At 39.5% G+C, this 142,765-nt stretch overlaps 3 protein-coding genes across 3 annotated transcripts; all 3 read left to right on the top strand.

Annotated features, from left to right (window-relative positions):
- The first annotated feature begins 16,477 nt into the window (after positions 1-16,477).
- On the top strand, positions 16,478-46,148 carry LPCAT2 (lysophosphatidylcholine acyltransferase 2). Its single transcript, XM_053987544.1, has 14 exons — positions 16,478-16,646; positions 22,045-22,184; positions 23,205-23,422; positions 24,640-24,752; positions 26,629-26,689; positions 27,706-27,764; positions 28,934-28,968; positions 30,984-31,038; positions 33,795-33,877; positions 34,417-34,542; positions 35,585-35,738; positions 42,276-42,374; positions 44,063-44,204; positions 44,475-46,148. Exons 1-14 carry the CDS (start codon positions 16,527-16,529, stop codon positions 44,717-44,719), a joined length of 1,650 nt encoding a protein of 549 aa, XP_053843519.1. The 5' UTR covers positions 16,478-16,526; the 3' UTR covers positions 44,720-46,148.
- CAPNS2 (calpain small subunit 2) lies at positions 37,087-38,418 on the top strand. The gene has a single exon (XM_053987545.1). It carries the CDS (start codon positions 37,261-37,263, stop codon positions 38,008-38,010), a length of 750 nt encoding a protein of 249 aa, XP_053843520.1. The 5' UTR covers positions 37,087-37,260; the 3' UTR covers positions 38,011-38,418.
- A 19,129-nt stretch (positions 46,149-65,277) lies between the features above and the next one.
- Positions 65,278-121,506, top strand: SLC6A2 (solute carrier family 6 member 2). Its single transcript, XM_053987376.1, has 15 exons — positions 65,278-65,307; positions 67,372-67,672; positions 88,676-88,807; positions 92,541-92,778; positions 100,432-100,570; positions 101,179-101,313; positions 105,218-105,321; positions 106,030-106,154; positions 106,895-107,007; positions 109,555-109,683; positions 112,370-112,469; positions 115,805-115,905; positions 117,918-118,085; positions 119,801-119,872; positions 121,483-121,506. The coding sequence occupies exons 1-15, from the start codon at positions 65,278-65,280 to the stop codon at positions 121,504-121,506; spliced, it is 1,911 nt and encodes a 636-aa protein (XP_053843351.1).
- The last annotated feature ends 21,259 nt before the right edge of the window (positions 121,507-142,765 follow it).

Consider the following 142,765-nt stretch of genomic DNA (forward strand, 5'->3'; position numbering starts at 1 on the left):
AGAATAGCCACAGCGAAAGAGCAAGGGAAATGGCAAATGAGTAGCTAAGTAGCCACATGGTTCATCTTCACAGAAATTATTTCTCTGTTTCACCCTTGGGAAGCCAGCATTGGCCTCACCTCCCCTTTGCCATCCCACCTGAACATCACTCAGCACTCACTGTTGGAGGGACAGCAACACAAAGTTACACTTTGAATCCAAAAATTATTCTTCTCGACCAGACAGCTGTTACAGCTGCTACTGGTCTTAGGCTGACACCAAAACTTCAGGCATCATGGAAATATTAACAAAGTGTTGACAGTACAAAATAAATATGCAAGCAGCTCAAAACTCTGAGATGAACTAACCTGTCATTAGAGGTCTTCCTTCTATTATTTACAGGGGGGACGGGGAGCGATCACCAGAAGAGGAATAATCATAAGCAAGGTAACAGATAAATTATTACTAGAAACAGAACTACTGAATTCCATTCCAGCACCTGGGCATGTTTCACACAACTATGGAGACTTATCAGAATATAAAATCAACTCAAGACATAGAGCATGCTCCTGGCAGGCTCTTTACTGCAGCAGATGTCTGTCAATAAACAGAAATTTAACTGTGCCTCAATGGCATTTCATTATCTGGAGCTCAAGAATACTACTAAATACTTCACATTTATATAGATTAATCTATTCTCACTTACTGTCTAATATCCATCACAGTCTAATCTATGTTGGCAAGACCTCTCCATTTCCCTGATGGGATGAGTGTGTACCATCACCATGAACAGGTTTTTTCTGTATCACTGATGGCTACTCATAAAAACACTTTCAGTTTACTAAAATACAAGATGATAATATTATTACCATTATTAAAAACAAACAAACAAACAAAAACCATTGATCTGGAGTTAAACACAACAGCAGTGCATTGTGGATAAAGGAGGAATGTTCTTTTCTGTCTATTTGCAAGGCACTCTAAAACAGCTCAGCATTCATGCTGAGTTTGGGGAAGGGAGGGTTAAAGTGAAGGCCTCTCCTCTCCCCTCAGAGCACTTTAGAACAGTAGACACTCATTTCTACATAAATGTGGTACATAAAATTCTGATGTGCACGTGCTTAGTAGTGCTTTTGTAGCTTTTACATTTGAAGGAGCATTGTGATAATTTAACCTGATCTCCTCAAATGTCCCCTCAAATTCAACCACTGATTACTACATTGATCAGTCACTTTTACCCTTGATTTAAGGGCTATAAACAACAGAAAATTTACCACATTCAATGACTGTCTTCTTAAGTAGTTCATTTTCCACAACATCATGAATGACAGCTTATTTTTCATTCAACATGAAGGATATGAGGAAACCACAGGACATGACTGGCTTCCAAATCATGCTGTTTAGGAACTATGTGCAAACATACAAACCCTGCTAGCTGAGTGTCTCTCCAAAGCCCTGTATCAGACCTCCAGCACCCAGGAATTGTGCTGTTTATCCATGTGCACAAGAATTTCATATCCAGTATAGAATATGCTTTCAACAAATTTGTCCATAACACTTCTTACTCTTCAAAATTATTGACTGCAGATGTGTTTTTGAAAACATGCTTCAGGTTAGTTCATTCAGGGAAACTTTGTTTCATAATATTCACTAACTCAGACTAGCTCTGGTGCTCCAAGAAGAAGCTAGAACTACTTGGTCTTCCTAGAAACAAAGTATTTAAAAAGGTTAAATTCACATTTTCAGAAGTTAAATTAGAATAAATTAAATAACACAACTATTTTTTTAAGTGCTTCCATCATACTACTGTGTTCATCTTTTCAGGACATGTATGTGGTCTGGACATGTTAAGTCCCAGTAAGACCCAGAGCCAGTGAAATGATTCCTCATTAGAGGAAGAAGGAAAAAGCTCTTGTTTTCCTCAACTTGCAGTGTTACATGTGATCAAGAGATAGTGGAATGCAGAACTTTAAAACAGACAGACTATCAATTATTCCATAGTAACACATGTTCATTTCACCAGTTACATCATTCGCCCACAGCGAAATCTGCATCTAACCTGTCCAAGGCTTCTGACAGAAAGCAACACAATGAATGAGAAATAATACATACAAGTTCATTTATACTTCCTTTTTCTTAGAATTATTTGTGAAGGCAGCAGTGTTTTCTTTCCAAAGTTTTTATACCACATTTACTCTAAAACACAACAAAAACTGTTTTCATTAAGTGCATTATAGCCAAGCAACAGAGACAGACAAGGAATTTCCTGAAGAGCTGAGGAAAAATACAAATACAGCATATTGGCACGGGTCTTCTCAGTCTAAATATTTTCAATCAAAGCAGCGCTGTATGCAATTAAAAAATAAAATCAGAATAAATCTAAATATTTTAATGTCAGGCAACTTCCGTTCTAATTAAAAAAAAAAAAAACTGTTTAAAAATTATATGTTCTTAAAAGTCAACTGAATGGTAATAGCAAGCCATGAAGAAAAAATCACTGGAATTCAGACAATGGGATTGTTGTTCTCAGGATACACAGTTTTTGTAACTAAAAGTCTTCTATCTCTTTACCAAGAGGATGTTCAAGGGTATTAAGTAATAATACCAACACTTTGTACATCAGGACACATTATAAACCTGAACTAATGAACCCATGGGACACTTCTGTAAGCTGAGGAGTTTGTTGTGGAGCTGGGGGGTCAGAGCTGGCACAGGAAGAGGCACCAGGTCCAGAATGTCACCTTCTCTGAAGAACTGCAGAGCAACCACAGGCATCTGCTAATCCCTCCCCCTTGCAGGATTAGTAGGGCCAATAACAGGCAAGGCAGGCTGTACTCATAATTATGGAGCTTCCTAATTTTGGTGTAATTATGGGCTGGTAGTGGTTCACTCTTTAGTGCCAGCCCAAAAGCCAGCAGCACCAAAGTCTTACTGGGGTCCTGACTGCCTTTGGAGGAGGTGTAGGAACAACAGAACACAGCTTCCCTTTCAGAAAGACAAGACCAGAGTATTCAACATACAGCATTATTGATAGAAATGACACAATTATTTATTGCACTTGTGTCCAGAAAACACACAGGAACTTGTACACCTGCAGCAGTATGTGCTACCCTATCACATAAGACATCCCCAAATGGATAAGTCAATCAGCCCAGCGTGCAACTGTGCAGCCCAAAGTAGCAATTAGCTTTTTCTTTATTCCAGTAAAACTTCAGCACTTGCTGTACCAAAGCTCTGCCCAGTGGCATTGGATTAGACCACCATGTCACAGGGCATCCTTTACATTGCTTTAATGAAGCAGAACAAGCCCCATGCTCAACTGTGCATGCTAAAACCCCTGACCTTTTATCTCAAAGTTCCTTAAACACGTTTATTCTCCCCTCAGGTACTTTTAAACTCAGCCACAAACTTTGTGCTCAACCATGTTATGACAGCCTGCTTGATTTAAGTTATCCAAGGATATTCAGAGGTCTTAACATCCAATTCAGCTTACTCATGCAAAGACAGAACATTTACTTTGGGACAGAGAACAGGAAAAAGAAATTTCAAAAAAAAAAAAACAAACCAAAACCCAAAGAACTCTCCAATGTTTCCATTCTTCCATCATTAAACTACTTTCTTCCATGACATTATCTCCATGGGAGATGTGCCCTAGGTCTGTGTTAAAGCAAGCAACTTTGCTTTCATGGATAAGCATTGTAATTGACAGTTTTAGCTAGAGAGAAACAGATCTAAACCAGCTTGAGAACCGACCCAGCCTCACCAAATAAACCATGAACAGATTTTAGAATGCTGCAACTCTAGACTTCTGCTTGTCCATGCAAAGCTAAACAACCACCACATCACTTACTGTAATACAGGTAGCATTACAAGTCCCTTACAGTGATCTTCTTTGGAAAAAAGGAGGAGAGAAAGAGAAAGCTCTGCAAGACAGGTAATGGTTGTCTTACCTGAAAAATTGTCTACACAAAAGTTCTCCAATGATATGTGGAAAAGAGCAGTAAAAAGCACAAGCAGAATATAAAACTGGAGAGACTGCCTTTCATTCTGAAAATATTCAAGTGATATTTCTGCATAGGATGGAGTCACAGATTGGCCCTGTTACAATCTACCCTTTTCACTTGCTTCCTGCCTGGTTGGTAACTTGGCCCTGAAGAGATGCAGAGGAGACTTCCTGAAAGGACTACTCAGGAAAATCAGTTATATTTGCAGACATTTGTAAAAACAATTACAAATACATCTTCAAACTTGCAAGACTTTAAGCCTGATATCTTGGGAAACTAAAAGTGGTAACTGGGAGAGTTGATAGAGTTACTGAGGAAGACTTCAGCTAGAAGGAAGTGCTGGCCTGGCACTTAGGAAAGGAAGTCCTTTGACACGAGGGACAGCAGCTCTGAAACACAACTGCCAGTGAAGCATTAACACCTCCAGCAGCCAACTTTAATGCATTAATGGTTACACTAACCCTGCCAACCTCTGAGCAGCGTTCTAAGTGATACCTCAGGGTAAAGTAAGTGGATAAAAATGATCTCAAGGAAGTTATAAATAGAAAGCATTCTTATGGAAAATGTAAATGCTGAGGAGTGATAAGTGCTCAGAAATAAATCCTGTGCCATACCATCTTGTTTGAGAGCGAAGCTCTAGAATCTGGGGCAAGGCATAAAACAACGAAGAGGCAAAATGAGCTTATTAGCAACCTTTCATGGGTTTTGGCTTCCTCCCTTGTCTCTTATTTTCAAAACTTGAACATACATGAAAACATTGAGAAAATCAGTTTTCTAAGGCATTCTTGCCCTATGGCCACAACTGGCAACCCAACAAGCACAGAGAGCGGTTTCAGAGATTTTATTCCATATCTCATGGCCTAAACTGTGTCTTAGTTTGCTTGTAGGATTTACTACTGCAATGGAATACAGTTTTTAAAAAAAAGGGCAAACACTGCTATTTACATAGAAAACACATCTCTATGCCCACTGAAGCACAAGCTCTTAAGAAAAGTTTTTATTGAAATTTAAGTATAATAAAAGCAGTGGTTCAGTAAATTTCAGATATTCATGGCAGCACATTTTCTTTCAGAGGTTCTTGGGTTTGCTTTATCATTTCTGACATTTCATATAGCACGTTATAAGCTTTTGCAGGGGAACAGCATTTTTACTAGAGCAGCAAATTGCACAGGTGGGAGAGGTTGATGCTAAACATTATTAAAAGATCTTCCTTCACAAAACAAGAAATGAATGCAAAAGCATAAAATCATCTGGGAGCGCAAATTCTTTAGAAAAGAATTAGAAATAAATAAGGGATAGCTTGTTTTTTAATAAGAAAGTCACCTGTGCATCTGTCTGTTAACTCTGCCTACTATACACATCTTCAATGGTCAGATGAAACACTGCACTGTGATTTAACAAGACAGTACAGGTAGTTTAGAATACTTTCCAGACTTCTGTCACTTATATGTCAAAAGACTCCAGCTGACATGGCTACAGCACAATTTTCCAAGACCATTTCCAAGGAGTTCTAAGGCCCCATAACAAAATCAAAATCAGATTTTATTTAAAATACAGACATTAATATTCACTTTTGCAACAACACTGAGATTACCACTACTCATAAATTCTGATAATGGCAGTTTCTGGAAAAGATTTGTTGCTTTGCCTCTCCAGCCCATTTGGTGACTGCTTTGATATATAAATTGTTTGCAGATCTATACACTCTGAAATTCTTCAGAGAAATATCCATCCTTCTTGTTTAAGTTTGTAACTGTCACAGGCATCTCCCAAATATCAATACATTTTCAACTTGATTTACATTGGGGTAAATTTCCACAAGGCCTGTTTTATTTTGTGTTTGTGGAGATTTTTCTGTTTCTTTTTCTGTTGTTGTCTCCCCATCTACTGCCACTTTTCAGTTTCCACAACAGTGCTGGAAACACTGTGTTTATTTCTAAGTTCTTTCATAGATCGGATGATCCATTTTAATGGCACACATCCTTTTGAATTACTGTCCTCTGCTCAATTAACACATTTGATGTTCACTTTCACTTTCCACCAAAATGCCTAGGGTATGTGAACCTCCTTCACTCTGCATGTTTTGTTTGCAGACAGCAATGAAGCTAGAAGTTTCCTCAAAATTTCAAGTTAATAAATCCCTGAGTAATCAGTTGACGTAAAGTGTCTACACTATGCCATTGGACTACCAAGGCAAGGACTGGCACTGCACAATTTAGCCTTCCAAAAAACCCAGATCCTTAGTCTTGGAAAGTCTTTTGTTTACCTAAGGCCTCTTGATAAAGCAGCCTGATCCTCTTCCTGCTGAAATCAGTGATGGAATTGCCAGTGACCTCAATAAGAACAAGGTTCCAACACCACTACCCCAAGGCTTTATTATTTCCAATTGTCTCGGTACACATCACAGGCATTAAGAAATGTGTCTCCACCTCAAAAGTAAATCCTTTGGGTGTGCAGCAGTAGATAAAACCACTTTGCACTGAGATAGCACTTTCCGTTTCAACACATTTGACAACTGATTATGCCTTTCAATCCCTCCAGTAAGATAACCACTTCATACTACAGACTAGAAAACGAGCACAGAGTTACTGTCATTTGCCCAGTGAAGCACGGGTGAAATTCCAACACCCAGCCCCTTTGGGTCCATGCCCCTCTGCTGCTGGGAAGGAAGCTCACAAGCCTCTGTAACTAATCACCATTTCTCTTTATGAGAACTGAGCTACAGCTTCATAATCCTTTGTTAACATCCACATCTGTGATCTGATTCCACAGAAGAAAAAGAGGTTATTTTACTGTTCAAGGCCCAATCTCAGTTTTTTGGACCTGCCTCACATATCAGTGTCCAAAAGCTTCTCCAAGTCAGCTGGGTAGATCTTAGGCAGTGTTTCTAATCCCACAGCACATTTCCAGACTCAAACCTTCTTTGAAATAAAGAATGAAAAGCTTGGGCAAAGCACCTGTAATCAGCATCTGAAATGTCCCTGTTACACACATACATTTCCTCAGAGCTTCTCCTGCCTTTTTGATGGCCACAAACTTTGGCTACAGTCAGCAGAAAAGCAGAATGTTTATTCTTCAGGCACAAATAGCAGCACATCTCTGAAAACTGCCGTTATAGCAAGCCTGTTTCCTAGCATTCACTCCTCTTTTTGCAAGATGCATTGTTTCCACCCTTCCTGCCCTTTTCCTCTAGAAAAATATTTATTTTTTAACCTGTATTCCAAAACTTATAATAGATCTCTGCTTTGGGCTTCACTGCAAGTGTCTAGGCTGGTCCCTATGTCAGATCAACCTTATCTATGAGTACCTGTGCAGAAGAGACACTGCTGTCAAGGGTCCCAACTGCTAAACAGCAGGAATATTTGGTCTTGCTTTAAATTACCCAGTATCCTCACCTTCAGTATTTGAAAATGCAGTGTGGTTCAGGGAAGATTATATTAGCATTAACTGAGCTCACACACCTGAATTTTGCTAGTGTCCTTACAATACAGCCTCACCTGTCATATTAATAGCATTAGAATGGCTTCAGTGATAGCACCTTAAAAAGCAGAAACTGGTTTGAGCAAAGCTGACAGATGTTAACACTACAGAAGGAAAGGTAGAAGAAAACTTCCTCCAGTTGCTAATAAAAAATAATTATTGCGTGCTTTCCACTCCCCCCTCAATTCTAGCTACCAAGTTCTTGCTCTCATTAGGTACCTCAGCTGAGTCACACTTAGTGAGTTGGTTGGAAATGCCTCATCTACTCTTGCTTGTTCATTCTCAACTCCTCTTTATTTCTTGAAATGGTATTAAAATAATTGGTCCATCTGCATACTTACTCTTCTACTATTGTGGTGTACTTAAAACTCCAAATAATATGACAAAAATATGACTTAAGTATCCTCCTGACATACGGAGGGAGTTCTGGAGGGTGCATTTTTGTGGTAAGAAAAGTTTGTTTTCTTTAGCTGGAAACACATGAGTTATACATTACAGTGAGGAAGATCATATTTACAATTGAATGTGCCTATTAAGATTTTCATACCCCTGGACACACAGCAGAGCCGGGGCTGCATCTGCCAAGGCAGTCAGCAGACATTGATGAAGCACACAGAACTCTGCTGCTGTCCAGAGGAAAGCTGATAGGAAACCAACAGACACAGTCACATGGGTTTGTTATATAATTTTGGTCTTTACTAAAATAGCCAAAATGCCTGGCCGTACTGAGAGAATCTCTGTGAAGGAGTTTGTGTTTACAGTGGGCTCCCAACCTGGGAACTACTGACTGTTAAGACACTCCAGTTTTAGAGTTGACAAAAAACAGCGAAGAGACCATAGACCTTATCTGGTGATTAGGAAAGGCACAGGCAGACTCTAATTTCCCTTAAACAGGGTACATTTTCTCCCCAGAGCAGCAATCTGCACCTCTCCCCAGCTGTGCCCATTGCCCAGTCCTGCTCCTGCTGGCATCCCAGCTGCCAGAGCACACACCCAGCGCTGCGCTCAAGGACAGCTCTGCCCTTGCACTGGTGCAGCCCCTGCAGACACCACTGCAGGAGGGCTGGAGGTGAATTGTGAAGGTTACAGGCAAGATAATATCAAAATAAATAATCTATTGGTAGCTGATTTCTAACAGCTCCCTTGTACTGCAGGCCTGAGGTAATCAACAGCTGGGCAAGGGGCCAGGCAAGACTGAGTCTCTGCAACCAAACACAGCTGAAGTTGTTGAAAGACAATATAAAGGTGGTTTTGTCTCAGCTATCTGAGACAGCCCCAGAACTCCACTGAGACTGCAGAAGGAGCCTCAAGAGTCATGGACTTGTCTTATTATTTAAGGAAGTCACATCAGCTGAGGCCCTTAAACTCAGTTGGACGCTGTACTAACACACTGAGCAAATACCTCGGTGCATTGCTAGAGACTTTCAGCATTTATTTATTTTTCATATTAAGATACAGAGTGAAAACATTCTTCAGAGGCCATACTAACCATAAATTATTAAGAATTTGTTTTAATACTGACAGCTTAAAAACTGCATGGGCTGGGTCATGGAGCTTTAGAGCTGGAAGAAATCCAGCTCCTTCAAACACAGGAGCTGGAATGAACTCGGATAACATCAACAGAGACATAAAATTTAGTACACTGAACAAGTTGTTCTTTTTTCTTTTCCTTATTCCATGTAAGACTCCTGATATTATTCTTATTATACAATGTGAAACAGAAACTATTAAAAAGAGATGGTGAATGTGAATAAATATAAATATTGGCATGTTAATAAATTACAAAACTGTCAACAAAAATAGAGAAATCACAGTTCTTATGACAGCTGTCTATACGGATACTATCACCACAAAAGGCTTGGTTTTAGATGAAATAACATTTTATTTAAAGGGATTCAAAACAAAATATACTTTAATTCAAGAAAAAGATTAACATTGAGAAACAGAAGATTCTGATTACCAAAGAAAGTTTCAATATGAGGAAGAAATAAACATATACAAAAATGTTTAGGTTATGGGAAATTCTCCTGAATGCTGTGCTCAAAACCACTTTTTTATTACGTGCTTGACATTTGTCTGAATTTAATATCTGTATGTGTATCATGAAGAAAACATTTGCAGTGTGTGGTGGATGGGTATTATAAATAACTTTTCCACATCTAGTTTCTACTCATAGTAGGATCTGCAGTGGGATGAAATAAACAGAGCATAGCTTAAACTCCGCATAAACCAAAACAAAAGGCATCACAATATTTCAAACAGATCATATACATATATATCAGCTTTCTGACAGCAAGCTGATCTTTATGATGTTTTACAGCGAGGTACTGAACACATACTAGAGGCTGCATAAAGATGACTGGGGATTTATCGCCCTCTTGTGAATAGGGGAAAAGTTACAAGCTTCCTGAAGTGAACGTGCTGCTGCTAAAGAATCCTGTAGTAAAAACACATATGTACAATTAATAAACAGAAATTCAGATTACTAAAAAGGTAGGTCTGCTGGTTACTTTAATAATCTATAGTAACTTTTTCATAAAAGGATAAATTTCAAAATTAAAAATAATTCTAATTCAAATCAGAACAAGCAAGGTATTTTTCTATGTAAGCAGGAAGACAGTAATCTAAATTTCACAAAATCACTGCCTAAAGCACTGATGTCAAATGCACAGACAAGCTCAAAGGTGTGTTAATCCCTGACTGCAGCCCCAAAACATCCTTCAATTTCAAACAGAGCAGGAGGATGAAAACACCTCTTTTTGCCACGCAGAAGATGAGGCCTTTTAACTGCAAAGAACAATTGTGGGTGTAAATCCAAATTTGTTTGCAGATGCCAGTGAAGTCTGCAGACAGAAGCAGGTGTGTCTTGGTCCAGCACTCCACAGCAGCTCCAGAGGAAACAGGCTAGCTCAACACTGGGAAGCCATCACACTTCTACTGAGTTATTTTTACAGAGCTTCCTCTTTGTGGTACTCCTTTTTCCCTGCTGCTCTGCACCCACTCAGGATGCCACTGCTCCTTTCCTTCTCCATCTCTGTCTACTGTCCCTCTCCTTTACCAAGAGACCACTGAAATCAGGGCAAAAGCCATAAAATGTTCAGGCAAAGTCACCACCCCTCATCTGACAAAACTCCAAGGCCGAGGAGCTGTTGGACACCAGGGCTTTCATCTCACACCTTGCCCTAAGGATGAGCAGCTACATCATCCCTTCCCTTCTTCATGCACCCCTCACTAACTAAATGCTCTAAAGGGAACCCTTCCAACCTAAACAACCCTGCAACTGCTCACTGCCACACACTTCCCTATGTCCCTCACCAGACAGAGTGCCCACCAGTTTCCTCTCAGGCTCAGCCGAGCATGTCTCCACAGGCTTTCCTGGGCAGCCATGGGCCCCTCCTGGGTGCATGCACAGCACACCCTGTGTGTTAATATGAATTCCTTCTGGTCTTCTGTCACCACACCTACTAACAAGATGGCTCTCTCCTGTACATTTGCAACAAAGAAACCTTACCAAAACTTTCTCCTGAGATTATTATCAAGGTATGACATCAAGAAGCCAAGTGTCATTTGATCACGAGTAACAGAGGACCCTCGCCCTATGAAGCAATAATAACACTGCCTTAGAGGAATCTGAGAGCTTCTGTTTGTTTGTGCTGCCTTCTCTAATTTAAAATAAATAAAGCCTAAATCCTATCCAAATGAAGGCATCACCGAGCCCTACTAGCACAAGTAATAACCATTTCCCTGAAAAACTATGTATTAATACCACTTAGCATAATAAATATTTAAAACGATACTGCAGTAAAGAATATAAATTCACCAATGTCTTTCCTCTTCTTAGTAGTGACTATTAATAAACAGCTTTATAGCTACTATATTTAAATGCAATTAGTTCCATACATTTCCAGCTTAATAAGAAATAATACATATTCATTTCTGCTCATTAACAGTCAGTATATAACTCTTAGCTAATGAACATTCAATTATGTTCTCTGAATACATTGTGGGATTAATTCTCTTTTTGTTGCTCATATCAGTTCACTTCAATTCAGTTGCTGCTAATTAAAATTCTTTTGCCCCATGTAGACAAACCTGGGTTTTTTGGAGTCCCTGGAGACTTTTTTAGGAGTTCTGTTTTATCTTTATGTACAGTCAGCTCCCTAATTAATGCTTTAAATAGGGTAAACTTTACTGAGGCTCCTGGGTTCAGTTCAAAGGAAAAAAACTCCAACCGGTAATTTTTTATCTCATTCTCACACAAATCACTGGAGTCTCTCTTTTTCTTGTAAATCTACTTTTTTCCTTTTGTTTTCAGGTGAATTCAGTAATCAGGAAAGGTGCCAGTTTGAGAGCACTGGGAGTTGGAGATGCCCCATCATCAGTTGAGAGCTTTCCTTACCCAGAGGAACAGAAGAGAAATTCTTGTCAAGGTGTCTAGTTCTGCAGCCAGCTCAGGTGAGGAAAGAGGAATCTCCAAGGGTACATACCCAATGGAATCCCTGAGATAATACCACCTCTATTTTCACTCAGCATCAGCGAGAGTCAATGCTATTTTTCCCTAAATTGTTATCAGAGCTGGCTCAGCAATCTCTCTGCCTGTCTATGACCAAAAAGCCAACCAAGTCCTACCCACTCCACTGAGACTAACACCACACAAGCTGAGCATCTACTGAAGTGTCTCCCTTTGCAGAGGTCATTATCAGGTATGACTTGCTAAAGGAAGAGATTAGGTTCTTGCCTCTGATTTATTTTCCTTATGTCCATTAAGCATTGCAAAGAGAAGGGAATTCAACAGAAGAAGCTTCAGGGAATTTTCAGCATGAAGTTTTCTTCTTTGGTGCAGCATGCTAGGACTCTTTTACGTGCACTTATGGGCTGGCATGGGTAACATACTGGGAACAGCAACCTCCCTGTGACAAAAACAGCTAGGAAAAACTCTCAAATTGAACGAAGCATTTGAAAACTTACCAAGCAAACACTGTGAACCTTATGTGTATCAATATAAGGAATATAACACAAACACAGAAAGTCTAACATTTAGGGAAGAAGGGACAGAGGCAGAGAAACAAATGTCTGTAAGAGAAAACATCTAGGAATACCCAAGAGAAAGATTAGCTTAAGGACTGTTTCAATTCTATTAAACATTAAATGAAAACTCCAAGATACATCTATCTCAGCACCTGCCTTAGAAGAAAATAAAAGATATGTCTGGGTTTGTGTATACATGCACACCCCTGTGTGTGCCTGCTTGGATGGGTGCCTGCATGCAAGTCAGCACCTCATCCAGAGCACTGTGACGTGAACAGTCCCAAACTGCTTTCCTTGCTTGAAGTTTCACTAAATCAGTGAATTCTACTGAGGGACGTGCAGCACTGGATTCCCAGGAGACTGACACTGACTGACAGAGCCCTACAGGCTTGCACATCCTATGTCATCCAGCCTGCCACAGTGCCATTTAGGTGGCATGGGACTGCATGGTGCACAGGCAGGGCATAAAGATCTTTGAGAATACACAGCTTACCAGGACAACATTGGAAGACTGTCCCAGGTGGAGAAAGACAAATTTCATGTGACTTGTGTCACACTTTTTGGCTGCCCTGATTGCTGCAGAGAACATGCTCTCAGCTGGGCACAGCTGGGCACATAGAAGGTGTTAGCAGGCATTCTTCCAGGAGGAGGGCACAAACTCAACCAGCATTAGGGGACCATGGCCTAGACAGCAAGCAAGAAAGCAAGAAAGAAAGCAAGAGACAAAGAAAGCCAGAAAGCAAGACAGAAAGCCAAAAACAAGAAAAAAAGCAAGAAAGCAAGAAATTGTTGAATTGAGAACAGAAACACATGGCAGTCTACTGCTGTCCTCATACACATTTCTCACAAGTAGCTCACATTTAGTACCACTGAATGAAATTGGAAAATCAGATTGGCACTTTGCATGAAGAAGTTTTCTAGTTAGTCCTTGAGTGGAGATGTTTTTCCTACAAGCAGTGAGCAGATGCTCCCCAACTGCTGTGTGCAGCAGTGTTACACGGCCGGGCCAGGAGATGGCAGATTTTTGTCAGACAACAGCAGGGAGCAGGTAAAATACGAGAAGGTTTTCAAGTTCTGTATCAAAAATGTCTTTGTACATATGTTTTTATAAAGGTAAAACAACAGCCTTGATCAAAAGAATTAAACAGACAAATGTTAAAAAGGGAACCTCCTTTTAGCCTCTGGTTAAAAAAAATGTTTGCAAATATTTACTATTCTGTAGTATATGCTTTTGCCTACCACAAATTTTATGATAAGAAAATAAGTTAAATATATTTTTACAAAAATGAGGAAGAGAGTAAACTGTCCCAAAGGCAGCTACAATAAGGCAGATATCTTAGTCCATTTTAGACTGTATATATACAATTTATATTAAACAGTATAAAGCTGAATACACTTTGAAAAAAAAAAAAAGCTCTGTCTAGTTATGAGAGAGAAAAATTCCTGTCTTACACTAGGGAAATGTGTACTGGGTTTTCATGTATCACTAATATGATTCATTAGGATTGTATACAGAAGGTACACCTGCTCCAGAGCCACTCTTCTACAGTTTCTAGGCAGAATCAAGGTATAGGGTAAACTTCTCAGGAAAAACATATGCTGTCCTAGTGACCTGCAGAACTAAAGCTGTAGTTTCAACCAAGAAAAATAATTAGTAACAAGCTAATGCTACTTATTCCTTTGATATCCACCCTTAGCACCACATAAACCTTTTGGTAAAAGATTCCAGATAACAGCTTTGCAAGAGCTTGGTAGTGTTTTATGTTAGCAGTCCAATTGATCAAGATTCAATTTACCACAGATTCACAGAAAAAAAAGGAATTATTATTCAAAAGAGATGCTGACCCTAATTTAGAATTAAATATGATCGCACTTTCTCGCGTCTTCTGAATGTTAAAGGTTTTTTTGCACTGTGCTTGTATTTTGCTACTTGTGATGTTAAGCCTTTCAAATGGTGCTATAGCTAATCAGCCTTAGAAGAGTAGAAAGTTTATAATCAATATTATTGTTTTTAATAAAAGTACAGGTCACCAGAAGCACTAATCTACATATGAAAAGCATCATGTCTGCAAAGCCACAGTGCAAGTCACACGATCAGGCTAGTGGCAAAAAAAAAAAGAGAGAAAAAAAAAAACCAACAAAAACCAGACACTATTATATAGTGATATAATAACATAATTTGTCAGACATAAATTAATCCTTCCTGCCCACCCAGTTGCACTGGTCAGGCCTCCTAGCAGTAGTATTTCCTGTTTGGGTACCTCAAGAAAGATGTGGACTCACTGGAGAAAAGCCAGAGGAAAGCTTTAAGAATGCTCAGATATGTAGAAACTAGCACCTGGGAGGGAAAATCTGGAAACATTAGTCTGGTGAAAGCATAAGGGAATCATAACACTACACAAGTGTACAAAACCTAGCTGCAGAGAGGAAAGGGACCAGTTCTTGTATCCATTTGAGGGTAGATATTACCTGCAATGAGAGAGATTCTTCTCAGATACAGAAAAAAAAATCATTTCAAGATATTACCAGAGAAGTGCTGGAATGGATCAACTAGGGAAGTCATGGGCTTTGAAAAAGAGCTTGTAAAATTATCTGTCAAGAATGACAGAGGTAGAATTGATCTTTCTCCTCTGGAGTTCCCCCAGCCTTACTTCCTGCGACAATTGTGCTGATCCAGTTCATTCACAGTTCTCAGCTTTTTCAGAGGACAATGCTGGTTTCAAGGACTGGCAACCTCTGGGAAATCCTGGAAACCAGCCAAGGGAAATCCTACACTCATCAAGCTTCCATTATAGGCAGGCTTCAGTTAGCCCAAATATATCATTATGACTACTCCTTAAGCACCTGCAGTTGCAAAACACAAATTATTATTTTATAATAATTAAGTTTTGTGAATGCTGATGGTATCTTTGTGGAAGCAGAGACGTCAAAGTGGGAACTGAAGCATGAGATGTTTATAATTAGTTTCATTACAGCAACGTGAACAGTCTGGCAACATACTGCTGTGCCAGGAAGTACCAATATTTTCACGTAAAGAAGAAACTGGAAAAGCACCATAGCAAAACGAAGTGTTTGAACTAATGTCACGCAGGAGGCCAGCAGCCTGAGCCCAGCGCTCCCTGCACAGACAGACTGGCGGCTCAGCCCCACCACTGGACCGGATCCTGTGAGAAACCAAAAGCCTGCTTCCTAAATGTGGTCAGCGTGGAACTTCCTCTGGGGTGAAACCAGGAGCAGGCAGGCAGGCCGGCAGAAGGTGCCGGAGGACGGTGTTGTACCGCACCGCCGGCCCCGCACGGCGCTCCTGGCGCACCCCTCAGGGCAGACCTGCGGGAAGGGATCCCGCGGGCATCCGGCACGCACAGGAAGGCTGCAGCGGATCTGCAGACCTCACGTGCTCAAGAACCAGAATCACTGTGCCAGCCTTAGCAGCGCTGGAAATGCACCACTGCCCTAGAAACGACCTCTGCCGCGTGCCACGACCGCGCCTGCCCCTCTCCTTCCCAGATAACGGCCCGCGTTGCTCCCAGTGCTTACGAACATCGCCCTGCGACCGCACCCGGCGAACGCGGCTCAGCTGCGGAGCCTGCAGCGCGCACGGCGCGGAGCAAGGCACGGGCGGGGCTGCGGGACACGGACCCGGAGCGGGGCAGCGCGGACAAGGCACGGGCGGGGCTGCGGGACACGGACCCGGAGCGGGGCAGCGCGGACAAGGCACGGGCGGGGCTGCGGGACACGGACCCGGAGCGGGGCAGCGCGGACAAGGCACGGGCGGGGCTGCGGGACACGGACCCGGAGCGGGGCAGCGCGGACAAGGCACGGGCGGGGCTGCGGGACACGGACCCGGAGCGGGGCAGCGCGGACAAGGCACGGGCGGGGCTGCGGGACACGGACCCGACGCCGCCACCGCCCACCTTGGCCGCGGGCCTGCGCCGGCCGCCCTCACCTGCCCGAGGCGGGGCTCCCGCGGTGGGCAGGGCCGGCCGGAGGCGCTGGCCCCGGGCTCCGCCGCCGGCTCATGCGCAGCCGCCGGGGATGGCGGTGGCGATGGCGCCGCGGGTGTTGCCGCTGCCCAGGCAGCAGTCCTTCAACCCGCCCACCGTCCTCAACCCCTTCGTGCACCCGGGCCGCCTAAGCGCCGGCGACAAGCTGCGGGTAAGGCTGGGGAGTGGGCGGGAGAGGCCGCCGGGGCCGGGCCGCGCTGCCCCGGGCTGGGATGCGCACGGGAGCGGGGCGGGCACGGCACCCCCGGGCACGGCTCAGCCCAGGCACGGCTCTGAGCCGGCGCTCCGTGCCGCGCCCCGGGCCTCCGCGGGGCTGTCAGCGGTGAGGGCTCGGGGCCACTGATCGCTTTCGAGCCCCCTTGCCAGGGCAGAGCGCGGTGTGAGCGATCGAGGTTTGAAAGTGCCGCCGGCAGCCGGGGCTGCGGGGCCCGGCCTGCCCCGCGCCGCCCGTGCCCAGCGCCGCGCCCGCCGGGGAGCGGAGCAGCCCCGGCTCTGGTTCACTTCTACAGCTCCTGGCTTCGCTGGGAACAGGCTGCTAGTGACAATATTTCCTTCCCTTACGGCATAGTTTGCTTCCTGATCTAACCTAGAGAGCAGATTCACGGGGAAGTTGTGTAAGCGGTCAAAGACGCAAAGGGTGGTCAGCATTAAAAAGTCACTGGTTTTGAAATTAAGTTCTTCAACCTTTCAGAGTCCTCAAGCTGCATGCTTGCTCAGTGCATACGTAGAGGCTTACTGACTTCAAACTTAAAACTTGTAACACAAGATTCAAAACAAGCTTTTAGAACTATTTTTGCAATCACTGCTGATAACACATCACTCCTAGAGAAAACAGCGGTCCTCTTTCAGTAATTAAGTACTACCCATCAGTCAGTCATGTCAGATGCCTCAGCTCTAGAGTTAAGATGTCAATTTCTCTCTGACAGGAAAAGCTAAAACAGAAGATAACTTTTTCAGTCATGCTGTTTCAGATGCTTAACTGGCTTTAGGCTGATTTTAAGCTTGGTTTGGGAAGGGGGGAGTGAATCTCTTGGCTCCATATTGCAGAGTGTACAACAAAAAATGGTACCCCATATTCCACTGGGTCACTGACTGGTGTCACTGGGTGAATTGAATCAGGCCTCTGAGCTGAGTGCTGTCCCAGTATGACTTGTGTACAAGCACACACAAGACTTACAGGATACTTATACAACTAATAAGCTTTGCTTCTTAAAAACATTCTTTAAAAATCAGCCGATGAACCAAACATGAATATATGATTGAGGACAATGAGGACATCAGTGTGTAGGTGAAATTACATTATTTTCTGCTGATGCTTATAAATATCTGAAGCTGATGTGCAAATAAATATTTTATGTTTCATATAGATCTTCATCTCATTATTAACAATGTTTGCCCTGAAGATAGCTGGGTAGAGGAAATGTGAGAAAGCTGGAAAACAATTTCAAGTCCTTTTATCCCCTGTGTTTTACTAGCAGCCTAGAACACATTTCAAGTGTATCTGGATCAGTAGCTTTAGCTTTCATGAACCCTGAAGAAACCAGTTTCTTAATGAGGTTCCAGAAATGGACAGCTTTCTGTGCTGCCTGTCCTTTCTGGAGGATGCACAGACTACTTTCAATAGCTTGCATTTTTAAGTTATTCCATAAAGCATCTGGAAGGAAAAGCACGCTTCTGGGTTAGGGCCTGGTGCTAGTGAGCTGAGGAGCACAATAGTCACAGAATTGTAAAGCAGACAAATACACAAGAGAGAACCTTATTTCTATTGTGGTTAGCTCCCTTCTGTTCTTTTCCCCCTATGGTCATAAGGACTGGGATACTTCCTACTGATGGCTTTGTCCTGTAAACCTCTGTTCCTCTCTTGCTCAGCACTGCCAGTCAGACCTGCTGGGAATCAAGGCCTTACCAGACAGTGTTATTATAAACTTCAGAAAAGGGAAGTCTCCCTTCTCCTTCTGTTCACATGAAGTGTAGTGTTTCTCCATTCTTGCATGTTAAGGATAGTCTTGTTATGTCTCCCTTTTCTCTACTATTCCTTTAACATACACCAATACAAACATACTATTTCAAAACCCTCTTTGGGAGTCCACAGCAAGATTTCCATATGTTGGTGACCTTACATGTAAAGGCTGCTGTGTGCCTGATGAATGGAGCTTGAGACAGGCTAGCTGTTTGCATTTCATTCAGCTTCAAATATAAAAACAGCCAGACTGAATAGTAAATGAGAAGATTTTACAATTTCTTGCCAGTCCTTGTTAATAGTTTACAAGCCACCCTTTATTTGTCATTCTTTAGAATGTGCGAAGCAAGGATCAGTTGGGTTGTGCTAAACATCTTCATGTGCCAAACGATTTTAAAACAGTTGTCAAATACTTCAGGTTTCCATCCTCTGACTAAAGTGGACTGCAGTTCATTGTTGAGATTTTTTCCTGGGTTTTAGTTCTTTTGTTCCTGATTGCTCACTTGCTGTCCTAACTTCTGAACTGCAAATGCAAAGCACAAATTCTAGTTAAGTCATTACTGGATCCCAATTTATTCAGAAGAGATGCTCAGTGGACTTCTGCAGTGGTAAACTATGTAATACCACAACCAGCATGGTAAAAGCAGTATTTTTGGAAGCAAGCAGCTGGACTGCCTGGCAGAGCTGTGACATCCTCTGGATGCTGTCTTGCCCTGTGTGTACTGCTGGGGGACAGTCCATCTGATCACAGCTGCAGATGTCAAAGTATTTCAGTGGGAGCTGGTCTTCATTCTGGTCCCCAGCCTGCTCTGCTGCTGCTTCTGGGATAACTTGACAGCAGCTACAGTTGAACAAAATTTTATATGGAATTCTGTGGCTTTCTGATAGACCTGCTTTTCCACTTTTAAGGTTCCTACTATCAGTGGAGGTATAATCCCATGTATTGATCAAAGATCAATCAGCTATGGGAGCAGGACCAGGACTGCCAGGACTGCTGCAGTGGCAGGATATGCAGTTGCTGCAGACACAGTAAACAGAAAGTACATGGGTGATTCAGTATGTGAGAAAAGGTTCTTTGGATGACTCAGAATAATTCTATCTTGGTGATTACTGCACAGAAGCTGGAGTGGCTCTGATCCTACTAGTCATAACTACACTTTGTATTTTTCTCTGTACGTTTTTCTCCTATGCTTTCCCTTTTCTAGTCTACCTTGACCTTCCTCTTTTCTGTCCTTTTCTTACCCTACTCCGCAGCTGATGGAGCAGAAACCAACTCTGCCTCATTACAGTGACCTAACCTAGAAAGCCAATAGCTTTCATCAGCAAATCAGTACCACCTGTGCATCTGCCTAAGATAGATTAACGAATTTATTAAAGTTTTTGAAGAGGGGATTGTTTTGCTTTTGCATCCTTTATCTTTCATTTTAGGTCAGTACATATATATTCTTCTTTTCATGAAGGAAAACATTATTTTAAGACAAACCACACTGATTTATGCTTATGTTGCCCATTTTGGATAACTGAATGCAGCTGAAATGTTAAACTGGACTATAGACCATAGTAAAAGAGGATGCATTTAGAGAAAAAAAAAAAAACCAAATCTAATTTTGGGAGACAAGTAAGGAGTCTTTGTTGGTTTATCGTCCTAGCTGACTTTTTCAGATTTGCCGCAACTGGCACCAGAGTGAGTAGTAGCAATAGATCTCTAGGGTCAAACCTGTCATGCTCATTTCTGTGATCTGGAACAGTCCTCTACCTGTTGTCCATAAAGTTATGGTTAAAATTCCATAGCTAAATACACAGAACTGTTAAATAAAAGAAAGAAATAATCCGACCTAAATGTTCAGATCTCTCCTGGAAACACACTGCATGGCAGTGCTTACAGAACATAAACATCAACACTGCTTATCGTGCTTATCTTAATGTACTCTGTGTATTCACTGTCATGTTTGGTCTGTTGCCACTGTGCCTGTGGTAACACAGAAGCGAGTCCTGAAGGCCCCAAATTCATCTTAATCCTCATCAGTGTCAGAGGGTTTAGAGCCAGATGGCAGAGCCTCTCCTGAATATTGACAAGGGGAGTATAAGAGGACATTACATGAAGATGGAGGGGATTTGGTGGGAGGGAAAGCACTGTGTTGGTGGAAGGAAAATAAGAAGCAAGTGACTGTATCAAAAAAATCGGATGAAGTATACACTAAGGTGCTTATATTCAAATATACTACACTTGTTCCTTTTTAAAGAAAAGACGTAAATTCAAATCCACTGTGATGTTAGTAATCACAGCTCTAGGATGTTGCAAACTATTTTGTAAAGCTGACTTATAAAAGGCCTTGCTTTTCCTGTACAATAAGAGGCCATTGTTAAACAGCTGACTAGAAAGGTTGATTTTGTGAGAGGAACACTGCTGTTCAGTTGTAGATTTTCTTAAAAATCAGTAGAGCGTAAAACATAGGAAGCTCACAAGAGTAAGTTAAACTCTCTTAACTCTCCTTCAGTAACTTCTCCCATACACTTGAACTGGTGGAGCTGTCAGTCTGTGACACGCTCTCAGATAAGTTTTGGGGGACTTGACGAAACAGCCCAAATACATTTTTAAAAATCACTATTACAGTTCTTTTGGGGTGTGTTTTGTTTTGTGTGTAGATTTGCGCACAAATTGGTCCTCATCAGTGAGTGGCAGCAGAGCTGGATTAGTGCCAAAGGGAGTTGAACCCCTTACTTGTTTCCCAGGAGTGCTGGGTTCTGACCTGCTCACACAGCTCACCTGCCTCCCAGGCCCAGGCTTGCTCCATCTGCACAGTGTTTGTTGTACCATAAAGCCAACCTTCAGGATACAGGTTCTAACCTAATGTGCTGGGGTAAAACAATTAAGAATTTCTTCCTGCCCTGCCCTGTACCAGAGCTGCCTGTGGTACAACATGGTGCCAATACAACTGTTTCCTGGAGCTATGCATGAAAATACACAAGTTAAAGATTCCTTTGGGCAGGCTGAGGATGATGTTTGAGGATTATTTGCAATCAGGGCAACTAAAACCTTGGTTTTGTTGAAGTCCCAGCTGGGGGAAATGATGTTGTGTTGTGTGTGCACAGTCCCTGGAGCAGTAGCAAGGACCAGTTGCAGCAATATTGTGACTCAACACAGGATTTGTCATTTCAAAAGGCAAGAGTACAATTAGTCATCTTAAGGATCCCACTTGACTTCTACATAGGCAGCTAGTGATAGAAAGCTCTGGAGTGGAGATATGTGTCAGCTGTGCAAACTCATCTGAGCTGGTTGTGTGCTGCAGATCAGGACCAAATATAATCTGGAGCCAGCAAACTTACTTTACTCTCTGTGTCTAGCTACATCCAAGCCAAAAACGGAAATACTCAGATATTCCAGTTCTTCCTGAAATGGGAACTCAGAAGTGAAAGTGAAATACCATTAATTACTTCCCATAAGAGCACTGGAATCATTAAAGCTTTCCTTACTAAATCACAAAGCAATAATGGTAGTACTTTAAAACCACTGTGAAGTAACTACACAGATAGCAGAGTCATTTCTGTTGATACCATTTCTTAAGATTTTTCACCTCTTTTTTTCCAGACTGTTCTCCAGGGGATTATTTTGTTTCCCCTCCGTGCCATATGCATCACATTCATTTTACTGCTAGCTTGGCTGTCTGCGTCAATTGCAACTTTCTCTCAGCCTGGAAGAGGATTTCTGCCACTGGAAGGATGGAGAAGGTGAAAAAGTGTTCAATATTTGTGAAAGCTAAGCTTTTTTTTCCCCTAATAACACAAAGCCAGGATCTAAAGCTTTTTTTCCCTTTCACTCCTTTTGATTAATGATGATTCCTCAATTTTACCCATTCATATGAAGCAAATTTTTAATACATGTATTTTACTAGAATACTGGACCTTTTTAAATAGGTAAATTTTCAGTTGTCTTGAGGCCAAAAAAAAAAATTGTATAAAAACATTTATAGACTATTTCTAATCCAGGACTTATTTCAGTAATAATCCTAACAGGAATATCTGAGAAAAGAAATTCATTAAGCAAGTATTTTGTAACGTGACATAGGCTGAGCCTATATAGCCTTTGTCATTTCTGCTATGCTATGATTCTGTGACAAAATTAGCTTTGACAGCTCCTCTCAGCTGCATTGCCCTTGAAGTGGTATTTCACAGCTGCTTCTGTGGGTTCTGGGTTTCAGTCACTCACTTCTGACCTCAAAGTACTGAAGTTCCCTTCTAGCCACGATGCACTGCAGCTGCAGGAGGAGGAGGAGGAGACACAGGAGGTGAATTCTAGCAAGACCGAAAGGTTAGGGAGAGTCCATGAAAGGAATGTGTCCTCTCCTGTGGGAACATGTTCCAGTAAGGAAACGTTGTTGTTTAATCTTACTTAAAACTGACTGTAAAAAACCAGTATCATTTACATCAATTCTTATGGAAAGGACACTAAATCTGCTAATCACTCCCTTCACAATAGTGTTATGGTACAATGCCATGAAATGTGCCATGAGAAATAGTGTACCTGGGAAGAGGCTTTCACAAGGTGCTGTACACTACCTTATCTTCCATCAGGAAAATATGATCCCCTTCCCCTTTAGCCCTACATTCTGCTGGTGAGTAGCATTGCCACCCTGTGTGGGGCCCCATTGCTGGTTAGGACTAGGAAATCTGTTAGGGGGCTTTTCTTTTGAAGTACAAAATAAAAACTGACTGTAAGCTGGACAAGATCTTTGTGTTTCTGTTTACAAGGAGGATGATCCAGACAGCCCTCTCCAGCCTGACTCGTACGGCGTACTTCGTGATGGGATTCCAGGTTAAAGTGAAAGGGAAGGTAGCAAGTCTGTCAGAAGCACCAATCTTTGTTGCAGCTCCTCATTCAAGCTTTTTTGATGCCATTATTTGTGCCCTCACTGGAATGCCATCAATAGTGTCTAGAGCAGAGAATTTATCAACTCCAGTATTTGGCAGTAAGTATTTATGAAAAAAAACCTAAAAGTTACAAGTCAACAACTCGGCATTGGGCCAAAAATTTTATCTCCTAAAGTGATGTAAGGGCAGACTTTTAAGGTCTATCTTCCAAAGATACTGACAAATTATTTCCAGTGAAATTCCTATGACACATTATCTTTTTGCATTGGTAAAAATGCCAAAATTATATACGATGTCATTTTGAACTTCTTTTATAGTGAAAGCATGTTTTGCAGATGCTCAGGTTGGAAACTTTCTCTTTCATTCTCCCAGTAGTAGCTCGAAAAATCTGTTCCACAGCTGTCTTTTGACAGTGTAGCCCACAAATGTGACTGAAGGTTATTTCAAAACAGACCCAAACTACAGTAGTCTGGAAAATACCATATTTATAAGATTAAACTTGCAGGCACTGTTATGGATTTTTTTAATGGGAGCAAGACCAGGAAAGAATAAAAGAGGAGTTACTCAAAAAGGAAATGCAGGGAAGGGAAAAGATCAGATGAGTCATGCTTCTATTATTTTCTCCTCCTTCTGGCACAAAAAGAATCCCCATTTGCATTATTGCTAGAATCAGCTGTAGACTTTCTGCTGGCTATACAGTAACCCAGAACTAAACACAGTAGGCAACATAGCAAAGTGTTTTTGTAGAAAAGAAATGGGCAGAGAATATATTGATTTTAGCTTAAAAGCACAGGATTGGAACAGAGAAGATAATTCTTCTCCAGGTTTCTCATCACAAAGGTCCACACATTCTAATGTAGATTTCTGATTAAATGAGGTGGTTTTTTGTGTAATTTACATTGAAACTGTGCATGCTTTGTAACAGAAAAGGGAAGGCTAAAACTACATTTTGGGTGCAGTCTGCCTAAGTTTGGCCTAAGCATGGCGCATGAGCACACCCAGTCAGGTCACTCTTTTGAATTGTGTGGAAATGCTTAGTGAAAAATAACAGCAATATTATTAGAATGTGGGTGAATTTTGCATGTTTATATCTACTGTAAAGCTCCTCAGCTGGCAGGCTGGGTATGTCTTCTGTGTCTTATTTCCCATTTTGCAGAAAAAGAATAACAATACTCTTATCAATTTAGTCTGGAAGTTGTTTGTGTGGAGTCTGTCTCCTAGTATATGAATAACATGTTTTTGCTATAAGGAAGCCTTGAACCCATGTGTCTTCTAAGCTCTAGCATAAGGCAATTTTTTTTTATCTGTTTCACAGCAATTTTAAGATCCCTTCAGCCTGTAGCAGTTTCTCGTCAAGACCCTGACTCACGGAAGAACACGGTTGCTGAGATAACTAGGCGAGCATTATCGAGAGGCCAGTGGCCACAGGTAATAAATACACCACTAACTTCTCTTCTATCATGTATTCCTATTCCCTATTCTTTGTGCATCACAATGTCACAAGTGGCCAGCTGGATGGGATTCTTAAAATGTACAAAAATGAAGTCCGCTCTCAGGTATATTATTGGGTTAAAAAGGGAAAAATCTGGTGTCCAGAAGGAGTTTTGTTGTGACAAATGGATCAGTTAAATCCAACCAGTACCAATTGCTGTTGCAAATGCAGATGCTCTTGAGTTTCTGTTTTCCCTTTTCAAGTCTTAACATGCTGCCTACAGTGTAGCAGGTGAATTTTATTGGTATCTGTGGATCAGTATTCTGAAGTTAGACCACAGAGCTGTGCTCACACCAGGTGGAGGATGAGCAGTTGATAAGATGGGTAATCCAGACTGTCCAAGATCAGTACAAACAGTTCTTTAGCCCAAAACTTCAGTTTCTCACATAGAGTATAGATAAGGTGGAGCTCAGTTCACTCTTCAAGTTACCCAAGATTTTTAATTGATCTGAACTGTGGAAGGATTTTGGCATGAAAGCAATAATTATTGCTTCTGCAGTGTTTCCCATGGTCATTCCAAGCTGTTCTGCTTCCAGGTCCTGGATGGCTTTCCATCCAGAAAGATGGATGGAAAGATGGATGGATCAATTTAGAGCCTCCACTATTTTTTGAAATTTGTCAGTTAAACATGCACATGCCATTTTTTTTTAGTACTGGGCTTACAGACTACCCTGGTGCTTATGATTTGCTAAACTGTTTTAGGTGAATGCCCTGGTAGACCTGATCTCTGCTGAAAGCAGCATGGGGAGGAAAGGGAAATGAGCTCCTGCACCAGTCCTGCACTCAGGATGAAACCTGGATATGTATCATGGCATAAATAGATTATGAGTCAAGTAATCTGGGAATCTCCAAGACTGAGTCAGCAGTACAACTGAGGGTGTCACTGGGTGATTCCTAGTCCTCTGCCCTGGCCACACTTTCTGATTACAGGATGTGTCCTGGAGGACTGGCTGTAACGTGCTGTGTGCAGTTCCCTCTGTCATACCCTTGAACAGTGTGTGACCCTTGGGTGTGACCTGCTGAGGCTTCTCTCACAGCTAGCCTTGACTTGTTCATTCAGACTGAAGTAGGAGTACACCTTGATCCAAACCATTTTGTTCTGGGGTGTTTTTAGAACGCTGCTTAGGATCCTGTAGTTTTATGAGAAATACAAAGCTTGTGTTCCCTAGGGGCCAGATTCAGTGTGTCACAGTGCACTTCATGTACTGTCTCAGACACTGATTCAGAAACTTTCTGGGTGCTGGTGTGTCTGAGTCACTGGGGTTCAGAGGCTGCTGTGGTGTGTAATGCCTTCAGAGCTCTGCCTCACAGCACATGCCTTCTCTGCCTTTTGCTCTGCTGCTCAAGCTGTGTTCTCATCACAGCTGGCATCTCACTGATAGCATCTCCACCTGTAAATGCCCAAATACCTCGTGCACTTCCTTTCAGCCCAAACTTCTATATTTACACACCCAGCAGCTCAATAAGGAACTGCTGTCAGGGGAAGAATTCTATTACCAACAACACTAAAATGACAAGTGAAACACTTAAAGCCTTTTGTACCATATTTCTGAACAGATAAAGGCCTTTCCCCAGAACTCCTTTCTTGGAAAGCATTGGTTTCCAAATCAAGATGGACCAGGTTAATAATATTGTGAGCATCCTTCATTAACATGTTTGTTTCCTTTGGAAACAGTAATGATATTCTTGTAATACAGTGCAACGGGTCACAGAGCTTGCATAAGGTCAGCCTGTGCATAACAGGTATGAAGGTATAATCCTTTTATGAAATATATGTGTGTGTATATATTTTTCTCTCTCTTTAAATCCAAGATACTGATTTTCCCAGAAGGCACCTGCACAAACCGATCCTGCCTGATCACATTCAAACAAGGTGAGAGATTTTGTCCTGTTGTTGTTGGGGAAAACTATGTGCTGGTGATTTGATAGTTGTAGTAAGGACTGAACTTATGAAGATACATCATCCACAACAACAGTGTTGTAATCCCTTACTTTAAAAGTTTTGATGGCACTAAACCCACTCTTTTATACTAGTCAGCTTACCTCTCTGGTTTGTGGTGTGGTGTAGGATGCAAAATATCTGTGACGTATATGAGTAGTTAGTTGGGGGATTTTTCTGGGTACAGTTTTCATCTACTTTATTTACTCGGAAACTCAACTGTGATTGTTATGAGATAAATTTATGAATTTATGAATTTACATGATATTCTTTTATCTCAGCTAACAGTTGGGCTGTCTTAGATTCCTGTAAATTTTGCCATGCAAGACTTAGCAGCCAAGTTAAGTGTCTTTGCATAGCACTTAGCAAGCCAGGAGAACAAATAATTTTTGACAGAGAAACATACTTCATTGCACCACTGATCATTAGATTGTTGTGCTACCCTTCAGTTAAGAAAGGAGAGCAGCATGACTGTCTTACAGTATCTTGGGTAGAAGTGTTAAAAACCATTACTCCGTGGCCAGATCCGTATCACTTGTGATGCTGAGAACACAGAGTGATTCAGGAAATGCTCAAAAGCCTTGTGAGCATCTCATCCTTTGAAATTAATGCCCGTCAATGGGGAAATAATGCACAGAAAATGAGTTTAAACAGTCCATGAATCTTAGGCAGCTTTTTCCTTGAGATGGAGCTGAAACCTTTTCTGTCACGACATCTTGCTAATTGTGCTCCTAATTCAAAAACAAATAAAAAACCAAAAACCCAACCTACAATGTACATAAACCCCAAATCAAACAACAAACAAAAACCTGAAGTAGAACACGTCTCATTTTCCTTGTGTTTTTAAAAATGTCTCCTTCCAGGTACTGTTGTCTGAAATAAATCACTTATAGCTCCCAATTGCTGTATCAAGCTTAGTTGTAACAATTAGTTCTAATTTGTGGCTGCAGGTGCCTTTGTTCCACGAGTCCCTGTCCAACCTGTGTTACTCCGATACCCCAACAAGCTGGTGAGCAGAACACTCTTCTCTTACTAACTAATAATACAGAAGGCAAAAGTCTGACTTAAGTGGTACCTACAATAAATGCTTTGCATTGTCACTGAAGATTATGTTGTCCTGAGCTTTAGCATTGAAGAGCTCCTGGAAGCAGCCAGGCTTCCCAAGTGTCACCATGGTGTAGTTGCTATTCTGACTGTGAAAAATTACTGCTGGGTTCTTAGCTAAAGGGGGAGACAGGAAAGTGTTGCGGAGGAAGTTGGAAACTTCCTGCAGTGCCACAGAGCCTGTACTTTGAAGTCTAAAATGGACACAACTTCCCTATTAGTCATCATTTTTTGGTTAACCTCAAGATAGCCTTACTGCAAAAGGACTTGTAAAGTTTCTGAACGGAAGCAAAGCTGAGCCATGCAGTACATCCAGCACCCCTCCTCAGGAGAGCAGCTTTGCAGATGTTCTTTTCATGCAGCGTTTCTTCTGCAGCTCCACTTTACTCTGTCTGTAAGGCTGGGACCTTTTCAACTTTTTTAAAATTACCTGGTCATCCAGCAAATCCAGAAAAGACCAAACTTTCCCTTCCTAATGTTTTGTTAAGATGAAACATATGGTTGTTATTGTTATTTGCAAAGACTCCTTTGTGTAACCGTTATACAAATGAATGTCAAGTGAACCGCTCAAGGGGATTGGTATCGAATTTCACTGATAAGATTTAAGGATCTGCCAGTACACACTGTAAAAATAATGTATAACAATAATAAACACAGAGAGAGGAAAAAAAAAAGAAAAAAACAAATTATCAAAGAAAAAGCATGATAAATTATGCAGAAATGAGACATATTTATGAGAATGCCTCTCTAAAGGCTCTGGTAAGGCCCACTGACAAAGTCTTACCCATTTTTCTTTTCCCTGCTTCTGTTGTTTAGATCAGAGAGAATGATTTACAATATCTAACTAACTATAAATGTTATTCCCAATTGTTTATAGAAGTCTGCCGTGCTTATTTCCATATTTTTAAGGCAAGGAATCCTATTCGCCTTAACACCTTTATTTATTTTCACTAAAGGCCTATAAAAACATCATCCACTTTTACTAAACTTGTGCCTGTTTTAAATTGTAACTTACCTGCTTGCTAGCTTTCATCTGGTTTTGTCATACATTTCTGTGTTTTATTATTTCCTTAGGATACTGTGACCTGGACATGGCAGGGCTATTCATTGTAAGTTTCTTAATCCTACTGAAAATTACATACAGAAATTTTTCCCCTGTTGCTAAACAGTCTGCCAAACAGATTCCACTAAGCCAAGACACATGTTCTTCAAGATCTGTTTTTATGGGGGGGAGATACCTGGGGATAATGCTGTCATGCAGTAGATTTCATATCTGAATGGCTAGAGAAAGGGTTCGCAAAGGAAAGTATTATTTCCAGTTCCACCACTCTTTTTATTTTCATTTTCTCCTGTTTTGCACATTACATTAGAACAAAGGAAAGAAAAGTATTAAACAACTGCACTGAAAATATGTCTGGAAAATACTTTTCACTTTTCAAATATTCATTAAAATGTGCATTTTCAGAATCCATATACCACATTTTCACGTGGAATATGTAGTGTATCTAAGCACAGTAGTCCTGATTTTCTAACATTTGTAAGGCAGTTAATTTTGAAACACATCTGGACTATTGGAGCAGATCCTAAGCACCTTTTAAGCTATCTTAAATATTTATATATATGTATTTATAATATATATAGCACATATATATATTATAATATATATAACATATATATATTATTTATATATATATATATACTTTTTTATATATATAATCCTAACATCTTCACACTTAGACAATGGACATGATGAAATGTCCATTTTGGTTTCCCAAGATTTTTTTCCTGTTTCTACTACTGCTGATACATTTATCAGCTTACTGAGATTAATGAACATTGCAAATTCAGTACATGCTACAGATTTCCTCCATGGAGGATTTATGCTGAAATATTAAAATAGAGCTGTATCTTCTGTTATGATAGATGGAGTAGGAATAGGCAAAGAAAGAAATTAAATCAGAGGTATTCCCATGGGAGGGAGGAGGCTGCCCATTCAGTCAGAATGGAGAAATGCTCTGAGCCTGGTGGCTGGATGGGGAAGGCTCAAATCAAAACCTATGAGCAGGTGAAAGGAACTGCTTAGCAAAATCATGAGGAGAGAATGGATGGGTGGAGAAGAATCCATAGATTCTTAATAAAACTAACTGGAACCAGGAGAAGAATATTCCCTGCACAAACATGGACATCACAAAATGCAAAACTGTCTCTTTGTAAAACTTCCTGGATATTGTGGCCAGTACCAAGACAGGACAGTACCAGTCTCCTCAGAAACCTCCTGACATAGTTCCTGCTTTCACTTACTACTTATCTCTTACTTTGGTGCTTTCCTGGGAGGAATACTGTTAGAAAATCAAGCATTAAGAGTGGACTTGTCTAGGAGATAGACAGGATCCCATAGGTTCTCTCGCCTTTTCCCTTTTCTTTTTTGTCCAAAACAAGAACAGAGAAAGACTGCTTGAAAGTTTTCTGTTATAACATTCCTGTTGTAAAGATCAAATGTGCATTTCTGCTTAAAAATCGTTGTGAAAAGAGCAAGTTTGAAGTGATTGTGCTTATCCGCTTTAGCACTTCCTTCCTCCCCTGAGCTTATCCGTTGATCCTAAAATTTGTGACTTTTTAAAAAAGCACTGATGGTCCTGTCCCTACTGGCCCTTCATTAACACATCTGTGTAAATTTTACTGTAATTTGAAAAATGACTAGTAAATATTAACAAATCCAGTTCTGCTTAAGAAAGTTACTGGTCCTATTTTGCAGCTGAGAGAATAAAAGATGAAGTAAAGCTTCTTCTCAGAATCAAAGCTCTTAAAGTTTAAAATCCAGTATCCATGGACCTCCTTAAAGAGAGGGAGACATTTTACTGGCCAAAGAGCTGTGCAGAATTGTTAATGTGCATGGGAGCAGACAACAAGTTGCCTGCCCTGTGAGCAAGCAGCAGCTATATGCAGAAGCCCTGTTGGAAAAAATGTGAAAAGTAACTTTTTGGGAAACTTCACTGTAAGGTACTTAAAAACCTTGCCTAATACTGGCTTTGGGTTTTTGTGTTTTAAAATGTTTATTCTACTGACGTGTGAATTCTTCTGTTTTAAATAAGTAAAATTAATTTTTGTCCCTCTTTGCCTGCAGTAAAGAGCTGTGCATAATGACACTGTGTCAGATCTTCACAAGATTAGAAGTTGAGGTAAGAATTGGAAATATTTTTGTATTAAGATTTAGCAACCAGGGAATTTCTGCTTTAATATATTCACAATATAATGCATTATTCACATTATTAGTTATTTTTAGTGAACGATAAACAAATGTCTCAGAAACAAGAACAAGCATCATAGTAAGTGATAGATTTAATTTTTTGTTCATATGTATGTATCATTCTGATGAGTTTCTAAGACAGCTGCTGGAAATGTCTTTATTTTTAGAGCATTATAAAATCACTGTTAATTATCACCACATGAATTCTACAGATGTTAAAACTAAGAATTAACATACATTCCGTCAAAGGTAACAACTTCTTTTTCCCACCTCACCATTTCTCTGATCTCTTCGAAGTAAAATTCTCTTCCTCACTGGAAGACTGGATTGTCATAGATTTCTACAACTAAAAGCCCATTCAGTGTTCCTGTATAGTGCATGCATTAGACACATATTTGTAGAGGGTGTAATCAAGAGATAATTCTCCTAATAATTTTGTTCAGTAGGACATAGCTATGTGATTTATATACATGGGAGCAAGAAACACTTAATGTAGTCCTTCCAATAGAAGGAAGAGCAGCATTTTCCATACTTCAGAAGAGACATCAAACTTGTTTTTTAGAAAATAAATTTCATGTTCCAAGAGATGAAACTGAAACATGAAAAAATTTTCAGCTTTCACAGCAGCATGTGTCCCCAAAATGAAACTAACTTCTTAGCATCAGTGCAAAAGCCTTTCAGTTTCTAAAAAGAGAAGGAACACATTTTCCTGTGGAAGCAGGGGATCCAACTATTCCTTTTAGAAGTGGACATTTCTGTTGCTGTCCCATGCTGTGTGCAAGTAGCCTCTCCACTCCCACCAGTCTTGCAGTGCCTCTACCTGCTGTGCAGGAGCAGTGATGAGCTCCAGGGCTAACACACTGGGATATTGAACATGAAACTGAGCCTGGCAGTGAGTTTTAGGGCTGCAAAAAATACAGCAATTGGCAGATTCTGTAAGAAGAGAGACTAGGTCACAAACAGATCAGAGAAATATTTTTGCTATTGAAAGAGGTGTGAAGAATCTTCTTACAGGACTGAATTTGACTGGGAAGATGTACTTGCCATGCTCCAGCAGATAAGCAGCTGAGGTGTGAGATCATACAGCCACTGCAGGAGGTCAAGAAACCAAATTCTTGCTGCTCAGCTGTTGTTTCTGGCAAACAGGTTTTATGAATAATTGTAGGGGGTTTTTTTGAAGGAGATGAAGGTGGTGTTTAAGCTGCCAGGAATTTACGTTGCACTGTGAGCAAGACCTCAGCCTCAAGTGAAGTAATGACCACTTTCAAAACCATGGCCATGTTTGCGTAGATAAACCCGGAGTTATGACTTCTTCTCACCCAGGGACGTCAGAGATTTCGGTGTACTGTGTGCCTGGGCTTTCTCAGTTTAAGAGTTATGTGACTTCTGAAGGGGAGCTGTAATAACCAGGAACCTGTTTCAGACCTAGAACAAAGCTGGCAACTGCTTGCAGAAGGAATGAAATCTCAAATATTCCTGTCAACAGCTGGACTTCTCCTCTCCTTACAGGAGACACAACTTTTAATTACAAACAGAAAATTTTTATGGTTATTTGACAGATAACCAATTCCATAAACTCATTTATTTTAATTATAAAGAGAAAGCATTCCTTAAAAACAAACTTTAAATGGCTGTTCAGGACAAACTGTGTTTATATGGGACAGTTAGCACTATAATAATGCATCCCCAGCAACTGCAGTATAACTAAAGCAACACACTTAACAAAGCACATAATTAACAACTTTCTTCCAATGAACCATGAGCAACACCTTATTTTGGAATCTTTGTATTCTAGGAATTAAGGGCAGGGTGCAGAGCAGCAGAACTCAGATAAATTATAACCATAGCTGGGGAAAGGCACAGTAAACAGAGCTGTGAGCAAACTCTGAAGAAGAAAGAGGAAAGCACTCCTCCACACACACTATTTTGCAAACAGGTGCTGGTTCATGCCACAATAGATAATTGTTCATCTAGAGGCTATTTTGGTGACAAGGTACTTCCAAGTTCTTACATAATAGTGCTGAATCCTCAATAGTAAAAAAGTTTCCATTTAGATAACTGGGGTGTTTCCTAGGTGTGGTAGGAGAGGGTTTTTTTTACATTTTGGTTGGAGTTCCAAAATTGTATCCAGTTAGTGTGCTACTTACAACTCAGAACTATGATTCCTTAATGTTGTTGTCGGGGGGGGGGGGGGGGGGGGGGGGGGGGCGGTGGTGGAATGTACAGGAAACTTCTCAGTCACATGCTGACAGATACAACTAACAGGTACAAAGTGGGACTGCAGTGTGTATTTAAAAACATTAAAACTCTCACATACACTAGTCTAATATGTAACATCACTTTAAAAAGATCTTTGAAAAGAAGTGTGCAGTATTTCTTACCAGTACAGCATTTAATCTTCTAGCTAAGTACATATTTATTATACTTTCCTTCTCTGGAGAGTTGATTTTACATATTAAAGAAGCTTCTACCAATCCTTGAGAGTTTTGCAGTAAATCTCATTTGTGTGGGGAGGGCAGAGGAGCCTGAGCAGTTTCTGAGGTGGCTGAGACCTCTAGCGCCCAGTCCTTTCATTGCATGGCTGATGGTTTTCTCCTGTTCTCCCACACTCAAACAAAAATAAGAAACTGCTCATGTTCCTAATGAAGTGGTAACTATTGAATTGATTGGATAACTCATCCCTTTCAGTTTCTGCCTGTTCATGTTCCTACTGAGGAAGAAAAGAATGATCCAATTCTTTTTGCCAACAGAGTCCGACAAACCATGGCAAAGTAAGTATTTGATCATCAATAAAACCTCTGAGAACTGTTCTTTTATATCCAGCAATTCCACATATAGCCTAGCCATAAAGTACAATTTAGTCAAGTCCCAGGTACTGTACATAGGAATTGCTCTCGATTTTCACTAAGAGGTGTCAAAATCCTATACTAGATTACCCTGATTGTTTTTACATGGAGCATAAAAAAGGTTGTCTTACATTGGAACATGGTATGTTAAATTCACAGAAATCTGGAATAAAAGGATCTCTCCTTGCTTGGCAAGGATGAGTGGGTGGTGGTTTGTTCTCCAGCATTACTGGGCTGCATTTACAAGATTGTAAATCTTAAAACCTCATGGTGCTGCTACTCATAACGTAGTTTCATGGTGTGGTTTCACAGTTTCATGAAATGGTGTATATTGCTTTGTCCTACGTGCAGCAGTGCAAGAATAAATTACCATTTGTTTCACGTATCAGAGAAGGGAAACCGCCTACAAAAAGCTATTTTCATATATACGAAATTGATTTTGCTTTTCCTTAATTTTATTTCAGTGCTTTGAATGTGCCAGTCACTGATCACACTTTTGAAGATTGCAGACTGATGATTTCAGCAGGGCAGTTGACGTTACCCATGGAAGCTGGGCTGGTGGAGTTCACCAAAATTAGCAAGAAACTCAAGTAAGGGAAGTTTTATTGCTTGATCACATAATTACTAAAGTGCTGCAGGTGTTGATGGCCATCTGTCAAAGGTTAAATAACCAGAAAACAGACTTGGCCATGTGCAATACAGTGTATTTCTGCATACATCTTACATAAATTACAAGGAAATCAGAGATGAGGAAAATCCCAGTAAGGACTAATCCTGAGTAATTTTTGTCACCACTGTTGCAGGAGAAAAGATTATTCTCACCAAAGGGTGAGAAAAGTAGAGCACTCGATGGTAATCTTGGTGGAAATTTAAATTGCTTTAGTGGTGAGGCACTGGCAGCTTGTAGCAGGAAGTAAAAAGCCTTTTTTGGCCTTGAAGTTTCCAGCCTGAAACTTCAGCTTACTGTTCTTAGTTTTACTGTGCAGCCATGTGTCACTAGTGATGTCAGTTTTTTCTGTCTGGATACAGTGGAATTTAAGGACTGAGCCATGTAACCGTACTTCAGCGTAGCTGTGGTGAAATCTGAATGTGTCCAATAAATCTTGCCTTATTATTAAGTGCTGTATATCCATCTATAGAATTCCATTGGGAATAGTTACCTGGCAATCCTAATTATTCTTACCGAGGTGCAGTGGTGTATTTTGCAGAGATCTGACTGTTCTGAGGCTCTAGCAATACTGGTGTTTGGGTAGAGAGCTTGCTAATTGAGCTTAGACCTGCTCCCTCTGTCAAGGAAATACCCTAGAGCATGATGCAGCAAAATACTGCTACACCTGAATTTATGGTAATTAAAAGCTCTCTGCTGGAGCAGCCTAGTAATTGGACAGACAATTCTAGGTTTGAGAAATTATTCTATGGAAGTCTGACATAGCCAAGCGTAGAACTGCCTGCTTTTAATATTAATAACCAGAGAGGAGCAGTTCTTAATTACTGATTTAAAGTAAAATATCTGGTCTGAATTGCCCTGTTTGGCAATTTTTCATCTTTGAACACTGTAATAACGCCTACTGAAATTCCATCTGTCCAAGAACTTCTGTATAGAAATATCTCCTCTCCCTCATGTTTGCATAGCCTAAAATGGAATCATGTCAGAGAGCAGTTGGATACTTTTGCTGCTATTGCAAGTGCTTCCAAAGGGGGAAGAATTGGAATTGAGGAGTTTGCTGAGTACTTGAAGCTGCCTATTTCAGATGTCCTCAAAGAGCTGTTTCTACTTTTTGACAGGGTGAGTAATTGGTTAAGTGACTTGATGACAATATTTTGTTAGAAATCACGTACCGAAAGGATATTTATTGTATTTCATTATGTCCAGCTCAGTAAATGCTTCTTGGTTAACAGTTTCTGTAAGCAAGGTAGGTGACTTAAAGTTTTGTTCATAAGTTTCAGTGGAGAAAACATTCTTTAGTTTCTGCCTTGTGAGATGGCAGCCATCCCGTGGACCCAGTTACTGCACCAGGATCACACAATAATCTTCATGCTGGTAATAGCTGAATATTTTCTTCTGCTGACTGCAGATTTTGATCTTAAGTACATTTTGATAACTTAGTTAGCTGTTGTAATTAATTAGATAATTTAAGGCAGAGTGAAGCTAACTGGAATGTTAACTGGAACACTGCAGTGCTCCTGCTGTGCTTGTAAAGGGTGCTCTTAGACTTTACAGAGACTCCTCTTGCTTCTCTCTGGCCATAAAGGGGGCTGTGTGTTAAGATGATCATTAAGGCTTTACCCCTAGTCAGTGCTAATCTGTCCAATTCTCTCCTCTCTGAGGATGACAAAAATGGCTGCATTTCTCTCTGTACCAGAAGCATCAAAGACTAGAGCAGAGATAGAATTACTCTTACTTCTAGGCCTCCACATGTGCTGCAGTGCACGCAGCCTGTTGTCCTGCAAGAGCCTGTGGACTGGACGTTTTCTCTTACCATAAGAGCTTTCCCAACTCACCATCACTCTTCCTGATCAGTTAGCCTTAGCAGTACACCTGTCCTTGGGATGCCATGGTATATGCTGATTAAAACTGTTTCAGGATTTTTCCACATAAAAAGTTTTTACAAGCTCTAAAACAGGAAAGAGTCAAACATATGTCCTGATCTGCTGAATGCCTTGAAGCTCTAGCAGAGCTAGGTACTCATCCTTTTGTCATTCCTGCCTCCCCATCTTGGACTATTGGCTCCTGAGGCATGTACTCTCAGTCCTGAAGCACAGTACCTACATCAGAAATGTGCAGTGGCAGCCAGAATAATTAAGGGCAATCATACTCCTTTCACTTTCTTTATATGGTGCAACATCAATGACTAGAACTAGCAAAGTAATGCTCAATTCATTAAAATTTTGAGGGAATAAAAGATTGTAAAAACAAAGTGCAAGGCTGCATTCACCTTTAAGGAGATCAGCACAACTGAGGAACAGTCACACTCATTTAATAGAGCTGTTTTCAAATTGCTTCAGGTATGAGCACAAGCATTCTGAGACTTCTGCTTTGTGGGTTTCAACCTCATTATTTTTTTTCTCTAAAATGGTTCCTCAAATCACATAAACAAACAATGCAAAGAAGAAAAGAAATAGGGGCGTATCAACACCCGACAGAAACTAGTGAGACATAACTGGCAGCCAGAAACATGCACAGACACGACGAAGCCTAAGCATGCAGATAAGCTGTGTTTTGCCCACACCCAAGTCAGACACAAAACAGCTTCAGAGAGCTACAGAACACTGGATCTCCGAGTGTCTCACTTCAGAAAATCTTCACAATGTTCCTTGCTAAAGCTTTGCTGAGTGGAGGAAGTGGTAGTAGTCGTGGAGGAAGCCTTGCACGTGGCCTTGGAGGGCTGCTAACAGGAGGTGGAGGTGCAGGGAATATTGGAGGACTACTTGTTGGAGGTCTCGTCAACCTTATAAGTGAAGCAGCAGCTCAGTATAATCCAGAGCCACCTCCACCTCCTCACAATCATTTTACAAATGTGGAAGCTCAGGAGAGTGATGAGATCAGACAATTTCGTCGCCTGTTTGCCCAGCTGGCTGGAGATGATATGGAAGTGTGTGCCACCGAGCTAAGGGACATCCTGAACAAAGTCCTTTCCAGACACCAAGACTTGAAGGCGGATGGCTTCAGCTTGGACACCTGCCGTAGCATGGTCGCCGTTATGGACAGCGATGCAAGCGGCAAACTGGGATTTGAGGAGTTCAAGTATCTGTGGAACAACGTCAAGAAGTGGCAATGTGTGTACAAGCAGTACGATGCTGGTCAGTCAGGCGCTGTTGGGAGAGCCCAGCTGCCAAACGCCTTGAAAGCTGCGGGGTTCCAGCTGAACGAGCAGCTGTGCCAGCTGATCGTGCGCAGGTACGCCGCCGAGGATGGCAGCATGGATTTCAACAGCTTCATCAGCTGCCTGGTGCGCCTGGACAGCATGTTCCGGGCCTTCAAGGCCCTGGACCAAGATGGAAGTGGGCACATCAGAGTGACCATTGAAGACTGGCTGCAGCTGACCATGTATTCGTGAAGGTGTGGCAAAGAAGTGGCTTTGTATGGAAGATACAGCTGGAGGACTACACTCCTCTGCTACACAACTGTAGTCTTTGCCTTTTGTCTTTCTAAGGATGTAGCTACTGGTAGATGGCTCAGCTTCAAGTGATTCCTCTTGTGCATGCACTAGTCTGCTTCTCTGAGGGGTCTGTGTAGGTTGTTGATTGGGCAGTTGCATAAGTTCAGAAAATTCTAGATTCTAAGGTTAGGGAATATATGTGGAAAGATCCAATATATTGGAAAGATCAAAGCTTAGTTACTTTTTCATGTAACGTGGTTTGTATAACTATTATATAAAAAAGCTTCTGTTTGGTGTTGATATTGCTGTTCTGATTTGCCAGCAGTCACTAAGCTGGAATAAAGGCTGTTTGCCTGAAGGCAGTCACTGGTAGAGTCTTGTGCAGTTATTTCTAACAAGGGGAACATTAGAGTTGCAATAACTGTAATGATCAGTGAACTTACATAATCATTCAATTTCCTTTCTACTTCTGCTTTTTCATGCTTAGCTGCTGAAGCAAAACCTCAGTTTTACTGTCAGTTCTATTTGGTGGCCAGGACAAAATTGAAGACTTACATGAGACTACTTCTGCAATGATCTCCTTTCTACAGTTCCATGAACTAGTCTTTTCTCTCTTTCCTTCAAGCCTAAAGCAAACAACTTAAAATACTACATTTATATTTAGCGAAACTTGAAATAATTATGCAGTCACTTAGCAGACAGAGAGCCAAAGTCAACCTTTGGCCATCTGAGTGAAATTTACACAGAGTGCAGCATCCCACTCAAGGTAGTTATGCAGTTTTGGCTAAGATGTCAACTTCTGAGTAAAAAAATAAAAGGAATAACATGAACTGTCAAAAGTGCATTTCTTTGAATTAAGGATTACATTGTTGATCAAAACAGGTCTTGCACAAGGCAGATTTCTTGGCAAGGCTCTGCTGCTTTAAATGAAAATTGTCTCTTGTGTGTGTGAGCTGGATGGAATGTGAAAAGATGAGTTAAATCGGCAGCCTGGCACTAGAGACAGTCTCCAGATGTGAGAGTCCTCATGCCCCTGCCCTTCCCCAGGGACACAGCAGTGAGTCATTGAGAAATACCACTCCAATACCTGCAGGCCATCTGCATGTTAATGGGGTACCGTGGGTTGGTTTGGTTTGTAAATTTCCATAGCTTTGTTTTCTAAATCTTGCACTTACACTTGACAAATATTATTTTTCAAATTGATGAGATATCCTCCCTGGTATACTTGCAGAAACCTTTTACTTGAAACTGACTTTAAAATTTGTGCCCAAACCTTTCTCCTCCTGTGCTTTGTTTAGTAGCAAACAGAAAAATATTCATACTATCCCAGAGGAAAGAGGCTAATTCCTTCCTAACAGCATTCAGCCTCCTCCCAGTTCTTCAGTGGAAAAGCACTCAGTTATCCATTGTGCCACGTAGTGCCATTTGGGCTCTGAGTAATAGAAAAGTGAGCAGGAGGTAAAGTGTGATATCCTTCTCAAAAGTATTGATGCAGTAGTACTTTAAGCTTTATACTGCATCTGGCTTGCAGTCCCTGTGCAAATCTAAATGGAGAATGCTTGTAACAGTGCAACTTTGTTGTTTTCCAAAGTCTGAGATTTACTGTATTATATAAAAAAACTAACAACAAAACCCCCGTTACCACAGCACACTATAGGGAAAATAGTAGCAGAACGCTGGCTTCCGTAAAGAAAACAAGAGTTGTTAAGGTTACATTATGTTTTGATTGTTTTGTGTAGCGTAACTACAAATACCCAAATTCTGATGTTCTACTTTACCATTTAGAGAACTGGAGCTTAGCTCCCACGTTGCTTCCTAAAAATATTCTTGGGTACATAGGCTGCAAACACAGCTAGATATGCATAGAAAGAAAATTACAAGTGCTTTTTGCTGTGGTGTTGCACTTAAAGTTTTCCCATATTTTCAGTTTAACTTCCATTTCTTTTCCCAGGCAGCAACCCCATCATTTCTCCTTAACCAGAATGCCAGAGCATTTGGAAGTTAGCCAGCATCCTAGAGTTTAGTAGAACTAGTCACAACATGATCTTGCAAGCATAGTGGCTTTATTTCCTACTAAAATGGCTGGAGTTCTGTCTGACTGCACTCAGTTTTGATTCCTGAGTTTTCGCACTTTAATGAAAGTAATATGACCTTTATTTTGTCTTTTTTTCTTGTCATATTTCCATGTGCAGCCACAGCTGTGTTAACTTCTTTCAGAAGTTGTTTTTAATTAAATTATTTTAAAGTTTATTTCCCAATTCTTTTACTGTGATACATATTCTTGACTTTGAAAATAAATTTTTAAAATATTCTAATCACATCAAACAATCCTTTGCTAAGAATACAGCCTGCAAAACTGTCCAAAAATAATATTCTGTGGAACTTTGAACAATTATCTGCACTCTTGCTTTGGTTGTTTTAAGACTTTATATTTGTAATGTTACACTTTAAAGTTAAGTCTGTTACCTCTGAGAACTACAATGCAGACAAAATACTGAAAGTCAAGCTCTGCACCACAATGAGAGCTCAGACTTGTAAATAAAACAAATTGTAAAAATGTATATGGGACAACATTGTCCTTTTCTAATGATTAAAAACTGTCAAAAGTTATAACCCTTAAACACCCATGAAAGTAACTTAAAAGTTCATAGCTTATATCTGTGCTCAAAAGTTTACCTGAAATTCACAGGTTTCTGAAGTACAAGATGTTCAAAGTCAATTAAAAGGTCAATCAAAAAGATTGGTTAGACCATCAATATAAAGAGAATGGCAGTTGTCTATGCAAAAGAGTTCTGCATTGGTTTTGGAGGCTAAATAAAATTATATCTTAGAAGTTTTAAATCTTGTGAATAGCTTGATGATGACAGGTTAGTAATACTGACTTCATTATATTATTACGCATATTTTGTTAATCAAGAACTATCTGAAAATCTAAATTCAATTACTGAAATCCCTGTTTCATAGCATCCAAAATTTTCAAAGCACTCTACAGAGCAGTCTTAATATTCTCCCCTGGCATATTGCACTGTTCAGCAGCAGAAAACCAAGAGCAGAAAGGTTAAGGTTGGTATGCTCAAGTGGGCATTAGAAGTTGGTAGGAGAGCCAGAAATAGAATCCTGGTCTGGCTCTTTGCTGCAGATTTACACAGCTGACCACCCCTCTCTCACTTGGCTGGAAAAGTTTTGTGTTGTTCTCATATGTAGGGACTCCACTTTCTAAGAAAATGTTTTTCTTGTTGAAATGCAAAACATATTATCCACAAAGGGAACTCTGCTTTACACTTCAGTTTGCTTTTAAAACATTTTTGATGTATGCCCTTATTGTGAATATTCAAAACAATGAACTGCTTGTCATCTCTATTATCTGTCATTACCTGCTCTGTCTCCCACCATATAAGATTTGCAGGTGGCTTTTGCCCAGAGAGATGTTCCCCAAAACACTCAAGAAACTTCCAGTGTGGTGACAGAAGCACTACTGATCCTGTCTGCAAATATAATGCAGTTTACACAGAATTAATCACAAATCCCATTAAAGCAAGCTTCAAATGTTTTGTTGATGTAGCTTTGTAGTTAATGCATTGAAATGTTTATTCAGATCAAAACTGCAATTATTACAGAGGCTGTTCCAATGAATTCCTTGCCTTTCTGGCTTAAAAGGTAGAGGAGTGCATTGGCTTCCAAAGAGCATGCAGGGCAGTGCATAGGCTTCAGAGGAAAGCTTAAGATAAACCAGGTAGATTTGGTTGTCCTTTCACTGACATATATTTTATTGCTGAAGGTTCAAACTCAAAGCAACAAGCCTCACTCTTGGCCTGTTGTTTCTGCACTGTGTTGTATTGGTCTCTAAACTTCAGCAAGTGCCAGTGCTGCATGCGCTGCTACAGTTATCTCAAACACATGAATTCCAGTTACTCTTAGAGCCTTCCTGAAAGTCACGTACTAAAGAAAAACTTGAAGTTGTTTTAAATCTTTTTGTTTGTGTTTTGTTTGTTCATAAAATAGGAATTTATACCCAGTTTGTAACTATTGAAAACACGAATTATTGCTACTCCAGCCATTGTATTACGGATTTAGTGAGCTCTTAGGTTTTTTTCCCAGGAAGAACAAAAACCTCAAGTATTGTAAACTGTCTTAGTGCATGTGTTGTGTTTGATTTACAGAAAAGCTTTTAAAGTGATTTGCAGTATTAACTATAACTACTGCCATGCATGTTTGGGTTACAGAATGGAGATGGCACCATCGACTTCAGAGAGTATGTAATTGGTTTGTCTATTCTTTGTAACTCAGCCAACACAGAGGAGACTATTCGGATGGCATTTAAGGTAAGTTCAATTTAGTGTAAATCTACAAACCTGACAAATCAAGACTGACTGTAAGTCTGTTAGCTTTCAAATCATAAGTTTATAGCTTCAATCTGTTATGCAAATGTGAGTAATTCTCTTAAACCAATTGACATTTAGAGTGTGAAAGGGAGGGGAAGAATTGCAGGCATCATAGAGAAGGGTTTCAAAAGCCATCTGAAGGCACTAATGAATATGTAACTTGGCAGGCTAACTCCAAAAATTATTCAGCACCACTTGTAGTTTTTTTTGCCTGAGGTTTTTTTTCTGCTGTGATTCTTCAAGGTCACAATAGATGGAATAATATCCTCTTGTGGGTCAAGCCTCACTAGAGTCATTGTTCTTAACAAAGAGGAGGGAGAAAAAAAATCAAGGGCTGTTCAGGACTGGCACATTGAAAACTGGACTGCATCTAAGAGCTGCTGGCTTTTCCTGTGGTGCCCTGATAGTACAAGCAGTCGAGGAGCAGTAGCTCCTTTCACATTCAGGTACATGCAGACAATACATGACCAGGCGTGCCCATGTTGTGAATCCTTGGCTCTTTTTTCAGTAGCTCTTTGACACAGATCCAGTTGTTTTACCCATTAGTCTGGTCTTACAAACTCTATTGAACAACAGATTGAGATACCACTCATGTTCATTATAAACTGGGTGCTTCCTAGTACTGATGCATACTTGGGAAGTACCAGAGGCTTTGTGGCAATCCATTATATCCACTAGCTTCTTTTCAGATAAGCACTAGAGCTGTTCAAGGTGATTTGTTCATTTTTAGGGATCTTTCATCAGTACAGATTCCTATGAAGAAGCAAGCCTAGCAGCTATTGCTGTTCCATTGTGTTGTTTCCTAGATTATACTGTTCAGTATGTTAACAAGCATGCTGATTATAAAATCAGTAATTTGTTTTAATTTCCAGTTTCAGCACAAAACAACTGGTTTAGCTGGTAAAAGCCTGTTTCAGTCCAAAATGGAACTGTGGGTTCCTTTTGCTACTTGTTTTCAGTGCCAATAAATGTCTTTTCCTTCACAATGGCAAAGTTCGCCTGTAGCAAGTATTTAAGAATTACAGCCATCCATCCCTTGTATTTCTCTAGGAGTGATTCATAGTAGATGGTTACTGTCACTGCACTGGCCAGGATGGGATGATCAGTGTACATCAACTGCCTGCATTCCAGGAACCAAAATTCCTTGTTAATTATAATTAGTTCCTTAGTGAGTGATCAATCACATACACTAAAATTTAGGTATGTCAGAGCATAAACTATGATAGCAAGTTTAATCTGATAGCAGATGTGCTATAACCTAACAAAAATGGAAACTAAAATCTAAGATATTCCAGTATAGACTGGCTGAATCCAGTAGACTCTTAGCATAGCTCATGGTGACAGTAAGCATACATCTTTGTTTATGTTTTATCAGTTTTATATTATTTTATCAGTGAACCAACACTATGAGGTTTATTTGTTTGTTCTGGTAGAATGTTCTCTTCCCAGCTGTAGTATGGACATTGCTCTGCAAAGCGTCTGCTTAGTCTTATCCCAGGCTCTTCAAATCCCAGGCATTGTTCACAGATCTCCTGAGTGCTGGAAAGCCACCATGAGTGGCTAATGTGCACAGAGGGTTCATAGGCAAAGTGATGCCAAAGTATTTCTACATGTTCTGTCTCTTCCAGCTCTTTGACATGGATGAGGATGGCACTATAACAGAAAATGAGTTTGCTTCTATCATTCAGTCAGCACTGGGGCTGCCTGAGCTTGATGTTTCTGTGCTCTTTAAAGAAATAGATGCAGATGAAACCGGGAAGCTCTCCTATGGTAAGCTACTCCTTTTGTAAGAAAGAATACTCTGACAGTCATATTGACAAGGGGTTTCCTTTTTTAATTCCCTCAAATTCCCTGATGGTTCTCATATGTTGTTTCTGGGGATAACTGTTGAAGCACAGACCTAGATATTTTGTGTGATACTCCTGGGTTTCCTTAAAGGGAACCTAACTGGAGATCAGCTTCAGTGAAAGAAGCAGGCACTGAAATTTTCTTTGATTCTGTTGCTGCACTATAGTATCTGTGTTTTTTAATGTTTTTCAGAGGAGTTCAAGAACTTTGCACTCAAGCATCCAGAATATGCCTCATTGTTTACTACATACATAGATCTACAGAGACACCAGTTAGGTATGTTTGAGGATCATGACACTGAGCCACTCAAAGGCAAACACAGCCCAGTTAGAAGCACAGCCCTGGTCTCAGAAACAACACCACTTGCAAGAAATAAAGTCTGTCCTGAAGGCAGTGAAGAAGATAGCTCAAGTACCTCTGACAAAAAGGATGACTGAGAAGAGTTAAATAATTCAATTCGTTAAGAATTTTTTCCCCAGCTGTTTATAAGCACAACTGATGTAAAGTAGAGATGGAAGTTAAAACTTAAAAAAAAAAAAAGTGGGTGTTTTTTTTTTGTTTTGTTTTGTTTTGTTTTGGGTTTTCTTTTTGGTTTGTTTTTTTTTTTTTTTTTTTACTTTCATATCAGGAGGAGTTATTCCTGTTTGATTGTAAGGGGAAAACCACTGTCAATCCTTAATGTCAGTATCACAGTACTGGGATGTTGTTCAATGTCTTCCAAGATCATGCTTCCACAAAAGTAACAGGTGTGCTAAGAGGTACGAGGCTCCAGCAGTGACCTCTCAGAATGGAGACTGAGGAGGCCACTTGTCTAAAAACAAGTGGTATTTTTGGTGCCGCTCAATTCCTCTACATCCCCGACATGACTTAAGGGAAAAAAAATTATGCTGGAGTGTTTTAATTTGCAATATCACTTAGATATTTTCAAGTTTCTGAGACACACAAATGAGTTACAGGAAGCTGAGAGTTGAAGATTATGTTTTTTGGCTGTCCTTAGATTGCCCTTAACTACTTATGAACCAGAAAGCCTAAGCTTCTGAACAAGACATGCTGGTTCACTGATGTTAACAAAAACCATTTTAGGCCTAAAGGCTGGTGACAGATGGAAATGGCTGCACTTCTAACAACAAAAAATAAATTGGAATTCCAAGATAGCAGCTTACAGTCTAGAGGAAAATGCAGGTAGTAAGACCTAAGAATTAATGGACTATTTCAAAATAAATACCATGTTTACAGTAACAACTGTTCAGGATCACATTGGGAGGAGCATTTCAAACTTCAGCGTATTTTTTTATTCTCGCAATTATCAACAGAGGAATGTGACCTTGTTCTACAAAGCTTGAAAGGCAAATATGCTGTCAAACCATAGTTCTAGTACTTAGTATCTATCTGAAGCTGTCTCCTAGAAACCATATTTGCATTATTGTGCCATTACTCAGTGTTCTTGGGGCTTGGTTCAAAACTAAGCTCTTCCTAGTCAATTATTTGAATATGTTTTGCCTCGGTCCTCTCTAGTGCACTGGAAATTGGGCCTTTACCTTTTTCCATCCTTTATCTGAATGCACTTTATGCACTATTTAAAATACTATACACTATTTAGGCAAATACTTCTCAATAAAAACTTGGAAGGGATGAAATGAGAAGATATTTTCAAATTAAAACTGAGATGAGCAAAGCCTAGACTGTCTAGTACCAATAATAACCAACTTTCAGCAGGTTTTCATATGTGAAATGGTAACCTCTGCCTCTAAGTTATTGCTTGCAGTCTGGCCACAAGTTCATTGCCATGTTTTACTTTCTCTGTTTATAATTGTGCCTTTCCTGATGTTTCGTGTGCTTAAAATAAATCTATATTTTTTAAAAGACTTTACTTGAACAGCTGAGTCTTTTTATTTTTAGTATAGTGGGAAGGGTACTTTGTCTACCATAAGGGGCTGGGGGGGTTTCCAGGAAATCGTGCTTAAGATGTCTTACCTTGGTAAACTCAGTGCAGCCTGAAGTTGGCATTTTCAGTTCTCTGCATGGTGGCACTTTGCTTTATGGTAGAACTGGAAGAGCAGGACAGGACCAATACTCTTCCAAAGATTTACTTCTGGTGGCTACCTCAACAAGAGGGATTATGATATAAAGGTCTGCAAATCTGTGGAGAGAGCACCATTTCTTGAAGGAAAATAAGGTGTCACCATTTACATGTAAAATGAGTGACCTCATCCACAGTTGAGATGTAACAATCATGGCTTTGAGTATTGTGAACATTAGGAGAGTATTTTGTCCCAATTAGAGAAGGAGAAACAGGAATACAGTTAACTGGAATACATGTTAATTCTTAGCAAGGATGTTTTTACCTAGCATGTTAACCAAAGTCTCAGCTTTTCAACCAGCAGTAATCTCTTCAAAGACTACTTCTATTCCAACCAGTAAGAAAAGGATGGGTGGGCAAAGATGGCAAAAGAAAGCACTTCAGGGTCTTGGGATGCAAAGGCTGCCCTACACACACTCCTGCTGAATCCAGCCACGTTCAGCACCAGGAGCTGTGCTCTCCAATAGCACAGCATGTTTAGTGATTTTATAAAAATCTGCAAGTCACACAAGCCCTTGGCACTTACAGCTAAAAATATTGTGCATATAAATCTACCTCCCTGTAGTTAGAGGAAAGGCCACAAATGGGTTTGGTATGTAGCAGTGATTCAACCATGCTCTGAAGAGAAATTAGCTAAACACTAGAGACACTAACTCAATATACACACATCTGCTGGGTGTGCAGGAAGGGAATACATTAATTTCTAGGCATCATCGTGCCTCAGGGAGCTTTTAAAAGGACCAAACTAAAAGCAGTCTGCAATAAACAGGCATTACATTAAGTGGTAGAGCAGGAACTAAACAGAAGGAGAAGGTAAAAAATGCTGAACATAAAATGGCTCTCAATCAGGCATTGAGGGATGACACCTTTCTGCCTCAGACTTCCTGAGGTGTAAGTTTGTAACTCTATGGGCTGCTTTAGGATCATTGTGAGTCCTGCACAGCAGAAAGGATATTTGGCCCCATGTCACCAAAGAAAACATCATTTATTGAATCAGGACTTCTCTGTCTTGCTTTGACATGGATTTGATGATAAATCCTTCATGGATACAGAAACAAGACACTTCAAAGTATGCAGAAACTCCAGCAATCTTAACACAGGCAAGAACCAAACAAGGACAAGTCTATTACAAGAGGGAAACACAACTTATTCACAAGAATACAGGCTCATGGGATGCTGTTATCATGAGGTTTGATAACTATATACACTATGAATAAATCTCATTTACATTTTTTAATCTAGGCTCTTGTTTCTGGACACATGAAAGGCAATGCTGGGTCACCTAGAAAAGTGAACCTTCTTTGTACACCTGGAACAACAAAGACACAAATACTGTAAGTTTAAGGAAGGTGAATTAACAGAGTCTCCACTGGCCACACCAGAGTTTGATTTCTGAGGCAAAGATCTTTCAATCCAAGAAAACTAAAACTATTTGTACTTCCTTTGCTGCATCAGTGTTACTGCCTATATAAGTGGAAACAGAGATGACACATCCAGGCTTCCTGTCAGGTTATACCTCTATAAGATCTGGCACTAAGCTGCCAAAATCACATAATTCCTGGCTGGTTGCTGTCCATCAGAACTATGAGGAGTAGTAACACTTTGATGGAAAGCATCTGAAAATGGCTCTCCTCACAGTCAATAACTGGGCAGCACCAATCAGAAGGCACCAAACCATCAATGACTGCTGCTCCTGAAGTCTTGTGCTCATCTGCATCAGAATAAGTGAGGTGCCAAATTATATTCCACAATATTCCACATCCTCTTCCTCATCAGCTTGCTCCATGGCGTGGGAGTGCAGGGGAGGCAAAGTTTTGTGATTCCTGAATGGTTTACAAGGGAAACTGCACAACAGCTGTGTGCTCTGCCCATTCTCCCCTTCTCAACACCCCAGCAGGACTAAGAGCCCCAGAAGTCCAGCCAAGGGTTGTATTGTATGATAGCTCTATTGACCATTCCTAGAAAAGCTGCACAGGGTAAGGGCTGCTTGGCCATATCTGCCATCTCCCTTGCAATTCCCATCTAAAACAAAGTATTCCCTGGGTATCAGAAGTCTGAGAAACATTTGTCAAGACCTTGCTTCTATGGTAGTCAGCCCATCAGGGCCCTATTCCTGGGTAATTCCTCAGGCACCATGCCAGTGCAAATAAATGCACCATTCTACCTGAGCAGGCTCCTCTTGCGTAGGTGCCAAGAGCTACTCAGAACCTGTGGATGTGAAAAATCAGGGCCTGAAGCTTACAAACTAAATGTGAAAAATGTCCCTACATATACAAACACACCCACGCTGGACAGTGCTGTGAACTGTTTGACCACAGCCTTCAGCAAGGAATGCAGCCTGAGCTTTCATGCTGAGAATTACACAGCTCTCACTTTGAGAATGCCACAGGAGAAATGCTAAGGAGGGGCTTGGGAGGTTGGCAGCTACACTCTGTGTGATTTGCTGGAAGATAGGACTCTGGTCAGTGCCCTTTGGCTTACCTTTTTCCCTTTTGTTTTGCATCTCTTGAAACAACCTACCTTTCTCTCCACTTTCTCCCTCCACACTTCCACCTAAAGCATAGCTACCACCATAAAAAGTTATATTCCACAATGATTAAAGTTAAATTTTAATATTAAAACATAAAAATTACCAAATCTGGTGGGATTCAGGGGCACAAGCAGTATTCAGGTAACTACTTTTGCTGGCCTGCAGTAAGAGCAAACTTGTCAAAGGTTGCAAGGGATTTTAATGACACTGAATTAATTAATTTTAAATCTTTACTCAATGAAATAACATTTATTAGACTGACTAGCAGCAGGGAGACGTTTGTCAGCAGTGCTTAAGTTTGCAGACTCTCTGTTACTATACATAGCCAGAGAGGCAGAAAGTAAACATCTTATAGGATTAGCAGCTATGTTCATAGCTGAGATGAAATTTGAACATTTCATTAGTATAAGATTAATTCTGACATTTCATAAAGCCAAAATGCAAACAATAAAATGTGTCTGATATAAATACAGTATGCAGCACCTACTCAGATAAAGTTCAAGAAGCACAGCAGGTTTAGTGCCATGACAAAGGAAATACAGGAGGGTCATTTAAGGACCCAACTTCTGCTAAGCACTTCAGTGAATGCTTAATCCTATAGGTATCAACCAGGTGCTTTGTACTTATTAAAAGCAGAAAACAATACTAATAATCAGAAAACAGGAAAAATATCCATGACTAGTTATTGTAAGGATGCTGAGAATTGCATCACTAGCATCAAGGAACACAATACCACAACTGATTAAATTTTATTTATTATGCCATCCTCTTTGTGATATTCTATAACAACTACAGCTTGACTGATGAGACTTCAGAGAAACATTGCAAGGTTATAATAGAAAATACTTCATTACCTTGGCTAAGCACTACTTTTAAAGCCTCTTCCTGCTACAACAGGTTGAAAGTAAATATATACCCGTCCTCTATTCCCACTTCATGATTATTCTTGGTTTTCATGCTATTACATGCTTTACCGTGCTGATAATAAATCAATATTAGCTTTTTTCATCTGTTAAATTTTATTACAAGTTTTATTCCAGGAAATAGTCCGTTGAAATTCTTCCTTTCAAGATTGAAAATTATTTGTTAAAAAGAGGTTCAAGCAAGGTTCACCTCTAAAGCTGCAGCTGCATGTGCATTGCTTTGTTCTATACTGGGCATCTATACTCTATAAGAGCAATCATTTGAAGGAGTGAGCATTCACTAGATTAAACCTGCCATTAAAGGCCTCCACAAAGGAACACTGCACAGCCTTGCCCATCTAATCCATTGCTCAATAATTTCTGCTATTAGAAAAGTTTTTCTTCTGGTCTAGCCTGAATACTTTTGCAGCTGAAGTGTTGTGTTCACCTTGCTCAAGGAGACTTGATTAATTTCTATTTTTCTGCTGGGTAACTATTTATAACTGCACATACCTATATCTAGACCTTATCATCATGTCTGTTTCACTCTTGCCTCTCCCAGCCTGCCTTTCTTAAGTCAAAAAGCAAAATCTCTTTCTTTTTTCCTTCGCAGGTTGCACTTTCTAGACTACTGATTATTTTCATTTAGGTTCTCCAGAGAGAGAAGCTCTCAGCTTCAGCTCCAGACCTACCATTCCTCAGTAGACAAGAAGACTTTCTGTAGTTTGTAGTCAATGCTCCTGTTCATACACACCCAGTGCAAAGCTTGGCTTTTTAAAAACAACACAGCATTGCCCACTATAGAGCTATCTCTGATCTAATGAACTGGTCCCCCCTTTCTCTCTTCCTACGGCTGCTCATTCCTGCCTACTGCAGTATTTTAGTTTTATCCTTATGGAATTTAAAAGACCAGTGTATCAATAACATTTTGATCAGCTCAAATTAGTGTTAAAAAGAGCTTTCTTATTTTAAAAAGCCCCTTTATTTCCCTTTTGTTAAGGACATAATCTTCCTAAACTTCACTAAGCATCTGACAGTGCACTAGAAGCAAAGCTTCTACAGATTAGAGAGACATGATGAAAGCTTAGAGGCTATAATTGTTCAAAAAGAATAATTTCCTTTTCAAAGGTAAACAGCCTTGCAGACAAAGATAAGGCCAAGTGCACAATTAGATACGCAAGTCTGTGTTTCTGCTCATATCTCCTGATATCAAAGATTGCAGGAAAATTCAAAGTGTTTTCTTAAAACGTAAGAAAGAAATGAACAGGAAAAAGTGTAGGAGACTAGAAGGAGTCATACCAGAACTGCCAGCAGCTTTTAGAAAAGCTGTTTTCCTCAGTGCCGGAAGTCTTTGAAACAGGAGATAACCAGCCATGAGCTACAGCAGCCATTCAAAGCAGAAATCATTTCAAATGTTTACACTTTGCCCACTGGCCTTTCAAATGAAAGCATGCCAAATTCCATCACGTTATTTAATCACGTCCTTAACAGCCCATCTCTTGTAAGCAGAAAACTGTATTGTCAATATACACAGTGGGGATAGAAACAGTGCCATTGTCACCTATATGGTTTAAGTTCAGGTTTAAACTATTATTAACTCAAAGCTGCACTGAACCTAAAACAACCTTTGAAATAAGCACAGGCAGAAGCCATTCTTTCAACCTTTGGTATTACCAAATTTAAGGCAAAAGTTATGCTTTCTATAGTGCAAACTTCTCTTTTGGTAGAAAAGATATTTAGTGGACCAAAGAGAACCAGGCCTTTGGGCAACAAGTACTAGGAGACACCTTTGACAATACTCTCCATTATTATTTATTTTATTAAAATGGACTTTGCAGCTTAAGCAGAAGAAACAGCCATTGAAATATTGTATAAAGCACATAAGAACAGTTTCCTGGCTATTTAACAGTTTATAAATAGACAAAGCAAAAATAAAGCAACTACCATGCCAAAAGTTGCACAGGAAAGCACTGGTTTAGCAAACATAGAAACACAAGAGCTCTGACTCATGAATTACCTATGGGCGCTCATGGTGTTCCAAACCCTGTAGTCCAATTTGACATTTTTTAACACTCCCACTAATTATTTTTTTCAGATGCAAGAAGGTGAATTCAGCATCAAGACAATGAAAAGCACAGATTAAACAGATTTGATAGTTATGGCAATATGATGCATTTAGACTCTTTTAGCATCTTTTTCCCTATTAAAATACTTGTACCTAACCTACAGCTATCTCTGACTTGCTTGCTGTCTCTAGGCATTTTTGTGATACCAAGCCTGATTCTTCCCACCAAGACTCAGGGCACGCCAAGGTGCAAGGGAAAGAGATCTCAGCTCTCTCTACAGTTACAGGGGTACATCAGCAAGCTCTAGCCCAGCAGCCAGGTCAGTGTCTGACCTTCTGGTGGAGTCTGTCTGTCTCCATTTACTCGTCTTCCAGCCTAATGTGAACAATTTCACAGCAGACAAAAAACCCCTCCCCTCCACCTAATCTCTTATTATTTTCCCTAGTGGAGTCCATCTAGCTTACATCAAAGAACTGGTCTCGTTAAGCCATTGTTTTATAAATCTGCTAGTATTTTTCCTATCCATAATACAGAAGACACTGCTGATAGAAATATGTCAACAGGAAGACAAACAGGCAGCATTTGACATGCTATTAGTCTAAGTCTGGGTGGATAAATAAATCATGGATCACATATTCACAAGGGGGAAAACACTGTTTATTTCCACTGGATTTATTACGCACACATCTCCCATACAGCACGGTGACAAAACACATCCCACAAAAAAGGATGTCACAATGTACCCGAGAAAGGACTGTTGATGCAACCAGGACAAAGTATTCTCTCCTTAGGAAGGGCTTCAGTCTCTTGGGAATATATCACACTGGTCACACAAAATGAAGACAGCTGGAAGTGTCCTTTAGCTATATCACTGTGTATGGCAGGCTAATTAATCAAGACTGAATCATTCCTAAACACTGGATGTTTCTCTGGAAGTAATTTGTTCTATAAGTGCAATAAATATTAGGTATTTCACCCCTTTCTTTAAAATATTGCAAATTCCCACGCAATTCTTAGATGAAAAATATATGCTAATTCAGTCTGATTCTGAATCAGGCCTACCCATCAGTATATCCCACCATCTCCTAAATGAGAAAATACAAAATAACTTCATGATGTTGTTCGCCATCTACCTACATTTCAGCTCAGCATGCTCTCCATAATAAATTATACTGATACTGCAAAACTGAACCCAATTTATTTTGGTGACACTTCCTAATTAAGAACAGCAGTAAAGAAACCACCTTGGCAATTGTTTCAGATACAATCTTAACTACAAAAAAAACCACCCAGGATTATAAGGTTAGCATTTTATCTCTCTTAAAAAGGGCACTTTGCAATCAGGTCACCCAAAATCTAAGGAATAAAACACATACAGATGTGGAGCCTTCAGTTAAAAGAACTTCATAACTGGAGTCTTTACTGGTGTAATAGACCATCAAAAGAAAATATTTACTTTGGCTTAGAAGTTTGTCATTACACAGGTGCCTGTAACCCACTGCTGCCATCCACTTTCAGACAGTGGAGAATGATTTTTAAAAATCAAGAGCTCGTCTTTATTTTTTCAGAAGCAGTTACTTCAGAGGAAGTGTCTCAGGTAAAAATTTACCTTGATCTCTTGATAAATGCTGTATGGAAGTATTCAGAGACAGAAGGTCATTTTGTTTAAAGGGCAAGGTGCCCCTGTGCCTAATATACCATGTTCCAAAAGCTACCTACAGCTCAGAGGACCAAGTATCAATAAAATACATTTTCAGTCTGTTTCTTCAGAAAACACAGCCCAGGGCACAAAGATGGTGTGATAAAAGAGAAGAAAACCCCTATTAAATCCATTTTAATTGGGAAAAAAAGCTCTCTGGAGGACCTAAGCACAGGACTGGTAAGAAAGCACAAACTCTCTTCCTCCACTGCTTTCTTAGGGCAAACAAAGACTGATGAGAAACCAGGCATCCTTCACAGTCCTGGCTGAAGAACAACTTTCATCCCAGTAATCAGGCAGCCAGAGGCACAGCAGAGCAGCACGACACAGACTTGTTGGCTCACAGGAATCAGCCAGGTAATTTCCAGAGGGCCCTGCAGTGGGGGTAATGGAAGGAGCTTGCACCCAGTGCCACCAACCCTGAGCTCCTTCTGTGCTGAGAGCCTCACCTATGCTTGAGGAAGCTCATCTCGTTTGTATGGCACAGCCCCACACTGAGCTGGTTTTTGCTGCTGAAGGTTGGGGCTGGCTCACGAGGCAGTTCTGTGTGTGTGTGTTGGTTCTTTTCCAACAATGGCAACTTCTGTCCAATCCTTTCCTTATTCAGGCCTGGGTGAGGGAGCACTGCCACGGTGCCATATTCTGCTGTGATCTCCTCTTGCTTCTACTCTAACTAGTCAATGTTCATTGTGAGTTTGTTGGCCCCAACTTGGGCAACTCCCTGGGGCTCCTCTGGCAGGGGAGACCCTCCTGGAGCAGTTCTGTGTCAGGAACGAGAGATGCATGGAACTTTTTCGGTCTTCAGCTTCTGTTTATTGTTATCTTATCAAAACTTCAGCACACTGTGCACCAGACTCTGCGTGCAGGAAAAACAGCACAAAAATGGCTAACAATCTCATGTTACAAGGTCTTTTAAGTCTAATCAAAAACTAAGCTACCCAATTAAGAAGTGACACCTAAATTATTTTCCTTTCTAACCCAATAACTGACCCCTAAAGACCCGCAATGCTGATTTTTCTACCCAATTACAAGATACCACCTAAACCCAAGAAGAAAGAGGAAGAAGAAGAAAGAAGAAGGCAACTCAAGACAACACCCTATATCCTCCATTTTGAACCCATCTATAACATACTAAAAATCCTAAAACCTAAATTTCTCACCTATGTGACATACTACACTACTCTACAATCTCTACAATCTATTTCACACTTTTGCAGTTTCTAGTTTACCTTGAGGCTTTGGAAGTTTCTCCATGAATGAGAGTCAAAGTCAGTGCTCCCCTGGGGGTCAGGACAACCCAGAGCAGGCAGAGAAATATTCCCAGTGCCCTGGGTTTCCACAGTTCATCACCATATTCATCTTTGGGTTCTCATTAATTGATAAATGGTTCAAAAGCCAGGGCTGCTGATCCCTGAACCCACTTATCACGAGAGAACATCTAATGAAGAACTTTAATGGAACACATTCAGCCCTGGGTTACACCACAGCTCGAGCCTTACTTACCAGTCTTGCCACATAGCTGCAATCACATATTGTTTCCTTTACTCTTTGACTGAATAAAAATATTTTTAAAGATCCCACACCATCAAAAAAAAAAAAAAAAAAAAAAAGAAAAAAAAAAAAGAAAAAAAAAAGGAAATACAAATCACTAACCTTCCAGGAAATATTAATGCTCTTCCAGCAATATTAATTCTAAAATCATGGTACCTTTAGTTGCATAATTATTTCACTCAATGTCTGACCAGCAGAAATCTGAGGCTTTCTCAGGAGCAGATGAAATGAGATCTCCTCACTACAGGAAAAGGTATCCTTCATTTGTTTGTTTTAGATATCATTAAACAACCCTGAAAAACAACTGCATCCCTCTAGGGAAAAAGTTAAAGGTGATTTTCTACACATATTACAGGCAAATGCTCACCATTACAAACAAATGTGTGGATTTTTCCTAAGAAACTCTAAATAAAATCATATATTAATTATATTATCAGGATTGTTCCCTTACTGCAATTCAGTATAGCAAATTTTAACAAATTCAGCAAACTTCAAGGAAGACTCAAAGAATGGCTGTTTCATTCCTGCAAAAGGAACCAATTAAAAACCCAGCACTAAAAGGAATTTTGAATGTATTGCTCTTGAATGAAACAATGTTTGAAGAAGGAAATGAATTTGTTTATGAGACACATAGTTGGCTTTGCTGAGTTTTACTACCACAGTTTTCCTCCAAGAGGAAATACATTATTAAACAAGAAAGAAGAAAGCCCCTATCAACCCCAGTAAACCAGCCTAGTGCTAATGTCAGCAAAGGCATGGCAAGGCTTCTACCAGAGTTTCATTTGGTATTCTCAATTATAAATCCTCCAGAGCTTCCAAGATCAAATTTACATCCAAATTCCTTCCAAAAGGTTGGGATTTTGATGTGAGCTTATTACATGTTCATATCTGATTATTTTTTAAAACTTGAATTCTTTAGGGTTTGGACTGGCCTTTATTTGAGCATTTTACAGAGCCTATAACAACAGGGGCCAAACCCCACCAAAATACAAATAATAATTTATTCAGCACAGAAACCTGACCTTTTCATGTGCATTTTTGGAAGCTGCATTATCAGCTAGATCTGCCAAGAAGCAGAACCCAGCAAATAGGTCCTACAAACTGTATACCAGAATCAGAAAATTACATTTTATGATAATGAACTAGCACAGTTAAGGAAGCATCAGTACTGCTTTAGTGGTTCCTAAAAGTAAAAAAACTGAATTACTGTGCCATCAGAGCAGTGCTGTTATACCACAGAAACAAATCTTCCAGCACTTCTCTGTTCCTGGCCTCAGACTCGTTCCAGTAAGAAGACTGTGCCCTGCTGCTGCCTCTGTAGCTGTGACCCATTTTCTCCTTCTCCCTGTAGGGTCTGGAACAAAGTTTTGCTGAGATCAACGCAGAAGAGGGAAGAAAGAATGAGGATAAGAGAAAATAGGGAAAAGTATAAGATAAATAATATGAGACTCATCAGTGGTCAATGTTAATTATTAATTGATTGAGAAAGAGAATACTGAAGTGCTGCCACTGCATTAAACTCTGTTTGTGCCTCCTTACAGACACACAGATCAAGAGCTGCAGGGATGAAGCCCACAGGAAAGGGGAATGTTGAAGACAACTGCAGCAATTCTGTACCAAAAAAAAAAAGCAGACAACCTAGTAACTGACCTAGATGTTGTAAAATATTGATAGTTTTGCTTTCAGTTGCCCTCTCCCTGATGAAGTTATTGACCACACCAACTTCATTTGGTTCTATCTTATTTTTTCTCTTCTAGTCTTGCTAAATCAGCATATACTGGCATAATAACTATGTAAACAATATTCCTTCAATGTAGAGTTTTCCTTCCAATTTTGACCTAGGGTCTCCTAGAGCACAGCTCTGATGAAGGAAAAAAAAAAAATATGTAGAAAAAAGCTTCCCATTCTCAAACAACTCATCCTCCCATCCTCAAACTCCACTCAATAACTTGTTAAGTTATTGAAAGGGCTCCTGTGCTAACTAGCAAATACACTCACCTATTCCTTCTTCCAGCCTAAATAAACAAGCCAGCTCTTAGCTGCCTAACCAAGAAGTACCTACCCCATCTTTTTTCTTTCTTTTTTTTTGCTGTCTGATAAAGAAAAACAAGACAAGAGAGCAGGAGAAGCCATGTTTCTGAACTTCCTCTGAAGGTTTTGGGTCTAGCTCTGCTCACTTGCATCAGACTGCTTCAGCTCAGAGCTCTTCCTTCTGCAGTGTGTGTGGAAGCTGAAGGCTGATCCTTGCCCAAACTAATATTTAACAACAGCCTGCCATTAATCAAAAAGCTTCTTTGAAGAATTAGGAATGAGGATGTGCAACTTACTGTTCTGTGATAATTTTGGACCTTGACCACAAGGAGTTATACTCTTGGACACCAAGAGATTGCAGTATGAAAATCTTCAGGAAGTGAGAGATATTTTTCTATGCTGAGGATACATCTGAATGTTCCATTTTTCCTCCAGAATATAATGTCTCACAAAGAATGTCTCATGGTGATTAATCTTCTGGTATCACTACTATTTCAGAACATAAACTTAAGGTTTAGCTGGCCAAAGTAACATCATATTTTTAATTACATAATTTTATGTTTAGACATTTCTATGGTTATGTTTGCTGAGATGCAAGAAAAATACTTTGATTAAGAGCAGCTTGAAAACTAAATAATCACAGCAAGGAAGGATGACTGCATGTTTACCTGCTGGTTACATCTCAGCTCATTTATTTGAAAGGAAGTAAGAAACAACTGATTCTTCTAATCTATGTCTAGCTTCAAAATCAACATTTTCATTCCCCTTTCTTTTGCATCAAAGATTCCTCCCTGTGGAGGACAAGACACAACCAGACAAAATTTCCTATTAGCTTCAGCAGATCTGAATGGAATTAACAGGTCACAAAATTTTAGTTCTTGGAAGTGGCAGAGACAGAGGATGTCTGGTGTGCAAGAGGGTGGCTGCCAGAAAAATGTCAGGCAGAGGCATGTTCCAGTATCAGTTCTTCTATACATTTGTGCCACAGCAAAATCTTAACGAAAACATTATCTTAACAACATTTCCTAAACTTTGATTGCTTGACTTTGCATCCAGAACTGACCTTTAGCATTGCTATTCACGGCTCTCAGGTATATGCTTTAAATCACCATATTTGCCGCACCAGTAAGGAAGTTTGGATCTCCCTCATTTTCAAGGCAGGTGTCTTTAATTTCTGCGGGAAGCTGCTGAGCTCAGCCCCTCCGGAGCTCTGCAGCGATGCCTGGGAGCAGAGCCCAGCCGCACGCCCGGCTCCGCAGCAGCCGCGGCCCGGGGCGCGGCGCTCCCCGCCGGGCTCAGGGAGGCGCATCCAGCAGGTGGAGCTTCAGGGCAGCCCAAAGGCCGCTCTCCGCTGCCGCGGGTCGGAGCTGCTCTCACCTGCATCCCCGCAGGAGCCTGCCACCAGCGCAGAGCGCTCGGAGCCGAGCACGGGAGCGATTTTCCCTTTAAGCAGCCCGGCAAGGCCGGTCTGGACAAACGCGAGCCGTCCCCGGGGCGCCGGGTGCTGCTGCGCTGCGGGACGCGCGGAACACCCCCGGCCGCGGCGGCCCCGCCGGGGCCGAGCTGCCTCTGCCGCCTCGGGGGGCCCTTGCTCGGCTCCAGGAGCCGTGCGAGCACACGTCCGATTTAATATATGCGCACCCAAAGCACCAGTCATGCAAGTTTGAGTTCACTTTGCTAGAGGTGCCCTAAAGCCATAATGCAAATGTGTTTTTTAATATATCTTTTTTCATTCTTTGCAAAACAAGGTAAATTCCTAATGAAACTATTTGTGCTGAGTCCGGAAATGGAGAAATTGAATTAGGAGTTAAGTGAGTAATAACGGGGAGATCCTGTCTCCTACTACCCTGCAGTATTTCCAGTTACATTAAATACATATACAAGTTTATTTGAAGTTGCTTGCACCTTGTAAAGCTTTCTTCTGGCTTTTAAAAAATCACTTTTAACTAGAAAAGTACCTTGTTCTTCATTTTACAGCCTCTTCCTCCAGTACCTCTGCATTTGCTAAAGTTCAGGCACTGGGTGTCTCCAGAAGGAATTTACTGTCTCCTACATTACTGGCCAACATTTTGGGCTTGCCTGCTTCTTTTAACACACATGCACACTGCACTCCAAAAACCTCATCTGCTTCGTGAAGTGTGGTTTTTACAATGCAGCCTTCCCTTTGAATCCTTGAGCTGAACAGCAGAGATAGGTACAGGTACATTTGAGTGAGCCCTGTGCGTCACCTGTGGTTTTCAGTGATAAATGGCTGTAGATGCGCAAATTAACACAGAAGCGACTAATTAAAATTTTCTGGTTTTCATATAGAAAATGCAATTCCTCCTTCACGTCCCCCAACACTTCCCAGGGCTCTTCTGATTTGGAAATTCATAGCCACTGTACCTAGAGAAATCGAGTGTCCATGGTCCCTACCATATTTAGGACATAAAAGTTAACTTGTTTTACTTAGAGTTGCTTTTTTCCAAGTCCACCTTCCTTCAATTCAGCTTCTTGCTTCTAACCTTTCAGCTTATCAGCATTGATTTATTTAATATAAAGTAGTGAGGTTACCTTAGATCAATTATACCTTTTTTTCTGTGCAATTTCCAATGCTTAATACATCTGTTACTGCTCAGCCGCAGGGACAACTTGTCCAGCTGGATCCTAAATTATTTCAATCCTTAATTCAATTGTATTTTTGCCACAGCCCAGCCAATGAGCATAATTCTTTTATGGCTAAGAAGCCTCTTTAGAAATAATCCAATAGCCCATATTAAAATATAGGTCATTGTGAAAACTGCCAAGTGCCTGACTTGTCATAACTTTGAGGATAGGCTCTGAGTCTCCTTTGGCATTGCTGATTCTTTCAGTGCTTGGAGGCTTAATTTTAAAACAATCAGCTCAACAAAAACAATTTACTTAGAACTGTCCAAACTACTCAATGTTAGCTGGAGAGCTAAATTGCTACTTGGTGCTGCACTTGGATAAATGCTACAACTAAGGGCAACTGGAGGTTTCCGAGTATTAATCAGTTCACAACTCGATGTGCCTGTTGCTATAGAACTGCAAAGGTTTTGGACAGTAAAAGCAGGTAAAACCCACTCAAACCTATACATGAGGTGAGGACACCTGTAAGATGAATGTGTAAACTTTCATAAGGCAAAACATACAAAAAGTTCTTAAGCTTTGGGGAGAAACTATTTTTTGCTCTTCAGCTAATACCCATTATGAAACTTGAATCTTTTCAAAAGTTTATATTTTTAGAGATTCACTTTCTTCTTCAGAGAAATAAATAATTGGTCTTTTTCAGTGTTTTTGAGGAGACTATTTTTAGTTAGCTACTGGATTTTTGTCTTTCTGTGTCAAAGATATGGAATCACAGTATCAAAAGCTTAAGGAAATGAGTTGCCTTAGGACCACTAACAGCCACAATGATCCTTTCTCTCAAGTAACAGCAATGGAAAGCTCACTACTTCTAGGCAGATTAGATGAATCTAACTTTTTTCTGTCCTTGTGGATGTCCAGCACCTAGCACAACAGAATTCTGATTTGGATATAACCATAGTGTAAACCTTGGGCAACTGTAGTGTGGACCTCTTCTTGCACGCCTTCTCTTAGTGAAAAAGCAACTTTATTTAGCATCATTTGATTATTTCTGAGTACTCTTAGAAAATGAGAATTCTCAAAAATGAGAAACAGAACTTAGATAAGTGAGGCTTTTATTTCCACATATCATTCTCACTGGCCACAGAGAGTTCTTTTTCTGTACTAAAGGAAGAAATTTCATCCCAAATATTTGGCCCAGGAGAAAGCACCAACCATTAATAATTTAAATGTTTGCACTCTTTGTTTGGACTTTATTGTAATCAGTGAAATCAGCTGCTTTGCATTTAGAAAAAGAATTCATATTATTGTGCCTTCAGATAAAGGTGCATGATCCCTCTTAAACTGAGAGTAATAAAGATTGGCTTTGAATGTTCACTGATCAGTACAGTACACAATAAACTTAAAATCAGTAGCCTGTATTAAGGTACTTATTTTTAGTTAAGCAAGATATCAAGCTCATTCTCAGTCTTTTTTTTTTTTTTTTTTTTTTTTTTGCAGCCTGCATAATTGGACATATTTTATTTGCTGTACAAGCAGTGATACCAGCAAGAGACTGGCAGCAAAAGAAAGAACAGGTCCTCCCATCAAGTAAGAACAGATTGCTTCTGGCTTTTTGTTTAGTCTTTTCAACAGGATGAAAATAATACCCAGCACCTTGCCATCAGCAGTGCAGTTAAAAATCACCTTAGGATCATATGAAATTCAGCAAATTTTTATATCACTGGATATTTTGAGTCATCTCCCAGTCTAGCTTTGGACATCAAGTGAGATGTCTTGTTCAGGGTCTGCAGATGACAAAAATGATGAAGTATCTTACAAAAACCTTGATTTAAGCAGATGCAAATAATGCTATGACCACATGGAGCTCCCAAGTTAAAACACTTTTCACGAATTCTACCCACAGGTGTATAAGCACAGAAAACTCCTACATGCGAAACCAGCTTCCCAAAGGAAGACAGATTAATCTGGTACATTTTTCTCATAATTGCCTTTTATAAAAGCAAGGAAAATGGGCTAGATATTAATCTATCACGACTTTACAAATTAGCTGTTACAATGACATTTGTAATTGTTAGTCTGAGCAGAAGACATGGAGATAAATAGAATCGTTAAGACAGGAAAGGAACTGACTAAAGAGGATATAATACTACGTTGTGCTGTAAGGGTAATTACAGGCTTGGAGTGAGATTACCCATCTTGAAAGATCTGTTAGTGGGAATGATTTTATTAAATATTTGCATTAATAATATGCACCCAAAAGTTTGTGTTTGCTAATGAAATTTAGAGATGATGAAGTTGGCAGGCAACATTTAATCAGTGAAGAATGGGACTCACACAGGGAAAAAAAAGGAAACCTAACATAACAGAGATGGGATGGAAGCAAACAGAATCAAGTGGTAAACCTGGTCTTGAAGAATTAGAGAAGAATGACTTGGGTGCTGATAGCCTGTCTGTGGACAGACATTTAGTACAGATGTGAAAAAGGTAAGTGAGATCCCCTTCTCATTAAAATCTTGAATGATAGTCCTGGGAATTAGTACTATTTCTCTAAAGGTTGGTAAGACTTCATCTAAAATCTAGGCCATTTTTGCTCGAGAAAGCTTTATTCCAACCAGAAAAGAGAAAGATTACACTGATATAGAACCTGGTGAACCCAAAGGAAGGACTACAGCAGAGCTGGCTGTACTGGTTCTCCTACTGTTCAAAGCAGAGACAAGGTCAGTGTGTGCCCTTGCTCCTTTTTGCACCTTTTGGACTCTTGCACCCTTTGGACCCTACACCCACTTCTCTCTTGCACAAGCCAAGATAAGTATGGAGGAGGATGGAGTGTACCTCATGCACAGTCAGACTGAAACTGGGAGTGCTCCCAGTTCCACCTCACTTACATGCAGCTTTGCAAATTGCTCTCATACAACTGTCTCTGAGACAGAAAAGGCCTGGTGCTAAAGCAGCAGCAGGAGCTAGTGATCCAAAACAGGTAGCAAGAAAGAATATGCTGAAGCTGAAACTTAACTACTGTATGAAACGTTCCAAAGGAGATTGAAATCTTGAAAAGACACTAAGTGCTAGTAAACTGGAAAGAGGTCAAAGGGAGGTGAAAAAGTTATGCCTGTAGAGAAGGGGCAGTGGTGTAGTTATGAGGGATAAAAACTGCTGGACGTCAGTGTCATCCTTTCCATACACACATATTCTATATGTTACAAAAATGATAAAGATGCCATGGGATAGCTTGCTTGGGTGACACTGATGGTCTCAGGAAGGTCATCTGGTGCCGGAGGTAGCAGATCCCAGGTAAAACGTGCTTTGAAGGCGTGTATTTGTGACAATCTCAAGCAATTTGATAAGGAAGTTACAAAAGCTGCTATCATGAGAAACAGGGAGAAGCCATGTTTTCCCCTAGAACTTGGTATTCTTGCATGAACAGAATACCAAAATACTGTGAAGTGTTTCTGTAATATTTATTTTCAGTCTGAAGATGGTTTGTAACATGACAGACAATGTCAAAATGCTGGGTAGGACAACCCAACCACCCTTCTCAGTGAAAGAGATGTATTTCTTTAGCTCGAGGGAAGAGATACTATGACAGCAGCCTGCTAACAATAAAACATGGAAGTTTTAAATACTAAATAAACATTACATTTGGAATGGCATTGTGATTTTAGAGACACTGTGAAGGAAATTTGCCCAACCCACTCTTAAAAGTCCAAGAAGCTGGGGCTGATATATCTCCTGTCATTAAAAGATGCCCAGTATAGTCCATGGCTTGGCATCCTTTACCTGCTAACCTAGAAAGATGGGCACCCCTGCCAATGCTATGTTCCTATCACTGTGAAATCCTTTTAACATTGATTAGTCAGAAGGCTTTGTTCCCAGTTCCCGCAGCAACTGGCTATTCTTCAAGTTTCTTCTATTACAGAATAACCAAACCTAACTTCATTCAACTTATGCACTTTGTTTGAAAAAATGTTTCGTCTTTTTAGTGCTGGTGAGCCTCAAGGCCAGAATGAGTTTCTGTAGATGTACCAGGACATGAAATTAAATACTTGATGTATATATCCATTCCCCTTTTTACTTTTTTCACTGTGTCTTGGATTATAATAAGAAACTGTTGTCCCAAGTCTTCAAGTCTGAAACAACTTTGGCATATAAATCTACTCATAAAAAATATCCCAAACCCCAAGTCTTTAGTTCCCACTGCATTCACTGCTTTGATAGCTAGAACTCTTTTCATTTTCCCACTAAATTTATTGTGATTCCTTTGGTTTAAACAGTGGTGGTGTTTTCTTCTCAGTGACATTTATCTCAATTTACTTACAAAACAATTATATCCTCTCTCAGTTACTGTTTTGCTTGGCTCAACTGCCAAGCTCTTGCACCAAGTGTATCAGACACTTCGTGAAGCAAGACTCTTACAGATGCACCAACAGTAAAGTGCAAGTTCCAGACTATTTAAACACTGTTTGTTTGGTACCACCCTTCTCAGAAGATGTTCCTAGGTTCATAGGAAGGACTGTAGGCAGCCCCTGTAGTTCTGTTGGGTCAGTGGCAGAGGGCTGTGCTGCAGCACTGGAGAATTCAAACCCTGCTGAGAATTCAAACCAACAAGCACAGTGAGCCTTCACACCACCAGCAAATGGAGCTCTGAAAGTACACACAGAATTGTTGTTCACTGGGGTTTTTTTCTTCCTAGACACTAATGTGTGACTGACAGCCTCAGTTTACTGTTACAGCACACAATACATTCTCCCATACATCACAAGAAATGCAGACAAGAATTTGAATTATTGATGACTAACCTAACAATCCCTGACTATTTTCTGAAGTAAATTACAACCTGTTTCCCAGCCAACTGTGGCATATCACTAACACCCTGCCATCTTGCCTGGCCCCACTGAGGCTTCTAAATACAATATTCTCTTCTCTGACTTCAACTCTACCCACTGTCAGGCTACATTAGGCATAACAAGATCCAGACAGATTCAAGATTAAGCAACTTTTTCATAAAATCCAATTGAGGACTTTCTTACCTTGAGGGTGCAGCAGATATTACATTAACCAGATTGTGCACACTTTCCATGCAAGAACTAAAGGCATACATGTCTATATATATATATATATATATATATATATACATATACATATATATATGTCTGTATATATATATATATATATATATATATATATATATATATATATTCAGAGTGACTTAATTCTCTTAGGAAATAAGCGGGGGCTTTCTAGATTCCTCCCACCACAGATATCATGATCAAGCTCAGCTAATTGAGACCTTGTGGGGAAAAGGGTGTTCCTTAGCAAGGCCCTATTTTTCCAGAAGCAATACAGGAGTGCCGCTGTCTAGCGTAGGAAGTCTGTGCAGATCATTAAGGCAGTAATAGTCACGTGGAGAGAGGGGAACCAGGTTTAAAAAGCTCCTTACTGGCTAGGCTACATCTTCAGCTCCCAGAGAGACTGCAGTCCCTGAGTGGTGGAACCAAGAAGGAGCAATCCCCCTTCAGTCATCTTCCCCCTCCCCATAGGTACCAGGGAATGGGACAGAGACACCCCCAGTGCTATCTGGTGAGTTTGTCAACAAGATGCCTTCAGGGCTGTGCAGCTGAGAGCAGAGACTGCCTTTATGTCTGAAACAGAGCGTGTCCTTTATTTGCTGTGGGAGAATGGGGGTGCAGATTCACTTAAACTCAGGTGAGCCGAGCGTACTTGGGGGCAGTGCATGGCACAGGGTCTGTATTTGGTGTATTTGGTGTATTTGGTGGAGTGACTGATGGCTGGTGCGAGGAGGAGGCAGCAGCGCAGCTGCGCACGAGCACGATCCCGTGGGCTGCACTGCACAGGAAAACAGCAACTGCTCATAGGGCACCATGGGATAGTCATACAGACTTGCAGCACGTATGGCATGGAGTGTCAAAAAGCAGAGAAAAAGTCTTGTGTGGTGTCTTGGAAAGAGATGAGGACAGGAAATCACAGAGTGACCAAAAGAGAATGCATGAGCTGCATGATCTAAGCACCTAGGTGCTCTGGAACAGTATAGCCACTGCTCAAATACTACACCCAAATGAAGGCTTTAGGATTCAAGTCAGAGCTTGGATGCTGGAGCTTGAACCAAGCATTTTTTGTGAAGGCATAAAATCTGTATATTGTCACTAGCTCTCTTGCTAACATCTTTTTAGTCTGTGGCCTAAAGAGAGATGGGGTGGATGCCAATAGGTGAACTTTAACTCTGAGGTGATATTCTTTTTCACATTCCAAGTTTGCAGACAAATCTGGTTTTCTTTATGAACTCTGACTAGCACCTCTTTATGTATTACAATATATGTAATAGTGTTTAATCAGCCCTAGCAGAGTAAATAAGTATGGTAGGCTGTAACACCTTTGAGAATCCTCTGTGACTTGACCTGCTCCTACTGACGACCAGCAGAAGGAAAGCTACTTAATACTGGGGAGGGAAAGCTGGTTTCTGTCTTTTGAGGACAAATTTTATTCCCTTAACTAACACGGAATGTAGAGTTACTATTCACAGCTGTGACAAGAAGAGTCCCTGAAAACCCCTTTCTGCAGCTGTATTTAGCCAACTTCTGGCACCAATCACTGTTCTGCCAGATAATTCTTTCCCCATTTTACATGCAAAAGACTCGGGTTCCATCTGGAATAGCAGCAAATAGCTAATGTCCCACAAATGCCTCAACCTGACAACTGAATTCTACCAGCCTCCTACTTGCCATGAAAGAAGAAGCTGGGCATCCATCAGCCCTGGCATAGGAGCATTAGCATTGTCCAGCTCTGCCGTGCAGCCTGCATCCCACCGGGTTCTGATGTCAAAAGCCAAAAATTCTGCTGTTTAACTAAAGCCACGCTAGCGGACAGGGGAGATCAGCCGAGAAAGAAGGGAAGTGGGCGATCCAAGCAGGCTCTACCTGTTGCCTGCTAACGGCAATTTCAGCTGTCTGGGCTAGGGATGCGTGTTTTGCCTGGCGGGAAGCAGCAGCTCCGAGCGCGCCGTAGTCTGCGGCAGGACGGAGCCGACCCGAGTAACTCGGCGGGGAACCAGGGACAGTGCGGGGCTCCGAGCGGTGCGGGGCTCCGGGCAGTGCGGGCTCCCGGCTGTGCGGGGCTCCGGGCAGTGCGGGCTCCCGGCTGTGCGGGGCTCCGGGCGGTGCGGGCTCCCGGGCGGTGCGGGGCTCCGGGCGGTGCGGGGCTCCGGGCGGTGCGGACTCCCGGCTGTGCAGGACTCCGGGCGGTGCGGGACTCCGGGCGGTGCGGACTCCCGGCTGTGCAGGACTCCGGGCGGTGCGGGACTCCGGGCGGTGCGGACTCCCGGCTGTGCAGGACTCCGGGCGGTGCGGGGCGCGGGTCGGCGCTGGCGGGGCCGGGCGACCCCAGGTGCGGCCGCTCCCCGCGGAAGAAGGCGCGGGCAGCCCCGCTCCCCGGGGGCGCCCCGGCGGGCGCGGGCGCCGCGGTCCCCCCTCTCCCGCCTCATTTGCATGGCTCTTATTACGGCCGTGCCTCGCTCCCGCCGCGCTGACACCGCCGGGCTGAGCGCGGAGTCGCCTCCAGCGGGAAGCGCACTTCCGTTATCTGCGCGCCCGCGCCCCCTCCTCAGCTCGCTCTCTCTGGATGTTTAAGGCGAGAATGAACAAACAGGTCCAGCCCGAGCGCAAAGTGTCGGTGGTGGCCCCCTTGCCGGACCGCGCGGGGCCGCCGCCGCCGCCGAAGAAGGACGTGGAGCTGATCCTGGTGAAGGAGCACAACGGGGTGCAGTACACCAGCAGCAGCCTCCTGCCCGCCGCCCCCGCGCCGCGCTACGGCACCCAGGACAGGGAGACCTGGGGCAAGAAGATCGACTTCCTCCTCTCCGTCATCGGCTTCGCCGTGGACCTGGCCAACGTCTGGCGATTTCCATACCTCTGCTACAAAAATGGAGGGGGTAAGAGAACCGCTTGCGAGGTCTTTTTCCCCGGCCCCACACCCCCAAGGCGCACCGCCGCGAGGGCGGCATCCCGCTCTTGTTGGCGGAGTTTCTGGGGGAAAGCCGGGAGCCGGGCTCACCCCGCGGTGCCCGGGCGCGGTGCCGGATGGCCAAGGGAGGAGCGGCGGCACCGCCGCGCTCCGCAGCGCTCCCCGCTCCTCCCGGGCAGCGGGGACCCGCCGCGGCCCCCAGGGCACCGCTCAGCCCCTTCCTGGGAACCATTGCTCGCACACTCCTCGAAGTTTAACTTAGTTTTTCAGTACAAGCGTATATGCCTTCTGCTGCCGCTCCAGGCTGCTTAACACTTTTTTTTCGTTCGCAAAAAATAGCACCAAGAGGAGTGGGGGGAAAAAGGCCAAACCAAAAACACTCAAGCAGAAAAGTAGCATCTAGAAGAGCTAGTGCCAGACCACTGAAAGGTTTCGTGAGGGCAGTTTTAATGTAGGATTGTGACTTCTGCCCTAGGTTCTGCAGTGTGGGGGTTCTCCCCTCCTCCAAAGTAGGTAGGAGACTTGTTACAAACAAAGCCTCACCTCCTGCACAGTTTGGCAATGACAGAAACAAAAAATTACACACAGTAACTATAGTTGGCTCAGATTGTCTGGCATGTCTTCAGTAAGACCTTAACTCCATCATCCTCTTTCATCTCCCTGAAGAACGCTGTGCTGTCAGTGATGACTCCAGACTGTGATGGAGTAACACCATCTGCAAGCTGGGCAGGTGCCTGGGGTGCTCTCAAATCACACACAGAAAGAACAGACCCTGCCTGGCAGATGGAGAACTGTGTGTGAACGGTGAACCACACAGATAGAAATGACAGAGAGAAAGCACGTTCTGAAAGATACATATGTATGTATATAGTGACAGAGTGGTTGCCTGGTGATAAAAGCTAATAGGTCACACTTGTAGCATAAAATAATTGCTTCCTGTGAAAATAGGAATGCAGGAAAAATGGGAAAATCCCTATCAAATAACATAGGCTTATACCTGTCCTTGGAACTTAATAGGATACTGATGCTAATGAAACACTCGGTTGAGCTTGGTAGCTCCAAAACTTCTGAGAGGAGTCAGAAAATCTCTCTGCTCACCACCCAAGCAGACTGAAGAAAGTAGTTAGTACTGAAAAATAGCTTTCATCCTTGTTTCGTTATGTCCAAAAATAGTCCTAGCCATTCACAGTACAGCAGCATAACGCATCAGGAACCCAGCAGGCTCCTGCTGGGTCAGGTGCAGGTGGGGCAGCATCATTCATACCACTCAGGACAGATGCACCACTGCCACATCTCCATGTTATCTGGCAATTTTCAGGGAAAGAGAGATATTCTCCTATCTCACATTGCACAAGGTGACACCCAGACTGCCTGAACTCTTTTCTATTGTAATTTGGGTCACTTAATTTCCTAACCTGCTTTCTTCATAATTCACTGCCAGCTCAGGCACAGAAGGTAACAGTCTGCAACTCTTGCATTTTGTTTAGCAACCATGTATTATCTTACGCCAGTTCAGCTAGAAAAAACTGAGTCTTCATTAGCATCTTCTGATTCAAATACTTCCAAATGGCAGTAAGAGAAAGCCAACAGCTACAAGAGGCACATTTCAGTGAAAAGTTTGCAGTAATTCTTCCATATCATCAAAGGTAGAGAGGCCCTTTGCTACCAAAGTCTATAGATTGGCCGAGAACTGTTTACTGATACAGACACCAAACACTCTGGTATCTTAACATTTTTCCATCCATTGCCTCTTATGTTGGACATACATATCAATTTTAGTCAGTAGAAACTCTTGTAAGAGTTTCAGGCTCTAGAAGTACTTTACTGAGTTTCAAGCCTACTCAGTCCCTTCTTTCTTTCAAACAGTGTTTGGGAGCTTGTTTGCTTTATGTGTAGATTTTCCTACAAGACCAAAAAACATAAGGCAACAGGCATATGTGCATATGCTGTGGCATATCGTTGGATTTTGTTGAAATCTTTCCAGTCATAAACCACAGATATTCTTAAATGTCTCCCCCCCTGCCCCTCACTGCTATTGCATGAGGGAATCTTTCCAGCACTAATTTAACTTTTGCTGCCTCAAAAGGATAACACAATGGGCGTCATATAATTGCTATGTATCCCCATGCAAAAGTTGGTATGTGGATATAGACATGGCGAAAACTTAATTTCACTATCTTAGTAGTTTCTCTGGACTGCTGAGCAAATTAAAGGGACGAAATCAGAAGTTGTTTTTATACTTGTTTAGCATGTTCAAACTTAACCTGTAAAAAAATTTACAGGATGCTCATACTAGGATTACAGTTTGCCTTTTGATATTTATAAGGAACTGCTAGGTAAACAGAACAGATAAACTTGAATTGAATGGTATGCATAAAGTAAAGCAGTGGAAGGTAAAATGTTTCCTTTCCTCTTCCCCCTGCAGTTTCTCTTTATTCTGAAAGCCTCAGTAGTTACTCAGCCTCAGTGACTTAACTAGAACTGACTTTGGACAGTCAAATATGTGGGTTATGAACACATTACCAGTTGATTGATACAACATAGTTGGTGAAACAGAAGCACAAGCAGCTTACAGTGCCCTAAGTCCTGGCTCAGCACAGCTTGTGCCACGTAACAAAAAGAAATTCTGCTACCCTACCAAAAGCTACACCACAAAGGTTCTACAAATGTTCTTAGAATTTGAACAACAACATCAAGGACATGGAAGTGGTAGAAAATGGTATCTTCCTTTACATTTATAAAAAAGTTAGGTGGTTGACATATGGACTATGTCCTAAAGCTAACTATGATTAATTCAAGATGCCTGCGGACACACTAAGGGCCTTTCCATGTTTGTAAAAGTAGGTGGCTCTCAAGAAAGCACGGAAACTTACAAGAACCGAGAAGGAAAATATAAACACACACTCTATTCCCCCATTCAAAGTTGAATTACACAAGGACATGGATGTATATACACCCCCTTCTTTGGGGCTTTTGGGTTAGATCTGCAAGTTCCACTTATAGCAAACTCTGATAGTTTACTTTAGTAAGTTTGACTTTCACAAGGCATACACCACCCAGCGGCAGTTATACAGACTTTTTTTTGTTAGTAAACTTCGGAGTTAACTGGTGGTGGTAACAAAAAGAAACATTTATATTTTAACAAGCTCCCAGTAACAAAAAGCTAGAGAGTAAGAAGCATCCAGCAGAACTAAACCACTGAATGAATAGCCAGAAACATCTGTGTTTTGGGAGTAGCCTGCTGAGAGACCCCAATGGGACTTCTGCACAAAGATAGATGGCAGAATGTAACCCTTCTGTAAACAACTATAATTTTTGGAATCATTCTTCTGCTATTAAAAAAAAAAAAATCCCCAGTCTTTAGTAAGGTCTAAAAATCCAGAGCATTTATTTTTCTATATCAGTTACCTACTTTCATAGGATTTGCCTGCCTTACAAGGGCAGACAGATCCAGTGGCTGTATTATAATGAAACGTGCCACAGAAAGCTTACAGGACAGTTTAGTATTAACAGACTGGAGGAGTTCTTGCCCTCACTGACTTCTTGGAAGCAGGATATGTCCACTGTGTGCTCTAAAGTATTTATCAGGTGATAGGGTAGACTCTGAACAGATGGGGAAAATCTGCAAGCTCCCGCTAAGTAGATATGGCAACACTCCAAAAGGGGGAATTCTCAAACATCACCTTGTCAGTCCAGTTGATCAAAAAAGACCACAACTTGCAGTATTTGACTGCTGCTTGCAGCACAGAGGAAAAGCTCTGTTTGCAGCAGATGGAATACTTTTTGTGCAATGCATTTGTGAGAGTTGCAAAGGAGCAAGGCTTGTCACTGGAGAAATCATCAACTATGGTCATTTCTACTGGCTAATCTTACAAGAGCTATATCCTTGTTATAACCTTTCTGGCAAATCACTTTTAAAAAAATTATTTTTAAGAAAAAAGATTCCCTGCTGTATAACTCTCTCTGAAAGTGGTCAACATCCAAAGAACTCTTAACAAACCCAACTTTTTAATTGCTCCCCAGGTCTACAAGAGGCTATGGTGAATTAAAGGAGAAGACTGCTATTAAAATTATACTCTCATCAAATTGGGGCAAGATTTACCCTGATATTTGGATTACATCTGAAATTTTACTGATGCCAAATGAAGTTGAGTAATGCCTACTATGATTAACTGATGTGCTCACAGTGGGGGAGGATGATGCTCAGTCTTAGTTAACAAGCTATTGTAGTTTTTGTACAAGACACTTACAGTATTAATGTTCATTTTTGTTTCCTGTTCCCGCATAGTCATAGGCAGAATTAATATTTCCCACTGAAATTTGGAGAAAAGGAATTTACCAACATAAAGTACTTCTTTTGTGAGCCAAAGTATTTGCAAGGTCAGTCATGTTCAAACTACTCATTAGGAAGCATGTAATTGTCGGATTAGTCACTGGAGACTTACTGTATCATAAGAATCAGATTAAGTTTTTAATGAATTTAAGAATAATGGCAGATAAATATTTTAACATTTCTCTAGCTATCATAATGCACACTTTAAATCTCCGCTGCAGCATTATTTTAAAGGATTTTTAGACCACAGTATTTCCAGAAGAAATTGTTTGCTTCAACGGTTTTCCAGCAATCAATACACTTCAGAAGTATCTTACAATTTATCCTAATGCTCCCTGTCCTAGTCATAGTTCCATAAGCTGTAATGCAGGACTGAGCAATCCACAGCACAATACCAAAAACTGCATAAACCACATCCAGGTATCCCTGAACAGGCCCAGCACAAAGTCAGGAGCCCAGAGCTGTCACACATCAAGAAGGACAGAGTGGAACTGTCACTTCCCACAGCACTGGGAGCCTGGCCACCACACCGCTCCACTGAGAGCAAAATGTGGTGCTGACAGCACCACCTTGTCCTTCTACTACACTCTGCCTCCTCAGTTTTGCAAAGTGTCTGCCACCAAATTTAATCACTACTTTGGGGAAGAATATAACCTGGTACTTTACAGTTCAAAGGTGGATGACCTTTGCCTTACAATATCAGAGTTTATACTTCAAAATAGCATTGATGATGATAATAATAAATCAACTTTGAAGTAATCTCACTGCAAAGCCTACGCCAAGAGTTTGACTCATCAGTCAATCAAAGCTCAGATGCAAATATAGTAATTTTGGTTTCCTAAAAAGGGGTTTTCAATTCCCATTAGCACATCAAACCACTGACCTCAGATAGGTTAAACTGTTATGCTCTTCACTACGGCCTTGAGCTCTGGGTTCTCAGCCATAGTGTGACATTAGGGACAATGCTCAGTTGTGTGATGTTGCAAACACCTCCTTTCCCATATCCAGAGTCAGTGTCCAGCTTACAGATGCTCTCTTCCCTTTCCTACTCCATCTATTCTCTTTTCCTTCCTTGATCAGCCACTAATCACCTGGTGCATGCAGGGCATGGGTTCACCCAGGCTCAGCAGCACTGGAGCTCACATGCCAGTTGCCAGCTGCTTCTCTGAAATTCCCTGTTCTGCTCTGCATGTCTTGTTGGTTCCACAAAATAAATCTTCAGAACAGGAATTTATGCAGGGCTATAAGCTACTGCATCATACACCTACTACACATGAAGTATTAAGAATAGCTGAGAGGGAAGAACTGAATCTCTCACCCAAATCTTTCATCAGTTGTAAACTTCTTGTTTCTGACTCTGAGGTATGATACCATGAAGTAGTGTATAATTGTCACACTGATGTTATCTCAGCTAAATACCTGCCTGTGCAGAGATGTTATTTGTCCCTGAACAATTCTAGCAACTCATAGCCTGACAAATTTACAAAGGTCTAGAGATACACTAGCATAGAAAGGCTCCAGATGAGATCCATAATATTTAGCTTGATGTTTCACATTAAGAGGACCATCCTGTGGCTGATGCAGGGCAAGTATTGAGAACTGATCTAAAGGGTGCTCCAATCAATTACCAAAACTGATTTTCCAGCTTTACTGACAATAAGAGCTGGTGTGGACCAGCTGACAAAAGCAAAGATACGTCTTTCCAGGTACAGTGGATGCACATTTTGATTACCACTTGAAGTACGTTATTCTAAACTAAGAGGCAGAAAAGACTTCAAGAACTAAACTTAGTTCTGTTTTTAAAATTTTAAAAATGTCTTCTTAAGATCTTCCCATCCCCTGCCTCCCTGCCAAGCCCTCTTCATTCCTGTACACCCTTCTCAATTCTGCCAAGGAATGGAAATACTGAAACATCCCTGGTAAACCATTTCTGCACAAGTAAATTCTGCAAGTCACATTAGGGAGCCTTCAAAGCTCATATTAACTCCTACTGAAACAAATACAGGACTTTCTTCCAGTTTGATATGGAGACCTGGGTTTGGTTACTCATTCAAACAGAAATAGCAGGCACCTGAGCTTTGTGTGCCTGCTTTCTCACTCACATTGCCCTAAGCTCTGGAGTAATGGAAAAGAGAAAGGCCAGCTTAGGAGTGCAGCAGCCAACAACCCTTCTTTACTGAAGAAACCAAAATATCTCTAAAGAGACTGAGACATAGTCTACATGGTTTGGGGGCAGAATTTCACTTTCATTTTTAGGCAAATACCACAAACTTGTCTGTCAGTTCAATGAACATATGAATAGAGCTTCAGCAGTCTAAAGATATTATTTCCAGACAGATACTTGTTCGCCATGCTTAGACCAACATGAAACAGAATGTTAGTGCAACTACTTACACATAAGATCAGGAGGAACATACATCTTTAGTGAGAGTTTAAATATGTTGTAAGGGGAATGATGAATTAAAATCAGGCCATAAATTACTGAATCTCTTGCTGTGTATTAAAGTGGAAATGAATGGTTGAAAGAATTTTGAGAACTTCTGAAAAGCAACATCAAATAGCCCATGTCTTCATTTTTGCTATGTCTGATAGTAAGCACATCAGCAACTCCCAGTTGTAAAGCCTTTGTCCCAGTTTAACTAATTGATTAAATATTTAAGAAGTGTAGTATGGTTCTCAGCTATCAGTCTGCACTGTAATCTCCATAGCAGTTACATACATTGCAGTTATTACATGTAGTTATTAGACACTGTTTTACCTAACTGCTCTCAATATTATTACAAAATAATAAACCATAACCAAATAATTGTACACTTGGAGATACAGTTATACTAAAGTATTGTAATTTAGAAGTCAAGACACAAATTTAAATTATGCATCTTTGTAAAACAGTTCTGGATCTTTCACTACTACCTCACTCTTAGTACTTTCCATTTTCTTTGTACATATAGAATCATAGAATTATTTGGGTTGGAAGGGACCTTAAGGATTGTCCAACCCCCTCTGGAATCTTGCATCTGACTCTCAACTTCTTGACTTGAAATGTGGCAACAAGAAAGAAATTATTATTGTTGTTCTTATTATAATCATCATCAAAGTTGAAATAAATTTTATTAAGGACAAATCCACTGTCCCAATCCATTTTCAATGAAGAGTATGTAAGGAATCCAGGAATATCACACTGGTTATAAACCTTGATTTTTCCCTCCTCAAAGCTTTTGGAGACAAAGAATTCATGTTAGCAGCCCAGTACCCATGTCCTGATAACCTGTAATTGCCTCCTCCAACCACAACTCCTTAATCATCTGCTTTCCTTCTCCCTACCTTTGTATTAAGTCTTGAACCTTTGATGGAAAGGTTTTGTCCTAACTGTGCAGATCTTATATACTGGTGCCAAGTCAGAATAGTTTCAAATGCAAGGCTTTATTGACATTCAAAACTTGATTTCATACAGATGGATATCTGAGTCCTTCAGGAAATCAGCACCAAAAGTGCCTAGATCCCCAGAACTGTTGAGTAATTCCTGTTCTCATGGAAATTCTGGGTAACTGTAGTATAATTCAGCATCTTAATTTCTGTATATATTCAAGATACCTAATTTTAGCCACAGAGCTTTTGAAACCTTTAATCCATAAAGAAGGGAAAAGGAGGTGGGAGGCATGGAAAGAAAACAGTTGATTTCCTAGCCTTGTGACATATTCTTCAACAAAACCATAGGAGAGAACCTCTAAACTACTTATCAAAACTATCCTTTGTTTTATTTTCACTCTTCCTTCTCCTTTCCCCTATTCTGTACTGAAACAAGTTTTGCAATCTTTCCTGAAGCATGACAAAGGTGACAGCACAGAGCAGCACTTTGGGGACCAGGGTTTACCATTCAGAAGCAGAAACTCTCAGCAGGGAGGTCTGGCTGTGCAAGCCACGTCCTTCTCTGCACTCATATTCATCTAAAGCACACTACCAACTTTCCAGTGAACAGAATTCTGTGATAACACATTACTAAGCAAAATTCAGGCAGGATTGGGCAGGCAGCTGTCTATTGCCAGTCCATAAATGTTTTTTTTTATGATAAACATTCTGACTGCTGGTATGTAGTAAGACAAGCTGCCCTTATTATACAATAAGTCTTTTTATAGAAGATGATAATTTTTCCAGTGCTCCTACTCCTTAAGGCTTTATGAACACAACCACTCACTTCCAAAAGCACAAGTGATTGCAGAATTTGTGTTCTTAATGTAGGTATTAACTGATTGCTACAGTTTGGCTATTATAATTGTCCAAGAATATATGCTAGGTGTCCAGAATAGGATCCAATCCTCACAGACTGGTGGTGTTAGACCACAGAGACATGAAGTCTTTCTTAGAATGCTTTGTTATAAACTGCTTCCCTAGAGCAAACCCAGCGTCAGAAGAGCAGCACTGGTTTGATTCTGCCCCACTGAAGTACGTAGTTCAACAGGAAAAGAATATTACTCCTTTGCAGTCTTTACTTCAGAGCTGGAGAAAGTTATTGCATAATTTCCAGGCACTGGGTGTCCTGTCTTACTGCAGCACTTTTGCTAGTCTGAGAAACAGCTTTTGTGGCACTGGTGCAGGGGAAGGATTGTGGCTGGGAAATTGCACAGCATTCATCTTTACTGAAGCCTGCAGGACTGTGGGGATGAGCTGATTTTCTGGCCCAACAGCAGCATGGAAGAATGAACCTTCTGCAACTGCCTCATTGACCATCCAAACCACTTTTTCCTTGGGCCCAGTGTATGTACTGAAAAAAGCATCTGATTATTGTGCATCTTGGTTTTTGCCAGCTATTTTTAATTTATTCTGCATCTCCTGACCTATGTGATGTACAGCACTCTTCACTGATATTTTAATTTCTATTTTGCTCTTCTGTAATGAAAGACCCTCTTGCAATGTCTATCCTGAAGCATGCCAAAGGTGACAGCACGTTACTTGCCCTTAAGATCTGTATCTTGAGGGAAAGTATGATACTGATTCCAGTCAAATTCCAGTTAAATAAAAAAAGAGGAAGAGGATGGACTTTTCCTGGCACAGCACTCTGTGCAGAGTAGAGTTAACGGGAAGCGTTTTTCAGACCACAAGGTGGAGCAGTAGATCCTCACAGGTCTTGGGAGATCCCAACCTGATAATTAATGTCACAACCTTTATAGGAAAAAATAATTTCATGGTGGCTCACTACTTCTAAATACAGTAATAACAACTATTATTAGCAGATCATTCTTGGATTTCCCACTTTATTTATTAGGATATTATAGGAGTGGCAGCTTTTAGCAGTGCCTAATTCATGTGTAGGACCTCACCTGTCAGCATGGCCACAATGACAGCAAGGACACAATCCATTGATAAGAGGAAGTTAAGCCCTGAACACACCTTTTTTAAAGAGAGTGCAACAATAAAATGGAGATACAGTCTCTTCTCCCCAGGGGTTGATACAGGAGGAAACAATTTCTCTAATCCTAAATTTGGAAGGTGCTCCAAATACCCTCAAAAGATTTGCCTTTGGGGAAAAAAACAAGCTCCACACAGACTTTCATGGATACATTCTACAATTGAAAGATTACTTTTTTCTTCTTCAATGTTAATGTAACCAACATTTCAGGAGGTCTCAGCATCTTTCCTTATTGGCAGAGGAATCCTTATTTCACAACACAGTAATTTCACAATTAAGTATATTGTACTTACTATGACATGAGAGAGTTCAAGGCCAAATGTTACCAAAACATCAAGTTACAGCTTAGAAGCCACTCCCAGAAGTGTGTTTGGTACATGACTCTTCATCAGCATGCAGGGCTGTATCTGCCCGTGATGTGCAGTAGGACTGATGTTTGAAGAAAGCTCCCAAGCTCATGCCCTCAAACTGAGGGGAGATTGGAGCTGTACAAGGCACCTTAGTTCTACAATTTACTACAAAAGTAAGGAATAGTGCTGTGCAGTGCTTTGTTTCCTTTCAGAAGAGAAATTCAGATGTGTAAATGAGATTATGAGACAGGTATTGATGAGATCAAAGACAGTCCAGGACTTTGTTTTAGGGAAGAGTTTGATCATTTGCTTCTTTCCTACAATTTGTTTCTTGTGTATGTATGGCTGTACAGCCTTAGTTAAAATCAATAGATTCGTAAACCACATGGGAGGAATCCTGACCCGGCTGAAGTCAATGGGTGATTTTTTTCCATTGACGTCACCAGAGCCAGGATTTAAACCCAAATAACAGACGTCTCTTTCTTAAGGACTCCTAAGTAGACAGAATTTCCAGACTAAGAATTATGTGAGAAGAAAAACACAGTAAAGTAATAAAAAACTCTTCAGACTAAACTGATACAGAAGACTTCTACCAAGTAGTAACTGATATTCACTCAGTAGAATAGCTCAGTACTTTACCTAAAAAGCAAACTGCCAGGATTACATAGGTGATGGTGAGTATTAGACAAAATAGATTTACTCTGTGAGAGTTAGACTATGACCTCAGCATTCTCCTATGCCAGGCTCAAGCAATAAAAAAGTACTATTTTAAGAAGTGCCTTTTCCTCTCACAGTTTCATAGGGACAAATGATTTAGGCAAGAATCTCTTTCTAGCTTTCAAGGCTGAAAAGAAAAGCTGGGAAAGTACAAAGTAAATTCCAAACTAAAAGCAAGCAGGGAAATAAAAGGATTGTAGTAGAAGATCATGCATTTTAAAGTATTCTGGGGCCTACTTCGTGGTTTTAGAACTTTTGAAATTGGTGGCTATAAGAATACAGTTACTCTCTGGCATAAGTTACTGTCTTGACTCTACCCTAACAGAAAGAGCCAGAAACCAGCTACCAGGGTCTTCCTAAACAGCCATTTAATCCTTCACTGACTCATACTGAAGCTGATGGCAAAATCACTGTGTTTGACCCTAAATTATGAGATTCTGAGATCTTCAAGATCACCTATATGTTTCTTCCTAAATACTGTTTTACAGTCATGATGTATTATGTGTTTAAAGCTGCTTAGAAATACAAAAATAAAAAAAAGGCGCTGTGTGACAAGTTGAAAACACCAGACTCAGACAGACTGATCTATCATAAGGTCTGAGTAATCAGTGAACAAAACTGCCCTGCAATCTGCCCAAGCAAAAGTTTGCACTGTGATGGAACAAGAAGGATTTTGCTTCAAACTGTTAATAGGCCTCTGCTTCATCTTGGGAGGGAGCTATGATGGGCCCTGGGGTCATTTTCACATTCTTCCATGGCATATCGAGCTAGGAGGCCCTGTGCAGAATGGCAGTGACAAAGCATATACTGGACAGCTTGGGCTGAGGGGAAAATTACATTGCTTGAAGCCTATTAGGAAAACAGTCCACTAAGAAGAAACATAAGGCTTGAGTTGCAAACGTAAAGAAAAACTTTTGTCTTATTAATTCCCACAGAAGAAGCTGAGTAGCTGGAGGATGGAAAATGAAAGAAGGGCGTTGCTAGCCAGTACAGGTAGATCTGTGCAGCGCTGTTTGTGATTTCATACTGGTCTAAGTAAGACTCAGTTTACCCCTTAAAGCAAACTGATATCAAAAGAAGCAGTTCTTACAGTCCTCCTTCTGCAGGAGGGATGATATGGAGAGGTTTCACTTTGTGCTCACAATGCCCAAATTCTCAGAGACCCCACCTAATGGCTGGCACATAGAATACTACCAGCACTACCCTGTGCCAAATACAGATTTTCAAAAGGAAAAGTTTTCTGTGAAGAACTTGCTGACAGTTTTTATGAAATTCCTGTGTTCAGTGCTAACAGAAAGGTACAAAGTAAAGAAGCCACACCCACTTGGAAATTACCATTGCCCAGGCCTTCCAAAATATTAGCACAATCCAACAGTAACTATAACCTTTGATAAGAGTACAGGATTTTCAATTTTTCTAGGCAATTGTGCAAATAGTAGCCATGACTGTAATGGTAAATTTGCCAATATCATTGTTAATAGCACCACACATAGCCATTAAAGTTTAAAAATAAATTAAAATTATGCAGCATTTGTCTTCTATAAGAAAATATTCTTAATGGCTAGATAACAAACTATTCATTTCAAATATATCTGATATCTGTAACTTGTAATTTAGAAAGCATATCTAAGAAATATCAGAAAACTGCACATAGTGGGTTTTAAGAAAACATGGAGAATGGCTTTATAGGGTGTATAACTTTTTGCCTTCTGCTTTAAAGCCCTGTTTTAGCCTGCATTATAAGCAATTTAGAGTACAGTTACTCTGCTTCCTTTAGTGGAGTCAGAAAGAACATTCATCCTGAAGGCTTCATTTCTAATGACTGAGAGTAAAGGTTAGATTTATTAGAATTCTTATAGATAGGAGAGTTGACTGTCTCACACTTCTGCAATAGAAATAACCCTTTACTGAGAGGAAGAATTTAGGGGATTCTGTTAGGCAAGAGTTTGTAAAGATTAAGACAGTACAGAAAGCATAGCACTAATAAAAATAAATCTCTTGATAAAGACTGGAAGGAAAATTAGTATTTTGCTTTAGTCTTTGAGTCCGAACATTGAAATTACAACTTAGAATTGGATTTATCACTAAATGGTATAAGGCAAGTTTTTAAGAGTGTCACAGATTGTTGTGCTTGATTCTTCTTTAGCAGAATGTCAAGGCATTTTCCTCCTATTGGTTTGTACATTAATCCTCTTGAAAGCTGCTTGGCACTTGTCTGGAGCTGATTTAAGATGTCTTGGGCACTTTGTTTTACCCTGGCACAGTTATGAATCTCATGCTGCCTAAAATGAGTACTGCATCCTCCCCAGAGGGTGCTTAACTTGGAGGCTGCTGGCTGGTTTTTATTTTGACAATGTGGAAAAGAGAAGCAGTCTTTAAGAGCAACACTCTCCATCCCAGATTGCTGAGAACCAGGAATTGCCCTGCTACATGCACAGCACAAAGCACATTTCACACAGGGGCAATCCTGAGAATGTGAGAGAGAGTAGAGACCAAGGACCAACCAATACTGCCTAAATGAGGGGCTCAACTTCAGGGGATTCATCCCAAGCTCTTTTTTATTAAGATGGAAAAACATTTCAGGGATATAAATTTGGCATTCCAGATGCTGAGCACAAAAGCACAGCTCAGAAAGCAGGTATCATAACTTAATGTAGGTACCAAAAATGTCTGCACAGCTCTTCAGCCTGCTAACACCAAGGAGTACCCGTAGGGTGGCAATTTCTGACAGAAAAGCAGATATCACTATTGCACTGTAATTAATTAGTTTAGTTCACTCATCTCTATTGATTATAAAACAGGAAGACCAACACTTGATTCAAAACTGAAACACAAACAAAAAACCCCAAACAACACAACACCAAAAAGCCCTGAAAAACAAAACAACCAAATAGCAAAGGATCTGTCTACTATCTTCCAATCAGGTTTGTAGGTTTTTCTGCCTGAAACTGTGGTCTGTGCTGGACAGCAAGTTAGACAAAAGTATCTCACAAGCCATTCTGGCATCAAATTCAGATTAATCCATGAATTTTGAAAACATTCATTTTAGTTTACAGCTGACTGAGGAAAAGAAAACCCAACAGAAATGAACATGCAACTTCTCTGAAAAGATGAGAAAACTGTGACTAACAGTCTATATCTGAACCAAAGTAGAACTGCAGTTGCCAAAATCTCCCTGGCACCAACTCTCCCTACATTTAAGAGACAACTAAGCTGATGAAATAGTATTTCCTTTTGTGTACATTATGATGTTCCACACACCACAGAAAATATCTTTTCAGTACTTAATAGTTCAAGGAAAACTTATCACATGAGGTTATGCTGTTATGGATCTAGTGCTGGAATCTAGGAAAACCTGCTTATCTTGATCCACAAGCTCACAGAAAATACCTTCTGATATCTTAATTCAAAAGTACTTTTAGCCATGGGTGTTCTGCCACCAATAAATCAGGGTACATTTTGACAAGCAGCTTGCTCTTGTACATCTGAAGTACAGCCTACACCTCACCTGGGTGGTTTTGTTCATATGCAGTTGCAGGTGAATATCCTTGTGTCACCCCTAATAGCTGCAAGGTTAGAGAAAAAAAGCACGAATAGAGCATTCATATTAATTAAATGCTAGAATAGTATTTTCCTCTCTTAATTTAATATCTCTTAAGCTTCCAGTCATGTCTGCTGTGAAGCAGCTGTGTTCTCCAGGGAGGCATCTGCATGATGACCCAGTAGCCCAGTACTACATATCTCCCCTGATTAGGACTTTTTGAAGAGTTTGTGAACTATAAAGTTTGCTGGTTTGCTCCCAGCAGTGTTTTCTGTCCAGGAAAGGATCCTACCACTCCTACAACCCCTGTTCTATTGAGCATTAGCAATAGAGATGGCATAAATAACAGAACAATCTACAAGCTGGCTCCACAGTCCAGCTCACTTACTCTCTCATTTCTTGTTTAAGCCAGTCAGGTAGTTAAAAGAGAAAAAGGCACAAAATCAAGATGCTGGATTTGAGCAGGAATATGAGCAGCTAGGCTTTCATATTGTTACAAACTACAAGTATTTACTTACCAAACTACAGATAAAACTCATCTTATTGCCTTGATCTAGAAACAAAAGATCCAACTCCAATAGTACGTCTGCTATAGAAGCACAATATTAAAAGCAGATCTTTGGACTTTCTATGGTCACACTCATGGCAAATGATGGGTATTGCTCTTTTCCTAAGCCAGGAACAGTGAATGTTGTGAAGGTCAGCAGCAGGAAGCCCCTGCAAACCTCCAGAACTCCCACTGCCACACTGTCCATCTTGGATCAATCTGATTTATATTCTCTCAAACCCACCATGACTCTTCATTTATTCCTTCATTTCCTACCAAACAACACAGGCCAGAGTCCTGTTCTTGTATGTGCCTGCAATTATCTTTAAACTACACATTGTTGTAAATGTGAACATTTCATTAATTTATGCAAATAGGATCTTGGCCAATGACTTGGCTGTTATTTATGAATGAATCATGCTGCTCTGAGTGGCTGGATATATTTAGCTCTCATTAATTTGTTCAAAATAGCTACTAATGGGTTTCTTTAGCACATGACTCTTGTAACAAAAGGCAAAAGGATGATTGGATTTGTGAGGGGAGGGCCTAAGTAACCCTTTCAGTTACTGATCAGTGACCACCTTCTAAACACACTGCACTTCAAGTTACTTCAAGTGATTTTAAGGCAGTAGCAGGTTAACAGCTCAAGACAAAAAATGCAGGCTTCAGTTGGCCTCAGCCAACAGCACTGAACCATTTGTGGAAACTATTTGTTTTCGCTTTCTTTTGAGTGAAAGGAATGCTGTTAAAATTTCACTTCTGAAAAAACTGGAGGCTCTGAGCCCAAATTGAGAGTAGTAATATAAATAAGCTCAAATCTAGCAAGAGCTTGTTAGAGGGAGTAGCTAAATGTAAAGACTTCAAGAGAAACATGCCACTCAGCATGGTATAGATCTACTGGTTTTATGATTCAGAAATACTTTCCATTAAAAAAGGTTGCATACTTGGAAGATTTTATTGTATACTTGGAGAATTTTACATGTGTAAAGTGCTGCTGAAATTTTTGTAGTATGTAATGAAATCTGTTTTGCAGAAAAATGTTATTTTTTACAACTAGAATCTCTTGCTAGCTGCTGTCAACATCATCGTACAGCTGCTGTTATCATCATCATCATCATCATCATCTTGTCTTTGACCTGAGGTTCCCTCATGCTCCTTTCTAGCTCTGACATCTCTTTGCTGTACCACACAGACCCTCGTTGCTTTTAATCTCAGGTCAGTAAGGCCTCAGTGTTCCACCCCTTCTTCCCAGCTGTGAGCAGCAGGCTCCAGCTCCCCTCCTTCAGAGGCGCCCTGGGAGGCTGTGCAAGCTTGGTGGCCTGTCTGCTGAAGAGCCAGATAACATCCATGTACTAGAAACACCTGCTTTTCCAATTACCTAGTTTTCTACCCATGGTGATCTTGTACAATCTTGATCTAGATTTCAAGAACTCTGCATCAGTGACTTTGTTTTTCATTCACAAGAGTCTGCGCAGATCAGAGTTTCCACCCATTTTCCTTGTTGTCCAAGCAAATGTGCTACATTCTGTCAACTGTTTGTTGATATCATTTGGAGTACTATTTATTCTGAATTTTAAAAAAACAGCGTTGATAAATGTTATTAGAGATATTAGCTGGTATTTCAGTTCACCCAGTTGGGAGTTCTCTGCTTTTAGACTTTTCCTGCACAAATTCTGGAAACACTCCTATTGGAAAATATACTGCCATATTTGCTCAGAGTTTGTTGTTTTAGCAGACACCCCTGCCAGTATAACATTTTGACTAGAAATAACCATAGTAACAAATGCAGAAGGCTAACAAGCACAAAGAGTTCAAAATTGTTTCAACTACCCCTGTCTTGGCCTACTTCTTGTATGTGCATCAAAAGTCCTTTTAGGATAACCACAGCTGTTTAAATTATCTTTTTTCAGCCATTAGTGAATTAATGCTTCTTCCTTTCTGGGATTTAAAAGTGAGATGAGACCTCCTGGTAGGACTGAGAAGAATATTTAGAGCTTTTGCTTCCCACCCCTTAGGATGCTAGGAATGCTTACAAAGAGAGGAAACACTCTGTATGGATTCTGGTATACCAAAATTAAGAAGTGGTTTTGGCACTGAATACAGGAATGCAAAGTCTGTCTGGCATTTTGTCCTTCATTAATTAAATGCAATAGTTTTTCAAACAAACAAAAAAAAAAAAACGGTGAAAGTTTCCACTTGAAGTTTCACATAGATGGTTCTTGTAGAAGCTGAGGGTTTGACCTAACCTAGTTTTGCATAAGACATAGGCTGTCTTAACCCCATATTTGCACTGGTGCCTTAAAGGGACATGTATGGACCTTGTGATATCTGTCAGGAGAGAGATGTAGCAGCTCACAACAGTCTAAGGCCAACCTGTGGCTTTCGAGCTGCGTGTGACTCAGTAGAGAGTCAAGTATGGCTCTTGCACCAGAGCTGTATTACAGATGTCAATGACTTCAACTTTTTAGCTGTAGAGGGAAATTAGGAACCACGAGGGATTGCTGAAATCAGTGCTGCCTTGTGGGATGCAGCTGTGTGCTCACCCCGAGAGGGAGTGGAATGCCCTCGAGTGCGATCAGCGCGTTACTGCCAAGGCAGCGATCGCACAGATTGCGCTCCCCCAGCTCGCTGAGGTAGGTAGGTCTTGGCAAGCTTGTCTGGAGTGTTAGCCAAGCTCTGCTTCCTAAGAGCTCAGCTGTCTGGCCTCTCCAAATGTGACGCTGGACTCATGCAATTAAAGCCTTGCAGTTTCTGTGGCCAGTGGCACGGGCAGGAGTGACACATGGTGCCACCCTTCCTAACACACTCTGACCTCCTAGACAGGGTAGGCATTAACAGCAAGTGCTCCTGCAGAGGAGTCTGGGCTGGTGCTTCAATTCACACCAGTGGATCTAAAGCAAGAGGACCACCAGGACTGCCTTGCCTCTGGCCCACAGGATGTTCACACAAGCAAGAATTTAAAAATTCTTCCAAACACCTCTTGTTCATAGGACACTGGTTCTCAACAGCCCTAAGACGGAGCCCCTGTGCAAGCCCAGAGTGATACTGGTCAGCTCTCACACACAGGCTGTTTACAAGAATTTGCAGACCATTCTATTCTATATCTATTTCACGTGGAAATTTGAATGATATTTTGACCATCATTTATTTTTCTTCGAAGGGGCCTTGATCCCAGAAAGGGTTGAGCGAACACCATGAAAATTGATTCTGGATATTCACAAGGAAAATAAAAGCAAACATAAAAATACTTACAAAAGTACCTGACTTTTTGGTTTTTTTTTTTTTACCTAACCAGAAGCTGCTAAACAAGAAGTTTCCAGAAAACTCCAAAACATTAAGTCAAACTAATATGACTAAGCACCCTTACTTTGGTATTTATCTCAATTTCAAAATACTTCAATCACTTAGCACCTGAAAAGTAACCCAGCTACGAAACCCTGCCATGCTGTGTAACTGCTCTTTGATGGAAATTACACCACACCTTATTAATCCCTTGCGGGGGCAGGGCGGGGGAAGAAAAAAAAGAAAGAAACCTCCTATAACTAAAGCCTGGAATGACTAGCAGCCAAACAGATGACACTTAAGCAAGTATGCCTAAGTACAGTACACTTCACAGTTCATCTTGGTATTAGTCATACTTTTAAAAACTCAGTATTTTAAACCAGCATTTAATACGTATGTCCACTACACATCTCCAGGATTAATCTCCTTAAATACAAATTTCCCTGAATAGGCATCATGTTTTCCACAATCTCATGACATTAATCAAACATCACTCCCTGCAAACTCCATAACTCCCAAATACAAGCCAGGTTTGTGAGTCAGCTCCACACACTGTAATATGATCAAAGCAAGACAAATATGGCACTTCAAAAGCTCACTTGCAGGAAATCTGACAGTAAAACCACCTAAAATAATTTTTCCAGATACTAGATACACTGAAAGCAATATGTTGTATCCCAGACTGATTTTGCTGAGTGTGTTTCAACATTGAACAGAGCTCAGAACTGCAGGGTATTAAGTATCTGTTGAATACGGGTTTTTTTGCACAATATTCAAACCTACAACAGTTCCACATAGCACTCATAGAAAACATATTATAAACAATACAAAAATATTACTAAAACCACCAACACTGTAGTAGCTTATATAAATGCAAGTTGCATTTACATTACATTCCATCATGAAGAAGATTCTTGCCCCCAAAGTGATACAACCAATATATTTCAATTTTAATATGCATTCTCAAAAGTTTAAGCTATTTTTTCTTTCTCTTGATATACCTTGCCTCTCTTTCATTGCAAGGTTTCAACTTTCAAATGACTAAACTTATGACTGAATGCTGAATACATTCTCCTTACTATTATGTTACAGCACGTTACTTTTAGAAGTAGATTGGTGGTATGACTAAGAGAGCAGTTTGTTTTTCCATTCTATTCTCCAGTATATAGTCAAAATTCCCTTTCTGAGCAGGCATGCAAGGCAGCTTACACCAGTAATATCTGTGAAAAGCAAGCTCAAAAGTTAAAGAAACAACCATTCAGACTTGTAAAAGCGTAACAATAGTTTCAAACTTACTTTTCAAACATGTAATTCATTCTGCTTAGTGGCATGTTTTGAAAAGCTACAGTCATGCTTCCAGATTTTTACCTCCTGTAAGTGTATAAATTTAGGAGCAATGCAGACTTCCTTTAACAAAGGAAGTTTTCAAATTACTAAACCAATACAACAGACTTCAAAGCTTTGCAGAAGTTTGTACTACTTGCTATTAGGAGAAAATTTCAAGCTACTGTTGTTTCTTCCTTTTGCTGAAAACTTGAACCATGATATTCACAATCTAGTTTCCTTTTCATAGGTAACACTTAAGGACATTAGTCAGATATTCAGTGTATGTAATTACTCTATCAGTTCTCTAGTTATTAAAGCAATCCAATAATGTTTTTCAAACAGGCAAGTTTAATATTGATTGAACTCTTCTTGACCAAGCAAGCTGCGCAATATAATAAAAGCTACCCTTTGCATGTACCACAACGCAGAGATCTGCCAGAGCCCACAGTTATTAAACATGCTGTTTAATAACACAGTTATTAAACATTAATAACAACAGTTATTAAACACCAGCTGTAACTGCTTTATAGTTTCACATGTAGCCATGCACTGGGGTATTCTCTCTGTGATCTGGATCATATGAAATAGCTAAGACATTTTCAGGTAGTTTCTCCATTAGGTGATCCTTTTGTCTTTCAGCTGGCAATACTTTTTATGCTACAGTAGCTCACACACCGGGATTTTTCCAAAGGTGACAGTTTCTCAGTGACAATACAAACTCACAGGAGAATGCTCAGCCTTGTGAAGTGTTCCAGGAAGGTGCCAGCAGCCCCAGCACTGTGCTGCTGCAGTATCAAGATGCTGGACTGGGGCTAGCAGGAACCTCCACATCCTCCACAGTAATGGCCACGAGTGTCACTAGGTTGGAAAGGGGTGTGTTGTCTAACCCATTTCATAAGAAGAAGGACATTTATTATAGCAAAATCCAAAATATGTCATGGAAGTCCAGATTCTATATAATTAGCGAGTAGTAATTAATTTTCAAGCCAGAGGTTACTGCAGACATTTTACACAGTGGTTTAAGCTGCACTTATAGGATTTCACATTTTTAGTTTCTGCTGCTGATTCCGTGTTCCCTTCTGAAAATACTACAGTAAAAAAAAAAAAAAAGTAAAAAAAAAATTTCATAGTCCCTTTCCCTTTCAGCTAAGTGTGTTCACCTTTTTTTTCTTCTTCAGTTAGGGATTAATTTTCAAGGACACATTTTTTTCTCTTTAAAGCCAAAAAGCAGAGGGGAAACATTAAGGGGAAATAGGAGTTACAGCCTATAGCTTCTTTCAGGGATTCTGTCTCTGAGACCTTTAATAAATGCGGAGAAGGGATAAGAATACATGGGTTCTTCATTCCTGATATTTCCTTTCTATTTCCCATAAGCAGTGGTTTTGTCTTTAGCTGGTAAAGGTAAGCAACAGAGAAAGAAAAATTCAACCAATACAAAGACTACAATGTCTCTTTACTGTCTTTTCAGGTGCCTTTCTTATTCCCTACATCCTCTTCTTAATCATTGCTGGAATGCCCCTGTTCTATATGGAATTAGCACTGGGACAATATAACCGAGAAGGGGCTGCCACTGTTTGGAAAATCTGTCCAGTTTTCAAAGGTAAGTGTACCTCTGCTCCCCTGAACAGCACCTGAGGGTGCCACACACGTGTGATCACAAGCAATGTAAAGATCTCTCATCTTTCACAGACAAGGTGGTATTTGGTGACCTTTCCCCAACCCTTGAAGTCAGAAGTCTTTGTGTTATCAAAGGTGAAACACAAAATGGGAAAAGCCACAGAAATAATTTCAGGGTGATTGCTGGCTGAGTGTAACAGAGGGCAATGAGCAGGAGCAGCTCAGCCCTGCCCTCCCTTTCCCTGTGTACTGGGGTTTGGAAGGAACTGGGAATCTCTAGGTGGATGGGGCGGTTTGCCAATCCAAACACTGGAAATACCAAATCCCATCCGGGTTAGTTCAGCCCTCTCTTCCCCATTGACTAAGGTAACCACTACTCCATTCAGGGCATGGAACTTCCTCTGCAGAAGCCAACATACCACAGTGGCTACAACAGTAGAATGGAGTTGTGAAGACTGCAGTTTGGCCACTAGACTTATAACAGCACAGGAGTTTTCTGTGGTATCTCTGTACCTCAGTTTTCCTGCCTGTGAAGTGGGAACAATTATCCTGATAGTCTTTGTAAAGTGTCTTTCAGATTTAGCAATGAAAAACACTTATTAAAAACTGAACATTATTACTATTGAGTGTTTACCACTAGGATTAACTCTCCAGCATCACTGAATAAAAGGCTGTGGAGTGTTGTTTGTGCACAGCATCATTCTGCAAGGAAAAATAGGTTAGGTGCTTCAGGGTGTTGGCTTTGATCAGGAAATGATCAATGTGTAAAAGAAGCCATATGTGCTCTGTACATGAAACAAGTATTTGTTAAGGAACCTGAAGATTTTTTTTCAGCATTGCTTGCCAGCAAAAAATATAAGTTCCTTTTTATGTATACCAGGCTGTATTTAAAATCTCATGCAAAAGCCTTTTCAACAGAGACATACCTGAAACTAAACCAGGCAAGCTCAGCTGACCTTAGAACCTTAAAATTCAGATCATGTTCATCCTGGGACTGACAAAAGCTGAGGAGCTTAACAATAGCAATCCAAACTTGATGGATCTGCTGCTTGGATATAGGTTACACTGAGTAAATGTTAGTCTTCTCAAAATACAGCTTTCCTCTTCAAGCAGTCTAGTGCCACACAATAAGAAAAGTGGAGGGGGTTTTTCCTACCAGTCAAACCCAAAACTCACAGCAAAATCAGTGATACAACAAAAAATAAGTACGCAATCTAATAAAATAATGTGCCTCAAAATTTTAAAATTAATTCATATAGATTTACCTAGCCCTTCTATAATCCTGTCATGGGAGATAAAATTCATCTCAGCATCTGGGAACCTGAGTACCCTTGCTCAATAAAAATTCCTGTCAGTATTATTTATATACCTTTGGATAACAATGAGGATTTTGAAAACCTAAATACAAAAATTAGACCTTCAGGATCTCAAAGCATTTGAGCCAAATACCACTGTGCTCAGAGGTATTCTGTGTTGACTTCAGGATTGAAAAAGATTATGAAAAAGGAAAATAGAACTTATTTCATGTATATTCTTGTTGACATTCCAGCTGTGTTTTTAAGCTGACATTTTCAAGGTGGACTAAACATACATTACTGTTGAATTTTAAGTTTCTTATTACAAGAATATAGAATAGCATAAGTTATTTGAGTCTCGAAAAGTAATAAGCATTGAGACATTTACACCTCGGTATAAACTCAGTACATTTAAAGTTTTGACTAAAACCTCTGATAACATGCAAACACATTTTACTGCTAGAGCTTTGGAGTTGTTTCTGGGACAACTCAAATCTCTCACTCAAAGGAAAAGTACACAGTCTACACAAATTCATAACAGCTTCTCTAAATGAACAGCACTATAGTTCTAATTTTAGCTATGAATATTATTGCTATGAACTCTAAGCACTCTACTTCTAATGAGATGCTATCATAACACATGCAATTACAAATATACCCTGTAACCTTTGTAACATAGTCTGTTTTCATCTCTGCATTTTTTTCCAGAGTCTATTTTAGACTGTGGGTAGTGCAGCATTACTTTTAAGAAAACCTAGAAACATAAGAGCAAATTCATTCCTGAACATTCTTAAGATCACAGAAAAGAGCTATTTTAAACACATTTGATCCAGTATTTTTTAATCCTGATATTAAACATCTCAGGTCCTCCTGGACCAGAGGAATTTCAGGAACACTTTTTTAAACAACAATCATCTAATTTTAGTATTTTGTATATTATCTATACTTAGTGTTTTAACATTCACCTTAATACTTAAGAATTATTCTTTTTGGGGATTCCTAGCTCCTCTCCATTCTATTGATCATGGTGTATCACTAGAGTTTGAGTGTTCAAGTACTAGATTCATTTAAGCTCCAAGCATTTGAAAATACTGTTTCATCTTTACTTTCACAATTATTTCCCCATTGTTAGAGATGAGCAAACTGGTTTACAGATTAAAAGCCTCCTGCAGAGCAAAGAGTAACTTTTGTACTGTTTTGTACTGCAGCAGTCTTTGAGCTGACAGCTCCTTCAGGGTCAGAATCTGTTCCTTATGCAAATTTTAGACCTGGATTAATACTCAGAATGTTTGCTACTTCCTTCCATTATAAAGAAATAATAAAGCCTAATAATCTCCAACTGCTAGGCCTCCAATGCAAAAAATTAAACTGAAGAAAACTAGAAGATTTGCACTTAGTTGCTGTGACAGTACCCTCTGTGACAGTGATGACATTCATAAAATAACTGTACTCCCTACCTTTTATATGCAGTACATACAACTTTGAGGAAGGATTCAGAGAACAAAGCTGCACACACAGTAAGAATGATTGAAGTCAAGGTAAAGCAAGATTCTTTAACAATTCTGCCAAACAACTTTCATTGGGCTCCAACATTTGTATCAAAGCTTCCTCTCAAACTGTTGGAAAATGTCCATTTTCATGAGGAGAATGTGCATTTTCTGGGGTGCTTTTGCTAAAGAGATTCTCCAGCCACACTTCATGATATGCAAAAATACAAAGCCTAAAGAGAATGCTTACACTCTGAATTCTGTAATCCTGGAGAGACAGTAAAAGGGGTTGAATGTCACACACAGTTTAGCCTCAACCTGATAGTCACCAAGTTTTACTGGCATGGCCAAAACCATGGACACCTCAGTGGAACAGCACAGACTCTTTCATGCATGATTTGGAGCCAGTTCCATGCTGATGGAAGCCAATCTAGAGAGCAGTATTGGGAAAGAGACAAGAGAGGGATCAGTGTCTGTTCCAAACTAGTTCAGGGTGGGAACATGAGACATAGGGAAACTTCATTTAAGTGTCAAGCTTTACTTTTCCAAGAGAAGTTGCCAAGGTCCCTGACGTCATGAAGATGAAGTGAGTTTCACTCCTAACATGGGCTTGCAGTCTTCTGCATTGGAAGCAAATCAGCAATGGAGTTGTACAAGGACAAATTTTGACATTGCACTGTTTAATTTCTTTTTCTGACAAACAACTGGATTTGATAAAAGCCAGTCATTTTCCAGAACCATTTCTGTAATTTTTTGTTTAGAGGTCAGGTACATTGTGTCCACATATGTGTATGCAAATGTCAAAAATTCCTTTTTATTGGTGTGAAGACCTAAAATGAATTTGCAGTCATGTATCATTGAGTTTAACTCCAGTGTTTGTATATACTGTTGCATGTCAAGTGCAATGTGTAATCTAGTTTTCCTTTGTCTTTAGGTGTAGGCTATGCAGTGATACTCATAGCTCTTTACGTGGGTTTCTACTACAACGTTATCATAGCTTGGTCTCTGTATTATCTATTTTCATCATTCACATTTGAGCTCCCCTGGACAAACTGCCACAACAGCTGGAACAGCCCAAACTGTACAGATCCAAAACTCTTCAATGCATCAGTGCTTGGCAATGGTACTAAATACTCCAAGTACAAGCTCACTCCTGCAGCTGAATTTTATGAGTAAGTATTGACCTGACCTTGCTATTTATTCAAAGTTCTATGTCTAAGGGAGTTTCCTCTTGAAGGTAAAATAGTTTGTAACCAGCCTCTAGAACAAGCATCGGAAAACTAAGGTTAAAGTGGAGCTGTAATGTTGGTCTGTATGCCTGGGTGATTGACTTTTGCCTCTGTGATCTTTGGTTTCTCCTGTGCTAATGCAGTGCTTGCTACTGAGCAAAATAGAATTGGACAAGACACAAATGTTCTCTATGTGCCACTTTTGCTTGCACCATTTTTGCTAGGGCAAAGAAACACAGCAATATTCTGACAGAGGTGACTGCATGCCAAACTAAGATGAGTTTAAGGCTTTAAAATAACCATTTGTTCACAGATTTGGACTGCTGCTCCACTGACAAAATTTCAGAGCAATAGCAGATTTCTGTTTGTTCCTCTGCTTCAATAGTTCAATGAAGTGAGATAAAACACTGAGCAGGAGGAAAGAGCCAGGTTATAGAAAGACAGGCTTTTACCAATGCCTAAGCAAAAGAGTGTTCTGCAACACAGGCTGAGACAGGCAAAGTCAGGCTTAAATCAAACAGCTCAAATCAAACCCCAAAAGGTATATAAATTAACAACTGAACTATAAAACAAAGATACCAATCTCTGTATAAATATTTTCATTATGGACTTATAGGGGAAATGGGATTTGATTAGGAGAAAGGGGATGAGCATCAAACTATTGAATCAGCTGTTTAATTAATCTGAATAATGAATCAATTAATATTTCTGTGTTTGGAGTAGAAAGATACCAGGGCACACACCTGCTAAGCAGTTAGTCCAACCTTGTAGAAACAAAGGGAAAACACTGTTACCATAAATAACTAGTAGGGCTCTTGGGGTCTCTGTTTATAGCTCTTTAACATTTGTGGCCGCTGTTCCTTCTCTGAAGACAGCACAGTGAAAGATCAGTGGTGATACACAAACTGCTGGCAGGGGTTTGGGTAAACGAAACTCAGTGCTTTGAAAACAAGATGGGGGCTTGAGTTCAAAGGAGCTTACTGAAATGGCAAATAATGACAGCTGTGAAATCTACTGCCCTTACCATAGAAGGCTTAAGTCTTAGTAAAGTAAAATGCAATCTCTACTTCTTGCTTTGCCTTTTTATTATTTAAAATGGTTCTGAGCAACTTCTGCTATCACATCATGCTTGGGTAATGATTTTGACTTTGTAGTGGGTGAGGCTGTGGTAGAATCGATTCACGATGTTTTGATTTAGTTCCACTGATCTGGGGAACAGCTCAATTAATGATTGTCTGTACACTGAAACTTGAAATATTATGGTCCTTTCCTCATCATGACTGAGACTCAAGGTTCAGAAGGTAAGAACAAAAAGGGAATTTGACGTTTCATTATGCTTTAATCCCTGAATTTTCAGCTGTAATTAGGTCACTAGGCCCTGTACTTATTAATGACTAGATTACATTGCAAAAATGAGAAGGGTAACCACTTAACTAAAACACTCTATAACATCTGTTTTCCCAGCTGTAAAAACAGGGAATCACAAGGGGCATTATATTCACTTATCCAGTATTTGGATGAGCTCATCGGGTCCAGCTGTACAGCTCAGGTGTCAACCCAAACTTGTACAAAGTCTCAGTGTATTCAGATCCAACCTATCAATGAAATCAGAAAACAGTTTCTTTCTTATATCAAATAACACAATTCATGCTTATGGTCTTCTTACAACAAGGAGAGTTGAATCTTTTGATTATAAAATTTCATATTTTTTGCCAGAGTCACAAAAGGAAATGGGAAGTGATACAACTTAAACTTGGTTCTCTAGTTTGTATAGTTACATCAGAACACTCACACACAAAGTTTTGGCCTCTGCTGGGCAGGCTGAGGGGGAAGCAGGGAGACCAAAAACACCAAACATTTATTTTGCAGTTGCAGAGTGACTGAAAAGAGGTACTTCCAAGACAGGACTCAAGCAGAGAGCTAGTATGATTATTCTGAAAAGACACAGACAGTTCTTTCTGGGACATAATTCCTTCACACTAAGCTGGCCTGACCAAGAATTTAGAGTTGATTATTTTCTAAAGCTCTGTAGCTGCCAGAGCTGACTGCCTCTATCTCCACCAGCACAGGAATAAACTGTAGGAGGAAGTGGGAGTGCTGTGATGTGACAGTTCATCAAATACCACAAGAAAGGTACCTCAAATTCAGCAGAAATATGCTGGTTGTCAGTACTTATATTGAGTGAGAAAAGGGAAAACTTGCAAACTAGGCCAAATCTATCAGCTGTCCAGTATCTGGGAGGAAAGCAGAGAGAAACCTCTAAGCCTCAGACTTGGAAGAAATAATTTCAAGTTGCAAATTCCATGCCAAGGCAATGACAGGAGAACCTTGAAGAACATATTTGGCTTTTGTTTTCAAGCCTCAAGAGCTGGGCAGGACTTAAGGTTGAAGTGCTTCTACACTGAGGAGTGTAAAAGTTTTTTTACTAAGTTTAATTTTACTAAGTCTGGTTTCAGTTGTAGAGGGCTAATTCAGGCCGAGGTGCCACTGATATCATGGGGACAGCTTCTTACTACAGGAAGGAATGGGACCTCTGCAATACTTCATTAGAGATGCTTAAAATCAACTATAAAGTATTTGTACACTGTAAACTTGGCAAACCACTCTAAAATCTAATATCAGCTGGTGCCTTTCTGCTAAGTAATAGCCAGACATAAAAGAAATCCAGTTAGGAATAAAATGTCAACTCCACATTTCTTTAGGGACACACATTAATTCCTTCCCTCTTCAGTGGTTTGGAATTAAACACAGAAAATGAAAAGAACCTTCTATCCTTTCCACACATGTTAAAATAATTCAATATAAGCCTTTCTCTTTTTTTTGGAAGAACAGAAGTACATCACAAATAAAGCTCCCCTATCTACTCCATATTGCTCCTATTTAAATACTTTATCTGAACACAGGCATATTTTTTATTTGTTCTCTCCATTATTGTGTCTGGGAAAAGTCTGTTATCATCTTGCTTTCATTTATGCTGACAATTAAGAAATACCAGATTGGAGGAACAAAAGCACTAATCTTCTCACAAGGTACTGTGCCTGTAAAAAATCACAATCTGTTGTAGAAACAAGTCTTGGCAATTTTTTTAGAAAAAACAGTGAAAATATCAACAAACATTGGGCTACAGCTATTTCCCTCTGACAGCCTTTCTCAGGGCTGTAAATCCATTTCTCCTGAATGAGAAATTTCACAGGGAAATTTCCATGCCAAATTCAGTAAAGGAAATTCACAGAATTCACAAGTCTGCCCAGCTGTGAGCAATTACAAAAACCTACCTAAGAATAAGGAATAAAACCAAGATTCACTCACAGCAGTCTACATTTGTCATATTTATGAACATCACATGTATGAAATTTATGAGAAGTGTGGACCAAGAACATCCTGAAAAAAAACCCCTCACCCCATACAAAAAAGGTTACTTTTCTAGACCAATAGGTTTGTGCTTTAGGGTACAAGTCTTCACTGGAAATGCCACCCCAGGCAAAGGCTCCACATGGTTCAGTCTGACAGAAAATGGAGTGACCAATGCTGTGGACCCCAAAGATGCAGGAACCCGTCCCCATTAAACAATTGGGAAGCAACTTCTCCCAAAAGAGAAAACACCACTTCAAAAGTCAGCACAAGCAATTCTGCCTATAATTCTGCCTACATTTATAATGCAAATGCTTATAAATTCTGCCTATAAATGCTTATAAAAACTTAATCAGGCAACAAGAACTAATGAGAGTGGATAGCCCTATATTCTGCTAATCACATCAGGTCTTTCCATTCAGCTCTTCTGAAACAGTAAATTTTGGAGAGTCATGAATGTGCTGAAGTGGGGCACAGTAGCAAAGGAGGTCAGAATTGCTAAATTAGTGGGAGAATAAAGCTTTCAGTGCATTGAGATAAACATTCTCTCTATTATTGTGATTCAAAAAGAAATTTCACCTCCAATGGGGCAACTCCCGAGGTACAGACAGACAGAGAATGAGATCCTGGAAAGCAGCACCATGAAAAGGGACCTGGGGGTCCTGGTCTATGGCAAGCAAGACATGAGTCAGCAGGGCCCTGGCAGCCAGGAGGGACATTTGGCCATCGGGGGGCCAGCTGGGCATGGAAGGGGATTGTCCTGCTCTGCTCTGCTCTGCTCTGCTCTGCTCTGCTCTGGGGTGGCCTCACCTCCAGTGCTGGGGGCAGTTTTGGGCACCACAGTATAAAAAAGACATTAAGATGCATCTAAAGGAAGGCTATGAAGACGGTGAAGGGCCTTGAGGGGAAGCTGTGTGAGGAACAGCTGAGGTCACTTGGTCTGTTCAGCCTGGAGCAGAGGAGACTGAGGGGAGACCTCAGAGCAGTTACAGCTTCCTTGTGAGGGCAAGAGGAGAGACAGGCACTGATCTCTCTTTGTGGTGACAGTGACAGGACCCAAGGGAGTGGCCTGAAGTTGTGTCAGAGGAGGTTTATGTCAGATATCAGGAAAAGGTTCTTCACCCAGAGGGTGCCTGGCCACTGGAGCAGGCTCCCCAAGGAACTGGTCACAGCTCCAAGCCTGACAGCATTCAAGAAGTGTTTGGATAATGCTCTCAGCATGGGAGATGTGGACATTTCTTAGAGATGTCCTATGCAGATCTAACAGTTGTACTCAATGATCCTTGAGGGTTCCTTCCAACTTAGAATATTCTAGGATTAAGTACAAATAATAATTTATGATAAGCCAGCCAGGGTGCCACTGGGAAATCATTAGATTCCCAAAATCTGTCTTGCAGTCCATTACACAGCTCCATTCTCCAACACAAGAGGGAGCTGAAATATCTAGAGAAAAACCCAAGTGCTGCTGCATCCCCTGGCATCCCCCTGGATTGTGGCCAGCACTCCAGGGTGGGGGTGAGGCACACAGGGCACAAGCACTGCACCTCAGATGGCTCAGCTGCTCTCCGTGCTCTGGGCTGTAGGACAGCACTGTCCCAGAGCCAGGACATCCTTCTGCATTGCAGCTGTGCCTACTCAGAGCTCTTTACAAAGCATCCAGAGACCCAAGCAGCTCAGAGAGCAGCCCCAGGTATGGCAGAGCTGGGCCTGAGCCAGGCTGCCCTGTGGCACTTCATGTGGAGCCACTCTGCTCTCTCTGCACTGCACCCCCAGCTCAGGGCTACAGACACCCTGGAGTCCAGCCTGCATGGACCTCTACAAGTTTTGTACCACAAGCTCTGCCTCACACTGCTGTATGGACACAAACTGCCATGAAAACCACAGCTGAATGTAAGCTGAATATAAGTAGTGCTATTCATGAAATAAAAATACCTGGAGCTTGGCAAACTCTTGCAAAAAGGGCTCTATCCACATCATGCAGCTAGCCTAAACTTCCACAGGTAAAGGAAAACCACATTTCATGCTCTGAAGGAAACTGGCAGCAATAATGACTGAACTGTGGTTGCCCAAATATATAACACAGAAGATGCATGTAGAAGAGCCTTCTAATTGAGCACAATTACCATGCTTCAAAATGCCTTCTAAATTGAGTATACAATTTAATTTCTATAGATTGCACATTGTATACACTGACAGTTCTTTTAGCATCTTCAATCTACAATTTGCATTAAGTCTTAAATCATAAAAACATAGTCTAACTACCAGGATAGGAAATATAGCTTGGGACACCAGGACTATGTCTATTTATATCTTGTCCATTTTGCTGATGCTTAGTTTATGCAAGCAAGTTTATGCAAGCCGTTTGGGTTTGTTCTCACAAATATGACTACTAATTTTTAGAAGTACTTAGATGTTCCTAGAAGTACTTAATATGTTAACTAGCAAATACATTTGTTACTTAATGTACTAATTTATTGACAAGTGATGACATTTTTGAATTCTGAATCAATCTGATGCAACACATGTAAAATTTAGATAAATGACACCCTTCTATTGAGCACATCAAATTTAGGCAAGTAACTTTTGCCTCTAATAAAAAGAGAAAGAATGAGCTTATAAAGCTGTGTAAACATATTTGGACCAAAAATTAAAATTATTATTGATTTTGAATTGAAAAAATGAGGCCTACTCCAAGACCTTAAACTTGATCTATTTATGCAAACTTTTCTAAATTTCTAAAAGAGAATTACATAAGTCTGTCCAGGGATGAATAATACATAAAGATCCCTAGAAAGTACCAGTCTGACAAAACCATCCCAGAGAATTCTACACCTAAAACTCTTAAATACTGTTTTCTGGCAATAGTTTAAATATATTGGAGTGAAAATGATAGAGTAATTTTCAGATCACAACCCTTGGCATTTCTTTATTTCCTGGTTTGATTCCCTGTTTATGTGCAGATATTCACCACTTCCATAATAAATGTGTTCTGAATTGCTCAGGGTAGAGACAAAGCACACATTTATAATAATCCGTATTTTACAGAAGGGAAAGCCAAGACACAGAAGAATTTATTGGTTCCAACATTTCCTGTTATTAAAACTATGACTGGGTCCTTCATTTGCTGAGTCCTACTGAGCAGCTGCCCCACTACCTCCTCAATAATGTGTTTTTAGTAGCATTTATGTGTGAGTATCAAGCAGCTGAGCTGACTGTTGGCTGTTCAGAGTCTGATGCCAAATTAAAGGGGACCCAAGTGCTGCACAAAGACCAAACAGAGTCAGTGGTACCAACAAACAAATCGCTGTTTACAGATTTCTATGGAGGTGAACTATTTCCCTTTAGCTGAATGCAGTGTGGAAGTAAGGCAGGAACTGGTGCCAGAGTCCTTGGGTGACTAGGAAAATCTTCCCAGAAGAGAGCACAGGGAAGGAGAGAATGAGAAGAAATTTCCCTTGGGAGGAACCAGAATGTCTGAATGCAGCTTCATTGAGAGCCCTTCACATTCCTGCTCCTCCTGCAGGAGTGGAGGAGGTGGACAGACTCCTGGAACCTGGATGTACAATCTCAAAGCCATTGCAAATGTAATTTACACTCCCTTCCTTACATGGGATGCAGTCTTAGGATAAACCAAGCTCCTTTGCACAAACCCCTGATTTCTGCATGTAGTTTGATTCTTGCTGCTCTTTAATTAAATCTTACTAGAGCTCAGACTAGAATATCAGAAAGTTTAAACAATTTATTTGTTTCTCTTGCATTTTGTCCAGCCTAATAAAATAGATCCCTATTCTACTGTCAGCTCCATCTCTTAATGTTTGTTCTCAGTCTTTCCCCCCATAATATTCTCATTTTTGCATGTATTTCTCATCTACTTTCATTCTTTTCTCGATAACAACAATCTGCAAGCAAAACACTAATTCTAGTTGTCTTACTACCAATGGTTTTTCCTTTCTTTTTGACTCATTTGAATTCTGAGAGTTTATTTTGTTAGCAGAATTGGACAAACATCTCTCTATTTATGAAGCAAGGATTGCTTTCAGAAACTTTTACTTAAGACATGCTTTGGACATAGTTTGAAGGAGTCGACAGAGAACAGAGGCTTCACAAAGCACCTCCACCGACTGCCAGTGATGCCAGTAGGGTTTCTACTGCTGCCATTCCCATTCCTGCTGCCCACAGCATGAGAGATGCAAAAGCCTTTTTCCCCCAGTGACTTCACTTTGTTTCTGTATGTCTGGTGTGTAGGCGAGGAGTTCTGCACCTGCACGAGAGCCGTGGAATCCATGACCTTGGCTTGCCTCGCTGGCAACTTTCCCTCTGCCTCTTGGTGGTGGTAATCATTCTTTTCTTTAGTCTGTGGAAAGGCGTGAAGACTTCAGGAAAGGTAGAGCTAATATTGTCCTTCTGTCTTGACTACATTCTTTTTCTACTTTAAGAAGTCTCCTAATTTTAGAAAGCAAGAAAATAAATCACTGATTTAAGGCATCCTCAGGGACCAAATGATCACATTTCTTGTGTGATATTCCAACTGAAAATTTTATTAATTTATTATTTGAATTCAACATTGATGGTTTCATCCAGAAGCTAATTTTAAATAAACAAAATTGTCTTAAATGTGCATCATCTTCTTAGCCAAATGTACTAATATTTCAGAAATTCTAGAGCTGGATAGATCTGAGAGCTTTTTCATGAAAGTATCACTTAACATCAGGCAATGACTGCTCTTTTTAGTAAACAGAGAGATAAGAAGTAATCAGCAGGCTAATACACACTGACACTGTCTTCTGTTTGTCAAAACTGTCTCCTACTCATATCTGTAAACTTATATATGAAAAGATTCATGACATATAACAGCATTTTCCCTCATGTCCTAAAAAGAGCTTCTCCATCAGACTGAATGGACTAAACCAAGAAAATGCCTGCTGTACTTATTACATATTTTTCAATCTTCTATAACAGCTGATTAACCTTTGGGATCTCTGTTGTCTGCAGGTTGTTTGGATAACAGCCACTTTGCCTTATGTTGTATTATTTGTCTTATTAATACATGGAATAACCCTGCCTGGTGCATACAATGGAATAAATGCATACCTGCACATAGATTTCAGAAGATTAAAAGAAGCCACAGTAAGTGTACTCTTCTGTTCTCATTCCCTAATTATTAAACCCATTGCCCTTGTTATTGAAACTGAAGATATTACAGCTAGCCTGAAATTAAATAGCCATGCTTCTGCTTCTGGCTAAGCACTGGTCCCCTTTCTCTGACAGTTTAATGTTCCAGTACTCTCCAAAATAGGACTATCTCACTCTGAACCCAAACAATTCAGATCACAAAACACCTCTGCGAAGGCACTTACAGGTGTGGCAGACCCCTGAAAAAGTCCATTCTTTGACTGTGCACCCAGTCAACTGCAATATCCTTTACACAGGAAATTGGAGTCATGCAAAAATTTAGTTCTCAAAAGGCTAAGAATTCCCTCAAGAAGAAAATCTTGCTTTCTGAATTGCTAGCTTAAATACTAACCTAGAAAACAAAAATACTGACCTATGCAAACCTTGCTAAACATACAAAACCATACAACTCACCTAATCAAACATGGTCCTTCATACAAATAAGATTTTCAAAAGCATGATGTTCTTATCTTACTATTGAAAGTACTGTACATTTCATTCTATCACTGAATATATACAAACCAACCCAATTTGTGGACTAACTTGGAACTAAGACTTATTTGTAAAGCAAAATCTACACATACAGTTGCTAATACATGGAATTGGCAGCATTTTAGACCTACAAAGAACATAGACTACAGAGATATTTACTCCCTTCTACTATTCTAAAAACAGCAAAAAACATTTACAAGACAGCAGTGTCTCTATGGATGGGTCACAAGGCCATTCAAATGGTTATAAATCTGAAAAGAGACAACACCATTTTACTAGAAAGAAATGCATCATCTTGAAAAATTGCAGCTTTCAGAAATGTCTGCAGTCTGTCCATAGTTTCACAGTACTTTTCCTATGTAGCCTATCTTGATTTTTCTGGAATTATTAAAAAATACCTCAAGTGTTATAATACAGACATATTTTTAATATTCTAAGCAAAAAAAAACATTCCTGGCTTTTTAATGCTAAATTTGAAAGTAGGCATTTCTTCAAAAATAGACCCAGACCCCATGTCTATTTTGGAATAATCCAATCAAACTTCAAATATGGGATTTGTATCCACCTTTGTCACAAGGCAGTAGCCATGCCAGTAATTCACTTTTATGCACGCACATAAATACAAAGACATCAAGAAGAACAAAGCAAGTGCTCATATTTTTCTTATGTATTTTAAGTGCTGTTTGGAAATAAACACCACAATTTCAGCTAGATGTCTGTGGAGCTGCACTAGCTGTACCAGGCCTCTATAATCATATCTGCCTTCTGCTTCTGGAAGGACATTCTGTGTGCTGCTCTTTCTTGGCTTAATACTTCTGCAGCTGCTATTTAGATGACCCTCAAGTTATTTGTTTCTAAGACTACATTTTTCAGACAACAACAAAAAGTTACACTAGAATAATAAAAGACTAAAGATGACTTATTCTGAGAAGTGCCACTAACTGCTCTGTCATGTCAGCCCTTCCCCCTTGGACTGTGGGATCCCTGCTGCTGCAATAGCCTTGTGTGTTTAATCATTGTCCTCAGGCTCCAAAGAATAGAATCCCACTTCTGTTCTATGTCAATGCATCCCTGGATGTGATATGTGATTTTTTAAATTTCTTCCAAATGAAGAATCTGACAAAGAAATATCCTAAGTCAAAACAGTGATGCCCCACAGAGGGCTCTGCCAAGGCTCTTCTAAGAGCCCTTAGAGCACCCTGACCACTGTCAAGGTGTGCCCCATTTTTTGGAGCCACAAACTTATAACAGCACAAAAGTTATAACAGCATAAACACTGAAGAAGGCTGGAAAGACTGATGACTGCTTACTGTAAAATGTTCCTGTTTATTTTTAATACAAATAAAAGCAATATTCTATCATAAAATATATTAGAGCACACATCAATCAGAAGCTGTGAAAATGAGAAATGTGAACTTGAACTGCAGAACAAGCCATGCTGTCCTACATCCTGCTTGGTTAGAACAAAGAGAATGTTTTGCATTTAATCATAATTGTAAAGGAATTTCTCGTTTCTGCTCTTCTTTCCCTTCACCTTGATCTTCTCAATTTGTTTCCTAATCAGCTGCTATGAGCCAAGACTCTTACTCAACAGATACTTCAGCATGTGCTTAAATCCTTTGGGAGGCAGCAGGTGCTAATCTCTTATTGAGTCAACAGGACTTAAGCACGTGCTTAAGGGTGCTTGAATAGTGAGAAAGGGTGAGCACAACTGCACTGGCAAGATACAAAAGAGACACAGAACCACTAAAAACAGTATCTTATGGTGGCAGTATGCAGATCTGGTTAGAGTTTAACAAAACTGATGTTAAAGATTTCCAAGAATTTTGTTAACAACAAAAGTTATCTGAATTTTTCAAAAAACAAAAACAAACATAGGAGACTGCATCCCTGCTTCTGCATTCCTATCTACATAAATGCTTTTCAGAGACTACAACTCTATATGATTTCAACCTTTGTGTGCAAACAGAATATTAAGATATAACTGGTATATAAAAAGAATGAGTATGGACTTAAGGTTACAGGATTGTTTTGTAATTCATTGAAAGAAATCCATAAAACCCTGCATTAACTACAGTTTGAGAAAATCATATCATCCTATCCACTGGCTAGCAATAAACACTCTACAGACTGCTCTTCATATTATCTTTCAAGTAATCAACTCTCTGCAGTTCATAAAATTAAGGTTTTTTTACAAATCCAGAGTTCCATAAGTGGTTCACAGTGTCCAGCAGGCAGCAGTTGAAAGCATCTATCATCTATGTTGAGAAAAAAAGAGATCACCAGCCTAAGTGCTTTCATATATCATGTCAGCATGGGAGAAGGCACTCTCTCCCTTTCCACTAGGCCAAATATAAAGTGTAGCACTAAACTCCCAATGCAGAGGGAGTTCATAAGCTGTTTAGATCTATCAGAAAGTTGCTGCTGAATAGATATATTAGATCTGATTTTGTAAAGATGGATGAATTATGAAATCCAGTGCTTTTCATAGTTCTTTCAGAGTTCTTGGCAGATTTCATCAAACATTGCAGATCTTATTTTGAGAAATGTTGAGTATTATTCACACCACTGACTTCACTACTTCTGTTGAAGATGCTAATTTAAAAATCTCTGTAACAACAGAAGAGGGTTAACTAAGGCTATTTTCAGGTTTCTGGTTCAGAGAACCAGGACTGTGGCATTGTTCCTGACTGGATGAATGGCTATTGGTAGGACAGACACTGTAGAAAATATTATACTTTTGCAATGTTTCCCTGGTGGACAATCCTTAAAATTATCAAGCTGCATCTAAACTGAAATTTAATGACTATCACAGAAATAACTCTTTCTCCAACTAAGTGAGAAAGCTGAGAGATAAATCTGCACGGCTCTGTTCACAGCATATCAGTCATGCTTCAGCTCCTGAACCAAGAAAGTATCATGTAGAGTGCACTAACAGCCACACGAAGGAAGCTCTAGTATGGGAAAGAAAATGTCCTATAACTCTTGACCCATTAACTATTTTTAGATTTCTGGTTGTACATTCCAAACTAACTTGGAACAAGAGCTGTTGGAAGTGTATTTCTGTCACCCGGGAGAAAAAACCCTGCAATCATTTCAGTGCTGGGTAAAGTCTCAGAAGTGCCTGTTCCACTGCACAGCCCGCCAGGGCAGCAGTGTGTGTGTGCTCTGAGGACTTTTCCCCTGCTCCTGCTCCCCCCTCACCACCTCAGGTGAGGCCATTCCAGACCAGGGCCATGCTCCATGCGACACTTACACTCCCCTTGGCATGAATGCCAATTGTTTTCCAAAAGCCCTTGTCTTGCTTTTCTCCTGCTGTATCCTTGTGGACTGAACTGACCCTGGCACTGTTGGTGTCATTCTGCAGGTATGGATTGATGCAGCTACTCAGATATTTTACTCCTTAGGAGCTGGGTTTGGCGTTTTAATTGCATTTGCCAGTTACAATAAGTTTGACAACAACTGCTACAGGTAAGAGCCTATTCTTCCATTACTGCTGCAAAATTATTTTATTTTACTCTGGCTGCAGCTGAAAGAACTTTTAGGCTATCCCTTTATCTTCAGTCATATATTAATGATGGTGAGTTTTGTGTAGACATAGTAACCAACCCAAATCTTGAAATACTTTCTTCCTTACTGAAATTTTAGTAACAGGAACCTGCCAAGATATCTGCTGCTCTCCAAAGCAAAATGGGATTAGGTTTGGACTTTAGACAGCTGTGTAAACTGTGCTGGTGTTTGTCTTTCAAAAGTACCATTAAGCGCAACAGTGAACAGAGGATGAAATCTTATTGGTGCAGGAACAAAAAGCAGAGAGATTCCAGCTTCCAGAAGTGTTTCCGAGCTTTGGGATTATATTTCTGATATTTTACATTGTGCTCCGGTTTAGGAATGCACTTTAAATCAAGTCAGTTTGTAAGTGTTTTGCTGAATCACCACCATGGAAATACAACCAGAATCACTCTGTGCCATCTGAGGAATTCCAACATTTAGATGTTTTTTTTAACATTAAATTTTGGAATGAAAACAAGCATCACTCTTCCAATGAAATACAAATTCAGAAAGTGCATGTATTATAAATGCATTGTGAACTGAAGGATGGAGGGAAAATGTTAAAGGAAATCCCCATCTAGTTCTTAAAGTTTTTTCTCACTGGGCTGTTCTTCTCTCCATATTTAGGGATGCTTTGCTGACTAGCACCATTAACTGTGTCACAAGCTTCATCTCAGGATTTGCAATTTTCTCCATATTGGGCTACATGGCTCACGAGCACAAAGTTAAAATTGAGGATGTAGCTACTGAAGGTAGGAAGTTAATTCTATATTAATTTTAACCCTTCTCCCCCACCATTTCTTTGCAAATGTGTTTATATTTGTTTCCAGCAAGTGTGTGAGTATCTCATGGAAGTGAACTGAATTAACTTACTTGGAACTAGAACTCTCTGTTTAAAACCCTTGTTGAAATGTGAACTCTAAATGGCATTGATTCACCTCACCTCTGCTGAATTGAGGTTCCCCAGAATCTTGTCCCCACAGGTTTTGCCCATTCAACAATGTGGGTGTTAACCACTGGACAGTATCTTACAAAAGTATTGCTGTTCAGTGCCACAGGTGACTGGTTTTGATGGTTCTGCTAAGCTCAGCTCTACAGTCTTCACGGGGAACAGGTCACTCATGGTCTCAGCTCCTGCACCTCTCATCACATCCAAGAGTTCTCTTGCCAGACAAAGGCAACGCATCCACATAATTCCTTCTCCACTACATAGATGAAAAATAACTAGTAAGGTTGCAAATCCAATAAAATATTATTCAAAGTGGACAACAATGGGATAGGGTTTTTTTAATACCAAATCATCATGAGTAGTAAATAAAGCATTTTAGATATATTTTGGTATAATGCAAATTTTGTTTTAACAATACTCAGAGTGTGACAAGGACTGAAATGAAAGTCAACTTAGTCATGATTTATCTTATTCAAATGAACACTTTTGCGAAGATAAGAAACATAATGAAGTGACACCTCTTTTTCCCCTTTTCTATTCCAGGAGCTGGTTTAGTTTTCATCCTGTACCCAGAGGCAATTTCAACTCTTTCAGGATCTACATTTTGGGCTGTGGTGTTCTTCATCATGCTCCTTACACTTGGCATTGACAGTTCTGTGAGTATTTTTTCCTTCTAGCCTTGACATTGTTCTTTTCCTGTCATATTTTGTAACTAAAGAGGCATTTGCCTTAAGCAGGAGACTGCATTTCAAGTAAACATTCTGTGCATTTCCTAAATCTGTTTCCACAGTCATAGACAACATAATACTATTACTCACTGCCTTATAAAGACTGTCCATCATTAAGAGGTTTAGGAAAAGATTAAATCTTTGACCAGCCAGTAAATATTTACTCCCTGATACTTTTTTATGACTTTACAGAGGGGCTGTTCATCAACAATTATTACTATTTAAAGGTCCAACAACACTACTATGAACTATTACTACTATGAACGTGCAAAAAGGTTTTGGAGCCCTGCTTGCAAAACACAAGTAAGACATTGAGTAGAGTGGTTTCTAGAAGGGATTATTTTATGTGCTGAAATCCACTAATCTGTTCTAGACAGACAATGTCTGAAGGTACTCCCATTGTTTTTCTACAAGCCATGATACAAAATTTCCTGTAAATTTAATCACAATTTTAAAATCATGCCAGAATATTTCCATAGTGGTTTCATTTTCCTATAATCTTACTGTAAAATGTCTAGGCTAACAAATGTATTTGCTCTTTGATGAGATAAGTTTTACAACATGATATTCAGGACCATAGAAACTTCATCCCAGAAAATATTCCAAGTCCCTGAACAACTTTTGTACTGCTTTTTTCTACCAAAGAGGTCTCAAGACATCCTGTTATATTTAGCTTAAAGGTTAATACATTTCTGGAGAACCAAATAGGGTCTTTAAGGAATAGAAACCATGGACAAACTTTCATCCTCTTTAGTAGGGTAGGGGTTTCTTACTATTCCAAAGCACAGAAGTCTCTTTTGAAGTTCAGAATGTACAAAGTTGATCCAGGAATTTCTTGCTGGAAATGTTAAAACACTGCATTTCCATTGCTTACAACTTCAGGAAAATTAATTCCTTTTCAAGGGCAAGAAAGGGAAAGAATGAATTGATATGGAAAAGAGAAAAACCCAAAAAAAAAAAAAAAAAAGGGTTGCAGCAGGAAGCTTTAATAATCATTGGCAAATAGCTGAATGAGATCTTGTGGAGTGAGGGCTGAGCTGTAAAGGTCATATTCAGGTCTAAATACTTCCAGTATGTTTGGATTTTTGGATTCCAGCTGAGGCCCAATGAAATTTGTCTATATAGACTAAGATCTGCATCCTTAGACAAAAGTTTGAGGGAAGATTATATCTGGGATTGTAGCTTGGCCATTTTTCAACTGTAAGCAAATACAAAAGGTTGAAATGAAGGGTTTATCACAGTGAAAGGACATGAATGACCAGCAGGAAAAGGACAGAATGAAGAAGATTTATGCTCAGAAGTGTCTAGATCCAAGGAAGCTCTAGTTAATGCTGTTAACTTTGCAACAGCAGTAAATGTAGGGCAATGTAAAGAAACGTAGAAGTGACAAAGACACTTTAGATTGCAGAACAAACTTTTCCTACAAATAGAGAAGAGTTTTTCTGCTGGAGCTAATTAAAATACAGTGAACTAGTTAACTGTGGCCAAGTTTAGTTTTTCCTTCTAAAAAGGGAAGGATTTACTGGTTCAAGATTTGTCATAATTTCCCAAAGAAAATTCAAGTCCTGCACTACTTTTTATGGTGGTAATTCTCTGTTACTGATTTCAACCAGGAATATTTTAATCAAAGGCTTATAGGAAAGGGACAGGCTGTGTCAGCACCTGCTAACCAACTATTGTATTGCACCAGGCACTTCGGGTCTTGCCGTGGTTTTTTAGCATCACAAAAAGCATAGAATTAAGCCTCTCCAAAATATTAAATAAATTTGTTTACTATGATAAAAGATTGAAATTAATTTTCATAGCTTTTTGTTGGTGTATAGGGGCAGAATGTTTTCATTAATTGAAAGAAATTAAAATTCATATCCACCTACATAATCCAGCAATTTAAATGAAAATTTGGAAAGTACCTTTCTTGTATTGCAAAACAATAGCTAATGTTCCTCATTAACTTCTAGAAAGCAAAGTAAAATTCTTTCATGTTGTCAACAAAAAAAATTGCATCAAGCTTCCATTGTAGTAATTCTTCCAAGTCTGTAAAGATTTTTGTCAAACTGGATTTTGTTAATCAATGGCTAATACAAATCTTTGTTCAGTACATTTCTTTTAGGTGCTTGTCGTGCCTGTCTTTATTTAAGAAATATCTTAAGGAGCTTAGCTACTTAAGCTAGCAGCTTTTTCCCCAGAGTATACTCAAATGTATATTATTTTCCCTAAAGTACTGTCTACTTATTGTTCTGTTGAGTCAGCAAAGAGTCCTCAGAGGATGCAGCTGTGGAGGCGACAACCACCCCTCTTGATGTCCAGTTCCCTGACCCAGAAGGAAATAAATCCTCATATCACCACTTACTTACAGCTGAAATATCAGAAATCAGAGTGGTTGGGTATTAATTCCACTATCTGCTTTGCGTTCTTCAGTCTGTATTTCCAACAGCCAGTAGCATTTAACCAGAGTATTTGCCTTCCCTTTCTCAGATGGGTGGGATGGAGGCTGTCATCACTGGCTTGGCAGATGATTTCCACCTTCTGAAGCAGCACAGAAAGCTCTTCACCTTTGGTGTTTCTTTTGGCACTTTCCTACTTGCTCTTTTTTGCATTACCAATGTAAGTACAACAAAAGTTTCCATCAAAATGTTACCTAAAGAATGCCATTAACCTTTTCAGATGAAATACGGATAGGTTCAGATGAGTGTATTTTATTATAAATTTTAGTTCTTAAACAACTTCTGTTCAGAACATCATTTTTAATCTGATATATGAAGCTTCTCTAGTTTTTGGCACAAGATCATTTGCTATCAACCAAGCCTGTAAGTCTTTGTTCCAAACAACTGTCTCTGTTATTGCTGGGTTTATTTGGTTCTGTGTGCTTTCTTTTGTATTTCTTTGGGGTTTTTTTGTTTGGTTTGCTTTTGGATTTTTTTAGTTCCATTAAATGGAATTGTGAAGAGTGCTTATTCCTCTGTGAGGAACTTCAAGTGACCAGACCATCTGTCTGTTTTCTTCTTGAAGAAAGTAAGACACTCACTTCTTATGGAAGGAGTGTAGAGTAATGACCTACTCTCCCCACCTTGTTTCTTCATGCACCTAGATCTTGACATCTTTTACTGTTAACACCACATAAAGCACAAAGAAAACTTATCCTGAACATTTAGTAACCTGTATTTATCACTACCATCAGACTGAATATTTTGCCTCATCTGGCTTTTTACAACTAATTAAGGAATGAAATTAACGAGTTTTAGACGTGAGAGAATTTTCTCTTTTTTTGACCATAAAAAAAGCAGAGACCTGTTAACTAATATACCAAAACTGTCAGAAAACAACTGAAACTTGAAGAAATCACCATGAAATCAGATGTGCTAAACCTCTCTCCATCCCTAGAAATGGTTTCCATGTCTATTATTAAGATTAGTAAAATGGCATAAGTTTATAAATAACGAAGTGCTTTTTAGGTAAAAACACCCCAGTATTTTTGCTCCAGTTTCCTCAAACTGAGAAATATTTGAGACTCTAAAAATAGATATATCATTTTAAATATCTATCCTTTTAATACCATACTATTTCTATCAATACCTAAAAATTGAACATGCTTCTGTTTATTCAAGTTTCAACTGGAATAAAATATCCTGAAATACAATATCAGAAGAAATTCAATGTCAAGAACCAGAACAGGTGCCAGTGAGTACAATTCCACTGCTTCCAAGTGAGCTAAAGCTATTCAAGATAATGACCTAACTCTAGCTTTTAAATAATGGCACCTGTTTAGGCTGAAGTTCACCCCTCCAGCTGGAATTCACAAACTGTCCAGAATAGTCCAAATGTCCATAACTAAAGAACAACATTTCTGATGTATAAAAGATAAAAAGGAAAACCTTTGTGAGAAGATCACATGAAATTTTTAAATTTTGGCCCCTGAATATTTAAGGCCATATTTTCAAATGTAGCTGTTTCTGAAACAAGCATGTTTCTTACAAAATCATATTAGTAATTCACTTTGCTAAGTTTGATTGCAAATGCATTCATTTGGAGCAGGTGTAGAGCAAAAACAAGAGGTCAAACTCAAATGTCATTCAATAAGCAACATTTTCTAACACAACAACCAAACTTCATTCCATTTCCAGACAAGTCCCCACAGAATTAAAAACCTCCATGAGGCCTGAGTACTGTTCTCCCTATTTTTGTAAATATGCACAGCTGTTTCAGAAAAAACATCTTTAAAAAAAATAAAAGCCAACTGATTACAGCGACTAGAATCACCTACAGATTTTCTATTTCTATTCTAGTGCTATTTCTACCACTGGTGGTAAAATAATTCCTTTGTTCTTCCCCTTCTGACCAGGCATAATCAGATTAAATTTGGTTGTAAAAAGATATTTTAACAAAAATCTACTGCAACTGCAAACATTTCAGTTGTTTATATGTGACACACTTTATCTGGGTTCATTTTGAAACAAATCTGGATCTCATAGTTTTCCATTCTTCTTCAGCTGAAACTCAATTAATTGAGCAGTAATTTACACAAATACACACCACATTGTAAAACATGGCAAAAAGTAGTAGAATTGCAGCTAAAAAAAAAAAAATCAAACAAGACTTCAGTCAATGCATTTCCAGTTCTCAGTCACGAACCACTGAAGCAAAAATGTGCTGTTGTGAAGGAAGACAAGGTTTGCTGTCTCCACTGAGCAAAGGTTTGCAAATACCACAGCCCAGAGACTGAACAGGGCACAGCAGCTTCTTGCTGTGCTGGTGGCAGAATTAACATCACCTTCTGCCTTAGGAGGAGCAGTGGGCAAGAGAGATGCAGGCAGTCAGGGAAAAGGGAAATCAGACCAACACTGAAGACTCAGTGGCCTGCAGAGCACGTGGCCTTAGGAGCAAACTGACTGATAAGACCTATGGAAACTCTTGGAGTGCTCCATTCCTGCCATTAATTTAGGAAGTTCTTCATTAACTGCTGCAGACAGGCCCTGCCCTACAAGCTGCTGATCATATCCCCAAACTTCCACTGAACAGGAGTGCCAGAGAACTCATTCATCTAAGCTGAGGTTTCTCTTTCCCAGTGAACTGAGGATATAGGTGAAAAAAGCCTCTTTAGAAGAGTTGCAAGTCTGATTCCACAATTTTGTATGCAAATATGAACCTGTGTCTGATGCATCAGATCCATACTAAAATACTTGGGTTAAGATAATGCTTCAAGTAAAGCAGATTTCTGTTAAGTGGATACTAAACTCTGAGATGATTCTATTAGTAACTTCATGTCCTTGCATCTTTTAACTCCCTATTGCAGGGTGGAATTTATGTGCTCACACTTCTGGACACATTTGCAGCTGGGACTTCAATATTGTTTGCTGTTCTAATGGAGGCAATTGGAGTTTCCTGGTTTTATGGTAAGCTTCTCCATTTGTGTGTGCAAAAGCTTTTCTGAAATTCCAAGTTCTCATGACAGGCTTACACATCATTTTAAGGGAAAACAGCATAGCTTTGTATACACAAAACCATGACAAGTCAGGTTTCATAGAGTGATTTTCATCTCATTTATGAGCAGTGACAGGAATGCAGACATTCACTGGGCCAAGCTTTGAGACCCTACACAAAGCCAAAACAAACAAGCCTTGTGAAAGGGACTGTGATGGGATGGAAAAGTTACTCCTTCTGCCAATATTTTATGACTCTTAGTATTGCTGATGACTTGCAGTAGCAGATTTAGACTTGGTACTTTCAAAGCAAGTAGATTAGCCTAAATATAGACTCACCTGTTTTCACTTTTCATTAGTCCCCCAGGGCCAATCTCAAGCACTCTCCACACAACACAAATAAAGATAGTGTTTAGAGAGTTAGAATAATTCCTACATCAATCCCTTTTGTTTGAGACAATATTCTATTTCATTGTAAAACACTAGCAGTTTATTTCATAGAATGGTATAAAATACCCAACACACTAGACACCAGAAATTCTATTTCTCATATTTGATACTAATTTATGCCACAAAAAGGGAGTGGTGATTTACTTTATCCCAAATATGGCAAGCTTTAGGAGTATTTAGTTGACCTCTGGCACTAGACTCTATGCCAATCAGAGTGCAGTGATATGCTATAGCCACCTAAAAAATATGGCCTCTTCTTTTCCTTCCTAATCTCCTCTTTATTCTCATGCTTTAGTTCCTGGCTGATCACAACTCTTTTCACTATTACCAGGTTTCAATGGCATAGCAGCCTGCAAATCTCCTTCCCTTTAAGTCTATATTGAATGAGTTGCCCTGATTCCCAATAAGATTGTTCTTCCTCTGAACACCATCTTCATTTTTATTCAGATATAGTATTTATAGCTAATGTATGATTCAGAGGGTTCTTAGACGTTATGATTCTTATTATTTACCTGACTCAGTCACTTGTTTATCCATTCATTCTGACTTCCTATGTTCTTCTAATCAAACAAAATTTATCTTGCAGTTAAAAAATGGTTGAGGAGTGAGTGAAGTGAAAAAATGGCATCCATGCATAAAGCTGTTCAATCTATCAAAGGAATAGTTTCTAGTTTTAATGCACTAATTCTGTCATCCAACATCAGCATGGAGCAAGCAGCACATAGGCTGTTGTCTCTCAAATAATGGAGGCACTTTATTTCACAGACAGCTGTCTTTAATCCCTGTAAAAGAGCTGAATGTGGACAAGTGATCACAGCATAGCTTGGAAGTAGAGGCTTCTTCAATTTCTAGGAGACAGTTATTTTCTGCTACTATTAAAACAGGACTTACTGCACTTTACAGTAGCTAAGCTTTGTAGGTGGTTCACAAACCAGGCCAAAGTTAGTCAAATTTTATTTTACACTCTCTGTCTTTACAATTTTTTTCCTTTCTTCCTGCAGCCTCCCATAATTGGGAAAATATCTATTCATTTTTCTTGAGCAGCTGACAGATGTTTCTACTGACACAGCATGACCTGTTGCTTTATAAAGAACTTATTACAGCCCCAGGTGCTATTTAAACTTATTAAATCTGGCATGATCTTGTCTGCCTCTTTTTTCTGATAGACCCCTCTTGCCTTAATGACCTAGCTGAATATTAAGCCAGCCTAAAGGCAAGCACTGACATTTTGGCACAGACTAAAAAGATGGAAATTTAGTTCAAATTATATCTATGACCATTTACTGTGAAGTCTTTCTTGCAAAGGCCAACTGTGTATGTAAGAGAAGGGAGAGCTAGTTTCTTTTACTGTGCAGATGTACCTTAGTTGTGACTGCTAAGTTGTTACCAATTTTCATCATGTGCAACCCTGATGTCATCTTTCTGGTTAATATTCTATTTCCTGATAATAAATTTTAAGTATCTCTGAAACCAAGCCCTATAGGTGCCATCATCTGTAGCTATAGCTATGTTCTGCTTAAAGGTTGATTCTTAGAACAATTATTTTCAGTACTGAAAAAGCAAATTGTGTGAGAGCATGGCCTACTCATCCCCCATTTTCTGCAGAAACTGAGCACCAAGCACTGTCTGAAGTCCAAGTGCATCTCTCTGGAAACGTATGAATAAAATTCTGATATACGTAGACCTCGTCTTTGACCTTCTACACAATGATAAATTTCAGTCAGTGTTCATAGCAGTTAAAATTTAGTCACTTTAAAGTTCACAGAAAGCACTGCAAATAGAATCAGATTAAGTTTAAAGAACATTTGCAGAGCCTCCTTGCCTATTTCTCTTCACATGGACGTAATATTGGGGGCTGGAAATTGTTTTGAGACATTTACACTAAAGTGTCCACACCCTGAAAATATTTTGCATCCTATTAGGTACAATGGACTAATTCAAGCTGACCCAGTTATTTACATTAAATAAATTAAATTGTGCTGAACTGATCCACATAAAGAGAAATCATCTTTATGGAAATCTATACATCCTCTCTAATAAACAAATATTCATGGAAAAAAGCTGCATTTCTGCTGTTTACCTAATGGGTTCATGATTATAAGTTAACTTTCTGAATACATTGAGCAAAACAAATTGTAAACAAATAGTCTGACATGACAGAATGCACAGAGCCAATGTCTCTAAGGTGTAAAGTTAGAGATTGTTTTCTTTTTAGAGAAAACAGAGAAGGCTATTTTTTCCCCATTTTATATCAGTGTTAATCATCCCATTCTAAAGTGGTGTAGTTTTGTACATATTTACAATAAACAGAAGAAGAATTGCCTGAGTTTTCTGGAGAAGTCATAAATATGAAATTATATTTGTAATAAAGAACATTCTTTGTTCAATGAAACACCGAAAAGTAAGTATCTCTTAAGTGGAACAAAGAAATCTCCTTTGATAAATTAAGACTCATGAATCTACCTCATTATCAGCAAGCAGTTTGTGTGAGTAAGGGTTTACATTTTCCTGCAGTGTGCTCATAACATAGAAGAATTAGGTTAAAATAATCCATAACTATTTTAAAAATTGTGTCCTATTTACAACTTAAATTCTAGATATTTGTGAAATGCCTCTTTTCAGTGGGAATGCTGCTGTCTGCAACAGGCCTTAAGTGCTGACAGGCATTTAAGTCAGATACAGTGATATCAAAGATACATCTAGACATTGAAAGGAGATTAATGTTGTTATTTATTATGTCTTCTGATTTGAAAGTCATTCATGTCTGGTTTCTGGAAAAGCTATTTTGGGTATGCCAGCATCTCATCAGTTCAGACTGAAGTTAATCTCATGCTTGCATCCGTTCACACCCATTCTAGGTGTGGACAGATTCAGTGAAGACATCCAGCAAATGATGGGCTTCAAACCAGGCCTCTACTGGAGACTCTGCTGGAAATTTGTTAGTCCTGCTTTTTTATTGGTAAGTGTTGATAATTATTCCATCATGAAAAGACTACCAGTGCATTGCTTCCCAGAATGTACAATAGATACCAAGAGCAAGATACCTATTGCTGTGCCAGATATTGTTGGGATGAACAGAAGACAGTCCAATTTAATTCTTCTGTTCTCCTTGAAATTATATGCTGGTTATACTTCATATGATACATTTCAGTTGTGGCAGAGAAGGTAATGGTGTTTGTGGTCTTCTCCTGTTCCTTCATTGTAGCGTGATTTTAAGAAGGCAGCTTTTCTTAGGGAACACTTAGGCAGTGACCTCCCTGTCCCTGCAGCACCTCTGCATATTAAACACAAACCATTCCCTTGGGAAAATAAGCTAGCCAGGGATAAGAGATTGTGTTAGCAAGAATATATTTTTGATTGGAGGATACTAGGATCCCCAATTTGTGAAATGAAACCATAGAAAAATTAATATACAGCTACATCTGTAATTAGCTGTGTGAAACACTGAAGAATTGTATAAAATATACCTTGTAAGCTGCCTGTTGGAAAAAATAAGTGTTCCATTGCATTAGGGGAAAAAAATCCTAAAGTGTGAATTTGGTTGCTTTGTGTAAAGCTTAGATTTAGTACTAACCTCGAGTTTTATATTGGAATCTCTTCCTATGCATATTTGTAAATCACAAGGTCAGGATATTAATACAGAAATTTGACCTCATTATGATTTTAGGAGACAATTACTTGCATTAAAGCTGTGCAATCTTAAAGCATTATTAGGATTGCAAATATACCCTGAGTAGGCTTTTAGAACAGGTCCACGTTTTTTTAAATATAAAAGCTATGACCCAAATTCATCCATAAGCACCTACAAAGCCTGTACTAATTATCCTTTTAAACACAGTTCTAGAAAGGAACTTGTATGGAACTATCCTGCAGCACTTCAAGCAGGCTGACTCAAGCAGAATGGGAAAATGCTGGAGCAAGCATCCTTGGATTTTGCACACAAGGAGACAGTTTAAAATTTACATTTTATCATGAGTGTTGTAGCAATCTAGCTAAAGGTGGAGAGCCTACCAGTTTAACCTTCAGGTAGTTTAAGATGTTTTGGTGAAAGAGCCTCAACACCTTCCTAGAAAAGCCTGAAAACATAAGGGTCAGAACAAATCTGTAAATAACACACCTCTCAGCCATCACAATACACACTTCTTTTTTCCATCCGGAAGTTCTTGAAGCTCTTTCTACATATTGTCTGCAGCTATGAACATAATCCCAAGAAAAATCACAAAATAGAATTAGTATCTTTCTAACCAGATTCTACACTATGATCTTCCTTTAACCCACACTATCCTGGTGTAGTCTTTAAAACCCTAGGCTCAAAATATTTTAATTGGAAATTGAAATATAGAGCAGAACATATAGCCCCAAAGAACCAAATCAAGGATATCTGCATGTTACACAAGCCACATGGATTTAACAGCACAGAAGTAGAGTGGTACACCACTCTTTCCTTCTTGCATCTAGCACTGGACAGGGAAGCACAGGAAGAAAAAAAAACAGCTTTTTTTCCAGGCCATAAGGCTGCTCTGCCTTTCCTCAGTACATTTATCATGCTGGAGTTTGCATTATGTCTCTCATTGAAAAGTGGGTACAAAGCTTCTAAAGGAAGTCTAATTCCTGGGAAACAAAAAGTAAAAATAATAGATCCTGCAGAGCTTTTTCTTGACTACAGAATCCTTTATTACATCTGAAACACTAGATTAAATGGGGCAGTAGTGGACAGTCACCTGATATTCCCATCAAAATTTCAAATAATATGTGTCCACAGTAGCTAAAATGAACTCTTAATACTAGAAAACACATCAAGGACTTCAACAGCTTAAGCAGTAAGAGGCTCAAAGTAAACAGGCTGAAGGTCAATCATAAAGCTGGTTTGAAATATACTTTAGGGTGGCTGCCTAATAGAACACCTGGAATCACTTTCCAGTAAGGTTCTTCATCTTAAATCTGTGGTTCATTTTATACTTTCTTCTCTAGTTTGTTGTGATAGTCAGCATAATAAATTTCAAACCTCTGACCTATGATGACTACACCTTCCCTCTGTGGGCAAACCGCATTGGCTGGGGAATAGCATTATCCTCCATGATCCTTGTGCCTGCCTATATCATCTATAAATTTATGAATGTGCGTGGGACCTTTAAAGAAGTAAGTGGAACACTAATCAAATGTCATGAAATGTTGCTGTGAAATTAAATGGCTGGGTCTAAGTTGGCAGTTTATTTCTTTCCCAAAACTTATTACTTACGAGTGACCTTTTGAATCCATCTGTCAGGTGGATCAGTGGTTTGAGGTAGGATTACTGCACTCTGAGTTTCTAGACAGAAATTTGCTTTCCAGACAGCACCATAATAATTGTGAAAAAATATTTTTAATGCATGTAATTGATCCAATTGATGATATTAGATTTTTTTTATTAACAAAGAATGTACAAATTATGCTATCTTCATATTCAGCTATAAGGTATGGTCTTTCAAACTGTTCTATACCTTTTATTTATCAGTTCAAAATGGCACATGATTAAGCTTCACTAGCCATATAATTTTTACCATCATATTAACCTTCACTGTCTATATACCCTCACTCTTATCTATAGTCTTAAAACCTCTAACAGTGCTCAGAAGCCTCCTCACCATTACACAGCACTGAGTTTTTTCCTCTCGCATCATAATTTTATAAGCTTATCTAGACCCACTGACTTACACCTAGTTCTACTGCTCTCCTTTCCTACAGCTACGCTTACACAATGGTGTAGCAAGATTTTGATGTTCTTAGGTAAATCACTGAACCAACACCACATACAGAATTAAGCAGAAAATAGAATCTCAACCTTTACATAGATAGGTCATATCCCCCTCACACTGACCCAGCAAACCCAAAGGAACAAATTGTTTCTGAAACATTACAGTCACCTCATGTAATGCTCACCTTAGAAAGGCATCCCAAAGCTGGAACTCCTCAGCTGCCCTGTTTTCATCAGCTCTAGCATCTCAATGCTGTGCACAATTTCTAGATCTCATTTCCAGCAATTCTATAAGCCCTTTGTTTTGTTCCATCCAGGGGAGGGTTACAAACATATTTTCTAGGAGCATTTAAGTCTCAAAGAATAATTTGTACTGGCCCATCAGGCTTTTGCCCTCTTACTCAAGTTTACTGATGGGGATGCAGAAGCCTTTAGCCAAAATCACATTTCTCTCCTTCATCTGTACTGTTAGCAAGTTCTGGTTTGTCTGTTACTGCTCCTGCAAGGAGCAGCTCCCCAGTTTCCCCACCAGCATTATGGCAAAAGGCTATACACAACATCCAAGTAACTAGCTCCAATATGATGCCCCAGATTGAGGCTCTTTAAGGGATGGGGAAAGGTATGAACCTAATCTAATGGGAACTCCTTAAGTTGGCCAAAAGTTCCTAATAAACCAAAATCTACATGTGATCTCAAAGGGCATGGCACAGGGTAGACGAGGGAGATGAGCTGGGAAATACCAGTGCCTCCTTCCTCTCCCACTCTGGGACTGGCCAACCTTCTTGCAGCACTAACAGAAAAACATTAATTTAGGGGATCTAAGGCCTGTGATACCAACTTGTTCCTGATATTCTTTTCTATATGCACTTGCTAAATATTTGGACTTAGTATTTGCATAAACTTTCTACTGTTGCTTCTTATATTAAAGGCTAACACCCAAGGGCTTATAATAGGCTTATTCTCTCAGTGGCTGAGTAAAGGCACATGATGCAGTGATATTAAAGATTTAAGTTACCATTTTAAATAAAGTTCATGCTATTTCCCCACTATAGATTGGGGATTACATACATAATCCCACTTCATATGGCTAACTTTTTCCTCTTCTTCCTGTCTGGTTTAGAGACTAGCTTACTGCATCACGCCTGAAAACGAGCACCAACTCGTGGCCCAAGGAAATATCAGGCAGTTTAAGGTTAGTATACCTTTCACATGCTCCTTCTCCTGATACCAACCCTTTCCTGTCTTTAGCAGCAACTACAGCTTTGCACCAATCTCCTCATGCTGGATGCCTTAACAGGTCTGTAGTTTTTATTTCTGCCAGCATGACAAGATGCAGGAGGCTCAGTACCACATGCATCAACCCTTTTGGAACCTTCCTTCCTTTTTGAGACCCTCCTTCTTTGTCTAAGGAGAGCCCTCAATTTTACAGATCACCTGAATCTGGTATTTTAGGTTGTGTTTGAATACAGAGAGATTTAACCAAGAAACAAAGGTATTTCAAAACTAGTGTGGTTTTATTTCCAAACTTGTGTCATTTTGAGTGATAGTCATGGCCTGTCACTCAGTTATTTGCATTTCAGCAAGCTGAAGTCATGTTTCTGAAACTGCAATTATGTTTCACAACACATGGTAAACACCAAAAAAATATCCAGCATCAGAGTTTACCTATAATGTCATGAAATTATGTACCAGGTTACATGGCATTGGCTTTCCCCACAGGACTAGAGTTGATTGAAAACACTGCTGGAGACTTCATAAGCCATGAAAAATATGCTATAGGTTTCCAAATACTGCTTTCCGTTTAGCAAATAAAATGAGCTTATTGAAATAAACTCCTTTATGTAGAAGATTAAAAGGATGCAAATATGAAGCTTGTTACACTTATCAGCATTCACACTGGACCACTTTTTGTCTTCAAAGTTGAAAGCAACTACAATTATGCACACCTCCACAAAATATGACCCAGATTTTATAGTGGTGGTTTGTGTGTTGATACTGTAAAAATAAATCTGGGTTTTACTTTTTCTGAAAGATATTGTTTGAAGTAAATTTTGGCTTTTAAAGGAATTAATCTGTGCATATTTATGGGATGCAGAATGAAAGCACAAATAGGCTTCCTGTTTCAGGATCACTATTTATTTGATGTGGCCAAGAATATAAAATAGCACAACACCTCTTCCTGCCTTCCCTTTCTTCTGTTTCTGCCCTCAGTTCACAGATGATTTACTGTTCCTGCTGTTACTCACTGTTTCCAGGGGCAGATGTTCCTGTGTGAAAGGGCTATAAACAGTCACTCCACAGTGCTGTTGTTCTGAATACAAATCTATAACCAAAAGGTAGCAAATTCATTTCACAAAAATTAGTAAAGGCTGTCCTTGGAAGTAAACCACTAAAGTTACCTCAAACCATGCTAAATATGAGAGCATTTTAATTTGCTGCCATCCTCAATGAACAGCTAGAAATGGCTTTGTTAGTGCTAAAGCAGATTTAGTGATTTGCTCACATTTAAGATTGTAAACAAAACACTGCCTAATATAACCAAGCAAATACAAATATTTTATTCCCACATATGTCTGACAGTTCTGAATTTTAAATCTGAATTGAGATCTGACTAAGTAGCCTTTACATTCAGCACATTTCTTACTGCAAGCTGGACTGCATGGAAATTTAGTTACAGAATGGATAATCTATCCATTATTTTGAAACTCATTTGTAACTCTAGATTTGTCCAAAAAATGTATCTGTCAGCATCATCATTTGAATCAATGATGTAATTTAACAACCACTTGTGTTTCCTCACAGCTCCAACACTGGCTAACAATATGACAACCAACAGATCAAGGAAAAAGCCCACGTTCAGCTAAACTGAGAATACAGAAAAGTTCAAAGCTCCCTCACTTATGCTTGGACCAGGCTGGCCCAGAGCTTATCTACTGACTCTGTGAGGGAAGACATCTGCTCTCTGTTGTCAATGCCTCCCTTCTATTACTTGGCTTCAAATGATCTTTAAAGACTCCATTTAAGTTTTCTTGCATCCTTTGGTGCCATGAGATCCCTACATGACCAAAACTTGTGAGTTTTGCTATAGGCAGAAGTGGAGGAGGGGGGAGCAGAGGAAGAGAACAATCAGCATAAGTTAAGTGCTTTTTTATTGTGAAGAAGTGAATTAAACTTTTCTGGCAGTAATAACTTCTTCAGATATTCATGCCACAACCTATTTTAAACCAACACAACCTGAGCGGTCTTAGATCTAAGGAAAAAGTACACCTCAGTTATGACAAAAGAGCAAATTTAACTATGTCCTCATGTCATTAGCTTTCTTGCCATACTGTCCTTTGGGATGTGAGTTTGCATCCTTCTGAAGTGAAGACTCAGTGCTTCATTTTCAGTGGTTTGTTATTAGTTCCTTCCCTTGGTGAAGAACATTGTCTTTGCTGTAAGTGTCCATGCCATTTTCTGACCAGTTTAATTACACTGAAACTGAAGAGCAGCAGGAAAAGAATTCCTGTTAAATTACTAGTGCAGAACACAGCTTAATATCACAGTGTACTTCATGAAAGAGGTATTCCCTTATATCAACAATTGGAATGACTTTATCATATGATCCACACTCTGCAGACTTTTCCAGCTAAGCATAAAAGTTACATCCAAATAGACTCTCATCTTTTTGTTGTATTTTGTTCCAAATAAAGAATGTAAAATACATAAGTGATAATTTAAAAATTATATAATTACCAAGTGGCACAAAAAACCAATCTGTCTTTATTCCCCTGCTGTAAACATAATTTAACCAGGATTCACCTACCAAAACATAGTCAGATTTTGTTGAATGACTTAAAAGTACATTTTAGGCACAGTCAGCTCTCTAAACCTATTCCAGCTCTGTTCTCTAGTAGTATTATGCAAAGTAGAAGATACAGAACAAACTCTGCTTTTGGGTGCTGTTCTTATTCTGTGGTCACTTGTCACTGTAGTACCTTTCAAGTGATCACTACATTCAGTAGCTTTGAGTTAGTTCTTGTGATTATTTATCACTAGGTCTACAGTAATTTTCAGAGGCAGTAGCTTCTCTGCTGGATCCAAACCAGAGTTTACTTCTGGACATTACCTCTGGCTTTTTTTGTCTCTATACATTCAGTTGAGCTTGTCTTTTAAATTTATGTAGTGCTTCCTCTTTTTAAAAAAAAGACATTTTCAATGGATCTTTTTTATTTATGAAACAATTTTTGTTGAGTTGCTTTCTTTTTTAAAATAGCCAAGTTTTAAAGTGCCAAATGCTTTTGGGCTTTTTCTATTTAACATTGATTTCTGTTCAAAATAATGAAAGGGAAATTTCTCTCCTTATTCATTCTTTTCCTCCAAATATTCAGTACTTCAGAGCAAATCAAGTGTTGTCCTTCTCTTGAAGAGTCTCTGTGACAAACATTTTTTATTTAAATAGGGATTTGAACCCAAAGAATACTTTCTTCTAATTATAAAGGAAGTCTTATTTTCTGGCCCCGCTGATGGCCAACAACTGCTTAAACCTCATTATAAAATATATTTCAATAATAAAGGAATTCCAAATGTTGCAATTCTAATGCTGTAATTACACAAGAGGCTAAATAGTGAAAATATGTTGAAGGCTTTGAAAACGTCATCCCACCAACTTATCAGTTAATCTCATTTTTATTGTTTGCCAAATGTCATGAGAATCTTTCCATTGTTGTAAAGCCTACTTTTCAACAATACAGCTGCTTCAGTCACTGTCTTGGCATGGCTCAAAAGCTTCTTAGCATAGATGTAATTACCAAGTTTAGAAACTTCTAGGGGCTGTTTAACATGGAGCTTTAACAGGTTGTCACTTTGCACATTGTTTGGTTGGTTCATGATTGGAAATGCTAAAAACCTCCACCAACGTTCAGTCCATCAGCACCATCCCTACAGCACAACCCATGCAGGAAAAGTTACATTTCCTCACCACTCTGCTCTGACATAGGAGCAAAGCTACCATACATGGGAATAAATCAGCTTTAGCCAGTGTGTTTGGGTTTGATTGTACTTTTAATATGGACTCCCAAGGCAATTACCCGCTGCATTATTTTTATTTCTGTTACTGTATAACTTCTTTGGTTTAATGTAGTATTTATAGCTCAGGACTACATTGCACTATTGCCACCTTTTTCTGAGGTTTTCTAGGTAAAGAACTTGCAATCTATACTGAAGACAAAAGTCTTACCAAAGGAAGTAGGGATCTTATTACCAGAATTAGCCTGAATAAAAAAAGACAATACACACTGCATGACTGCATAGGTAGACTTTAAATTCAAGATATTGCCCAAAGAAAGCCTCCCCCCAAATAATATGACTTCTGTCCTAGAGACAAATGTCTTCAATTCTCCACAGAATAAGATGATGAACTACCTCATGCCTCTTGGATGATGAATGATGCTATTAGACACAAACTAGCATCTATACAAATGACAAATACTTCTGTGAAGACCAGGTTATGTTCATTGCCTCCACTCAGTGATATGGTACAGACAGTCCAATAAGAAGCCATAACATGGGCATCCACCTCCTCCTACCCACCTGCTTTGGGCCCCCAAATACATTTTCAATATGGAAAATATCAAATGTCACAAAGATACTAATCTCCCTTTGGTTAAAACACCTGTAGTTAAAAAACAAGACCAAAGCCTCTAGTCAGGTCTTTATCATCCATGTCACTTAACTGCAAGTCTTCCCCTAAATCGATCTTGACTTTTCAGCCCAGCAGCTCACCCTTTCCCTCAGCTGCACCCATTTCAAGAGCAGACCCTCTCTGGGAAATGCCACTCTCCCAGATATCCCCATGGAATTGTGTGTATATTCTGGCTGAGTAGGCAGCCCACTTTTTAAAGAAGAAAATATTTAGTGCAAGTTGTAGAATCATCTGCTTGCTAATTATGTTGGCTGTTTGGGTAACAAGCCCATGGGAAGAATTCAGTGAAGCAGTTAAAGAGCTCATTTGACAGTTCTAGAAAATATTTTCTCAAAAGCCTTTCCTAATCTGATAAAGGAAGCAGCTGTCACATATCAGTATCTCTCATCTGACCAGTGAAAAAGACCTGCCTGTGATCCATAAAGCTTCATCAATCCACAGAAAGTTAGTTAGCACCAAGGAAAGAGACCCTCCAGTCTCTCTTTGTACTCTTCCCTGCCATCATTCAGCCAGATAATTCTTCACATCCTTGAAACTATTCTAAAGCTACATTGCTAAAACTCCACAGATTTAAATTTCTGGAAGAAACAGTAGTCTTTTCAGGGCAATAGTCCAAAAAGCACTAGTACTATTTATTATTGGGCCCCTGTTTGACCAATATCTTTTTTATCAGTCCTTCTTGTGTTCAATCATGACCCGAGACATACACCCTGGCAACACTTGAAAGACATCTTACCATAGTGAGGGATTCTGCAGGATATCCAGGATCAAACATGATATTTTAAGTTTAGAATGTAGGAGAATTACTTGGCTGTTACTACTGTGCACATTCCCTGACTGCACGTGCAATGTGTGTTGTATGTACTTTTCCCAGAGGAAATTTCCTGTACTTGGTCATTTCTTCTCAGCAAAATACCATTTAAGTGTTATTACTTAAAAGGGGCAAGCCCAAACATTTTGTATATACATTCACTTCTCATACTATTGTTTTGACATGAATTAAGTTTATTTTGTACTGTTAGGTTGTAGGAGGCCACATCAAAGTTATTTTGCTGTTAATGTCTCTTTTGCAGTTCTTTCAATTCATACAGCATTAATTAGCAGATACTTGCTGTTATGGGAGTAGGTGGCTTTCATTCATATCCTGGACTGCTTCACTAAATTTCACAAGGAATTGGCAAATGTTCAAAAATTTCTTTCCTAAGAACCAAATCAAAACTGTAGTTCAACAATTTCAAAAGAGGTGAGACTTGAAAATATTTTATTTGCAGTGCCACGTTAAAACATTTTAAAATGAGTCTGAAGGACCCAGACATTAGAAAGTTATCACAGTTCAACAAATGACAATACATAGCCTTACCTGCAGAAATTGTGTGAACTCTGAGCCTCTTGGAGCAGTAAACTAGGACTTTTTTGTTCTAACACACTTTATTTTCTCAATACTAGGAATATTTGTGGTCCACGGATCACCTCATGTAAGAGCCCAATTTTCTTAATGTGAAGGCTGACATGATGTTTCAGATTAGACCCCTGAACAACTTGGGAGACATTCTCAGCTACTCCCTCTGACTCATATCCACATTCCTGTTGGTGATTGTGAGCTTACCTAGACAATCAGTGGAATGTGATTAATTTGTACAGTGGTACTGGTCAAATTCAGACCAAATGTAGGTGCATCTAAATTCATCAGAGAGCTAAATGGGCAATAAAAGAATTCCATCAGTAAAAACATAACAAGGTAATACAGTCACTTTTAAGTACAGAATTTGATTGGTTTCCTTCACCACTAAAAACCAGAATGTGCTCAGACAGATTGCAGTCACTGTGTGGCTGGCAAGAAGAAGCAGGCCAGGGAACTGAAGACATCACATGTGGCAGGAGCTCTCTGGCCACAGAGAGCAGGCACAGACTTTCCCAGGCATTTTCCCAGGGAAGGCTGTGAGAAGATCAGAGAAAAGAATTAGAAACAATTCTTATCTCCACTTGTTGCACCTGCTGTTGTGCACATGTGGAATGTGTCATGGAGATTTGTTTACCAAAGGGTGATTTCTTAATTGGACACTGGATGGTGTTTGGATTGATTGACCAATTAGGTCAAAGCTGTATCAGACTGGCTAGAAGAGTTCCTGAGTTTCTTAATCAGTATAATATCGTATAAGATGATAAAAAAAAAAAAGCAATTGATCAGCCTTCTACAATTATAGAGTCAATGCTAATTATTACCTGGCTGGGGGCCTGTGGCAACAACCAGAAGGCTATAAAAGACACAGCTATGATTGTGCTTAGTGAAATTGTGCTTTTAGAAGGACATGGAGGTCTCTAGATCTGAGTGGCTGGGAGATAAATGGAGAAGTTTAACCCTTGTGTACATTAACCACGACTGCATTCATTCCCATAAGAACAGGGGGCCTTTCCTGACCAAGCACTCACAGCAAGATCGAGTCACCCGTGTGCTTTGCTTTCCTCCTTGAAGGTGTTTCTTTAGCTGCTGTACTAAACATGAGTTGCCTAATTTCATTATAAGGAAACAGAATAAATTCAGTGAATTAAGAGAATTACTCAGCCTTAAGCTGGCTTGCTTTTGAAGGTGTCATGTTGTTTCTTGGTCACTGCCAAAAGGCATTAAGCTTGAAGGTGACCTGCATTTGTAATTTACCTTGCACTCTCTGTGAACCTTTCTGCAAGACTTAGCTCTCCTTTGCTATGGGCAATATCAGTTACAAAGGGAAAACCTCCAAACAATACATTTTGAAAATAAATCCTAATAGGTCTAATGAAGATTTGCCTTACAAATAAAAGCTTTACAGTGAGCATTTACTTGGTTTACACCAGTGTTTTACTTAATTTTTAATGCCTTTTTATAGCAGTGACTAGAATTTAACTTAGATAAGGGTACCTCTGTATAGGAAATATTTTAATATTTTTACCAGTTTTTTTTAATTTTCATAGAATATATGTATATTGTAAGGAGAGAAATTCAACTTTGATGTAACAAGGTTATCACACAAGACCTATCTCTTCATTATAAGATTTTGTAGTCAGCCAGTCTAGTTCAATAATATGTTGGCCTTTGATTATAAATGTAAAAATGTGATACAGGAGAATAGAACATTACCTACAGCTAATGCACATTGTAGCACAATATTCTCCATTGCTGCCTTAATCTCATGGAATGAAGTCATGTGTTTTTAATTTATATTCTAAAAAAAAAAAAAAAAAAAAAACAAAAAATCCAGAGAATCTTTTGGCTGCAATTTTGTGGTTTTAGATGACTTAACATTGAACCAAATATGTTAGTGTCCAGTAGATCTACTTCCAAAGCAAGAGAACACTTTGCAGTTTTCAGGAATAAGTCTTCATAGGAGCTTGAAACTTGCCACTAGTAAAAATACTCTCCCAAAGTGCCCCAGTGACCAAAAGCGTCCAAACACAGCCACCATGTTTCCATGCCTAATTCCATTAGTTGTGCAATCTGCAGGTCAATTTTGCCTTTTTTTTTAAAAAGTCTTTGGTTATCTGGGGGAAATGGCATTTCAAATGTTTTTCATTAATTTTTGGTTTTTTTCAAAAGGGAGACACCTACATGCCCATGTGTATAATTAGAAACAACTGCATTTCTTATAAATATGGATATGGATGTGTGTGATGTGTGCTGGTTAACTATTCTTAAAATGCTGATAAAGATGGTGAATGTAAAGTATTTGTCCTCATACCTCTGTCTTTCTGTGATCAGTGTAAATAAGAACTGTTTTAAGCTGTGCATTAATGTAACAGATTATCCCAATATTGTGTATAAAATTATTTAAGTAAAATCTGACAAATATGCACATACAAAGAGTATAAAGAAAAGGATTATGTACCAAGAATTTACTTCTGTCAATTAAAAGCTGAAATGAAATGTTTTGGTTTTGTCAATATTATTTGAGCTAAAGCTTTGCAGGGGCAGCTGGTCCTTGGCTCAGCAGACAGCTGAAAACAAAATCCCAAAAGCTGGAAACCTACATAGCTCTCCACCTTCAGGAGATTGTTCACATCCTTTCTGTGTCCAGTGGATGCAATGGGCAGATTAATTTCTACGTTTGAACTCCTTTCAGCAAAATAATTACAGTACTGCAACGAAGCATTCACAACCACACATCGAAAGGAAATAATGAAGACCTTCTAGGAACATGAATGATGATGCATAGCACAGATAGCCTAATTCTCCAAGGCTACATTGTTCTCCTCTTTACAAGAAATTCTTCTTGCCTTGTTAATTTTGCCAAAAGTAGTACCAGCCATAAGCACATTATTCTTAATTTACAGATCAGCCAGGAAAAGGTGACCCTTAACCCAACATAAATGAAGAATAGGTAACAATTATTTTATTTAACTTTTTTTACTAGAACTAAAACCACTTTCTTATATTTCCACCTCAATTTCTTACATTTCCACATCAATTATGAAAAGCACTATTTCCAAAGGTACATTTTGTTAGACTCACTTGTCTCCATACAAATATTATATTTGGAACACACAGAACCAGCCTTCAATTGTTTATATTCCTCTACTGCCCTCAAGTAAGAAATGCATAGTTTAAACTATTTTAACACATCTGAAAGACTGAATAACAAAATTCTCATATGCCAGTTTTTAACTGTATCAAACACCCAAACCCACAAATTAGTATTAAAACAATTACAAGTTGAATAATTTCAAGATACTTTAAAACAAATTTCTGTGAAACACTGAGTCTATTGTACCGTTCAACAACAGCCTGTTTACAAAATTTTCATTTTACCACTACTCTTCATTCTCCCATCAATTGCTTTAACCAAACTTTAGTCAATTGGCAAATCTTTAGGACCCATTAACTCAGCATTAATAGATTATGGAAGTAAAACTAGATAGGGATTACTTAAAATTACCTGAAAGTATTATTGAAACCAAGTTTTCTATCTATTTTTGGATACCTATGTTACCTCTTCTGATACTCCCTAATTTACTCTAAAAGCAGGAATTTAAGTAGCACCGTATTTCAACACCCAAAGCAGAGGAGGCAGATGAGGTACTGGATGCTACCAGGAGATCCAACAACTTTGTCAGCATCCCTGAATCTTCAGCATCCCAGATTTGTACAAGTAAACGTGAAATTTCAATTTGCTTTCTTACAAACTAAGATAATTTAAAATGCAGAAGCACAACAAAAATTATCTTTGATAAGGAAATTGAAGGCTTGGAAAAGTCAGAAAACATCTGGTTCTCTTTTCATTATAAGACGAATCAACAATGCTGCCAAAAAGCTGAGAGATTACATTCTTGTACAAAGAAAGAGAATGAAGAGAAAACAGGTATGACATGTTTCAAAGTATTAACTAAATAACAAGGACTTCTTTCTAGGAATTCCAGAAGAAATCAGTTTTAAAAGCTAAGAGTGAACTGCTAGAATTGAAAGAGATCCAGAAATGCCTACTTGCATAATCCACCAATGTGTAATTCCAGCAATAAATCAAAAGCAATTCCTAGAGAACAGAAAGGCCCTCTCCTTCCTCAGCTGTAAAAACAGTGATAACACTGCTAATCTTTGTCAACTTCTGAAGTATCTGGGACAGGCCAGAGCAATGGCCTTACACAAGCCAGATAGTAGAACCCTTCATGCCTACAATTATTAAAACTCGTCAAAACAGCTTCCCCCCTTCCTGTGGTTTGCAAAAAAGAATTAAAATAAGTCAATAATTTTCTTCCTAGATGTCTACAAAGTATGTGTGGAAACATCTGCACATTTTAATGAAAGCTGTTCCACATTACATAAATCCACATCGAACCAAACTGGAAAGTTTGGTCTGGTCTTGATTTCTCCTTAAGCAAGACTCAAAGTTTAGCCACCCATTTTTTGCAGGGTCATGTTACAATCAAATTGTGAAATTTACTGTCATTTTAAGCAAAAATGTGTGATCAAACCATAGATTTCTCTTCCAGCAAAGATTTAGTTCTCAACTTACCCAGAGAGAAATTTACTTTAACCAAAATATATGACACCACATCCATTTTCAGAAGGCACCAGTGTCAGAGGTTTATTACTTTTAGTTACTGAGACTCAGGAAAAAACCAACATTATTTAAGATACTTACATGCCACTGAAACATTTTAAACTGAAAATCAATTTTTTAATTTCCTTTCTCTCTGCCAAAGTCAGAAAACAATCAAGCAGGGAATACTGTTGGTCAATACTATTTTTCTAAATCCCTGATCACAAATTTTCTAAAGACAGGCCTGGGAAACACTTGAAGTTCAAGTTGTCTTAACTAATTGACACACAGAATGATTTCTGGTAAATTCATGAGATTAATGTTCAGAATTGTGTGTTCAGTTTTATAAACAAAAACACTTGCTTCCCACAAATATCAACATGAACATTATTGTGTCTAGATAAATTTCTGCAAGCAGCACTTTGCAACAATATTAACCAATGTGAGCATGACAGTCCACAATAGAACAAAATTGTCAAGTGGTTTCACTCATTACCTTTTAACAAAACCTTCACAAACCACTACAGAAAAAAATAAAGCACATGTAGGTAGCAAAAAAAAAAGTTGGAATTCCTGGCAGAGAAAAAGTTCTACCACCTTTCAAAGAAGAGATCCTTGATGCTTCATTCAGTAGTGCTTGTGAAAGCAAATCTTTGAAGAAATCCGATATTTTGACATTGAACATGACCAGAAATTCAGTTACAGCTATCCAACTGCAAAATTGAAAGTATAATAATCAATATTCCATATTTTTACCCATTTCTTTAATTTGTAAAAGTGAAAAAAATTCATAGAAGGGAAACATTCTTCCAACCCAGAATGACTCTGGTGGAAAGGGAGCACTGGGCATCCAGTCGTGTTCAGGTGCAATTTCCTGTTCCTCACTTCCTGCCCATTTCTTCTTGTGCTCTTGCTTGGCCCCACCAAGCAGAGCCTGCTCCATCCTCTGAGACCTCCTGCAGGCACTGACAGACACTGAGGAGGTCCCCCTCAGTCACCTCCTGAGACAACCAAGGCTAATTCCTCCCTCCCCAAGAAGGGAAGTTTACCCTAAATCATGCTTTAAGGGAAATATGGGTAATTTCTTGCAACCAAATGCACATTTATCTAAACTATTTCCTGACTTCTTTCCAGAACACACATTAAAGGAACCACAGACCAGAATTTTGAGCCTGAGGTGAAACAGACACTGACTGCCAGATAATAGATCTTGTCCTGGCTTTAGTTCCTAGAACTGATTTATTTTTCTGCCACCTACTGTCTCCATTAGAACTCTGGTCCTGAGTTGAACAACATTTAGTCTTCCATGTTCTGAGGTCACTGACAGCTTCCCTTAAGCTTCTGCTTTCAAACTTCAAAGTTAATTGAGCCTGATTGTAAAGAGCATATATAACTGAACTTTACAGCCAATTTTGAATTCTTCCATCTCGTAGCTTTCACCATCAGTAATGACAAATCTGATGGGGACAAAGGCATTGTAGGGCTGAGTGGTGAAAAGCAGAGATCACCAGGAGTTTCACAAAGCAAAAAGAGAGCCCCCTAAAAGAACACTCAGCATTTATGCAGTAAGGCCATGGCACAGGTGGACTGGCATCAGCTCTGCCAGGTGACTCCAATGCTGGCCCCAAGCTGCACTGCTCCACTTGGCAGGTTTCTGCCTTGCCTCAGGTTTGCCACCTATGCAACATGTGCAGGGATTTCCTGATCCTCTCTGCTCAAAACAACTCAAGTCAGCTATGGCTTTGAAACCATCTGCTGCTCATTTGGTGTAGGCCAAGCAATAGAAATACAAAAGTTGTACAAGAAATAGGAAACCTGCAATCCTTTTAAAAGAACAGAATGAAGCATTAGGTTTTTCCATAAAACATTCTATACTCTAAGAATACATACGTAAGTGTCTGTAGCTGAAGACTGATTTTTTAATGTTAGAAAGAGCTGATTTTATATTTATTTTGTAAATACCACATTTTGCTTCCTGTTTTGCTGGGCTTCAACAGCCCCACTTCTATTGGGATAGCAAATGAGGCTGAAAATTAACTGTGCAAGAATTTTGATTTCCCATTTTTGGAAAAGAACAAACTGGCTTTCAGTTTACAGTTGTCTCATCCAAAACAATAGCAAGAAAAGCTCAAGTTGAGTGCCAGTGCAACCACCTAGAAAGGACAGAAGCCCATATCAGCCTTGCTTTGGTTTGAAATACTTAGGCAGCCTAGGAATTTCAAAATCTATTTTTAAATTACTAATTTGCTCTTTTGCTATTTCTTAAGCATATTGCATTTACCTACTGAACTGACCCTGAAACCTCTGAACTACTTTGAACTACTTCTTTGCTTTTAAATTTGTTTTACTCAAAAATTAAAACTGAAATATTAATCTCCCTCCTAGGCATATAGAATACTCTTTGTTATTCAAGAACAAAATTACCTGTTTTCTACTAACCTGATTTGATGTGTTTGTCCTTCTAATATGTCAGTTCAGTAGTTCACATTTTCCATTGACTTTTTAATGCTTTCTGAAGCCAAAATGACATTACCCTTTAAGTATATGAGGCTGTTGTCATCAAGAAAGAGGCAGCACAGAAAAGTCACTGTCCACAAAGCTAAGATACAATTCAGCAACTAAAAAGAGGAAAAACAAATGATCAACCATTTCTGCTCCCATTCACCCTTTCCATGTAGAGCCCACCTGGAGATACATCAGCTCTGACATTCCTCACAATACAAATGAAGGTAGCAGGCAAGTTCAGGTCAGGAAGAGTTCAGTTCAGGCTTCATGCTGTGGGTTGTTCTTTTATTTGGGGTTTTTTAGGGGGGTTGATTCAGACACAGGAGTCCCATGTATGACAAAACTTCAAAGACAAGACATCTCACCACCTCTTGTAGATGTTTTGGTGTAAGTAAGAGCCCTTGAAAGACCTTTTCAGGTGCTATGCAGGACATGACCTAAGGAATTCTGAGACATTTCAGTTTCCTGTATTCTAAAGACAGCTCATTTTCCCCTGGATTATAGTTCTAGTCCATAACAACCAAGTGATCTGTGTGATTTCTCATTTGCCATCATTAGCACCTATCAGCAATACCAGTCTGGCTTCCAGGAAAAACTTCAATCTCCCTACACGGACTATGGCTACACCAGAATAGTCTTTTTTGACTATTTTTTAACAACCTCAGTGCAAATTAGTATCTCAGACTAACAGAAAGCTTATGAGATAAATATTTTGTAAAAGACACTGTATTTTTAGGCAAGAAGTTAGAACTTCTGTCAAAAAACCTAAGCCAACTCTTCCAATATTTTGTCTCAAAATTTAATTTTACAAAGCAGGGGAAATATTATTTACTGCTTTGTTATTCATAGCACTTTGCTACAATTTCAGAAAAAATTATCCTTTTATATCTATTGAATAGCTAACTTTTGCTCAGCTATTTACTAAGACCAAAATACGTTTTACAGAATAAATACAAATGATAGAGAAAGACAATTTTGACTGGATCCTGAGCTCCTTTAGCTCATGCTATATCCCCCTTTCAGGGCCAAATACAAAATTACGACCCATAAGGATGTTCAGCAGATTGTATATACAAAACACTGTTGCATGCAACAACATCAGTAGAAAGCTATTGCTATTACCTTCATTGATTTTTCTGCTACTTGTATTTGGCTTGAAACAATTCTGTACTCACAATGTAGGTTTGCAAAATCCTCATTTAAGTCTCTACCTGCTCTACTTCCATTTTGAGACAAAATCCTAGATAAAAATCCTACAGAGATTGTCAGACATGCCCAGGGATTTTCTTCCTTTATTTATGATATATTCTTTCCTTTATTTCTGATATTTATGTTCTGTATACAAGCAGAATAAACCATTATTACCTGGTTAGGAAAAAATGCATCAGGGTGGCAACAAATACCACCCAGTATTTCTTAATTTCCAAGACTTCATATCCAACATAGAAATTTAAAAAAAACCTGATGTGAACCAAACACTAAAAATTAGAAAAATATCCTTTAGAATTATTCAAGAGGTTTCAAAGGTCTTCTGGAGTTTTAGTATAATCCATTCTCAAAAATGATCATATACTTGAGCAAATCTGGCTTTTCAACAATTCTTTAGCCAGCTGATTTCCTTCCAAACACCTGCTGCTATCTGGTGTGACAACAGGTCAAACTTACAAAATTCCTTAAAATTTATTTCAATAATGAAAGTTCGTAAACTTCCCATAAACCACAGCATAATTGCTGTGACTATGACAGTTTAATCTAATTCAAGAGGAAAAAAAACCCACTTTGGTTAGATGTCTGGTAACAAACTCATTCAGACAATTTGGACTCTAATCTAATTCACGAAACATTAATCTGTCTGGTTCCTGATCTAAAAGCTACCATTCTCAAAAACTTCCATCTGCTCTTCTTTGAATGTCTTCAAGATGTATAAAAACATGTCAAACATCTTCCAGCAGGAAAAATTATACTCAATCACATTATTTAGATCCTTGTACAAGTAATTTCTATGATTTATGAATATTAAACATTAAATACCACACCAAATTTCAGGCAGTTAAATATTCAAGCAAGAAAATGTATTCCTGATGCTAAAATTCCAACTGTGTTTTTCCTATATATAACTATTACTAGAGCTTATACTCTATAATAATACATTATATCCTATATATAATTATTAATAGAGCCTATAGATGTTGTTTGGCATATAACAAAAAAAATAAGAGTAGCCTGATGTCAAGCAATGCAATGTTCTGATTTATAGGAAATTTCTTTATGAGAGGACCTCCATAAAAAATAATTTTGTAAATAAATCTCAGCTGGTGCTCCAGCTATGTCCAGCTCTTGGAAGACACTTTATTCCAATTCTATCTTTATTGGGATTCAAGTGTGCAGAGTAATACGTGCCCCTTAGTTCTTGTTTATTTACTTTCTGTGCCCAACCAGTGCCAACTAGATTGATGCATGTTTCTTGTATTAAACCTGGTTATAATAAACTACAAACTCAAATCCATCAATCATAGTTTGTATAATCCCAAAGAGGGTACTTCCATCATTTCCAACAGTTTCCACAGCAGCAATAATTTCACTTACTATCAGCCCAGGAATATGCCCAGATTCAACTGTGTGAGCATACCTGGATTTGTCTAGTCAAGGCATTTCAAGGATCTGCAGAAAATTCTCAGTTTGGCCATTCCCCAAACAGCCAATCTCCCCTGGTCACACAGACAAATAAAATGAGGGCAGAGGAAATGCAGGGCAACATCTTGCATGAATATCCATTGGAATTCTACATGCAATTTTGGACTTACAAACCTCTGCAAACATGAAAGTTGGGAGTTTTTGGCTCAAAGACTGGAAAAAGGCCCTGAAGGGAGAATTTCCTTTCTACCAATGGCATGTATTACAGTACCACAGAATAATTTAGGGCCACCAAAGAAAAAGCACATATAAACTTCCAGAAAATGTCTCCTGGTCTATAAAAACACCAAGTTATTGACATATAATTGTGGTAACAAACAGGTGAATTTTTTTAATTAGTTTTTGCTAGTGTAATTTTTGTGGGTTTTTTCCCATTTTTTATTTAATCTGGAACAGCACTATTCGAATTCTAAAAGAAAGCTTTCCTTTCCCCATCTTAGTAATATTAGACTGCATTCTCTAAGAAGAAAGCCTCAACCATTTATATATAAGGTTTATGATGGACAATGCAATATATTTTCTATAAACAGTGCTTTTCTTGTCAAATATGTATCAAAATTTATTATCAAACCATTATTAATTGTTCCCAAAGTCAACAGATTAAAATGTTTAAAGGGCTTAGAATCACAGAAATAAAATGTACTCCTGCTATACATGGGCAAAAAATTTCAAGCCTCTGACCTGGCAAGCAAATCTGAAGTACAAGAACAACTAAAACTTGTAAAAGTGACCAATCTCCTCTGGATAAATAAAACTTGTATGCAGACATGAAGACAACCAAACTGCTAAGGGCTGCACTGAGCTGCAGAATGGTTTTACTGCCCCAAAAAGGAGCACTAGCAGTAATCCTGTCTTTGAAATCAGATGCTGTCACAAGCTCTTGTGGGGCACAGCTGGCATGGCAAGAAGGAAGAAAAGCAGTAACTTAGGGCTGCTGCTCGAACCAGTCTCACAACACCTCTTTATCACTTGATGTTGATGTGCAAGGCACACAAACATTGTGACTTCTGCCTCCGGAGACACAGCATCACAGCTGTGCAAGAAACATATCCACATGGCAAAAATAACTCCAGAGGCAGCTCTACTTGAGCTCATACATATTTTTCTCCATGTTTTGCCAGGCCACACGTTATTTCTTACACAGCAAAATATTTTTAAAAATTGCAGCTGCACCACAGAGCAGGATTCCCAAAAGAAAAATCATTGCTGAAAAGTTGGTGTTTATGCTAGGGGTGAGCTGTTAGGCACATGCTTTTGGTGCATAACATGACAATAAACAAAGCCTGCTCTATATATTTTCTGGCTTACAGACAAATACCATGCAATTAAATGTCAAATTAACTTGTGCAGCAGCTGCTAATAGTTTTCACATATTTGGAAAATAGAGCATTGGTTGTCTGTAACAAATTATTTAAGGCTGACTCATTTTCAAGTTTCCTAAGCACCATAGGGTTCCACAGCTTTTTGTGACACTGGCTGGCATTCATGAAAACAACAAAAATTTTAGGAGTAATGATAATAAACAAGCCTGACATGACCTACTGGTGCTTTTTATTACAGAAACTATTTAGATAACGAAATCTAGAAGTAAAGAGTTTTTGAGCAATAAGTACTTTTCTCCTCAGGAAGCACTTCTTTCTAACATATACCAGCTATACCAAAATTTGGTGGTAAATAAAACCCTGAATTATCTAACAGTAAAAAGACTTTTTTTTTTTTAACATGGTGTAAGTATTATGCAATTTTTAGTCCACATCACCACAGTCCAAAATGGTACTAGAAGGAACATTCAGGCTCATGGTACAGCTTTAGGTAATCCTGCCATGTCTTATTCTTCACCTATAAAGCAAATGCTGTGATATTTAATTCCATAACAGAAATGGCTATAAAAATGCAGATAAAACTAAGCAAAAACCTTCTTCAGACTGATTATATTCAAACTGCAGTCAAAAAATTAATAATGCAAAAAGACATGGCTTTAAAGTAGACAGTGTGCTGAAAATGAAGACACCTTTTCAACATTCAGTCACTTCATGCCAAAATCTCCTCAGTTCTATCAGTCTTTATAAGCAGAATTTTGGCTCAAGAGAGTTTGGTCTGATTCAGGCTTTTTGAAAATATAAGAGGAGTCCATTACAGCTGCTGGGGTAATAGGTTGGCTCTCCCTTTTCCCTGTCATCAGTAGGTTATGCTGGTGTTAATGTCACCAGGAATTTGCTTCAAGAAGGTCTTTTTGCTCTCCTTCTAGACTTTATAACCAAAGACAAAAAGGAGCCTTGCCTGCATGATCCACCGTAGCAGTAGCAAAAATCTTCCAACACCAAGTCCCTACTGAAAACTGCCTCACATTGAAGACTTTGCCATAAAAGGACACCATTTTAGCCCTTCTGCATTACTGAGAAGTCACTGCACTATTTGCAGGATCCTGCAGGAAGATAATTGCTCATTAAAAACAAGAAAGCTGGACAGCAAGCTTATCTACCAATTTTAAAAGTCACCATGGGGCACACGAGGCCAGCTTATACTCTTATGTCATGAGTCTCACAGCATTAATCTTTCCATGACACAGACTGAAGCTGCTGGGAAAACCTGCAGGCACCACAGCGTCTCCAGCAGCATTTCAAGGCCACTCACACAGCACAATTAATCAGTGTGTGCAAAAGCATGCTGCACAGAAGTTACTTAAGTCCATCTGTATCTGTTCCTTTTATAACCATATGCTCCCACCTACAGTGCAGCACAACTGCACTGGCTTCCCAACAATTTGGAAAGGTGAGGGATGGTGTATCACCAAGGGGGGAACAGAATGAATAGGTTCAGTTACAGCTTTTTCCTCGGGAGATGGTTGTGAATGACCTTTCTCTCCTGACATGGTACACACAGAGACAGCCCCTTGCTCATCCCTAAGTGTCTCTGCCAGCTCCTCTTCCCCCTGAGGTGTGTGCAGGGGCCATGCCACAACCTCTTATTTTCCTTTAAGAAAGGGGCAGACTAATTGAGTTTGCCAGAAAGACACACAAAAGTTACGCAGCTTTCACTTCAGGGATCTTATGGCCAGTTACAATCTCGTGCCATGTCATAATTCTAGCTCTGTTTGAAATGTTATGTATCTAGCTATAGAATTTGAAGATTATTTTAGAGCCAGAAGCCACAATGTTCATAGTTGCATGGAAGGGTAGGGAAGGTACAAACCCTGCTTCCCTTCTCTTCTGAAGAAATTAAAGGATGGATGCCAAGATTTGTTTCTGATGCCTTACACTGATTTCACTCGGGGAGGTGACTCCCCTTCAGTGTGCATTCTACCCTGCACATCCAGCTGGCCACATCAGTCACTGCCACTCATCTAATGCTCACACAGATCTTCCCAATAGCCTCCTCTGAAGAAGATGGGACATTGGTGCCCCATTTCAGTTCTTGCCTCACCTTCCTCAGCCCTTTCAAGATTTGTGTATAAATATCAGCTATTTGTCTAATGCTATACTAATTTTGCTTTCCAATTCAGATCTCTCCATTGCATTTTTCTTCTCATTCACCGTATTCTACCACATACAAACCCTTCTGTTTTCCTAATCATTTTTAGCAGACTTGTGATGCAAAGTCCTGAAACATTCAACTTCCATAAATGCATCTTCTCTCTATTACCTCTGTCTCTAGACAACAATTCAGGCAACAGAGTACTTCTCCAATGAGATCATTTAGCAGGACCTGTAGGAAATACTTCACTTTGATCCCAGTTACGTAAATGGGAATGTTACATAAATGTTCACATCTCTAAACACTTTGGGGTTTTGGTCACCAAAGGAAGATGCTTCATACTGAACTATTTATAAATACTAAATATTTATATTTGAAAATTACATAAGAAAAAGCATCTTTTATATAATTAGTGCTAGGAACCAGCTACATGCCCACTTGTAATAGTACTTCCTATCCCAACAACAGCAAAGAAACTATGCCAAGACAAAGCATTTTTAGCTCTTATCTTGTAACTTACCAGACAAAACCAAGAAGTCTTCAAAACACAGATATTCATCTATGCATCAAAGTTGGGTAAATGGTGCTTTAAAGTCATCATCACAGCTGAGTCAGAGATAATAGCCTTTCATGTGGTGTCTTAACTCACAAAAGATTATTTGAAGAACTATGCCCATAAATGCGCACATATATCTTATTAATGTCAACTGAAATTATACTTGTGGAATACAGATCTTTGAATCCTTAACCTTGAATCAAAATTACAAGTTATATCATTTATAAGATCATTTTTTAAAAAAATCTTAATGCATTTAATTTGGCAGAACAGGAAAGACCAAACATGGCTTTGGTAAGGTCTTTCAGTGTACATAACAGTTCTCTACGTCAGGATAAGACCACAGTAAAGTAAGCCAAACTATTTCTTGCCCTTTTCATACATAATCCTCTCACATTGCACCTGGTATTTGGCAGGGGCAAAATCATCAGTAACTATTAATTTTCTTAACATTCTGCCATAGCCAATGCATTTGGGTTCAGTGGAATGTTTGGCCCTGATGATAGAAAAGAAATCAAGATCTCAAAACAAATGGATGGTATTGCTCAGACTAGCCCAGCCTTCAGAAGCATCCTTAGAGCTGCTCTACGTGGAAGTGGCAGAAGAGGAGACTGAACAAGTCTTCTATGGCACTGAATGGAACCAAGGAACTGCTTCTACATTTTGGGACAAGAGCTCCTGTGGGGTCTGAGCAGGAAAACGGACACAGCTGCTGCCCTTCAGTGTTTCCTCCCATTTGCTGACAGCATTCAAGGAGTGAAATTAAACCACCATGTTTATTTCGTCATTCACACACCTTTTAATTCAGGTTTTTGGTGCAATGTTTAAGATGTGCAGTGACGTGATATGCCAGAGAATAAACCAGAATAAATCCTTCTGTCCATGGAAATAGAGACAGATTTGGCACAGGCCCCTTATTGAATAGTTTTTACCTCATAAGGTAAAAACTTAACAACTAACAAGCATCTTAAATTTCATGAGGAATTCCCTTCTGAAGACTGAAATATTGCAAGATCCAATATAAACCCATTTGCTGAGCACAGCTGAGGAGCCTTACTCATCTCTGCAGGTCCAGAAGCCAGAAAATCCCCACCATATATTCCACTTAAGTAAAGCAAATGAGTTTGTTTGGCAGTGTCCCAGTAAGGACTCCCAATGCCTTAGCAAGCTCTGAATAAAACTCTAAATTATAACAAAAGTGATAAAATCTCCAGAAAAAGTTTTTGGTATTTTTTAAAATCACATATAGAAAAACCACAAATGCTTAAACTTAAATTTAGCATTTTGGAAGTTATGAGTAGAATCCAATTGGTTTTTTATACCAGTTCTACATCAATGAACTTTAATAGGCATTTTTAATTAAAGACAGATTTGCCATTATCAGCTTTTATTCTGCTGCAATGATAAATTTTTGGATTAAAAACTCTTCAACACTATGGCATAGGGTCACAAAGCACTTTTATAAATAACAGTAATAGCTTATGTTGTTTCTTTTATGAAGAAGGCCAAGAATAGCAACAACAAAAATATACTATGCATTCACAGAAATTCCTCATTCTACAGAAAAAGCTGCAAGCCAGCAGAATTTCATGGAGAATAATCATATTTTGGCAAATCATTCTACACAGTTTTCTTCAGCCAAAAGGCATTCACATGTACTTGTTTCACTTCACCCTGTGAAACTGGGGATGGGGATTCCTTTTACTGTGCACATGGTGTAGATGTGAAACTTTGTGAATGGATCCTCACACCAGACATTTTACTTAGTTGAGCTAAAACAAGCACACAGGAGATACTGCAGGAACTGCATTAGTTGTATATGCAAAGCAAGCATATGCCTTGGAAGCGAGAATGGCACCAAATTAATTATTTTTGTGTCTCCCTAACAGAAGGGTTACTTAAGTGTCATAATACAAGCTTATAATAGAGAAAAACTTTCAACATGAGCTCTTCATTAGTGGTCAAAAAAACACTGAATAACTGAGTATAGATTAAGTTCTCAATAGGAAAATCACAATTGTCATCTTTTTAAATAGTTTGAGAAGACTCTACAGTCTCAATAAACATCATTAATTTTCCCCTATCACTGATGTCAAGATGCATTTTAAAGATCATTAAAGAAAGGTTTTCATCCCCATCACATTTTCAGGGAGGAAAAAAAAAATGCCTCTTGCTCAGTTGTCCTACCTGCCCAGAGCAAAAGGCAAGTGCAAGCAGTAGGAAATAAGCGCCCATCATTGGCTGACCTTATTTCACTGAATATAACCAAAAATTAAGAGCTCTGTTTCCCCAATAGCTCTAGTCCTAAAAGAGGATGCCATTTCTCAGAGATAGCCAGATTACCAAGAATTTTCTAAGAGAACTTAAGTGAGGCATTTACAACAAATAAAAGCTTAAATGGTCACTATTACAATGTCAGAACTTCTTTGGTAAACACCAAAGCTATTGACATTTTAAATATCAACTATTTGGTATTTTCAACCCTATAAGCAAAGCCCTTTATCATTTAAAAGGCATTGTCCATTTTTTAAAAATTTATTTGTGGGATTTAATTTTCGTCAGTTCATTCAGGACAATATTACGTCCTAATTAATTCAGGTATGTATTTCCCAAACATAGATAATTTCATTTCACCTTTTATGGTAGCCAGAACAAATCAAAGCAAAGCCTTTTTGGTACCTTTTCTTATACTGTCATCACTTGCGTTCCTTCTATGCAGAACATCACTGCTAATGTGCAGAATTCCAACTGTGCATGACTAATACCAGGATGCTAATGATCTCACCAATTCCTGGTGCAGTGATATTTCCAAAGGATTCATTCCAAACTCAACCTCTGTTTTCCTTCAGATTGTTTTACTGGGAGACACAGGACAATGTTGACTATGCTTGGATGGAATGAACAGGGCTAATAAAGAAGCTTTTTGTCTCTGCATCCTTGTTCAGTCTTCATAGCCACATTGTTAAATACCTTAAAATACCCTAAAAAGTGTCAGTGACTGTATTTGGTCACTACTAAAAAACCTATTGGCTGTATTGCCTTTGATTTTGGCTGTCACTTCTGTAATCTTCCAAGCGTGGAGCTGAAATACTAAAATTATTTAAACAGCTTAAAGGTTGGCTGTTTTATTAATTTTCCTTCTGCAACAGGGGATGTTTTGCAGCA

Source organism: Vidua macroura, chromosome 11 (assembly GCF_024509145.1).
Source record: "Vidua macroura isolate BioBank_ID:100142 chromosome 11, ASM2450914v1, whole genome shotgun sequence".
NCBI classification, from domain to species: Eukaryota; Metazoa; Chordata; class Aves; order Passeriformes; family Viduidae; genus Vidua; species Vidua macroura.

Coding starts and splice junctions, on each gene's coding strand:
- LPCAT2 (XM_053987544.1), top strand. CDS start 16,527: ATGGCGGTGGCGATGGCGCCGCGGGTGTTGCCGCTGCCCAGGCAGCAG. Junction 28,969..30,983: donor ACATGGCAGGGCTATTCATT/GTAAGTTTCTTA, acceptor CTTTGCCTGCAG/TAAAGAGCTGTGCATAATGA. Junction 31,039..33,794: donor TCACAAGATTAGAAGTTGAG/GTAAGAATTGGA, acceptor CATCCCTTTCAG/TTTCTGCCTGTTCATGTTCC.
- CAPNS2 (XM_053987545.1), top strand. CDS start 37,261: ATGTTCCTTGCTAAAGCTTTGCTGAGTGGAGGAAGTGGTAGTAGTCGT.
- SLC6A2 (XM_053987376.1), top strand. CDS start 65,278: ATGGGACAGAGACACCCCCAGTGCTATCTG. Junction 67,673..88,675: donor CTGCTACAAAAATGGAGGGG/GTAAGAGAACCG, acceptor CTGTCTTTTCAG/GTGCCTTTCTTATTCCCTAC. Junction 106,155..106,894: donor TGAGGATGTAGCTACTGAAG/GTAGGAAGTTAA, acceptor TTTCTATTCCAG/GAGCTGGTTTAGTTTTCATC.